General features: G+C 37.7%; 1 protein-coding gene across 1 annotated transcript; it reads left to right on the top strand.

Moving 5' to 3' along the window:
* Window positions 1–1,966: 1,966 nt before the first annotated feature.
* Window positions 1,967–87,212, top strand: COBLL1 (cordon-bleu WH2 repeat protein like 1). Its single transcript, XM_030486406.1, has 15 exons — window positions 1,967–2,040; window positions 2,200–2,803; window positions 48,885–48,970; window positions 50,231–50,410; window positions 57,111–57,312; window positions 58,243–58,471; window positions 60,148–60,186; window positions 61,078–61,172; window positions 61,307–61,546; window positions 70,070–70,214; window positions 76,692–76,950; window positions 79,480–79,565; window positions 80,912–82,533; window positions 83,161–83,343; window positions 85,913–87,212. Exons 1-15 carry the CDS (start codon window positions 1,967–1,969, stop codon window positions 85,997–85,999), a joined length of 4,131 nt encoding a protein of 1,376 aa, XP_030342266.1. The 3' UTR covers window positions 86,000–87,212.
* The last annotated feature ends 17,310 nt before the right edge of the window (window positions 87,213–104,522 follow it).

Here is a 104,522-nt window from a genome sequence, read left to right on the forward strand (position 1 = left end):
AATGGTACAACAGTTGTCTTATCTGCTGGTGGTCCAGCAAAGTTTATTAGAAGGGATGACAACATACACCAACATGTAATTATTCTAATATACAATCAGCTACGATGGTCTTCAGTTCAGTTGAAACAGCACTGTAGTGCTGAGTCAGCTGACACCTTTGCACCACGGGAGTTTCACTACCATTTAGAAAATGGAGTCACTTAATGGTTTTGCCCAAGAAGTAGCTGTTTGGAAACATGAAGTTCCTTTGTACTTGAACTAAGGCTACACATCGAATGCACAAAGTTCACCCTGCCCTGACTGCAGGAACAGTCAACATACAATGGAATTTGTCAACCTTCATCCTAACCTAGGAAGTGGCCAAACAGTTTGAGGAGTGTGAGAAAAGAAAGTGGACTGTCAAAAGAGAGAACGAGTCAGAGACTTACATAAGGTCTTCAATGGGTTTGTTCTTGAGTTTCTTCTTACTGATCAGTTTGTTGAACACTGACTCTTTGAAAACTGCACCGTGGAAAATCTGTCTGACTCATCAGTGGTTACATTTTTGGTTTAAGAAAGGTACACAGGTTAATGGGGCGTGCCCAATAATGGCATGTGGTTATTCAGGGTGTGAACAGCCTCTACAGTCTGTCAAAACAGCAGCTTCAGGGTTATTTCAACTATTGAAGAAGCAGAAAATAAAAGTAGAAGAAAATCTTTATTAAGGAAGCACAATACAAATAAGGGCATACAGGGAGAAGCAACATGTTATTAAACTGCCGTATCTGTATTATACTATATACAGTATTATACTAGACACTGTCCATATTATGGCAAATCTTAACATAGAATGGTCAATTACAATATTTTTTCCAGATATGTAATCTTAGAACTAGTCAGGAAAAGGACATTTACTAGAATTCAATGTTCTAATTTTTCCCGATAGAAAAAAGAAAAAAAGTATAAATGCTCTGTCATTGGCTGTTTTTCACCTTCTGTTAAGCACTGGCCAAAATACTACCTGCATAAAGGGTTACATGTGACTGTGCCACTCTTGTCACCTCCTAATTTCACGGCACAGCTGGAAAGGCGCTCTGTGCCCACACGGGTGTGTAGCACGCACTGCCAGATCTGCTCGCTAGGTATGGCAAAGGAGCAGCTTGTCACACAGGAAGGGGTGAACTGCCGTTCATGCTCAAAGAGCGAACCGAAGATCGAGCTGAAACCGCTCTAACACCGGCAGTTAGCCCCCAGTGACACGGGTAGGTCACGCTGTGCTGCAGCCGGCTCGGCGACCCCAGGCACCGCCGGCAGATTGGGGCCGAGCTCAGGGTTGCGGGACAGCTGCGGGGCCACTTCATCGCACACACCCGGGAAAAGTCCCCGGCGCGCACGACGACGGGCACAGGGTGCCCTCGCTTTGATCCCTAAGCAGAACGGTTTTGCCTGAGGGCGCTGGAGCCCAGCGCGGGCTCTGACCGCACCCCCTTGTCCCGGAGCGGCTCGGCCCGGTCGCGGGCTCCTCGCCTGGCTGTCCCCACCTGTGGGGGTTTCGCCCCGCGCCCTGGTGGCTGGAATGGGGAAGGGCCGAGGTCGAGACGGCCGCCGGGACGCTTTGCTCGGGGAGAGGAAAATTCCAGTCGAGGATCGGCCCTGCCCCTCCTGGCAGCCGCGGCCGGCCCGAGTCCCCGCACCGGCCGGGCGTCGGGAGGGAGAGCCGGGTGTGTGGAGGCGGGCGGGCGGCAACGGGAGGGAGGAGCTGGGACGGGAACAGGGAGCCTCTGTTCCTGCGCGGGTGCCAGAGGGGGACGGTTCCGCGGTTCAAGTTTCTCGCCGCGAACTTTCTTTTTGCTTTTGTGTCTTTTCCCCCCTCCGCCCAAGGTGTGGTTCAGCGAGCGGCCGCCCCGGCGCAGGCAGCCCAGCCGAGCCGTGTCCGCGGCCGCCGCCCCGGGAAGGCGCCCCATGGCCGCGCTGTAAACAGCGGGGAATGCCTAGGCTCGGGGGCAAGGCGGCGCTGGGGGCGGCAGAGCAGGGCCGTCTTCCTCGGCCCGCCCCGAGCAGGTGAGGCGGGCAGCCGCGGCGCTGTGCGGGCGGACCCAGCGGTTGCGCCCGCCCTGTCCCGAGAGCCGGCCGGCGTTCACTCAGCCCCGCCGGCATGGACGGCCGCGCTCCGCAGGCGGTCGCCCCACCGCCCGCAGGGTAAGCACCGCTCGCCGCAAGGGTTGGGAGGCCCAAGGGGCAGCCGGCGGGGACCCGCGCTCATGCCGGGCCGTGCGTAGGGCCGGGTGAGGTGAGGTGCGAGGGGGCAGGTCGGGGCGGGGTGCGGCGTTTGGGACGCAACCGGGGCGAGACGGCTCCTCAGCGCCGCGGGGCGGGTGTGCGAGCCCCGGCTTCGGCGGCGGAGGGAGCGCGGCGGAAGCGCCGTCCGGGACCGCAGCGCCCGGCCGAGCCCAGCCAGGAGCGGGGAGGCGAAGGCAGAGGCAGGCGGAGCAGCGCGACCGTTAAACGGCTGCTGGCGCGCGGCAGCGGCGTCCCCTGCGCCTCGACGGCATCTCGGCCTCTGGGAACGGGCGCTCCGCGGGACGGGGCTGCGGGACAAGGCCGTCGGGTCGCCGGCGCCCTTCGTCGTCGGGTCCGGCTCCGCGGGGAAATCTGTATAACGCAGAGTTCGCCAGCCGGGCAGACGGTCTGTGAGGTGTGCCTACGCCAGCTTTCAGTTGTCCGTGTGAAAGTGGTGGCGTGGGAGAGCTGGGCGCTCCTCGGTGCTTTGAGAACTGCCTGCACTAGAAGAGAAACAACAAATAAGCAGCATCTGTTGGGAGAAGTAAAAGGGTTGGTTTGTTTGGTTTTGAATGCTGACGAACTGCTTATAATCTGTCAGCGAAACTTTAAATAGTGTGTTTTTAAATCTAAGATCAGGAGGAGGATACCTTCCCGTTGAGTTAAGCAGTGGGGTGTGCTTGAATGGAGTTATTTCACTCAATAACCTAAGTAGGAGGAGCTGGAGGGATTTAAAATACTGCCAAGTCTGCTTGAGTTATCTGTAAATAGAAGGGAAAAGACTTTCTCGAGGCTTCCATATTACATGCAAAAATGGATTATTTGGATTTCTGACCAAGTGAATACAGGATAAACAGGTGCAGCTGGTGGTAATTTGCTGTAGTATTTGCAGTAGCTTAATCACATGAGTAGTAGCTTAAAAATCACGTGAGTTTTAAGTCATAGCTGTAGTGAATATGGAAGAGTCATAGAGGAAGGGTCTTTATTTACTTAGGGCCTTTTGGCAATTCCATGTTTATGTATGGCCATTGAGAAATTAAGTTTATATTGTTAATAAGCGTAGATGGTATAAGGACAGTGTAGGTGATCACTGCATTTTTTAGCCTTTGGATATGTAAGCACAGTTGAAAGGACTGAGTATAGGGCAATACAGCATGATACCAGGTTAAGAAGTGACTAAAATAGTGTAGCGGGAGGGTCTTCAGTTTTACTTGTGGGCAGGAACATGAAGACATGCAAAAAGGCACAACTAAAATTTTGGTTGCTCTGACAGTTTCTTTAGGCCTGTCACCTGCCGTAACACTGTTGGTTGTGCTGAATTTTGGCTGCTGCTGGACTTATCTATGTCAGGAAAAGTAGTCTGTTCCTTTAATGTGACTTCAAGCATCTGTCAGCATTCACATCTCAGTTTTGAAAAACATGTAGCTAACAGCAGTGCTCATTTTCATTAGCCCTGCAGATATATTTTCAGGCCTTTTATCAGCTGTTATCCTGCATAATTTGGTACTTAGGAAATCAATTTACCATTCCTTTCTTGTTACAACAAGAATTCTTTATTGGCAGACTTAATTATTTCCTGAAGATGGTCTAATTTGCTCATCCAAATGCTGGATTTCAGGGAAAAAAAAAAAACCCTGTATATACCAGCAAAACCGGCAACTCTCAGTTTACTGAAAATGATCTTCAGATATGTGTTTGAATAGCAAGCAGTACTGTGGTTCTCTCTGAGGCGATAGGAAAGATTGTGCAATCTGGGAAGAATTTCGGTTGAAATAACAATTTTCTTTAAATGTATTACCAAATGATGTGATAACAGCATTATATCTCTTCTTGTCGAGCCAGGTGGAGAATGTTGTTAATCTGCAAACTGATTTGAAAATCTGAAAACTGTTTACCAGTAAATGTGCTGTTAAAGCACTGTTTGAAGTTACAGGGTATAGTTACTGATAACTCCTCATAGTTTAGAAAGTACTTAATGCTAACTGCCAAGAGGGCTAGAGGTGTTAAAGGTGTTTTGTGAGTTCTCAAGCATTGATGTTTATTTAGTCTTGGAACTTCTATGTGACTTAATAATCTGTGGCTCTTCAATGTAGAATTTTGTTATCAGTTCTATGGGGACAAGCTTTGGGAAAGGATTCTGTGATTACATCCCAGAAGACAACATTTTTTGCATGCAGGATTATGCTTTCCTTGAAAAAAATGAAAAATTGTTTATTAAAACCAGTTCTGGCTAAAAATATGTGCGTGAATTTGGAGAAAAATATGCCAGCGTTATTGTCTCTGTACAATCAAGGTAAAGATAGTTAAAAACAGCCTCTGCTGGATTTTCTTTTTTTAATATGGTGAATAGAAGGTGTGCCCAGTAACTGGCTGGAATTTTTTTAGTATGGTGAATAGAAGGTGTGCCCAGTAACTGGCTGGAATTTTTTTGGAATATGGTGAATAGGAGGTGTGCCCAGTAACTGGCTGGACATGACAAGTAGTTTCTTCTGGCAGAAGAAACTTGACTAGACCTACTTTAGAGGCATTTTATAGCTCATCTATTTTGCCCTGAGCCTGAGCAGCACTCATGACCGTGTGCTCCTGCCAGGCCAGTTGACACAGCCTGCTCCTGTTCATCACAGAGCTGAATAGGTTTGGCATATTGGCTGTGTTACAGGATGATAGGAAAATGTGTGTTTTAATATTTAAAAAAAGGAAAAAAAAAAAAGTGACTGTGGTTGGTATCCACCTCTTGAACACAAGCTTCTTGCTGTTGCTGGATGGTAATCCTGTACCCTGGAACACTTTTTTACATTACAAAGTAATTTCACTAGTTGACACAGCTCTTTACCATGAAGAACTGTACTGTAAGTTAATATTGTGTTAAAATTTTGAAGCAAATGTGGATTTCAGTAAACAGATTAATTTCCTTTGAAATACTAGAATGCACATTGAGGTCCACCTTCAATTTCTAATCAGTTTCTGATAATTTTACATGATTTCTTCCCTTAAATAATACTTAAAGCTATATGCTTACTTTCAAAATAACAGTTCTGACCTACTTTACCTAAACAAAATCCCTTTGTTTTGTCATTTTGTTTTTGTGTGTCTAATGAAGGCATGCTTAGGAGCTACAGCTGCTCTCCAGGGGCTGAAGATAGAGAGATGGTTGTATCGGGGATAGGGGGGCAAAGCCAAACAGACTTGTGGTTAGTTTACTGGAGAAACACCCCTCACGTGTGTCTTCATGCTCTCGTTCTCTGGTTGCTTGGCCTAGTGAATGTATTTGAAAAGTTTAATAAGAAGGACAGGCGAGAAGTCTTTTTCCCATGGTTAGAGCTGTCTCAGGAAGTGAGAGATGTTTTCAGAAAGAACAAGAAATGTAGCTTTTCCCTTGTGTATGTAACTGTTGAGTTTTTATCAAATCATTTCAATCAGATTACGGATCTCTGGAGACATCAGCTGTGGCTGAGTGTTGAGAAGTGTCTGGCATCAAGCTTAGAATACTGATTAGAGCTCTCTTCCTCTCTTTCACGTTGTCGGTTGAGTCAGTTCACAACATAGCCACAGGTTTGTTCAAGTATAAATGAAAGTCGTCCCTATTGTGAAGTGTGGGATGGGACAGAAAGTGTAGCAATAGCTTCAAAACAAGCACTGTATTTCCAGGCCACAGCAGCAGACTGTGAGGTGTGTGTGTGAATTCGCTGGATTGGTGAAATTTAGGTCAGGACCAAAACTGCATTTTTATTTTGCGGTGAATTAGCTGTTGCTATTGCTCTATATACTACATTATTGTATACACATGTTTATCAATAAATGCAAGACCTTTTGTGCTTATGCTACTAAGTGGTAGCACTATCTAGGATCAGAAGTTAGGCTGGCATGGGTCTAACAAATAGTCCAATCTTAGATGTGCTTTATCGCTTAGACTAAGGACTTCAAGATAAGTAGTTCATTTTTTCTCAGCCCCATGACCCTGATGAAGATCTGCTAATTGAGCTATAACAAAATGGAAAGAACTTTGGGAATTCCTGATCATAGAGCTTGCTGGCTGTTTGAAACAGGGAGTTAACTACTTCGTGGGCGGATGCCCATCAGGAACCACTTGAATGCTGATCATTCCAGGGGCTAGTTTGCCAACTGAGTTCTGAACATACATGTAATATTTCTTGAGGTGATTATGTTGTTCTTTTTAATGTATTTGCCTTAACCAAGGCAACATCAAATAGTTGCATGAGGCAGTGGTGCTATGAACTGAACTGTATCTAAAATCTGATTTGATTACTCAAACTTTGTCAAGTCTGAAGTCATAGCTGGGTGCCTATCGAGTAGTCAGTGGTAACGTTCACTGTTGGAGTGTGTTGCTGTGGGAATAAGATCAAGGAAACATTAGGGGGTTGAGGAATGTGGATACTAGGGTGAAAAAATGTGTGGGAGGGTTATACACAAATAGAGAAATCAGCAGAGAGATTTCAAAGCTTGTCCAAGTGTGGTGGTATCCCGTGAAAAAGAAAAGTGAGAACTAGTTAGTGAGGTATCAAACCCATGTGGGGGGAAAAAGTGCTTGAGACTGGAAGGTGTGTCTTAGTGTTATCTTAGGGTAGATTCCTTTCTATTGTTAGTGGATATTTTTTTTTTTTTTTTGGTTGAACTTTAAAGGAGGATATTACAGTGTTTATGTAAACCTGAAGATCACTGTTTATGTTGAGTAGCTGCATTTGTGTTGGATGGAAGAAGAAAAGAGCCTGTTGCAGGGCTTAGATTCCAGAGGAAACTGAAGATCTTTACAGATTCCTGTAATCTGACAGATAAATTAACTCACTGGTAATACTTCAATGTCACAAATACATGGTTTCTCCTGTAATCTGGTAACATCTAAATAGGTCACCCTTCATGAAATCCAGTACTGTTTCTCATTTCCTTGACTGTAGCTTGGAAGAAAGTTTCTAACTGTGCGAGTTTTTCTAGCTTGACTGCTGTTGTTTCTAGCTGCTGATGTGTGCTGGGGAGCAGCAGATGCCAAATTATTCAGCCAGCCATTGGAGTTGTAACAATGTTAGCCTGCTCAACTATTTTTTTCTTCCCTAGAAATTAACAAGTCAATTTGAGTTGCTCTGTTACTGTAGTGGATACAAGGAATGCCGGGTGTTCTCTTTTATGGCTGCTTGCAAGTTGAAAGAGATCTGATCGTGTGCTTTCTTTTCTTTTCACCTGGCTCTCACTTGCTTCCCCAACTGCTGACCTGCTACTCTGACTTAAGGTCACGTAGCTGTCTGCTGTTTGGGGAAGAGTTGCTTTTTACTGTGAGTGTTTGCTGTCACTGTGTGCAGCTCTAAAACTCAGAGAGTTGATGTCGGGGCATTAGAGGATGACAAGTAGCCAAAATGTTGGCTTCTAGACTCCTGTGGAGTTCTGTGGCCATGCCCAGCATTAGCACAATGAAGAGGAAGCTCTGACTGTGCAGCATGCGACAATGGAGAGTTCAAGGGGGAAAACCACCCCTGCTGTTTTGAGCTGTAACAAGCAATTAAAAACTTGAGGTTTCACCTGAATTCTGTCATAAGGTCCCACAATTAAAAATGAACTCTTTGTTTGAAAGTAAACTTAAACATTTACTAACTGGAGTTCCAGTAGATGTGTTCTGACTTAAAATTTGCATGGTGATGGGCTAGTGGATAAAAATGCTTTTTTTTTTTTAAATAGTTTAAGAAACGGGGTGGTTTATGCATTAGAAGTGGAATACCATACGAATCTTTACAGAATTGAGAGTTCCTGGATTTGTGTTTTATTTGCTGGGAGGTTATCCAGTTCAGAAGGGGCATGTACATTGATGTGTATCTTGTGTGGTTGTGAACAATCAAAGTGCTGTAGGTGGTTAAAGGATGGATCCCTAATCTGTCTATGAAATGTCTCCCTGGGGAGCTTGCATGTGTGTCGACTGTGCTACAAGACTAGGTTTGTCAGGATTGCTATTTTCAGTTAAAGAAAATAGAGCACACAAATATTTTTAGCTAGGCATAAGCTTTTTTCTGTGAGAAAGCCTTGGTTTTTCTGGAAGCTTTAGTCCTGCAGAGGTTTTCATTGAAGAAATAGCTTCCAAGCTGAACTTTCTGAGCTGTATTTAAAAAATCTTTTCTGCACATTTCTTTCAATTTTATTTCTGTTCTGGAAATAAAGCTGCTTGGTTTGGAAAACATAGATCAATCTTATTTTAAAATAGACAAACAAACAAACCTCTCTTCTTCCCAAAACAGTCGCTTTGTGCTAAAGATGAAATGTTGTGAGCTTGAATTTTTCTTAGATACCAACAATGGTACAGTTTGGTTTTTTTGGTCCTGCATCCGTCCTACAAAGTGATACTGTCTTAATTAAAAAAAAAACAACAAAACACAACAACAACAAAACCCAACTAAAACCCACCAGCACTCTGTCTCAAAATAACAGCATTAGAAATGTGGGTATTTTTCTTTAAAATCAAATTGCCTTTCTATTTAATATGCCTTAATATTGCTTTATTGTTTTAAAAATCTTGTTCTTTTTATAGCCCTTGGTTTCCTGTTGGGAATTAATTTTCCCTTTTAGTGTTTTGCCTGGCTTTCATGTCAGATCTTCAGACGGATTTTCTTCCAGAGACAAAGTGACAAAGTCTCTGTACATGGGTTTTTAGCAGGTAACTTTTAAGTGTTTTGACAGCTTCTCCCCTTCTCACCCCCCCCCCCCCCACCCCCACCCCCAACAGTTTCATGTTCTGGAAGCTTTGCTGTGTAAGGTGAATTGTGTTCAAGGACATGGGACTATGAGTAGGGTAGCAGTGGAAACTGTGTTACTAGTGGCCAGATACTTTTGAGGTGTAGGTATCAAGGTAATTAGAAAGGCATATTTTTGTCATTTACTTTTTTACCATATGTTTAAGTATTGTATTGCTCTTGACTTTTGTAAAACCTAGTGCAGTCCTTCTGTACTGTCAAACCAGACGGGCAAAACATCTAGACATAATACTGCAGGTAGAAGATAGTCTACTGACATATGTATTGTTCAACTGTTCTTGTGATAGCAATGTTGAAAGCATTTTTTTACTTGGAAGGAACAATGTTTTGTGTCTGGACCTAGTAAAAAACAAAAAAGAAAACAAAACAAAAAAAAAAGAGGAGCCAAAATGTAAATGTCTGTTAGTAACAAAGTTGAGAAAACAAATGTTTACAACTCATCATGCTGGATTGTAACCTTTTCAGGCAAATATCAAGTACATCTTTCTTTGCTAGTAGCTATGGACTTAAACCTTTTGTTTTCATTAAAAATGCATGTTATGCAGAATTAAATAAGAAACCATTCTGGCTCTGAGAGCATAGAAATTATTTGCATGGGTGGAAGGTTTTTTTAGCTCTTTAGTTTGCAAGACAAACAAGGCATGCGTTAGTTGATGATAATTGTGTAGTAGGTGGAATTTCCAGAGGTGGAATTTCTGATTTTCAGGAGTTTGTGTAAAATAAAAAATTCAAGCCATGAAAGAAATCTGGGCTTCAACAAACTATTTATGTATGTATGCATTTATTTATTTATTTATTTAAATTCAGAAACTTTAATTCCTCAACAATCAGGTACTGCTGTGTGCTGAAAGTTGTCGCTTGGTTCCCAAACTTTTATTTCTTAAGAGTTATTGTTTCCTCCATCTACTCTATGAAGTCTCCAGACATAAACTTTTCTGTATCCTCTGTTGGTCTCTGATTCATGGTCTCTCACTTCCCCTTGCCTGCAATTTTGATCCTCCCACCCACACTACAAAGCAGCCTCACTAATTCGATCCTTGGCACCTTCCTTGAGCTATTTTTACCTCATTCAGTTTTTAAAGTACTCACTACTGGGAGAAAGTCCTGTTTTGCTGAATCTTAAACTTCAGTGTGCTACTGCTTCTTTTCTGAAAGCCTTTGTCATAGATCACACTTAGGAACCTTGAAGGATTGTAACAATTCCTGAGGCACCTTAACTGTTGTGGGTTTTAGCACTTGGAAGCTAAAGTGGACTGTTCCCATCTGCTTTTATTGGTGGCAGATGCTCTTAAACAACACTTGCAGTTGGTTTGTTTTGGTTTTTTTCTCCCCCCTTTTTTTTGGGGGGTGGCGGTGGGAGAAGGAGATGCCTTCCTCCTGTTCCATTAAATTGTTTGGCAATGTATGGCCCTGTCCTTAAACTCTTTCATAGACTCCTTCTGCTTTTAGCTTTTTGGATTCTGTTTTTGTGTGTTCTTTTAAATTTTGAAACTTAAAAAGAACCTGGCCCTTCAGTTTGGTCCTTCCATCTGTTTTTGGTTTTGTTTTTGTTGTTTTTAGCCCTGTGTCCCAGTCTGCCTGTATCTGATTTCTCTTCCCCTGACTTCACCCTGAAACTACAGATTCTTCTTTTTATAAATGTGGCTTTGTGTTTAAACATCATGTATCATTTTACCTAGATTAATGCATCTTATTCCCTTGTACTTGTATGGGCATGGAGACTATTTTTGCTACCGTGTTTAAGTGGAGAAGGGCTTCCCAGGCCCTTTCGTATGGCACTCTAAAGAGGGGTCATTGGCTGTCTCTGCAGTACCATTTTTGTCTGCTTGTTGAGGAATGCCTTAGACATCACAGGGCTTGGAGCTGAGATCTGAAGGCAGCAGTGTTAGCTAGAGACATGAAATAGGATTTAGTTTACTGTTTTTCTCCCACTAAGTCAGAATTTTCTTATGACTTTGTTGGGCCAGTAGCAGTAATTTTATTAAGGTGTTATATACTGTCCTTCCTCAGAATCAGATATATTTAATTTGATGTCTGCATGACAGGTTATCAGGATGTTTGTTGTAGAAATGAACTGATGGAACTGGGTCAGGTATGTCTTCGTTCCTTCAGCACTTTCATGCTTCCCTGTTTCTTTTTGGTTGGTTGGGGTTTTCTTGGGGGGTGGGGAGAGTGGTCTGTTTTTCTTCCAAGTGATACGTACAGGGATGAGAGGATTTTGAAATCTAGGTAACTTTTGGGTTTTGTTTTGATTGTTCTTCTGCAGTGTAGGGCACATATTGCCCCCCTCCCCCCAAGTATTGTTGAGAAAATACAAACATACTGGACAATGCTTTTTCACTTTTATAGAAAAGCAAGGTGCAAATCTAGAAGGTATGGAAACCCAAAACATTTTATAAACACTCCTTCAGAGCTGATTGTCAATGGCGAGTGGGATAGGAGAGAATTTGAAGCAGCTTATTTTGGAAAAGTAATAAGGATCTGACATCATTGTCTGAACTGTTGGAATCTCTCTTATTTCTAAGCATCTTTCTTTGTTCTCATATTTCCACTGCCCAAACATTCTTACAAACTTTCCAGTCTTCCTCCCAAAATACATTGCTGTAATGCCTCTTTATCCATAAATCTCAAATGAATAAAGGAGAAATGCAATGAATTGTAAATGTTAAATGAAACCTTAAACAGGTAGTGATTTATTTTAGAAAAAAAAAGGGGGGGGGTGGTGTCATGATAGTTTTAGAAATATTCAAGCAAATCAGTCATTTTCTGTTTTTTCTTTCTGATGGTGTTCTTTAAGATACAGCTTCTAGGCTTCTGTATTTTTTTTCCTCCTCCTTTTACTTACAGAAAGATTTTCCTGGATGCTGCAGCTCCAGTATGTAAATCCTGCCAGCCAATGGGTTTACAGGATTTTATTTTTTTAAGTCTGCTTGCCAGCACTTAATCCAGAATAAGTTTTTATGGTAGAATTGAGAATGTTTGGAAATAATGACACATTACATAAATGCTGAAATTTCATCTTATGCAATGCCAAGCAGTATTTTATGTGTTGACTGTAGATGGAGATTTTAAAATTACTTGGTACCCTGACTGAATGGTCTTGTGGAAGAATCAATATGATGTCAGTCAAAGCCCTGCCCCTCTGAAGAAGACAGATGTCCTGCATTCTGTGTCCACTAGAGAAGAACTGGATTTTTGTTCACATTTCCTGAATGAAATCTATCTATACTCTGACAAGCTGATGCTGCCTTTTTCTGCTTATGTTGCAGAGATCTGCAGTAGGAAATGAAGTGCCCAGTGAATTGTTTATTTTGTAAACAAATGTTTGTCAGAACCACTTAGAAGAGCTTAGTCAACTTAAGGTAGAAATACCCTTGCAAAACCCTACTCTGATTGAGAAGTGTATAGTTCATTTGCCAACAACATAGTCTCAGAAAGAAAAAATGGTTGAATGTGTAGAGTTCTTCTGTTACATGTAAACAAAAGCTCCAAGGGTAGACGTAAGCACTTTATGAGGTTTTAACTTTCATTAAAAAATAAAAGAACAGTGAGATCTGGAAAACTCTATCTACAGTTATGGGCCTTTCCCACATCCTGTCACATCATGTTTCACATCTCAGTTATACACCGAGAGTGTGTGTGTCCTCAAGTCAGTTTGTGGTATCATGTGAATAAATGCTCAACATGGTAGAAAGATCTCCAGTCTGTTTGCAAAAGAGCATGTGATGCTTTACCACAGGTAGGAAGAGATAGCTAAACATGGCATACCATTTGTTGAAGTTGTAAAAATTCAGTCAATAAGATCAACCCATTGAAAAACTTCTGTCTTCCAACAGTAAAATGAGATCCATCAGAAAATGTGAATCACATCCTCAAACTGACATAGCTCTACCAGTATTATGTACCACTGTGTTAAACTGTTGCTTTGATTAACAAATATTTTCAGGTAAATAGTAAGTGGCATTGAGAAAGAAGTGGTTTGGTGACTCTTAAGAGAAAGACTGATACAGTCAGAGATCTGGTGCTGGATATGGAGATTTGCTCTTATCCGCACCCCTTGTCATTGTAGTTTTCGTTTGGTGTGGTTTTGTTTGGGTTTTTTTTCTTTCTTTCTTTTTTTATTGTTTTGTTTTGCTGTTGGTTTGTTTTGTTTTGTTTGTTTTGTTTTTTGGGGGGGTGTTGTTTCTTTGGGTGTTTTTTTTATTATTAGTATAGTAGTGAAATAATCAGCAGAGGTTGCATACCTGTCTCCCTCCCTTACAGATAATTGAGGTAGAAGTTTCAGTGTCTTGTTCTGAACTGAGTAGTTTTGCTGCTGCTACTGAGCTGGTGGAATAAGTTTGTTGCAGCTTTACGTTCTTTTCAGCTAGGAAAGTCAGTGATAAGCTGTTTGTAATCACAGAAGTCTGAGGCAGCTCTTCTTTCTCTTTTTAAGGTTAGGCAAGACTTTTGTTGCTTTAGGCCCTCTTACCTTGCCTGTATTCATCTTAGGATATGCTGTTAGTTTGGAGATGGTTTTGAAGTGTCAGTTTTGAAGTTCTGGGTCTGAAGAGAGGCTTTCTGCTTTAAGCACTTTCTGCTTTATAGCAACACTGTGGTACTGACTTTATATCCATGTAATAAGAATTCCAAAAGTTCTGGTTGTTGTCATTTTATGTATATCAAAAGAACAGCCAGATGGCCATTAGCCACAACTGGAATCTCTTCTCTGATACGAAGCAAGAGTTCTTTCCATCTTTGGGTAGCATTTGAAACCCAGACTCACTGAGAGAGTAAATATGGCGCTTAGGAGAGGTCAGTGGGATTTAGGTTACTGGCACTTAGAGTTTTACTTGGTAGAGTGAGCCTGAGCTTTTCAATATCACAGAGTTAGCAGCTGAAGTTTTCTTGTTTGTGTCTCGTTCTGTTCCTATCATCTGTGTAGATAGCTGCCCATGAACTTTTTTCCAGATTGACTCCTCTCTTTTTCAGCATGTTAACTTTAGTTTTGTAATAACATTATGTGAAGCACTGGCGTACTGCAGTTAAGTTTGGAAAAACTGGGAGAAATTTTCAAGATATTTTAGCAAATGAGCACTCTGCAGCTTGTGCCTGACCTAGCTCCTACCATTAAGGATGAGTGGAAGTTCTGGTTTAGGTGGTGTCCTGATTTACACCCCTTGTCACTGAAGCTTCTATCACTGTAGCTGTGTTGGTGGTAATTTTGCCTATCCTTTACCTCCAGCGCCCACCCTACCCCAGGCCTTTTTGGCTAGTGTAGTCAAATTTAAGGTTCTCTAGTGCTTGTGAATAAGCATCATTAGTTTGTAATTAAGAAGGTTGCCCTATATTGGTATTAGTAATTGCCTTTTTGTTTTCACTGAGTTTCTGCTGGCATGGTACTTACGCTTGCTTGAAGATAAATCAGTAAAAAATGTGGCTGTCTGGTAGGTATAACTAGCAAAACATTCGTCATTTTGTAAGTTTTTACTGATTTAATGTATTCAACAAGCATCAATTTTTTTCTAAAACTGTTTTGAACAAGTACAGTGGTTAACAGTTAAGTCTTTCTAAAGCATGACAACATGTGAATGGCATGTTCATGAGTTACTGCATGGTTACAGAGTGTGAGCATGTAAATCATTCAAAATGCTATTTGGCTCGTTACTTTCATGGGTAGGAATGTGCAGAATACTGGATTTCTGACAGGATTCTGGCTGTTGTGATAACACAGGATACAGGATTATTAAATAAAAATGATCTGATAGGTGTCTAATAAAATAAAAGTATATTCTTTTAGCATTTTACAGAGATGCTCTATTATATTCAGGGAAACTTCTAAATCCAGGGAGAACTTAGAGATGATTTCAGATCTCAGGAGTTTGTGTGTGTGTGTGTGTTTCAAGGGCTTTATGAGATTTTACAGCTTAGATCATTCAAGCAGTATTTCTGTCCTTTCTTCTGAAAGCCATAAAGTAAGAAAATCCTTTTTCTCTGAATTTTCTTGGGTGTTTTCACATGACTTCCTGGGTGGGAAAAGTGTGTTACTTTTTTTAGTTAATATTTATAAAATTAAGTTACATTGTTTCAAAGCACTTTAGATTATGTGTATATACTCCATAGATCAGGTAGGTACTATATGAGCATTTTCAGAAAGAAAGAACCAGGAAGATAAAATGCTGCTAAATTGGAGGGTGCTGTTTCTCATAATGAGAAGGCACTCAGTTGTAGGAACTCTGATAAATAAAGCCTGTAGACAAACTGCCCAGCTGTACTTTAAGATGAAAACAGGATGTTGGTTGCATTGCTGGAGAACTAGTGTATAAATCAAAGGATATGCTATTATTGCTGTGTAAGGAAGCTGTACTCCCTTAGAGTAGTTCTGTATATAAAAGAATGGTAATCACCATGCTTATCAAGAACTGGCAGTTCTCCTTTTCCAATTGTGACCTGGTGAATCCACCTCTAGTTCATGACTTAAAACAAAATGTTGCCAGTTATTTTAATCCCCCATTCAATAGGACAAACTGAATGTGGTTATTTTTATCTCTTTATGGTTCCTTAGATTATACAAATAGAAAAATGCATTCCTATATTCAAGCCAAAGGTGGTTTACTGAGAGGGATGTAGATTGTTTCCCCAGTGCCCGTTACACCCCTGTCAGGTCAAGTTGTGTCCGCTTAGTCATGTCATCTGGAAGTGGCCAGGTGGCTTTTTCAGCTTGCTGATGTCTGACCTTTCTTTCTTCTAACTGTTGGGGTTTTTTTTGTTGTTGTTGTGATTTTGTTTTGTTTTTGTTTTGTTTTGTTAAGAGCTCACTTATAACCCCTTTAAATTTTTGTTTGTTTACTCTCATAAGGTCTTTCAAAGCACTTCTCTGCCCCTATTCCACTCAGTGTACTGTTCTACTGTTCCTCAATGCTGACTAGAATGGTGTTGCCTTCAATTTTGTTTTTTTAAGTTAATTTAATAGTTTTTATGCTTCTAAGCACTATATCCAAGTACACTTTCTTGCTTTAGGAAGGAAGTATGTCAAATTACTTTTCTGCTTTTGGTTTCTAGCAGTTTATTTTTGTCTTCAGGGAAATCATAGAGTTTTAGAGTTGTTTGGGTTGGAAGGGACATTTGAAGATCATCTAGTCCAACTCCCATGGTAGATCTGTAGCACACTGTAAGATAGTCTAGATTGTTATTTAAGAAATAAATATAAGTTCCTCTTAAGCAGAAGTAGCCGAATCTGGGACAACAATAAGTGTATGGATAAATGTTAAATTGCTGTTCCTATAATACTACATGTGGTTTTATAGAAAATTTTTGGGGTTGAGTCCTCAAAACTAGACCTATTTTGGTAGAGTGATTTTAGCATAGCAGTTTATACTGGTTGGTAGAGAGTTGTCAGCCTCTTGGTATTTTTATTCAAGTGGAGGGTTAGCTTCCTTGCCATAAGACTTCTGAATCAGATTTGAAACCAGTCCATGTTGCTGATGCCTACATGGTAGAGGAACAGAGTCTGATAAGGAAGTGAGAAGGCGGCAGTGGTGAGTCAGTTATTGCTGAACTGTAAGGGAGAGCAGATATGTTCATTCTTGGAAGAATCTTTGCTCTTGAAAGCTTTTACAGCATAAACGTAGTACTGTTTTAATTTTGATTTTACTTAATACTGAATTATAAATTAATTTTTCAAATTTGTATTTTTCATGAAGTTTGATATTCAGAATGACCTTTCTATTATTTACCATTGCTTTTCTACATTTCCCTGAAGTTCTGTGAGAGAAGGATGTTGCAAGAGCTATTTAGGCTATGTAACAAGTCGTAGTAATACCTAAGGAAAAATATATCTGTAATACAGTGTTCCAGAAGACATTTCAGTCTTGTTGTTCAGATGGTAGCACATTTTAAATAGCAACTTCTTTAAAAGACTAAATCATGCTGGTTTTTTTTAATATTGCTCTTATAAATTTTCACAGTTGAGAGAACTGGTTGTATTAGGTTAAATAAGTTTTGCTTATGGTGGATTTGAGAAGCATTAAGCATTGTTTGAACTGGTCCAGTCCTCTGAAAGCCTCTTAATTATACTTCCAGTATTTTTCTTAAAACTTCTAATGAAGGTAGATGTATTCTGGAGCCTTGTCTCAGTTACACAGTCACACTGTGAGATAGTTCTCACTGTGCAGGTTGTATTATACCTTAAAATGATTGCGGTTTATTTGTTTCTAAATTTCTGAGCAAGTATCACAACTTTCTATCCACAAAGCAAATAGTTGTTGCTTTTGATTAGTAACTTAAACCTTGGCAAGTATGTAAATTCCTCAGCAGGACACTGGTTTTGAAGAGCTATGTATGTTCCAATGAGAAATCTTTTGAACAGATTGTTTTAGAACATGTGATTTTTATTTTTTTTTTAATTTAAATTTTTTTTTTTTTAATTTTTATTTTTAAACTTTGGCTGCTTCTGTACTACATTATCTGCGCTGATTTACTCCTTTCCTCCAGGAAACACATTTGCATTCAAGATCCGGTCTTCTGTTTATTTAGTTCCTGCTGCTTATTGCTTCCATGGGGTCCTCTTTGACCTTACAATTAACAGGAAAATAACTGATATCCTGGGAATTAAGAAGAAATTAAGTACAGGGAGCTGATAAATTCTGATGAATTCTTTCACTAATCGAGCTTCCATTTTGACATGCAAAGTTCCTCAGTAATAAAAGTAAATAAAAAGATTAAAAACTCCCATAAGGAGCATGTTTTTCATAGCATCTCTGGTGCTTCATGAAAGGCTTTAAGCCACAAGAGTCAGGGATACCACTGTTTTCTGTTGTTTCATGTTGGCTTTGTCATCGGAAAAGCTTCAAATGTATTTGCTGGAAGGTACTCTAACCTGGCCTGAGCTAATTTTTATTTATCTCATCTGTTTTGACTAATTGCCGTTTATGTAGAATATTTGCATTTCATAGTCCCAGCTGATACGCTGCATCTTCTATTTTAAATTGGTCTGCTGGTGTAAGGATTTTTGCTGCAATTAGTGCAATACTGAAATAGGAGCAAGCATAAGCTTGCTACTTGCTATTCAGCTTGCTTTTAAGCTTAATCACATACAAAAAATCGAGTGAAATAACAGTGATAGTTCTGGTATCTGCTTTGTTTGTTTCTTTGTATTGTTTTGTATTATTGTAATTTTGTTGGAAATAAAGACTGGTGAGAGAAAAAACTGGCATATCAAAGAATTGAAAAGGTTGATTACAATGTTATCAACTTAATGTGACTTTAGATGTCTAGGCTTGGTAATTTGGTCTGATATGGACATAGTGTAATGTTCAAAGGCAGAGGATGCTGAGAAAGGAAGGACATGATTTGCATTACTCGAGCTTTCATAAGTGGGAGTTTCAGATTGGAATTTAGCTATAAAATATTCAGATTTTTCAGAAAGAGCTACATGATAAAACAGGATGGGATACCAAAACCTGTAACTGGATCCTTTGGCAACTAAGCTTGTATGTACCTTTTCCAAAATGTAGGAAAGGGTCTGCTCTGCATTGGCAAACAGCCATCTTGTTTCAGTTTCTACTGTCTTGAGTTTTACAATGTACTTACGTGTTTAAAAAAGCCAGAAGACTTCAGGCTAGTATCATAAACAAGTTCGACTGTACTTCTTGGGACTGGGCTCTCTTTCTACTAACTTAAGCTAATCTTAAATTCTGAGTAGAAGACTAGGCATAATGATACCAAGCTTTAGTCCTGGCGAATATATGGAATTGTGTTTGTTTGCTGATGAAATTAAACTATCCATCCATCCATATTTGTTTGTGGCATATAAGTGAGAGTAAGTTTTGCAGGTGAAAGGATCTAATTCTAAACACTGCTAGGATCATTTTTATTCTTCTGTTAATTTACATATGCTTAGACATACTTACATATGTATACTCAATGACAGCATTTGAGTTCAGGCATTTTCCTTTGTTTCCTAGAGCTTAATCTTATAAGTTTTGTATGTTTTCAGATAACAGTGTTGTATATGTTGGTAATTGCCAACAGTAGAAATAATCTACCAGAAGTTAAATTAATTCTTATTACATACTTTCCTTAATGCAACATACAAAGAAAGCTAAGTGTTTTGAATTCCAAGTACACAAACCAGTATGCTCAATATATATACTCTTCTTCAGGAATCTGTGGTGCAGCTGTCACTAACTACAGCATGGAGCTTCACATAAGCTCAAGAAGAGTGGAAGGATTGTTCTTTCTAGTTGCAGTTTGTGTTCTCATTTGTTTCTGGCTCCCTCACATAAGAAACATGAAAGGCTGGGACTTCTAGCCAGTGTTACCCAGCGCGATATTGTGGGTTTGCCCACTCTGAGCAAGTGGGGATGCTTTCTGTTGTCTTTTTCTTACTAAAAAAAGGGGGGGGGGGGGGGGAATTTGTCTTGCAATTTTCTCAGAAGCTCCTGTCATTGTTGTGATTCTTTGCTTATTAGGTATCCATTAGCATCCTTATTAGCCACCTTTGACCCCAGAAAGCTAATGGTATCGAATATTTCTAGAAGCTTTTGGATCATACTTAAACTAAAGCTCTAAAAAAAAAAAAAAATAAAAAAAATTTCATAGTCTGCAGTGTTACTGTGGCAGATGTATTCCTTGTTCAACTGTTTAACATCAGCAAATATGCAGAAAATAGAATTGTGAGACTAAAAATTATGGTGAGCTTGAGAAACCGCGTGAATGCATGCATAGAAATAGTGCATTGATACGAAGTGTTTCTTGGACAGCCAGTATTTAGCCATGGCTGGTCCTTAGATAGAAGATGGTGAGAGGCTGCTGGACCTTACAAAGAGAAGGAGGAGGGTGAAGGCATCCAGAATCATGCAGTCTGTTTCCTCTGTCTTTACCTACTGTAATCCCTAATTTGACAGGTGAATTCTGGTATCTTGTAACAGCAAGCCACAGCTTGTTTGGTCCTCCGTACATATCTGAAATGACAAATAAAGCCATAGCCTATTTTTCTGATCCCTATCTATATATCTCAGTCAATACTAGACCAACTTTGTCTAACAAATACAATTTGTGGCTGTCCCACCACTTTCAACACAAAACCACTTATGTATTATGGTAACCGCAGTTACATGATTACATCCATGCACGTTCACTCCCCACTTCTAAAGAATTTGCTAAAGAATAAATGTATGCAGGCTACATTTTAAAACTCAGTAGGAAACTAGGAGTAGAAATACCTTTTTGATCCAACAGCTAATCTTGATAGCTGTTCCTTATCTTCTAAGTAGGTGATAAAATAAACGTATTTCTTCTAAAGAAATGCAGAAAATTAGCATAAGTTTTAGTGATACGTCAGCAAGAGACAGAGACAAGATTGTCATACTGTCGTGGGTCTTCTGCAATGTAGTTTTTGGATTCCTTCTGAGAGTGATCTGATTATAACAGTCACCTGTCTAAAGATTCTAGTTTGGCAGAATTTGTACTCGTAAGATACTCTTGTACTGTTCAGTGAAACAGGAGTTTTGCATATGTTTCTAGATTCTGCCCTAAAGCATACCATACCAGCAATACAGATATTTTTGTCTTTTCTAGATTTTTAAAAATCATGCAGTAGTTGGTTGTTCATCTAAAGGAAGACGTTTGTGTTGTAAAAACAAATGACACACACAGCTGTGTAGACAAGTGACCAAGGCAAAATGAGTTCCCATGATCTATGTGTATGTGCAAGTGATGGGGACCAGAACTTGTTCTTTGTCCAATAGCTCAGTTGTACATGGCCTCAGGGGAACGTGTGGCCATGCTCCTTGCACTGTTAGCTTTCCATGGGAGTGTAAGAATGCGTGTCATTGCTGGCTTGGAGCAGTTCTGTGGAGGGTTTTGCTTTGCCTTTTAAAATTTGCTTTCTTATATCTAAATTCCTGTGAGTTGTATAGAAATTTGGGCTACATGTTGATTGCACCTTTGAAGAAGAGTATAAAATTGTGTGATACTGTCGTTGCTAAGAACCAGACATAAACGTTTTGCATTGCAGTGACAAAAGCTTCTCAGCCATTGAATTTCTGTTCTTTATGTTCTTGAACAAATACTTCTGTTCAAGGATATTTGGAAAACGAAGGGAAAGATGATGTAATTTAGTCATCTGAATGAATAGATATGAAGTTCTCGGATACCAAGGATGTAAGAACAGATGTTTGGTTTGGTTTTTGTTTGTTCTACAGTGGGTAAGACAAGTCTAGGATTGGCAGAATCCTTTCTTTAGTATTTGCTTTTTTTTTTGAGTTAAAATTTTAGTATATGATTTATTTTTTTTTTTTCCTTGGGGGGGGTGTGTGTGTGTGTAACCTCTCGTCTCTGATATGGCATATCATAGACCAAGTACTCTTCAAGTTGCTAATGACCAGCTGTTGAAGCTTAATGCATTGGCTAGTTCTGATATCATGATTAGCAATTTGATTATTATTGATAACCATAGCAATATGGTTAGCAAAATCAGAGATTTAGTTGCATAAATTTAGCGTCATCCTGAGGCATTATTCCAAACCTGTGCAAAATATGTACAAATTAACTGAACACTTCTCTGCCTTAAGTAAAGAAATTAAAAAGCGGAAGGAAACAGAACTCAAACAGAAGACATGCTGGTTACTTCTACCATATATCATCTTATACACAGCTTTCTCAGAAGCCATACTTCTACAGGTCCGGTTCTGTTTGTCTTTCTATTAATAATGGTCTAGGTGGCAATAGAGGTGGACAGAAAACTTACTTGAAACACTATTAGATTGCATCCAGTGTGTCTAATTTTAGCTTAGTTTATTTTATTTAGAATTAATGGAGCTCACTTCCATTAGTTGCAGCAGCGCATGACCTTGCTGTGTTATATGTAAACAGTATTATAGTTTATGTAGTTGATGAACTGAGAAGTTGTTATATGAAGTGTTGTAAATATAGCTATTCAGTGTGTACAGGCAAACACTTCAGCAGAAGCCCTTGCACCCAAGCAGAGGAAATAATAATAGCAACATCTTTTCAATAATAAGCATTTTCCTTTGTGTTTTGTTGTTGTTGGGGTTTTTTGGGGAGTCTTAAATACTTTTTTATTAAATATATGATTTTCAAGAAATACTGACTCCAAACACTGAGGTTTTGGTACCAAAATGGATTTATTTTACCACGTCACTAACTTTTTAATTTAGTATTTATCAGTCACGTGTTCTGAAGCTGTTCATTAGAATTTAGAGTGCTTTAGTATGAAAGTGAGCAAAATAGATAAATCAGATGCTTAAATCAAATTTGTATAGCTTTGGAAAGCAATACTGTTGCATAATCATCTGCCTTATCCAGTGTTAAAGTCACAGCTATATAAGCGTATTTATTGCCAATATATTAATGTTGTGCTATCTAATAGCAAAATAATCTCCAGACACAAACAGTTTAAAAATTACAAGGAGCAATCTTGGTAGCATAAAGAATTGTTTATAGTTACTTGGCAGTCGAAACAGTTACCAATCCACTCTTGAACTATTATCTGAGGGAATAATGCTTTGTTTTTTAAGAATTCTTGCCCTGTGGGGTAAGAAAAATGACAGCAGATGAATTGGTGTTCTAATTTATAATATGATGCAACTGAACTAAAATACAACTTTTTGCTCATTTTCATTTATTACTAGAAACATTGTCAAGGAAGGCTGTTGCTGATCATACTTTCAAACTGAAAACTTAAAATGATCTAGGACTTCAGGTGACTAAAATGGTCATGCATAGTTATATATTATCTGTTAGTTTAGAATCTACTGAAAGATCAGGTTTATACCTTGAAGGAACCTTTTGTTTTGTAAAGTGGAAAATAACCGTTGCAATCCTGGATGACCTCCAAATCTCCTTTTGAAAATCAGTTTCTTCACTAAATGAACAGGAATAGCTTTTCTGAAATATTTTGGCTTTTAACTCAAATGCCAAGAATTGGAAATTTAGGGGAGAAGAAGCCAGCAAAGCAGGCTAAATAGACTCCTGAGGCTAGCTTTGAAGTATTGTTGTACTAAGTCTTCTATTTTGGATGAAATGATGTATGATTCTTTTATACAGGAGAATGAAAATGTTTCAAAAAGATGTGAGAGCGTTGAATGCAACATTAAGACTTTTTCATACTTTTTGTTCACTTTCTCGTAAGTTAATACTGTTCTTCCTTTCAGCGGAAGAGAGAACTGTTTAGAGATTTTGCCATCTCAACATTGATAAGGTTATAGTATGAAGAAAATTCTTTAGCTTTCGTATGAAAATGCACATGCTTCATGAAGACTTTTTTCTTAAATTATTTCAAATTGAACTGACAAACCCAAAATACATACCAGTTCTTAAAGTATCTTTACAATAGCATTCTTGTGGTGGTGCTCTTAAATACCATTTAATGAATTTATAAAATACAGATATCTCTGCAGTAGAGTACCTTTTTGAAGATGTGATTTATATCACATCTGGCATCACATCTAGTTTCTGGACATAACAGTGCTTGAAGAAAACCTAATGAACCGGTCTCCTGTTTTATATAGATGGGATTAGATATGCTCTGGTTTGCCTGGAAAAGAGTAAGAAGCCAAGTAGTTTCACAATACAGCCTACCTGCAGTGCCACCCTGTGGCTTTTTTTTTCATGACTTCTCTTAAACTAACCAGTTTCTGTTCCCTCGTCCCCAGCGGGAAGACTACTTGTGAACTTCTAAAATGTCTGTATTCTTGGCTGCAGACCTGGTCTAACAGGGACAGTACAGCACATTTCTTTGCCTAACTTATGTGAGGCAGCTTTAGTTGTCCCTGATGAAACCTGCTTAGATGGAGAACCAGAAAGAGCATTTCTGAGCAGTACTGGTTCATTCACCTACCACATCAAATCACTCAGCAATGGCTGGTTTGGTCCTCGAAAAGGAAGGATTACATTGGGAGTGGAAAGCAAAACAATTCACAGCAGTAACTAGAAGGAGCATGTTAGTTGGTCTCATCTTTTCCAACAATGCTACATATACATATAGTTTATTTCCAGGTAGTCACTTTTATAGGAAGATAATTTAATTTAAAAATTAGACTGTCTAGATAGGCACAGAATTTCTTATGGAAATATTTTGCGTTCAAGATGTCTGTATTTTTGTTAACTTTAAATCAAGACTATCAGAGGGACTTCGTTCTTAAAAGCAGCGTTATGCTTTGAGGGCTATGTTGTGCTTTGCTTTGCAAAATTCTAAAGAGTCACGCAGATCTTGGTGGGGTAAGTACCTGCAGGTTTCAGACTGTGATTTTTCACATATAGGAAGTAATACAGTGTTGAGCATATTTCGTGCCAAGCAAGCCATCAGGAAGGAACTTTTCAGCCCTTCACCTGCCTCGCCTGCCTCATAGAGCAGAACCAGTTTTCTTCCTCACAGCCAGCTTAGTTTAATAACATATCTGGATGAAAGTCAGGGTTTTACCTTTCTGTATTTTCTTCCTGTCATTCTGGCAGCGAACAGAAGAGACTCTCTTGCCCCTTCTGCCTGGGTGGGAGCACTAACATCATTGCTCAAGGCAGGTGCCAGCAGCAGTTCCTTGGGCTTGTCACCACAGCCCACCACATGTCTCCAGTATACCAAAAGCTGACTGCTAAGGCCTCCTAGCCCAAGGAGAGTGTTTGGCTATGTTTTTGAGTGCTTAAAATTGGTGCTTTTAATGTTGTAAGAGTTTTTATTGTAATGCTTTGGGTGTGCTTTCAGTAAAAATACTGAAAAAATTGCTGCAAAAGTACTTAGTTATTTTAACAAAATGAACTTCCCACGCTTGCGTTGCTCTGCTGTTGGCCTGATTGCACTGCCCCAGTTTCCTTGCTTTAACAGAGCGCTGTTGCTGCCAGAGCTACTTGTGCTGTGTGAAGGCAGGATGAGTGACTAAGGGGACAAATCAAGTCTGGGCTAGCAAAGCCTCCATATGTGTTACTCACACACCTCTGGGCTTCAGCGTCTTCGCTGAGGGCTTTGTATTTTTCTGTAATAGAAACATAAAATGTGCGAACATGGTAAGTATCAAGCTGTATATTTAATGTGTATGGGCTTTCTCTGATAAGCAGGTGCTTACATTCATATTTGTGTCCTAATTGCAGAAGTTATACTTGGCCTTTTCTAGAAAGTGAATGTTTCTTTTTTCTTAATTCACATATCTTGCTTGTAAACTGGAAGTACAGGCATGTGAATGTGGGGTCTGAGTTCTTGCAGAACTTTATTTTTGTAAAACAGTTTTGAGTGGCTTAATACTTGCCATTAAATATGTGTTTTCAGAAGCCTGGATTTCCAGGTAGTAACAACCAAAGGTAGAAGTTGATGTGAGGGCAAGTCTCGGAGAAGTTTTTTGTTACTTGTCAATATTTAGGAAGGTTATTTGCTCTTTCTACCACACATCAGGCTTCTGCAGTAATTGGGATGTGGAAACTATATTGTCTGTGATTTAAGGTAGTTATTGCAGAATCTCTTCAGGCTGCTATCAATTGTAATACAAGGAACAAGTTCATTGTGCTTTGGATCTTACTTTTTGTTCAGTGGATGTTTTTTCAAATGATTCAAGTTTAAGTCATGGACAATTCCAATTACTCTTTCTTCAGGCAGAGAACAGAATATTGAAACGTACACATGCATGTACATTCTTGTGTATCACAGGTCCTGGCTTGAGTCATTTCTGTATTAGAATGTTGGCTAACAAAATGGCTCGCTTAATACCCTAGATCACAAAAAGACTGCAATTTTATTTAAAGAAAATGCATTGAAAAACTTATACCATGTTGTTCAAGTTCTGGTAAGACATCAGCATTGTGAATAAAAGCCTGTTAGTGCCTGCGATGGCACTTTATTTCATTGGAAAAGAAAATCTGTGCTCGCTGTTGTGAAAGTGAAGTTCGGGACTGTGCTGTATACCCTTACATATCTTTCTAATGAGCACTTTCGTTTATATCTTTCCAATAAAATTAAAAAAAAAAAAAAGTCACCTATAAAACTTTATATCTTTAGGAACCTTTATGAAAAGTTGCTTTTTGGTTTTTACAGTCTACAAGGGGAGGGGAAAACAAAACGAAAAACCCAAACAACCCCCCCCAGCATGATACAAGGTGTTCCTTTGGTTCTGTAATATGCTGTGTCTAACTTGGACTGTTTGATAAAAAGAAAATTGCCAGCAATAGCCACCTACCTATTTGCCTTTCTGTTGAAGGCTTGTGAAATTTACAGGGCTAAAGTAAAACACTGAATCGTAAAATCTTGGTGATATTGTATATCTAAGTTTTAAAATAGATAATTTCAGGTAAGCAGACCAAATGTTCTGTGACTGATGTATCACTCTACAATAATATAATGCCTTTTTAGCAGCACATCAAGACAAGATGCTGAGAAACATTCATGAACTTACTGTGGCGTAATAGGCCTTTTACTGCAGGAGTAAATATTTTCCTCCCTTTCTCCCTTTCTCTCTCATCCAGCAGAAATCAGCTTAATTAATCTGTGCTCTTAGCATTTCTTCTTTCTTCCTTTCATTCGTTTTGTTCTTTCTAAGCTTTTTCATTTGATAGGACTTCAGTATTTGTGCTCCACACAAATAGAAGTGTTTGAATACGTATATCACTTCTTTTTCTAACCTTTTCTGAGGAGGTAGAAAATCAAGCTGACAGTCCTGCTCTGTGAAGAGCTTAAAAGGACTTAGTATGTTTTAACATGCAAAATTTTAAGCACCTCTTGTGGACTATTGCACAGGAGAGGCAGGCTGCACAAGTGGTATAGCACTGTTTGATGAGCTGTACACCCTTGCAATTAGGGAACGTTATGGAGCAGATCATCTTAAGTGCCATCATGCAGCACATACACAACAACCAAGTGATCAGGCCTAGGCAGCATGGATTTATGAAATGCAGGTCCTGCTTGACTAACCTGATCTCCATCTGTGTCAAGGTGACCCGCTTAGTGAATGAGGGAGAGGCTGTTGATGTTGTCTAGCTAAACTTCAGTAAAGCCTTTGACACTGTTTCCCACAACATTCTTCTGGAGAAACTGACTGCTTGAGGCTTGAACATGTGTACTGTTTGCTGAGTAAAAAACTGGCTGGATGGAAGAGCCCAAAGAGTTGTGGTGAATGGAATTAAATCCAGTTGGTGGCTGGTTATAAGTGGTGTTCCCCGGGGCTCAGTATTGGGGCCAGTTCTGTTTAATAACTTTATCAGCTATCAGGATGAAAGGATTGAGAGCACCCTCTGTAAGTCTGCAGATGACATCAACCAGGACAGGAGTGTTGATCTGCTTGAGTGTAGGAAAGCTCTACTGAGGGATCTGGACAGGCTGGATCAATGGGCTGAGGCTAACTATATGAGGTTCAGCAAGGCCAACTGCCAGGTCTTGCACTTGCATCACAACAACTCCATGTAATGCTCAAGGCTTGGGGAAGAGTGGCTGGAAAGCTGCCTGTCTCAAAAGGACCTGGGAGTGCTGGTTAACAGCCAGCTGAACGTGAGCCAGCTTGTGGCCAGTAGCATCCTGGCTTGTATCAGAAATAGTGTGGGCAGCAGGACTTAGGCACATTGTTAAATAGTGGACTTGGCAGTGTTAGCTTAACATTGGACTCTGACCTTAAAGGTCTTTTCCAATCTAAACAATTCTTTTAATCTGTCATTCCATGGCATAGGGTGTTGTACTTAGTTTCTTGAATATCTGGTTTATCTAGTAGCAATTTCAAGGAGCCTATGAGCTACTGTTAAGATTCATGGAAGGTTTCTTCATTCAAGTGGGTGTTCCAGCAAAATATTAGCATGGTGGAAGCTCTGTCAATTTTTGCCAATGTAAAATACATTCTCCTCTCTCTCCCCACGCGATAGCTTGTGGCGGGAGCATTTTTCTATGATTGTACCATAGATTTTCTAAAAACAAAAGAAGAAAGTAAATGCCCCAATACTGTAACATGTATAGAGATTGAGTATGACTGAAGCACTTATATTTCTTCTGAATATTACTCTAGAATTATGGCTTGAAGTATAAAAAAACAAACTATGTGAGCCCCCTTTTTTTTTTTCTTTTGAAAATTTAAATCATAATGATGAAAATATTACTTTCAGGTTGCTAACCTGTTACCTGATCTTGGAGATATTTTAAACTACTTTGTTAATAGTACCATACTGTCTCTGTTATATCTAGAATGAAATCTGTATTTTGGAAAGTGTATTTTCTTTCCTTTTTTTCAACTTTGTTCATTTGAGCTATCTTCTTTTGGATGCTAGAGAGAATTCACAAACATGACTAGCAGCCCCTTTTGAAGTTGGTGTGATACAGTTCCAATTCAGTTGTCTGTGACACTGATTCCAAAGATACATGCTTATCTGAATTATGGAGCTTGTGTGTGCATATTAAGTGAGAAAGAACATTGTATATTGCGTTTTTCTTCCTCATTCGTGTCGTATGGGTAGCAGGGATTCCTTCCCACATGCTTTATTTACAGCTGTGGGCTTTTGCTCTCTAGGTAGCTGCTTACCCCTTTGGAATAAAGGTCCTGTAAATCAGTTTTAGCTCCTGTAAAAGAAACTCTGATCCAAATTATTTGATGTCATCGTTAAAAAGGGGAAGGCTTTTAATTACAAATTTTAGTATTGATCCCAGTGCAATTAACTATAATTTTTCTAATTTTTCCATTGTTGTGTGCTTACTTCACTTTAAGGAAGTGCCTGAAACTTGCATGACAAAGTTTATAACGGTAGTATAATGTTTGCTTTTGTTATTTTTTTTTTTTTTTCCTTTTCTTTCTAATTTATCATCTGATAAGCACAGGAACTCGAAAGATCGAGAGAACACCACCAGATACACGCTTCTGCAGAACAGAGTGAGGGAGTGCTAGATGAAGCAAACACGAGGTGTCCTTGCTTCACAAACTGTTTAGCATTGAAACACTGCAATTATTTTTAACATTTTGGGAGGAGAAGAGTGAGTGCTACTAAACTCGACCACAGGTACAGGTTTTAAAAAACAGCACAATACTATGTGTAAACATTCAGAACAAGAAACATGTTCAACTCCTTATTAAAGCTACATCTAAATTCCTTACAGCAACAGTGCCATAAAAAGATCTGTCAAAGTACAGACTATTCTGTCAAGGAACGGATATGATTATAAGAACTCATGTGTGAAACTGGATCTGAAAGTTTCTGAATTAAAGCATGGGATTTTCCAGCAGAAAAATCACTGTGGGAGCTTTATTTTGTCTGTCATTTTTTGTTTAACTTTCTAGGCCTCTGAGACAGATATAAGGAAGCACAGTAACTCTGAGTAATTCTTAGATCTCCAAAAACACTGCAGGTTTTTTCCAGTTGTCTGTTCATTTGATTGTTGAATCCCATAGTGACATTTAGTGTTCCAGAAAGTCTTTGTTGTGCATGGGTTCTGCTGGTTAAGGAAGATAATACTGTTTCGGTTCTCCTTAATGTTGTCTAAATAAATTGTGAAGAAATGGGACGGCTCCAGAATCTTACAGAATAGTCATCATAATAATAATGTGTTTGTTAAATAATAAGGTGTTTGTTAGAAAATTCAAATTCCCCTTCCCTGCAGTTCTTTGTTGTGACTTTGGAGGCTTAATAGATATTTTTAGCATTACAGCTTTTAAATAGTTGGATACTGTCTTTTTTTCACGATGTAACTTCAGTCACAAGTCAAGTTTTCCACATTGTTCCTTTCATGATGGCTTGGCAGTAGCTATCCTCTTTTGAACTTCTAGCCCTTCAAAAAGCAGTACAGTTGTTTCCATAGGTCTTTGCCCTGTAACTCAGTATGTTACTGCCTGTACAAGAGTGCTGTATTTTCTCAGTGTAGATTTTTGGTGATGGTAGTTAAACAAACAAAAAGCCTCAGAAAAATCCAACACCAACACTGAATAATATTTTGGGACCTAGTTCTGCCAAGCTACTGGTTTTCTTGTGCCACATCACCAAGTGCAGGTATCAGTTATCTGGGGATATGCCTGTGCCACCCACTGGAGGCCTGACTGGGGCATGGGTATGGCTGTGCACTGCAGCTGTAATCTTGTAGTAATGAAGGTGCAATGTCATCAGTTAGTAACTAGTGTGCGGATTACTAAACCCCAGAAGGGCTTTTAGCTGTGAATACCACATCCTTCACTACTATTTTAATCATATTTAATTTACAGCTAGTTTTATGCCTGTTTGTGTTACAGCAGCAGCTTCATTTATGGAAATGACCTGAATATAAGATTTGTGGGGATTTTTCTTTTTTTCTCTTTCTAGATCCTAGATTTAGTGCTATCTTGGTGTGCTGCTAAGCATATGTCATTTTTCAAGTCTTTGTGGAGGATTATAAACTGGGATTATAAAAATGAATTATTTAAACATTAATCAGTGATCTTACGGTAACGTTGTAGCAGTAGACCAAGAGTTGTTGATCATAGCTTTTCTGTAGAGTGTTTGGTGTAATGTGTGTTTGAAGAATTCTGTAAGCGTAATTTAGTATTTCTAAAATAAAAACAAGCTGAAACTTCCCAGAGGCAGCTGAATTAGGCCTGTTCATGGCCTTCCTGCCTACACACACTGCTAAATAAAATAATACAGTTGTTTCACAAACAGAGGGACGGTTATAAAGGTAGCTTTACTGTGACATTGAATCTGTCTTGAGAGCTTTCCCAGAAACACGAATATAATAATTACATGATTAAACAATAAGGAAACTTTCTGGCTTGTGCACTTCCTCAGGCTATTAACCTAACCACTAATTAACCAACAGGAAATTCCAGACCTGAAAGTTTCATTATTGCTATACTAAACTGTGAAAATATAAGTGTGTTAATGAGGATTTCATTATAGCCATCTGTAACTTGTTTTTAAATTGTGTCAAAGCAAGAAAAACATAATATACCATCTGTTCCCTAGCCATAGCAAGTTGACACAAAAAATATTAAAAAGAAAATCCCCCAGTTAACAACCCCAATTGCTTCTTATTTCTTATATTTTATTTGTGGCAACCACTAGTGTCATGGCATTAATGCCACCACAGTAATTGGTCATTTACCCCTTAAATGATGTAAATTTTTTAATTTTTTTTTTTAATTTATAATTTCTATACTGTAACTGAAGTATTCGGGGAGGAAGAGGTGCTGACTTTCCAAAATGGTAATTTCTAGGCAATTAATGACCCCTTGATTTCAGTGTCACATTCTCTCAAGTATGTCTGAATTGCCAAAATTTAGAAGCTGAGAGGATTGTCTTAGAATTTACAGTTCTTTTTGGTTTTAAGTAAATAAAAAGTTCTGGATAACATCTATTAGTATTCCTTCAGAATAGTGGGTATGAATTGAAACATTTTGCTGTCATCAGACACTGGGGTTTTTGCTGCTTCTTTTACCTTAACCCTTGTTTTACTCTATAGAGCTTAATCCCTACAAAGTTTCCCAAGTTCCTTGATTTGTAATTCTCTTTCACCTTGAGAAGGAGGGAAGTTGTAATGTATTACCATGTACTTACCAAGAAATATTATGGATTCTTAATTGTCAGATGATCATAGGTGTAATTCAGGTAGCGCCTTAGGTGAGAAAAAGGTGGTGGAACCATGGAAAAAGTTACAAAAATTGCTCTTGAGAAGAGAATTGGCACAGAAGAAAATACTGAAACAACTGTGGGATAGTGAGGCAGATCCTTAGCAGCTGAGATGAAATATGACTCAGTAAGGTCATAAAATGTGCTAATGTTTGCATATTACCTTTTGTGCTGAGTAGAGAGAGAAGTGATCTGTGATGTGAAAATGAGGATAAAGAGTTGTAACTGAGATAGAGCGGTGGAAGGGCTGTGCAGCAGTTTAAGGGAAGTCATGCTGTGGACAGGCAGCTTAAAATGCAGACTTGTCCTTTTGTCCCCATAAGTTTTCCGAGTAAGCACTCTCTCTTTATGTTCTGAATTTGCACAGTGACTAGGACGGCTTTGGTGAGGGCTCTTAAGTGCTACCTTAGCATTCAATATAAACTATAAATTTGGTAGCTGAACTTAAAAACATAATCTGTTGCTCTGCAAACTGTGATGCAACAAGCACAGAATAAAATAAGGAACTCTTTGATACAGCAGTGTATCTATAGGGTAAATGTCTTTATACTGTAAAAATGTAAAAAGAATTTTAAGTGCTGTGCTGACCAACTGGGTGAGGAAAAGCCAGCTGACACAGTCTGTCTAGTCATTAAAAAGGATTCTACTAGTCTCTAACCTAAAGCCTTTTAGAAAAAAGAAACAAATGTGCCGTAAGACAGTAGACCTTGCATGGCTAAGTAATTTGCTCCAAAATAAGAACAGAGGTATGGGAAATGGTATACTATGAAGGGGAGGGGAGGCCGCCTTGGAGTTCCATAGGGATCTGTGCTGGAACTCTCAGTTCAACATGTTAATCTAGAAAAGCAGCCGAATAATGAGGTGGCAGTTTGGTGACAGTAAAAAGTTATTATTTGTCATAATGAGAGGAGACGTAACTCTAAAGACTTGCAGGAGGTTTCTACAAAAATAAATGGATAATAAAATGAGATTAAATTCACTTTATATAAATTTAATACAAATCAGTTTGCCATGTGTATTAAGAAAGGAGCAGAGAAGAAAAGAGGAAACATGATTATACCACTGTATAAATCCATAATCTCCGTCATCTCCAAAAGAAGGGAGTAGAATGTAGAAAGTTGAGAGAGGATTGACAGGGATGGTTAAAGGTGTGATATAGCTTTCATATAAGAGATATACTGATGTGGTCTCTCGACTCTCATGTTCTTATGTTTACCATTTGTACATGTACCAATTTTTTCTGTTCTAACTGTTCCAAGTAAGTGAAAAGAGAACATGCGACATAATTATAATGATGCTGCATAAAATCCTTAAACCAAATGTTAAATAATGGAAAAATAATTAGTGTCCCCCCCTTAATGTTGAGTGATTATACAATATATAATCAACTTGCCTTGTTGATGTTTGACTTGCATAAGAAAAACAAGCTCTTGGTCTGCTTCCAGGCTATTTGGAAGTCTCTGTCTATGCTCTCTTCCCCAGTTCTTTTTGATAGAACAAAACTGTTTGCCTTTCCCTGGAGGCTTGACTGTGTTGATCCATCACAGATGAGATGTCATCTCAGTAGGTGGAAAGCAACAGGAGGAATAGAGTATTTAATAAGGTATTCAGTATGGAAGAATGCCTATTCTTACTCTAGTAACCCAGGTTTCCTGCTATTCTTGCTGCTTTCAGACTCAAGTTTCCCATGGATATTACTTAAAAAAATAATCATTACTATTTTGGGGTTAGATGGAATATCAGATAGTTTTAAAAAAGTCTTTTGTTTATAACAAGAGACAATGGGTTCAAAGAGCTCCCAACTTCACAGATAGGTTCCTATTGGGGATTTTTAAAAAACAGATAGTAAGTCTGACCAGCTTTTCCATACAAAGATAATTGATACACATCTGTTGAGTTTTAACAGTCTATTTGTCTTTTGGAGTTTTTTTTTTTTGCGGGGGGGGGTTTGGTTGGGTTTTTTTTGGTGGTTTGTTTTTTGGTTTTTTGGGGTTTGTTTGTTTGTTTGTTTGTTTTCTTTTTTGTTTAGTTGGTTTTTCCCTCCCCCCCCAGTGTAGAAATACTCAATGCTCTGGGTAGTCAGGGACAAGTGAATCTGAAGGTATTAAATATCTAATAATTAATATTGGGAAGCTCTTGTTTTACTCCCCTCACTAGTATGTGCAAGTCTTTATATCTTTTTGGTCTTGGAAACAATTCTGTGGATTAAAGAGCATGAAACATCTGTATTAAAAATGTGAACCAAACAGGGACCTCTCCAGAAAGTGTTCTGTATTTAGAACTTTAGTGTCATTGTATTTAGCAATATAAGATTGTTTACTACTTTTAAAACATACATGCAAGAAATAAATTCTATGTTTATGATCCATTCATGTGCATTCTGTTTTGTTGCTGCTGTAGTCAGTTGATGCTTCCTTTTTAGGGAATGTTTGCTAATACAGCAATGCCAAGATGAGTAATTGAAGTAAATGCTTTATGGAAAAATGAGAAACATTTTAAAATTCTAATCCTAAAGAAATTCTAACAAAACGTTCTAATACCATTCCCTTAGATTTTTATTTATTTCTCTAATGCCCTGTCTAAGCTCATCTCCTGCACCATCTTTTAAAATTCTCAACATTTTACATTTCAGAAGTGTTCTAGGAACTTACAAAGAAAAATTAAAATATTACTAGCCTCTGCTGAGTGATATTGGTGGGGAAAAAGTAAAGCACCCATCTCTGAGATGCAGGGGAAACAGCCAGGTGCATACTTGCAGGAATGGAAAAACTTTCCTTTCTTCCCTTTCAGGTTATCTGCCATGTTGGGCACTTGCTTATCGTGGTCAATAGTATTAAATTGCATTGGTGACTCCCTGAATGAAAACCACATGATTTTTCAAGTGATTAATTTCCTGCTTAATATGCAAAAGCCATAAGAAGGGAATTGCTAAGTAGATAAACAGTATGTAAAATTTAGTACCACAAGATACCAGTAGACTAAAAAAAACCACAAACAAAAAACCCCAAAACAAACAAACAAAAAAACCCCTACACCCCCCCAAACAAACCAGATATTATTGTGAATATTAATTGAATATTTCTAGCTACAGCCTTTAGACCTGGAGGATAATTAATGCCTCCAAGTGGAATTCCCAAATGTTTTGATTTGTGTAGGCCATACTAGCCATAGGGGATGTGTTGGTTGGTATTTTAGACAACAATGATACCCTGTCTGCGCTGAAACTTTTGCTACTGGTGACCCAGCTGCATCTGCATTATCTCTGTCCACAGCTTTACAAGCAATTGAAATTGCTTCAAGGATTTCTATTCTTTGTATTGCTAACTCTTGAAGTTTGGTTGCAGAGTGCGGTTGAGTTGGAACACAGCAGATTGATCTGATTGTTTCATTCAACCTTACACAAAACTGACATTTCTGCTTTATCTGACATAATGGGGGGTGGATGCTGGTGGTAAGATTTTTCAGGTAAGAGAGGCTAGATGAGGAATCTTTAGTAATGTTCATTCAGCACGCTCACATGCTTTCACACAGGTGTTTCCCTCTCACTGAAGCGGTACGCAAGCCACTTCAAAACATTGTGACTTGATGCACATCTAGGAGCAACAGTTACCAATGACAGGAACTTGCAGGATGTTGCTGTTGATGATAGTGCTTGCCCAAGAGCAAGCATTACCATTAAGCACATTGTTGACTGCATTGCTTCCCATTCCCTGGGCAGACTTAGTTGTAAGCAGTCCTCACATGGGTGTGTGTGTTAGGTTTGATTTTGGGAAGAGGTAAGTGAATAGAGTTTTAAGCAGCTTCTGTTTTTAACTGACGGAGATCAAGCTTCTGTAAATTACCCCACTCCAAACACTGCTAAGTTGTTTTTTGTTTTCCTGATAGCATAAATATTGGACTTTGTTTATGAAATTGATTTGTCAAGATCTTAAGTTTCAATAATTTTGTAGGTGCTACTGATTATCAAATTAACTGCATGTAAGTGGGTATTTGCCTCTGCTGCCTAACTATTCCACTGATCACTAAAATTTGCTCATTTGATCTGTTTATCTTACAGACAGAGATGTAGGGAAGGCTAAAAAGCATGGAGGGAAGGAAGAGTCCTAATTCCAAAACTTCCCATTAAACTTGTCTTGCAAAAATTAAAGGGGCATGGAAAATGAGATTGGATTCTTTTTATGATTTAAAGCCACAGAAGACATAAGAAAGCTAGTTAATACTCTGTTTTGAATTGGCTGAAGTACATATGTCAGGATTAATGGCTATACAAATCTCTAGATGTACTCTGTAGGCTGTTTGGTCAGGTGGTGGGATTATAAATAGGTAGGCTTACTGATGTCACCAGTGCCAGAAGGGAACAACAGTGAGCTTGCTATGCACACACACACTTCATCCCTTCTACATACGTATGCTATTGAAAGAGATTCACTTGATTTTAATGGAGAAGAAGAACCTGTATTATCTTGGAGGTAAGCAGAAAAGCAGTGTAATCACTTTCAGTAATTCTTCCCTCTCCTTGTTTAGATAATTAGCAGAATGGCTTCAAAGTAATACTTGTATTATCTTACTGGGTAAAGATAAATACTGACAGTAATTTGTTTGCTATACACAGATAAAAATTTGACCCACAGCACTGTTCTGGTGGGGGTAAATGGGAATTTTGGAAGTGTTTGTTGGTGTAAAGTGACACATATTTTGCAAGACTATTTGCAAGGATGCAAATGTTGATATTTACACAACATCTGCTTGCTTGTTTGGTTGAACTTGTCCTAACACCTGCTGTGAGAAAAAATATTTACCAATAATCACATATCTGCAGCAGCATTTAAGTCATTGCTCTTTGAGGGAAGGCAGAATTCAGGTGTAGGACAGTACATAAATTGCCAGAGCTCAAGCCTAGGCTTGTAGAAAGAAAGAAGAATTAATGTCTGTTGTCCTGTTTTCAGAGAAATTATGTAATTCTTCTAGTTCAAGGTACAAACGTTTTCTTTATCATGTTTCTGGCTCAAAGTCGAGGCTGTGTGAAGGCCTGTGCATTATCCATGTGGATGGGCTGCTGAAATTTCAGTGGTTCATTTCTGTCTATAGAAGCTGTTCCATATTTTATTTTAAGTTGATAATTGGGGCCTAGGAGCTCAGATGAGGTTATTGAGTTTGTTTTAAATGAGGCATGTTGTTATTTCATGCAGACTGCAAGGCTTTTCTAACTTTGATTGTCTTTCATCTGATTTTGATTTAAAATTCTGTTTGTAAAAAAAAAAAACACATTGTTTTTAATAATTTTTAAAAGTCAATGCCTTTAGCATTTAACATAATAGTCCTTGATGTGTATTGTGTGTATTCCTTGGATATTATATAACACTTTCTTCTGTCATGGAAAGCATTAAAACAATTTTGTAGTACCTAAATAGACTAAATACCTAAATAACTGTATAGTGCCTAAACGCACCTTGCTTACAGCAATAAAGAAAGAATTTAAGAAATCTTGTCAAGTTGATCTTATTGTAAAAGTTGATATGCTTCTGGCACTGAATCATATGTTAATATGTTAAAAACTCAGCAGTGAAAAATACTGGATGTAAACCTGTGATAGTGAAAGTTCAAAAGGATGAGGGGGTGAACACAGGAGTGAAGTGTAGTAATTACAGCGAATTATTCATTAGCATAGTTGTATAGGAAGGTTTCTCTACATTCCCCAGAGCAGACTGCTGGTTATGATTATAATTGTTCTAAAGATTAGTAAGAAGTGCTCTTCTCTATTTCCTACTTTATAGTAAATGCTGACATCCTGTGCCATTTTTCAGAAAGAGCAGAGGCTAATGGGAGTAATGGGTCACCCAAAATAGCTTTGGTGTTACCACCAACACTCAGAGAGCCTGCTTTCTTTGAAGAAATATTGTCTTTCCTTCCTTCTCTGTTGAAAGAATCCAGTAAGAAATGGATTTAGGGGATTTTGAGTGTGCAGAAGAAAGTGGAGAAGCTTTTGTGTGTCAATGGGGATGAGTTTGGGGAGGAAATAATAGCATTCATTTGGGGCCCCAAATTGCCAACCAGTGAGGGAGTTTAAGTTAAAGTAGGACAAAGGGGAGGGAGCTTCCGCTGTCAGCAGCAGCAGAGGTGGCTGTGAAACTGCTGGTTGGGCTTATGCTACGAAGAAAGCTGGGACAGGACTTCTGGCTGTGCTTTGTACCACCCATCTCCTCTCACACAGTGCATAAGAGATCAGGCTTGGGCTCTGGCAGCAGCACTGACATCTGAGGAGGTAGTAAATGCAACCCTGTGTCTGAAGGTAAGGGGCTTTGCTTTCTGAGGAGGTTGCAGGGAGGGGAGTGAGCATTGAGGAAGATGTGGAAGATGAGCAGGAGAATCCAGTGGCAGGTAGGTACTCAAAGCATTTCTTCCTAGTTTTACAAGGAGTGTTAGCCCGAGATGCTCAGTGCTTCTGTTTGGGGAACTAAAGCTGTGTTGTTCATGCTTTGGGAGAAACCTTTGTTACATCCTACCTTTTAGGATGTAAACTGTCAAGATGCTTCTCTTGCAATCTAGTAAAGAAAACACTGTTTTAGTACAATTTCTTAGCCTGAACTTTTTTCTCTTTCATTTTCTTTACCATAGTGAACTAGAGTGCCTCGTTTGCTGATGTGGTGGTCTATTTAGGAACTCTATCCATTCTTTGTGTGTCACATAGCATCTGTAGGTTATATATATATATATATAAAGCCTCTTGCTCAGGATAGGAAACCTTCCCTGCTTCCCATTCCCTTCCAGTGCTTAATGACATATCTGTTCTCCAATTTACTAAGCCCTCCTATTTCTTGGTTGTGCAAATGTACAAAATATTTTTAAGTGTTACCAAACTCTAGGTATCTGAAGGACAGAACTGCTGAGAGAAGGCTTCTCATGGCTGAAGAGCTTTCTACGAGAGAGAAAGCTTGTTCTATTCCAAACATCTGCATGAAAAAAAACCCCAACATAATTAGCTGCAGTGCATTCCAAAGTTGCATTGCTGTGCTTGGCTTAATTATTCTTCCTGTATCTGAATCTTCAGCTGGGAAACGGGGCTTGCAGCTGAGCCGAACCTTCTATACCAGCAAATAATAAGAAGAAGAAGTAAACTTTGTCTTTCCTGTTGCTACTGCAGAGCTTCCTAGCTGCTATCCTACATTATTTTCTCTGTTACCCACCCAAACCTACACCCACATGCCTATATTTGAGGCATGTGTGTATGTGAGGAAAAAGGGAAGAGTCCATATTAGCCTCTTTCCTGGCCGCTGTGGTTACGGAGTGGCTCTGCTTTTCTTTTCCTTACCCTTCCCAACCTCTAAATCCATCCAGTGCCTGCCTCCAGTGTTACTTCTAAAACGTGGTTTTGAACACGAGAGAAAAGTAGCAGCAGAAAAGCTCTGATAAATTGACAATTCTTGCCTCTATTGATGTTCAGAATAGCAGCTGAAAATGCCATGAGCAGATCTAGGTATTTCATCTGCAGGCTTTGAAAAGACAGTGGTGTTATACCTGCTTTCATGACTAGGAGATAATGGCCAGAAGGGCAGATTCAGGTTTTGCTCTATTTGAGAGCCCTTAATTGAACTTTTCTTACTGCTCATGGGAGAAAAACATCTGTCTGAGCATCCTTTTATAGCAGTTCTTGAAAAAGATTTGAGGGTTTGTTCCTAGTGGAGGTAACATACGTTTGCTTGAGTTTTAAGCATTTGTTAGATTTATTAGTGTATCAAAGGTTAAGCTCCCCCTTTCAGTTCAAGCTGGTCTTTGTTTTCTTTTCTTGTTTATTCAGCCAGTTATATATTACTCAATTACTGTTACAGATTTACTGCTTTCTCTTCCCTGCTCTGCTTTTTTTCTGTCAGGCTGTTTTCGTAACTGTAAATATAATAAAGGCTAAATGAGTTGTATGAAGTTTTGATAGTTATGAATGCCATTCAAGTTTTTTTGTACTTTATTTGGGTAGTAAATCTGGGTTGGTTTTTTGGGGTTTTTTGGTTTTTAATGTTTTATACTTTATGAAAAGGTTGCAAATACGTAGATGTATCTGCTTACTCAGAGGTATGTTGCACATGGACATGCTAAGTTTGTATTGGTATTTTGTGCTAGCCCTATTTACTTCATAAATCTAAGTTCTTAACCTTCTTAGAAGCAATGTCACTGGAACAAATTTTCCATTACACCCCTTATTTTTTGGTTTACTCATTTATTTTTTTAGAAGAAAAAGAAATACTTCTTTTGGTACAATATAATGTGCTGTAAAAGAACTTTTGTATTAGAACACATTTCTGTAATTCCTCCATTAATGGTAATTAATTTATAGCATAAACTGGTTTTTTAGCCTCTGTTGCCTGCTCAGATTCTGAGCTCTTGTCTGTCTTCCTAACAGTGAGGCAATTTTTACAACTAGAGAGGAGCTAACTATGTTTTGTTGGATGGCGTAAGACAACACTAAGTCAGTGGCTGTCTGTAGTCAGGTTAGATAGTCTTTCCTGTGTTTTTTTCTGTTTGAGCTTGAAAAGGTCATTACAACAGTAGTTATGATTTGGCTTTGAAGGGTAATGAATGAATGAATAATTTTTCTAGAAAAGTTTTAAATTTGTACTTAATTTAATCCTGTTCTGTGTTGAGGCGCGCAATTAAAAACATGCCCCTACCATACAGATTTGTGTTGACATTGCTTCTGAGTCGCCCTTTTTTCCTTGTAATAAGAGAAAACATTGCATGAATTATGGCTCGGATACAGTCTCTTCTGTTTTCAAGACTGCCACTGCCATGGGGACAGACATCAGACTGGCAAGTGTCTGTTCCAAGCGGTCTGGAGGGAACTGAAGGATTCATTTGCTGCTTTCTCGCTTTTAGTGTGAACCAGAAAACTGAAGATTCCATTAAGCTTTCACCTTACTGTCATGGTTACCGTCCCAGTTCTGTGATTTATTCTCTCTAGGATAAGACTTTTTAAAAAAAAATTCTTTTCTTCAGAGCTGTGGGCTAGTTGGGGGGAGTGGGGGTGGGTGGAGGATGGGGAGGATTGCACACATCCCACTGACTACGAAAAACTTTTCTCTAGCAAGAGCTTTGAAACTGTTCCAGGAATGTGTTTTCTTGATCCCATTTATTTATGGAAAAAGAGTGGAAATGCAGGTATTCTACATTTCTTGCTTTTGTTGTAGCAGTCATCTGAATATAGGCAGAACTAAGAGGACATCTGCAGATGATTTGTTATTTGTTGGAACCTCACTAACTAAACCCATAGCGATAATTTTAAAGATCACCTCAAAGAATCTTGTCACCTATAACATTGCTACTGGCATGTCAGTTGACATAACAGTTGCACAACACTCTTTTATGTTGGGAGAGCTATTTGCTTAGTGCCTCATTTCTAGTGCCATCTTATCTAGTATTTTTAAAATATCAGTTTTATTTGCAATTTTAGTCTCCTTTCAGCCTTGGGAGTCTCTATAGATAAATGCGCTGTGAAATACCCTGTTATCATAAAAGACTTCCAAATTGTTCATTTGTTCCTCTACCTGGAAACTGAACTTAAAATGTGTTTCTGAACTTTGTGGGTTTTTGCATACCTACTGAGCCACCTGCTAGACACAATATCTATACAATACAATCTCAGAATCTTCCCCAAATAACTAAGCGGGTGAGTTTAGAACCTGAAAGCTCATCTTTCTTCATGGAGAAGGTACAGCAAATGTTTTTCCTTTATTTTGTCCTACATGTATCATAAGCCTGGCTTGAAGGGATAACCTAAGAATGGACAATGCTTGACTCTCATTGATCCATACCTTGATCTTAACATCCAGCTGGTGCTTTTATAGTAGAAATAAAGAGATAGACTGTATCAGACAGTGATATTGATCTAGAGATGAAAGCCTAGTATCAAGGCTGATAGGCATGTTATATAGATACTATGAGGCTGTACAACAATTATTTGGGCTGCTTAATGTTAAGGAAAAAATATTAGAATATTACAGTATGTTAAAACTAAGTTAAGAGTAATCTTTTTTGCAGCACTTCTAGCAACCCAAATATTGTGTACAAACCTGTGTCTGGCAGTAACTTAGTCAAGGTGAATAGAACGTGACATTTAAAATAGTCAAACTCCAGTTAAAAATTATTTTAAGTTCCATTGAAAAGAGAGGTGCTTTTAATGAGCAATAGTAAACTGTTCTTTGAGCATGATTTTTAAACATTGCCTTGTCAGATATTAAATCAGCTCTAAAAATAAAAATCTAGTAATTTGCAGGTGCTGTAGGGAAAAACTCCATTGCTGATACTTTAGAAACAAAATTGGAAGTCTTCTAATATGCAGAACAAATCTTAATGTTTTGAAACAGCTTTTCTGTTATATATGAGAAGCTGTCTGGTCTTAAGGATAGTGATTAAGAAAACTATATTATTTTAAGACCTTCATTAAAAGATGAATATGGACAATATCACGCAAAAAGCAATGTGCTGCTGAGGAGTCTCTTCTGTGATCCAGATTCAGTCATGTGAAAATAAAGTAATCATTGTCCAGAGGAAGAAACAATATTACCCGTTTTGTGACTTTTTTTGGGTTGGGTTTTTTTGAGATTCTTGGCAAGCAGTATTGGAATTGAAAGCAAAAGTTGAATGTGCCAGTCAAGACTACATTCGCTGTTTAATTTCTGTACATAAGAAAAATTTAGAGAGTGTTTTATGTAAGGGTGGAACAAAGAAGTTGACAGTGTATAAATACAGACGTAGGTCTTAAGCAAAGGTAAAGATTCATGCTGAATCTGAAGATTGTATATCACGTGTTATAAAAAGGTAACTCAAAGCTGGGCGTGGTTGTGATGCTTTTGGTGTCTACCATTCTGTGATACTTGTGTGAGGTGAGATGTCTGGATTCTTGTATTGTCTTTACAGCAGATATACAATGACCAGGAAAATGAGGTTTCTGGTTTTTTTTCCTTCACATTTTCAGCATTTTGGTTTCTTTGGTTTGCTAAGTGTCTCTAGTCTATCGTTTATTTCAAGCTTGGTTTTGGATTTCCTTGCAAGTTGTTGTGGTCTGCTTTCCTAGTTTATCTGAGTCTTTTTCCCTGTTTCCCTTTTTCAGATGTTCATTTATCTTATTCTCTCAGTTCAAGATCCAAACACAATATAGGCTCTACCTACAGACAGTATAGGTAACTTTACCTGAAGAAAGGACACACATTCTCACATGGCAGCCACTTAACATGACCCATTGCATGGGCTTCTGCTGTAAACCCTGGGCTCCACTAAGGGTAGTTTTCATCAGGAGTTGTCTCACTTTAGTATCTTCATGCTTACCTCAATGGGAGAATTCTAAGCCCTGATTGGAGGATCTAAGCAGTGAACTGTAATTTGCCAATGAGTGTGCCATAACGTAAAACGTGTTGTATAGAAGCAATTGTATTTTCTCTGGCAGGAGTATTTTGTGAGTCCTTGGTCTTACTTAATGTTAAAAATACATACTTTTGTGATACTAGTTAGTAAATTCAGTTGCTGAAACACAAGAAAAATACAGCTGTGCAGAGAGTGTTTTGATACAACTGCAGAGTAATTTTTGACCTTTTGATCTAAAACTTTAAGTGATTGAAAAATTCTAGAATTTGTATTAAGCAACTTGTTAGAAATGTGTGTGTATGGAGGAGGTCAGGTGCAGCAAACAGCACTAAAAGGTGGTTAAGATGTAGTGAAGATAGTCACAGGTGATGTTCTCACTTCAATTTTCTGAGCATAACAGTCATTAAGGGGGAGAATCTTTAGAAGCTTATAAGGAAAAGAGCCTTTTCTGAAGCTGAAAGTGGGGGGAGTTTGTTTTGTTTTGTTTTGTTTTGTTTGTTTGGTGAGAAGAGTTCAATTAATTGGGCAGTGTAAAGCAAAGGAATTCCAGACAGCTCTTTTTCTGTCACCTTCAGACATAGGCTGGAAGAAGCCAGGATGGGAATGGGTGAATTCAAGATGTCAAGATGTGAAAGAGAAGTCTCTCTGAAAATGAGAAAAACTGATAATCTTGTATTGTGGTATGAAATAAATACTGTTTTAAAGGTGCATTAGCGAGTGAACTCATCATCAAGAATTGTAAAACATTAAAATAGTGTGCTTGCAATAACCATGCCTACATGCTGCTATAGCTATATGTAATACCACACTGTTGACTTTAACTGACTTTATGCAATGTTTCCACATAATGATGAACAGATAATTTAGGGACTAAGGAATTTTTCACTCTTTGCTAATAGCATGCAGGAAAACAGAAACTTACTGTAGGATGTGAGCTGTTGCATTTCAGTCTATCACAAGGTGATGCACAGTGTCTTTAAAACATCTCTGTAGTTACTATAACAAGGAAAGCCACGTATTCTGTTTCTTAGGCTAAAAGACAAAGTACTCCATGTGGAATAGAAATGTCAATGCTAGTCTTAGAATTCAGATTAATTACAATAAAAATGAACATTGAGCTGCATTTCACTAAAAGAAAGAAAACAAAAATATCATCCATAATTATACTGCAGGTGAATCCAGCCTTTCAGACTGGCCCGTAGACAACAGATACTATAGTAAAATACTCAATTTTTTCATGTGTTTCATTATGTAATTATCAAGTCCCAATTTGGGAGCTCCAACTTGCAAATGAATTTAAAGTGTGATTTACTGAATATATCTTATGAAATATTTTCCCTTCTCCTGTTTTGTGTGTTGTTTTGTTTTTTGTTTTCTGTGCTTTTTTTTGGTTCTTTTTTTTTTTTTTTCCAAAAGAGGTTCTCCTTATATATGCCCTGAAATATATGGCAGTGATTTTTTGAGTGTCTTGCTTTGATAACTTCAGCCATTTGCTGGACTTTCATGAGCAGATCAGACAGTAATGCTACAGTTGTCTCCACTTTTTCCTAGAAAGTAGAATCATAGAACCATGGAATAGTTGGGGTTGGAAGGGACCTTCAAAGGTCATCTAGTCCAACCCCCCTGCAATAAACAAGGACATCTTCAGCCAGATCAGCTTGTCCAGAAACACATCCAGCCTGGCCTGGAGTGTCTCCAGGGATGGTGCATCTACTGCTTCTCTGGGCAACCTGTGCCAGTTTTACCACCTTCATTGTAAAAAATTTCTTCCTCACATCCAGCCCGAATTTTTTAGTTTAAACTCTCTTAGTTTAAAACCATTACCCCTTGCCCTATCGCAACAGGTCCTGCTAAAAAGTCTCTCCCTGTCTTTCTTATAGACCCCTTTTAAGAACCGAAAGGCCACAATAAGGTGTCCCCAGAGTCTTCTCCAGGCTGAACAACCCCAAGTTTCTCAGCCTTTCATCATAGGAGAGGTGCTCCATCCATCTGATCATTGATAAGTAATGCTTGATCTTGAAGATGTGCAGTAGTGATGCTGTGAAGCCATAATCCATAAAGAGGGAACTGAATGAACACATGGAAAGTTCATCTTTGTTTAGTGTAAACACAAATTTGTTCTGTGAGTATGAAAGATGAGTATTGGGCTGGAAATGCTTATAGGTAAAATTAGGGACTTAAATATTTTATATACCTGTTGGTGAAAACTGAGATATCATTGTAAACAAAACAAATTAATGTATTTTATGTAGGCCTGAACTTATGTTCAACTGTTCCTTGCTCGAACAGATGGTGTGCAAGGTTTCTACTACTATGGTGTAGTAGTGAAGCAGCATTATTGTAATAATCAAGAAAGCCTTAAAATACTTACTTGGGGTGAGAGATTAAGGGCAAGAAGAGCTCTAGAAGCTTTATTGCAATGTCTTTTTTCCTTCTTTTGTTGTGATCTTAGTAGAGCTAGATCCTTTTCTGAGTTTTAGTGAAAGTAAAGTGCTGCTTGTACTTTTGGCATGTATAATTTTGTAAAGTTTGATACAAAAAAAAAGTGTAGTTACTAGTTGCTCTTTGTATAAACTGGTGTTCTTCATAGTACTGTAAGTCAAATTAACAAACTTATCTGTTATGCAGTAGAAAGTTTGTATTGTACTACGTTTAATGAACTTTTTTAGTACCTGAGAGATGACTGAATACAACCTTTCCTGTTCTAGGTGATTGCTGTAGAAAACTGAGAGACAATTCAGATACTGGAGGTTAGATCCAAAGTAATTTCAGTAAGAAGGCTAACAAGCTGTCTTTGTATAGTGTCACATGTAATTGTGTTCAAAATGGGAAGCTAAGTGCTTGAAACATGAATACTCCCTGAGATCAGGATTTGAAGAGGTGGGATTTTTTTATGCTGCCCTTTTTTTTTTTTTTTTTGGGGAAAGTGATCCTTATCGAAAGGAAGTGCTAGTAGTGATAACTGGAATATTCAGGTCACTGTCAGTTCAAGTATTTCTCATTATTTAAAAATGCTTTTCTCCAGTTACTACTAGTTAAAAATATACTGCTTGTAACTTTCTAATGGGAATTTTATAAAAATCAAATAAATAGAGGCTTTATTTATTTACTGTGCCAGACCTTTATTTTAAAAAGGGCTTCCACACATTCAGATTATTGACACTATTACTTTGTTTTTGCAAGCATGAGTTATGTTGAGATACAGCAATGACACTTTATTCTGTAGCAGTGGGATCTGAAGCACATAAAATATTGACTTTATGACGTTGCATTTGATTTTAAAAGATGTATTGTTTTTCTTAACAAAATGATGAAGATTTCTATCTGCATGTGGCTGAAAGAATTCTTTAATAGTCTTTACAGGAACTGTATTCTGTCACAAAGACTGGTGGGAGTTGCAGGTGGGACTTCAGGAATTTAAATATCTAGAGGAGATGAATCAATTCTCTTGGGAAGAATGTAATCCTACAAGATGAGGGCTAGCTGAAAGACTTGGCATAAGCAGTGGGCTCCACATGCACTGTAACAAGGGAAATACAAATTCTGCGCAGGCTGCATCAGCTTGTGTTTGTGAAACCCTGTGAGACTATTGTGAGTGTCCCTCTTGGCTGCCTTTTCCAGGGCTAAGAAGAATTAGAGAAGAAAGTTTTGGTTTGTTTGGTTTGGTTTTGTTTCCCCCCTTTCCTGTTTTGTCTTAAGCAATTAGTTAAACAGAAAATGACACTCAAGATATTGCAGTGTAACAGGCAACTGGAATTGTTTGTTGGGTGATAAATAGTGGGGACATGTCCCTTCAGGTGAGTTCACTGGCAGTTTTAATGTCTGGTGTAGGTTGGTCAGTTGATGGGTCTGGGACCTAAGACAAGGAAGGAGTGAGGACTTGCATTGTGTAGGATACTGAAGCACAATTTCCAGTGGAATTCGTGTTATGGGTTGTGGCCTTACTCGGTTAAAATTTCTCTTTTTAACTTCCTCTATGTCATAGCTAAATAAGCTGTACTTTGGTTCTTTCCACAGCTTTCGTTTACTTCTGTAGTAGTCATGAAAATAAAAAGAATGGGTTTTTGGGTTGTTCTAACGCCTTCCAATGTTTACATTATAAAATTAGAATAGGTCTGCGTAGTTTCTAGCACATCTGGAAGCTGTCTGAACATGAAAGGTATTGTGAGTGAGACCATTTACTGAACACCTTCTATCTGATCTCTAAAGGGTTATTTTTATATGACTGGGAATTTATTCTCTTTGTTATAGTTGTATATTGTCTTACTAAAAATCAAGGCTTTTCTTCTTTTCAGGAGAAGAAACTACCTTAACCACTCTCTGTCTTTATAGCAAATTCATTAAAAACCAGCAGCTCTCCTGATTCGCTGGGTACCTCGTAGAGCTGAAGAGGCAAGAAGGAACAGGGCTTTTGTTTTTGCTTTACGAAGGATAAGTGTTTGAAATGATGGTGTAGACTTGGAGCTGCTTAGGTAATGCTGGTTTTACTTTTTGGTGTTTGAATAAAATGGTGTCTGGAGGATGCCTTTGTGAGTGAAATCACCTGTGTCAGTTTCTTGGAGGCACCCTGGTGTGAAAGAGGAAGGGAGGGTTTGTAGGTTAAATCTATCTCTGCAAGTGTACTGCCACCATCTTGTCACTTGCTGGTTCTGATTTGCACCTGTAGAAGTAATAATGGTAACTTGAATTGCTCTTGCTGCCTAATGCCATGTCTGGGGCATTGGGAGTGCAGGGCTTCTGTTACCTGTCAGGCAGCCTCTCCTGTGGCAAGATAGAGAGACAAACTCAAGAAACAAAAAAGCTGTAAGACCAAATGCAAATACTTTGGGCTAAGAATGAGAGATGCGAGAATTGGTGGAAAAATGAAGAAAAAGACACGGCATCTGGAAACAGAAAATTAAAGTGTTGGGATTCCTGTAGTTTAATACGAGGTTTCCAAAAACTTGGCGTAACTTCTGAGAAGGTATACTTTGAGATTTTTCCTCCCTTGTGTGAAGGAGGAAACATAAGCATGATTAACCACAAACATGCAGATGTGCTAGAGATGGGTAGGGTACATGGCTCTGCAGTGGTGTGTGTGTGGATTCATCCAACCTCGTTAGACTGCCTGACCCCATGTGGGTGTGTGTATGTGCTCTTTATAAATCCAAGAACTTCATCTATCCCGCTGTTACACATAAGATTTGTCAAGAGTATTTTATCAGTTCTGGCTCTCTATAGTGTAAGTTAGACACTATAGATACTAGATGTTAAATAAAGCCACATTTTGGTGATGTCGACCATGCCTTTATTGCTGTGTGTGATTAAACACTCTCTAGTGATAGTAGAGTTTCAGCAATGCAATTGCATTCATCTGCCTAATGGGTAATAGAGTCCACTAGCATTTGCAAACAAATCTTTCTGTGGCGTGTACTCTTCAAAGATTAAATTCTGAATTCAGTTGCAACAAATATCTTTTAACAGTCATTTGAAGTCACTTAAGGATGTAAGAACGAGTTAAGAAGGGGATAAACAGTACCGTTTCCCTTTGGGTTTGGATTTTTTTTGGTATTAATGTCATAGGGGGATTTTTTAGTTTTTTGTTTGTTGGGGTTTTCTGAACAGCTGTATTGATGCTCTATATTGGTTAATAATTTCTTTCTGGCAGTTATATGAAAGCCAGCAATCATGCAAAAAGCCCCCAATCAAGTCATGGAGGAATAAAAAGAAGTTTAATACATTTTGCAATGTTCACCTAACCCAGAAACAACCTAGGCAGGCTGCTGTAGAGACCACAGTTAAATTTGCAGCTAATGCCACATGTCTTGAACTGTATGCAGAGTGCACCAAAACTAATTTAAAATATTAACAGAAAGGAGGTATAAATTTTGATGGTAATCCTCATTCAGTGTGTTTGGAGGTTGGCGAGCACTCCTGGTTAGCTCTGAGAGGCTGTGAATAGTTAATTATTCAGCACAGAGTTCCTAAGTTCAAAACTCTAAGCACTTTCAGCAACAGATCAGTCATGTGAAGTCTCATTACACAGCTGTCTTTTGCAGTGCTGTTCTGGACCTTGTTTCCCCTTCATTGTGAGTGACTTTAAACTTTGTTTTCCCAAAAAAGATGTGCTGTGTTTCTAATGCTTGTATGCTAGATCTTTTGTTTTAATTTTGCAGGACAATTACAGAAGTTAATTTCTTTTGTTAAAATAAACAAACTTTGGTACAGCTCCAGAATTTAAATTGCAAGCATATTTTTGGAACCTTTGTGTATTATGTTTGAAATGTATTTTAGCTTTCTGTGAATGTGGCTCTATTCAAGCTTTTTAAAAGAGTGTTTATAAAAGATTAAGAAGCACTCATGAGCTAATACATCTCCACAGTGTGTTTTGTTTCTAATGGTAAAATTCTTAATAATAGTATTTTTTCCTTGTGACAGCATTGGTGAATTTTGGAAAGTTATTTGAATAAAAGGGGATGCTGTACTATATGTTGTAGGGCATGAGAGTTCTGCCTTCAGAATTTACTTTAACATAAATATATTAAGAGATGTAGAGAATTTTCCTTTTATATCATTTTGGATTTTTTTAATTTTTTTTTTTTTAAGTGAAATAAATGAAACTTACTTACTGAGGACTCTTTGCATTCAAGTGTACCCTGGCTTGTCACCAAGATGGGAAAGGATAGTGAGAAAATTAAAATAGGTGATTGGCTTGGGTGAGAGGAAAATATAAAAGCATGTTGTGACTGAAATGCTAAGGAATATTACAACACAGTAGTATTGGTTATACTGCTATTTTATTACTGTTATGAAGTAAATAGATTAGAGCTGGTAGGATTTGTTTGAGTGATTTTAATAATAAAAAGAAAAATTTGGGGAGGAAAAGTGTAATTATTCCTTTTCCTATCTGTCCTCTATATTAAACATACTGTCAGTGCTATTTGGCTTCATACTGAATGGTACAGTTATTTCTTTTTGTACTAATCCGGTAAATCTGTTTGGAGAATGCACAAATAGGGTCCTTTGCATAACCCAAGGGAGGAAAACAAGTAATTAATTTACTTTTTAAATGTGTATTAAAAAATCTTTTTTTGTTTTGGGCTTGATGTTTGTTGGGTTGGGTTTTGTTTTATATTTTATATGATAGATACCTTAGCCTGTTGTAACTTCTGTCAGCACTGATCATATGTTTAAAATATTGACTCATCCCTTCTTTGCACATACCACTTGCACAGTCCAAGTGAAAATTAAGTGTGACTCATTCCTGTTCTGAGACTTCTTAGTTTGCCAGTATGGAATCATATGTATAAATACATACTTGACTTTTAATTTTTATCCATTTATTTCAGAAGAAAATCTAAAGCTCCGCCTCCTCCATCTGAAACAAAACCCATTGCTGTTTCTCCGTTTGATAACACAGAGTCAGCCAACCTCATCATGGAACAGAAAGAGAATGTAATTGATAAAGATATTGAACTATCAGTGGTCCTGCCAGGAGATGTTATCAAGTATACCACAGTTAACGGGAGGTAAGTTACACAGAACAACATTTTTGTTTAATTTTCTTTTCTTGCTCTAGTTTACTTCAACCTTCATCCAGGTTTTAATCCCTCAGTAAAATACATGAGTCTTGTAAGTGAACATTGAGTGGATCAAAAGAAGGTGAAGAGCCTAGAGCACAAGTCTTATGGTGAGCAGCTGAGGGAAATGGGGTTGTTTAGCCTGGAGAAAAGGAGGTTCAGGGGAGTCCTTATCACTCCCTACATCTACCTGAAAGGAGGTTGTAGTGAGGTGGGCGTTTGTCTCAAGTAGCAAGCCATATGATAAGAAGACATGGCCTCAAGTTGTGCCAGGCGAGGTTCAGCCTGGGTATTAGGAAAAATTTCTTCACAGAAAGGGTTGTGAAGCATTGGAACAGGCTGCCCAGGGAAGTGGTGGAGTCTCCATCCCTGGAGATATTTAAAAGATGTGTAAGATGGGGCACCTAGACACATGGCTTAATAGTGGGCTTGGGCAGTGCTAGGATAATGGTTGGACTCAGTGATCATAAAGGTCTCTTCCAGCCTAAACAACTCTATGATTCTACTATGATTTTGGGGTAGGTGTGGAAACATATACTTTATATATTTACCTACCTTCTGGGGAGACTTTTTAGTCTTTCCAAATTGTGTATGGCACCTATGAGGATGCATAGCCATTCTTGTTCTTCCTAGTCACTGCAAATCTCTAGAAAAATCCTGATTTGTATGAGTCACTGAATTTTATCACGTAAGCTTTCCCTGTTGGACTTAAGTTCCTGCATCGTATTTGGGTACAAAGTCATGTGTTCAGCACTTACACAGCACTACTACCCATGGACTGCTGGCAGTCCTAAAAAATGGTCACATCACTTCAGACAAAATCTATAATGCTTCAGAGAAATAGTTTCTAGCTACAGCTTGGATTTTTTGGAATTTTTTTTTTTTTTTTTTTTTTTTTAAGAAATACAGTTTGTTTAAGCTGGTTTTAATTTGAAATATATATTTTTTTTCTGCTGATTGGTAGTGTAGGTTGTGTGTATAACTCTCAAGTCACCTTTAGTTCAGAAAGACCTGGTCATTGACTGGTGAGTTGAAATCACAAATCCTGAGATTTAAAATGTTAAATTAATTGTCCGAGCAGGCCTACTAAGAAGGCTCCTATGCAAGGCCTTGTATGGATGAGAGCAATTAGGATGCCAGTTTGTTGTTTTCCTAAGCTGACATAAACTATTTGTATATTGTTCTTGTATTTGTGTTGTGCCAGTGTCTTTGCTACTGAAAGCAAGCAGGTGACTTTATTTATTTATTTATTCAAATCAGGTAATGTAAATGTAAATTACACTTACTTTACTTCTTAATGAGAGATAAAGTTTGGCTCTAGTCTGTTTGTATGCTTTGTCATTTGCTACCTTTCATGAGGTCATTGCTTAGAAATCAAATACCAGCATGTTCTCCAGAGCTGCAGTGGATGAACATTTGTGGATATTTCCTGCCCCCCTTCCCAACTCCATGTGATTTTCAGGATAACTTAAATCTGAGAAGAAATACTCTGAAATAATTGGTGACAACTGTAATGTTCTATGGTGTTCTTGCTAGTGTGTTTACAGGAAGGAGTATTGCTGTCTGTTAACATGGTGCCTTTCCTCTGTTTTTAAAATTTCTTAAAGGTGAGACTCCACATGTACGGTGCCAGGCACTTCTCTTCCTTCTGAAAACAGTCCCTTTGTCCACACTTACGAGTACCGAGTGCCCTCTGTCTCGCTTTGCTCAAAACAAAGTGCCAGAAAGGAACATCGCATGCATCTTCACTTGGTCAAGATACATTGTGTAGAATTACTTAATGTTCAAGAAAGGCCTCACAGGCTTTTCAGGAAGCACACGTATTTCCTGATCAGTTTTATTATTCCACAGTTACTGTTTCTTTTTTCAGTCAAGACCCTATATGTAATCGATTTCGTAAATGGCTTTCTTGCAAATAAGAACCTATATTAGCACTGCTAGGCTCACTCGGAATGAGGGGAAATACTGTGCGGGACCTGCAGTCCCCTGTGAAACATGCTTCAAACTATCTTCTCTTCTAGTTTTGCTCTGTCGTGATAGTTGTATTTTGTGGACAAATCACAAGATCCCTCTAGAAATGACATAAATTGCTAATTTGTCCCTTTCTTGTTCACGATCAGAGAGATGCAGCTTCAAAGCTCCCAAGGAGAGAATACGTTTTTAAATCTCATACTAGAAAAAGCAAAACTATGAGTTTGTACAGCCGTGTGCTCAAATGCCATAGTCCACTAGAATAAACTTTTCTACTGTTCTCGGATGAGGTTGGATTGTTTTGCTTCCTGCTTTGTCATAGTGGATAGTGAGAGCTATGTAGAACAAAGTGAGGTGTTACACAGCTAAATATCCTGAGTGAGTAGAAGTAGGCAGAAGATGATCAGAGTGAAATCCAAAAGGGATTTTATAGAAAAAGATTATGAGAGAATAATTTTTGATCCTTGAGTTAATCTATGACCAACTAAAGCAAAACAGTGAGAAAAGGAAGGAGGACTGAAATAGCTCATTCCTCATTCTGAAACTTCAGGCATGGGTGGATTCTCTTATTTAAGCCTAGACACCAATTTGTACTTTGTAGTAGTTGATGATAGTGATTCAGTTCAGAATCTGACAGTGGCATTCACACTGTCCCATCACCAGGATTCCTGCAGCGGGGTCCAAGCAAACAAATATTTAAAAACAAACAACCAACAGCCCCAAAAACCATGGTAGGAGCAATGAGAGGTAGGGAGTGAAGGTGCACTGTTCATAGGAAGGAATGAGTGAAGATTTGAAGAATTTTCTAATTTTCTGCAGCCCAAGAAAAAAAAAAAAGAAAAAAAAAGAAACCCAAACTTGAACTATTTTATTTAGCAGCCTGATAATTTTGAGTTAGCTTTTTTCTTTTCCCAGAAGGAAGAACTGCGAAGTTTGAGGAAATGTTATCAAAACTGAATAATTAGTTTAAGTTGTATGCATCAGTAAATTAACTTAGAAATATCAAGGACCACTATGATAGTAATGTGCGTTTTGCTTGGAAATGGTGTATCAGTTTTGCAGGCCAGCATGTTTAGGGCTTCAGTTTCAGATGACTTTGAGAGCCCTTAGCTTTGCTGAATTTGTTTTCTTAGAGTCCTTTGTGAGTTTCCATTTGATCCATTCTTGAGTATTTTCAGTCATTAAGGTATTCTTAATAAACTGTTGGTTTATTCCATATAGGTAGCTAGTGAATAACAGACTTTGTGGTGTTGCCCTACTTTTCAAAACTCATTGTACTTACATTTGTTAGCAAAAAATGTCTTTTTAGAGACTAGGATTAGTAAATATTTTTGCAAGGAAGGCCATGAAGCCATGGGCTTAAGTAATCGGAGATCTATAGAAAGCCACATTGTGTGTAGGTTTCTTCTTTTTTCTCTCTCCCTCCCCCATGGGAATACTCTTGGTGGCTACTGACAGAGGGTTTTTTTGTTCAGTGGTGCTTACCGTGAGTCTCATGATGGGAAGAAAGACCGTGTTCCTAAAGTTTGGTCATGTGAGAATCTCCACTTTTTTTTTTTTTTTTTTTTAATGATCAGGTTTCTAGCCTTTTTTTTTCTTGGAGAAGAGTGTAGAAATTTGATTTTTGTTTTTTTTTTTTTTTTTCCTTGAAACATTTGATCCAGTCACTTCAAGTACACCTTTTGGTGTTGGTTGCAAATATAACATTCTAGGTGAAGGTTCAACGTTTAACTATCAGTTATGTGATGTAATGAAACACTGCTGTTAGCCACTTTTTGTTGTTATTTACTCAGGTAGGAAGAACCAGAAGAAAATAGGTGAGAAAAGAAGGGGTGTGGAAATATCTAAACAAATGTATGATCAGAGATTTCCAGAAAAGTTAAGTAAGGTAATGAAGTTAAAGAAGTCGCAAATAAAGATTTTACTGAAATTAGATAAAGGAAGACAAGCAGATGAGGTACTCTGAGGCAGCTGATGACCACTTCTTGAAGTTTTACTAAATATTAATCATGGAAACTGTTAAATGTACTGTGATATATGTATTCCTGTACCCACAATCCTTGAAGGCTTTAGCAAAGCATAGTTTTACAAGTTTTGGAGGATGTGATTACAAAAAAAGATTGCTTTTTATATCACTGTAGGAATATCTGTCTAAAGCAGTTGTTGAAGGTGTCTTGGCTGCCACTGGAGGGGGTGGAACTTAAAGTCTAGCACCCTCCAGTCAACCACGTAATTTCTGGAAGTACCAATGGAAAGCAAATTTGCACTGAATCACTGTTTTCCTGTACTAATTTGCCTGTACCTGTCTGTTGTTTGTGGGCAGCTTACCATTTCTTGCTTACCATTCTGTCACTTGTTGTGACTCTGGTTAACACTGGGGCTTGCTCCTCTCACCATGGTGCATTTCCATAGGATGGCTTTGTGCGATCTTTGCTTGTGAATTCTTGTCCTGGTTATTTTCAGTGTTCTTACCCCTCTCCAATAACTGAAGGCCAGAGGGAAGGGAAGCTGTTAAAGCTAATGTATAAAAATGCACCAGAAAAAAAGTAATGGGTAACTTACTGGATAGGCTGATAACTAGAAAGGTCGCTACAGAAGTAGTGTCTGCCGTCTCCTCTGGCTCCCTCCTCACCTCTCCTGCCAGTGACATGGGGGAATGACATGATTTGTATTTGCAGCTCTTTTCTTATTAGGGTAAGATGGATGTAGTTGTTCTCTTATGTGTCAGAAATGCAAGAAATAGAGTAGTTTTTTCTTCTTTCTTTTAACTGGAGCAGGTTGTGATATATGTGAGAGAAAAATTGAAATAAACTCTGGTTTAGCTGTGTGAAAAGGGAGGAATAGTTATTTTTCTGCAGTGCTCAGTGCATTTCTCGTGGTATTCCTCAAGCTGATATGTATCATCTAGACGAACGCACAGGGAGTATATTACATTCTTCTATACCTTTTCACACCATCTGATAGCTGCTTTTTGACTCCTTGGAGCTTCATTTATGTATATTTTTTGGTTTCATTGTTCCTCCTGCCTTTGTGTCCTGAGGCAAGTATTCTTCTGCCATTTAAGCAGGGAGAAATTTTCTGGGGAGGGATGTGGTGGAGTGGGAAGTAACAGTCCTACAATAACTATATCTGTCAGCTTTCAAACCATTTCCATCTTCTGGAAGTGCAGTGTATGCACCAGAGAGTCCAGCCCTGCCTCTAGAAATCAGAAGACAGCTTGCTTACGGAACATTTGTTCTTTAAGACTAAATGAAAACAGGAATGATATTCTAGGGTTAAAGGGGGAAAAAGAACAGTGTTCACAGTAATCTCTAATGTTGAGTCATTCTTAATTCTTTTTACAGAACCATATCGTATAAAAAGTCCGTTTTAACTTCCTACTTAATAAATGTATTAACTGTCTTTATACTATCTATAATTCTGCTTAGCTTGATGGATCTTTGTAGAAGCTATCTATTTTCACATTTGGCTATGCTACCAATACTTGCATCTGTTACGAGATTACATCTAGAATTTAAGATTTCTGATAAAGCCATACCAGCCAAATCCTGTATTAATTTTCTTTTGGATACTTCAGTGTTCTTTTCAACATAGCATTTGATTGCTTCACAGGCTTCTGAATTCTTTTGTAATATCCTTGTGAGACAGAGCAGGTGATAGATTTCCCTCTTTGTAGCTGTAACTGGGAGAGGCAGAGAGCGTCAAACTGAAATGCTCCTTACAGATGATTACCCAACTCTAAAAATTGAGGAATGACCAGTTGCAGTGACCTGATAGTACTATAATTTTATTCAGTTGCTGTTAACATGCAAAGTTAGGATATTCTTCTTACCTTTGATCTATTCAAACATCTATGATGCTTCTGTTTAAAGTACAGCTTTAATAAATTTATTCCAATAGCAACTGGGAATGTTCAGCTTATCTTAATGTGCTGTTCTGCATGTTCTTTATTGAGCACTGAGAGAACAAGGATGTACAATTCATGACTACATATGAAAAATTTGGTTTGCGTACTTCATTGTGAAAAGTACATCTGCTGCATCACACAGAGCTTTTAAAAAAAATTGCATTCAGCTTCTATGTTGTTATTTAGCTTCTTTCCCTCTGCCTGTATTAAACACCTGGCTCTCATTTTGGGATCCCTAATGCAAGACCTCCTTAAAAGGTGACTTCCTCAAACTTAATTTCTCCTGCTTCCTCCAAATAGCTCATGCTTGGTATTTCTGAAAAGAAAATCCCTTGTAATCTCAGAATGGATATAAAAATTTCAAGCTTTGGAAAGAAACTGTTCTTAACGAGTAGCAGGGTATTTATCACCACTGCTACAGTTCCCATTAAAAATCAAATGAGGTGACTAATGCACATGTCCCTGCTGACCTCAGGAAAAGCATCACTTCATACAAGAAAAAATGTCTCCCTTTGCTCAAGCACATGGCATACTTTTGTGCTAGCTGGTTTCATCTTTTTAGTGTGAGGTTTGGTTTTTTTCTTTTTGACTGGCTTTTTTGTTGCTGTTTTTCTGTCTTTTTTTACGTTGAAGATATTTAAAGTTGGTGGCTGGTGATAATTATTTAATCATGGAAGGGAAAGGATGACTTGGGTTAAATGTTTAGCAGCACATTTTGTTATAGCCTGCTTAATTGTCATCTATTGTGACAGTTCCATTTGTCTTTTACAGGAAGCCCATGATGGACTTGCTCATCTTTCTCTGTGCACAGTATCATTTAAATCCATCAAGTTATACCATAGAGTTGTTATCAGCAGAAAATAGCCAGATTAAATTCAAACCCAACACACCAGTGGGAATGCTTGAAGTGGAAAAGGTGATTTTAAAGCCAAAACAAATGGATAAGAAGAAACCTGCTCCAGTTATACCAGAGGTGAGAACTGAAATTAAAGCATATTGATAAATTAGAATCACTATTGTATTCAACAAGTTGAGCTCATAGGTCAGCCTCTTATTTCAGCATTTCCTGTTGCCTCTTATCCTCTCACCATGCACCCCTATGAAATGCTTGGCTCCATGTTTTTGATAACCTCCTCCTAGGTAAAATGCATTTCAGTTTGGTGCAGAAAACATCTTTGCTGTGAAAGAAGGAAACATTAGAATATTACTTGAATTCCCATGCCTTACCGTCCTTTTGACAAATTCTGCAGATGAAGTGTGGCTGAATACAGCCTTCTATAAACTGAAAATCAGCAACTTGAACCATCTGTCATGCTGTGATATATATGCTCTTCTGATTGTATGTTCATTTTCCTTTAATACATACTGTACTTTTTTGTTGTTAGTCAACTTTTTTTTATATATACCCTTAAGAAGGCAGGAGGTTTTAGAAGTACTAAAGCAACTTCTGGGTGTTGCCCTAATCTTTCCTTCCACCTTTATTGTTCTGCTGTACAGAAAAATAGTGTTTTTTAATTTATCTAAAGCACTTAAACAGGGCCAGAGGAACTCTTCTGCTGTCCTCTTGCCTTTGTCCTACTTGTGTATACACACGTGCACTCACGGCTCATTGGCTGACTTCTACAGCTACCTAATGTAACCTAGTAGAGCATCTCACTCCAGGCATATGCCCTGCTGAACAGGCAAATGACAGATTCTAAAGAAGGAGCAGACTGTTTCAGACTGTGCCCTTTTCTTCTGTAGCAGGAAATCACAATATAGCTTCTCTCCTAATGTTTCTGAATCAATAACATTGGTGAAGTTGGCCACAAGTGGAATTCCTGTGACTAGTATAAGGCTGTTATAAAAATGCCAGTTGTTTCAGAATTTGTGCTGGTATTTATTGGAATTTTTTTCTCTCTAGCAAACAGTAAGGGTAGTGATAAACTACAAGAAGACACAGAAGACGGTAGTAAGAGTTAGTCCACATTCACCTCTTCAAGAACTCTTTCCAGTTATCTGTAGTAAATGTGAGTTTGATCCTTCACACACTCTACTGCTGAAGAATTACCAGTATCAAGAACCCCTTGATGTGACAAAATCTCTTAATGACCTTGGACTGAGAGAATTATATGCCATGGATATCAGTCGAGGTAAGATAACATTTGTGAATTGCAGAAAATTATAGAGAAGATAATTACTTAATATTTCAATAATGTATACATTTGGTGGGACTTTTTTACTTACGAAAAAATTAATTTCTAGCATTCTAGTATCTATTTCATTAGTTTTCCATAAAATTGAAGCTGCAACAAGTTTACCTGTACTTACGTTTGAGAAGTGCTATAAAAAGGTCTTATTTTCTAACAATGTATTAGGTACCAGCAAAGGTAGCAAAGTACAAAGCATCACTTAAAAGCAACCTCTCCCTTTCCTTCCCCCAAAAGACCAACAACACTGTATTTCTCTGAGCTCATAGAAAGATAAAGGATCATGATGAGCTGAAAAGTACAGAAACATTAGAGAAATTTAGGTTTGTTTTAAAATTTTAAAAGTGTTAGAATATTCTGATGGTGTTTATGTCTATTTAAGTGCTATTTACTAATTTTATAGATTGTGAAGGAATAATAATCCTCTTTTTAATTTTGGTCCAGCAGGGGCACAATGAATTTCCTTATATTTGTACAGACATTCCTGTGCCTGGTTTTAACTTTAGCTGTTAGCCTGTCTTTTTCATGAAGAGTTTATTGTACTGCGAGTAAAAATTTTGTACAGTGTGGTTTATTCTGTTTCAGACATTTCTCACGGGAAATTTTACCTTATATAGAATGCAGTAATATTGGCTCACTCCTGTTCTTGACTATTGTTCTATTTGTTTGTTCTCCTTTCCAGTCTAAAACCTGGGGGGTTTTGTTGGGCTTTTTGTCTTGTTCCTCATTTCTACCTAAATATGGTAACCTTACCATGTGGTGCTTACAGTTTCAGGAGTTTTCTCAATTACTTTGCAAACGCCAGTTATCTCGAATAACAGGAGAATGAGAGATTTGGAAAATGTCTTTTTTCCATGGAGGAGAAAAACATGAAATGTTTTTCTATTCCCCACTGGAAAACAACATATTTTAACTCGCCTAAACATGTTACTTGGACTACATGTGCCCATAGTGCATTGTCTTGTTGTCTGGCTACTGCTTTATCTACAGACTGGCAGAGCTGCCTTTTGCGCATATGACGTGTGCTTCATTTGAATCGACAGCCAAAAATCCTTAGGAGGGAATATGGGGCCATATCTGCTTTCTACACAGCAGTGCCTGGCTAGGAAAATTTAGGTTTATTTCAGTTCTCTTGATACAAAGTAGTTCAGCATTTCAATTTTGCAAAATTCAAAGCTCTACATTTTCAGCTTTCTTTATGAAAGTAAGTGGTGAGGTCTGCCTCGTAACAGAATTTAGATTCAAATTTTATTTTATTCAGATTATATTTTAATTTCACATTCCTCATTGTTTTCCAAGTTTGGACTGCCTTACAATCCAAAACTTACAGAGCAGACTATTCTATATACTGATAGAATTTTCTTTTTCCATCAGTAATACAAGTGAAGCCTCTCTCCTTATTGACAAGATTTCTATCTGTGTTTTATGTCTTCAGGCTCAAGTTCTTAAATGGCTTTTAGCATTTAGATAGTAAAGATACACATCCTTTTACCCTGGGAAAGCACCCAGTTATATTTTCCTAATGATGAAGATTCAGCTTGACTTTCTGTGTTTGTAGCTTATAACTGCATCCTTGATTCAGATTCACATTTTCTGTCTTTCTTTTTGTCTTTCTGTAGCCACATCACCAGTTGATTTAAATTTACCATCTTTTCAAGGTATGATTTACTGAAATAGGCGGTGAAACTGTAGCACTTACGTGACATTACTAGCTGCTCCTATTAGAACATCTGCTTAACTGTGACAAGAGTAATTGTCTCTGTCCTATCATAAATGCATATTTTAAAAGATAATACAGAAATGGATATTCCCAGCTATATATAAAGTATTTCTGTATAGTTCTACCCTAGATTGATTGATTAAATTTAGTCATGTATATATTTGTACCAAGACCCCAAAGGGGCCTTGCTGATTTCTGTTGCTCATTGCATTTGCATTCAATGGGGTGTCTTTAAGAAAGTTAAATCTAGTAAGAAATTAGAGACAACCTTTAGACTTATGGATCATCTGCATGAGGCAGACAATGTACAGAGGGTAAACTCTGCAAGGTACCAGAATAGACTTGAGTATCTTTACTATGACTGCCATGCAGTTATGTGTGCAGCACCTATCAGGTGTTTCGGTGATCTTTCTGCAGAGCCATACCATGTGGAGGCTTGTGCCTGTCTTGTCTCACTTCACACTTTGCCATGAATTTAACTGAATTGAGAGCGGGACAGGCTGATGCTCTTTTTCCCCTTTACAGCTTCTGTGATATGAACCATAACATACGACAGGTGGGATAGGCTGGATTAAGTGCTACGGGTATTAACAGCAGCTGAAACTCAGCTATTCCTGAGCTCTGAGAAAGGCAGGAAGAACATGGATGGTAGGAAACCTGTTAATTTTGCAGCATTTGGAAATAGCTATTAATATAGGTGATTTACAATGTGTTTTGTATATCCTTTCAAGAGTGAAGGATGTAAAGTGACAGGCAGTGAAATAGTAAGAATGCAGGAGAAATAATCTGTGCAATAAATAACATCTAGAATTATTGTGTTCTATTTTAGACTCCTACCAATCTGAAAACTTAGATGTTCTGAAGGAGAAAGAAAACAAAGGATTTTTCAGCTTTTTTCAACGAAGCAAGAAGAAAAGAGAACAAGTAAGGTGTAACTTTGAACATGTTTCTAGAAGTTTTGGTTATACATATTGAGCAGTCAATCACTGTTGATCATTTTCCAGAGAGTATAAGTAACTTGGATTTTGTTTTCCTCCTCCCCCACCCTGCACGCCAAGGCTGCCAGTGCCCCGGCAACTCCGCTGATGAGCAAGCCAAGACCAACATTTATCACGAGATCTGACACTGTTAGCAAGCAGTATGATTCAAACACTCTGCCATCCGAAATGCCGAAGAAACGGAGAGCTCCTTTACCACCTATGCCAAATTCTCAGAGTGCTCCCCAGGAACTTGCACAAGCCCAAGTCAGACTGACATCTGATATTGTGAAATCTAACAGCCTTGATAGCAATGAACAGGTTAGTTACGTCTTTCACTTCTCTTAGGAAGTTTAGACATCATAATCCTGATATCCCTATTAATACCTGCTGAGGCTTGAAATAAACAGGAAAAGTATAGTACTGTCTTTTAAAAATTTTAGTTTGAATATAACTACAGAAATGGAAAGATGCATTCCTTTTAAACTTTGTATTGTGTATCCAAAATAGCTATTCAAAATAGTATTTTGAAAAGGTAAAACTGATTTCTTATACAAGTTGGTATTGTGAGCACCTTTTTGTTCTTTTGGATGAATAGTTTTTATATTTAAATGTGAGAACATTGTCTCACTTTATCATATCTAGTAATTGATGTTTTGATGTTTCCAGTAAATTTTGGTGTTTTAGTTACATGTGATAATGAGAAGTTTGCTCTGTCTTTTCTATCTTTTTCTGTTTACTAGAAAAAGATAGAAATCTTGGGGACTAGTCTTAGCAATCTTATGCTCCCAGCTAGTTAAAGTAAGGTTTTTATTTTAATCCAATAGTTACATATTTGATTGAAGTTGTGGGATGTGGGCTACATATATAAGTAACCTATATATCACATGCTAGCAGGAATTTTGCCAAAGAATTTGGGAGAACTGATCCATAAAGTATTCTCCTGGTATTGCACATATTGTCAATTGTGAATTCCAATTAAAGATCAAGGCTAAAATGGTCATTATAATCTTTAAAAAATTATTTCACACAGTATCTAAATGCAATATCTAAATGTGGTATCTCATAAATGAGGTTATTGGTATGCTAGAAAAATAAAATGCAGAACTAATTGAAACAAATCTAAGGGACGAATTTTGAGTTAAACTCAAAGACAAGAAATTTCAAACTGTGACTTCCTTTATACAGTGATTTACTCTTTCATTGATGCACAGAACCACAAGAGAGCACTGTTTAACAGAAGTTCTGAATTTGTGTACTGTGTCCTGCTGAAAAGCTTTTATCATTTGAAAAGACAAAGGTTTCTTTCTGTATTTTAATAAAAAGAACCTTAGTGGGGGGAAAAATGATGATCTTTTTTTACCTCATCATGTTTGTCTTTTAATTGAATTCAAATTTTTTGAAAATAATTTATTAATGTCAACAGGCTTTAAATGATTAGTATCCTGTTATGTCTAACAGTAATGTATGACTGTTAGGCTAGGATCTGTCACTCAACAAAATTGCTTAGATTTATTATTTTGTACTGACATTTCTTATTCATCTAAAGTGATTTGACTGAAGTTGAACAGCCCACAGAGAAAGGACAGAAGTCCAGATTAAGTTATATTGTTGTGTGTATTTTGTATTTTGTATTTCTTTGTGCAGCTCCCTTAGAACTTGGAAGCCTTTGGCATGTGTTTTTTAAGATGACTTCTGTTTCATTCCGATTTGATTGCACAGTGATTTATCAGATAATACAGAGTTTGGGACTTAAATGGGGGCAAATATTTGCTCTGAGCTTTTAATTTTATTAATTCATGTAAAATATTTTGTCTTTTTAGTATCTATTGTTGAATAAATATCATCTAATGTATGAATTTGGACTGTATAGTACATATTGCTCAGCTTGATCAGGGAACTCTTAGGAGGGATCTTATGAGAGACTTCCTTGGAAAGCTGATCCTTGAAATTTCGAGTGCTGAGACATTTTCAGAGACAGCCTTCCTGCGCACAAGAGTGGTCCATTCCCATAAGTGGGAAAAGGAATAAGCGGAAGAGTAGTCTCATCTAAATGTACTACTGAGAGTGGTCAAGTGCAAAAATAAGCATGTGAGGGATGGAAAGGGGACAGAGCAATTCCCCAAAAGAAATGCAGAGATACTTACTGGATGTGCAGAGACGCAGTTAGGAATGCAAAAGCAAACCTGGAGCTCAAAGTGGCGAATGTCATCAAGAATAACAAGAAAGGCTTTTGTAAGTTAGGGGCAAGCAGAAGTCTGAGGATAAAGGATGAGGTCATCTACCTTTATTTTAGAAAGATGTTTGTCACCATCTGTCACAACATTTATTGTTGAAAGTGTAAGCTATGGACTTGACAAATGAACCACAAGGTAGGATAAAAACTGGCTAAACAGCTCAGATGGTGGTAGACAATGGCTCAAAGTGAGAGTGGTTGTCAGGTGGAGTTCCTGAGGAGTTGGTAGTGTGGCCAATACTGTTAAATTTAGCTTTATAAACAACCTAGATGATGGAATTGAATGCACCATCAACAAACTTGAAGTTGACACCAAACTGGGCAAACAGGCAGGTACACCAGAAGAGCCACCTCCCATTCAGGGAGACAGTGACAGGCTGGAACTGCATGAGGTTTAAAAAAGATGCATCTGAAATTCTCTATCTGGAATGGCATAATCCCAAGCACCTGTACAGCCTGGGGTCTGGCTATGTGATCCACCTTGAATCTAGGGTACTCAATACTTTCTAGGCCACACTTGTACTGCCATGTCCAGATTTGGTTCCTGCAGTTCAAAATAGAGATTAAAACCAGGCAATAGTCCAGTGGAAGGTCACCAGGGTGTTTAAAGGTTGAAGAACATAAATGTTCTAACAAAAGGAAAGCTTAGATGGGATCTAATCGCATTCATCTGATACCCAGAAGGTGTTATAAGGAAAGTAGAGGTATATTCTGTACAAAGATGCATAGTGACAGGATAAGGACCAATGGGCACAATGAAGTAGTTGCTTCAGAGGCAATTCCATTAAGACACAGAAGAAAACTCATCACTGTGAGAAAAACTGGACATTAGAATACATTGCTCAAGAGAAGTGGTAGAAGCTCCCACATCACAAATATTCAAGACATGCCTTGACAGGCTCCTGCAATAACCTAATGTAAGACCTTGTGTTCAACAGAAAATTGGAGCAAATGATCTCCAAAGGTTCCTTCCAACTTAGACTTTCCTATTTCACATGGATGAATCAGATTTTTGATTTCTCAAAACTGTATCCACAGATTTAGGAGAACAAAGAAAAAATATATTAGGACTCCACTGCTAACACAAACCAACAAATACATGTTTTTGCTGTGAGATTAAGCACTGCTTGAGTTATGCTAGCAAGGGGAAGATTTGGAAGCTTGTTTTTCAGAGCTTCCACTTAAGTCTCTAAAATAAACACGAAGGTGTCTCTAGCTATTGAGGCTTCTGGTTTCTCTTAACTGTAAGATAAAAGACAGTTCCCTTAAAAAAAAAGATATTAGGCAAGGAATGATGTAGAATAATGCTTTTTAAATAAAAATGTAATTTACAGGATTTGCAACTTTATAAATTAAATTGAGTACTATTTAAATACATCAAGTAAGAATCAGTCTTTATTTCAAAAATTTACATCCTAAATACAGAATTTGAAATGAAACATATAAGCATTGTAGAATAAAATAATTTTGATGGTTGCGCAGCATTTTTTCATCTGTAGCATGCATTAATGTTTTCTCAACCTACAGTGACTGATTTATACATGTTTAATCCAAGTCAGTTCTCGGTAATGAGGCAAGTACAGTGGTCACATGAGACCACAATTGTTTCATTGTAAACAATAGAAGAATTTGGTCTCTTGTATTCCCCACTATTGAAAATGTGCGTCCTGCTGGTAGGATTTAACGTCTCCTTCAGGTTGCTTACCAGGCTCATTGGTATGTTTGCTGAGCTATTTAGTGTCTGTGTCACTGTTATTGTAGTGCCCGTGAAGTTAATTTACAAAACTTATGATATACTTTATGGGTTTTTTTCCCCTTAAGGGTTCCTTTTTGTCTGCTTTTGCCTTACAAGTAGCATTTCCTTGCAAATCATATTGCTTTTCAGAGTGCCTAAGTTGTGAAGCCTGCCCTTCAGTTTATTTGGCAGACTGGCTGCACACTTTATTTCTTTTATGGACCAGGATGACCTTCTGCATGTGCCTTACTATGGACAAATCTCTTTTGTAACATGCACAAGGAAGACAAAGTGAAATGTCAGCTTTGCCTGGATAAACTGTTTGCCTGGTTTTGATAGAAACATGCCAAAGTAGTAACATCAGACAACAGTGAAATGAGCCAACCTTAAGGGAACAGAGTTCTCACTGTTGTCTTTCTTCAAATTCACAGTGTATTGTAGTCCAGTTTCTCACAGCATGAAAAAGGGTTTTAACGTTTACCTCCTACAGCTTCTCCATGTCTTTTCTCTTGAAAAAAGAAACTGCTTTCTCTTTATATGAGTAGTTACATTCTGGTATGAGGTTTGGAATTTTTCTGCGTCAGTTTCAGAGTGATTACAGAACTAATCACTCTGGAGATAAGTTCCTATTTTTAGGGGAGAAATTAGTACAGTGGATGTAAGGGTTGCTGTTACAAGTTACTACGTAGCATGACTTGCCTATTCTATGCGAGATTCAGAAGATGACTAGTAAGCTTAGTAGATAATGTTTGTCCAGCAAATTTCTATGTTAAATCAGATTGGAAATGAGCATGTTAGTCTCTAATATTGAAATCCTTCAGTTATTTGTCAGTTCTAATTTTGGGCAAGATGGCTCCTGCCAGAAGTATGTTTAGAACTAGCAAGTTTTAGAACTTGCAAGCAGAGAGGACTCTCCAGGGTTTTTGCAAAGTGCTGTTGTATAATGCAGTATCTTCACAGTTTTCATAGAAGTGGATACAATTTTCAAGTACTAACACTTCTTTTAAAAGAAAATAATTTTATTATGTCCAAAATGCCATTGCTGATTTTCTTCCTAATGCTTTATTTATAAAAAATAGACTTCATTTTATCCCATGAATGTTTGTCTCCTTACACTGTTTTCAGTTATTGTAAAGGAGCATATGTAAACTATACTTGGGTAGGAACAATTAAGTGGAGATTTTTAGTCAAAACATTTACAGTTTTAAATGATGGATAGAACTTCTCAACTGTAGAAATACAGCTTGCTTTTATTTACACAACCCTAACTCCTAAAGAAAATTGAATCTCCAGTCTACCCGTTTGAAAGGAAAGGGAAGAAGATGAGAGAATGGGGGAAGGGTGGGAAGCAACTAAACCATAAACTATTTCTGAAAAGATTTATTAGCCACTGTCACAGCTTAGTTAAGATTTCTATGAGGAATGAGTTCTGTGCTTAAGAAATTACACCAGAGGCTCAGTTGCCTGAAACTTGATGGTCAGTCCTTTACCGGAGAAGTTGGGCAATGATGCAGTGAGCACTGTGAACATCAGGGAGGTCCCATATAGAGCCAGGGCTACCTGGGAGAAGACAGTGCTCAGGAATACCTTTTTGCTCTTACTGAAGTCGGTATGAAGATCAGTAGATAGGATTCTGATATGATTCAGAATTGCTGGTGAACATTGTGTGCATTCACTTTTCCATGTACCAAATGCATAACCTTGTCGCCTTATTGTATTTACTTCCCTACTGGCAAGTGTGAAGATAAATCATAGGAGAGAATAGTAATACTGTGTGTTTGGACAGAATAACACCAGCTGAGTTTCTGCAAACATATTCTGTATGTCCTTTCTTTCCAGTAGGTCAGAGTTATATTACTTCCTCTATAGTTCTTTGGCCAAGTTTAAGTATTTTGGGAAGCTGAAGTCATGTAATAGAAATTGAGTGCATTAATCGTTGTAAGGGCAAATACAGTTCTTTTTCCTGCTACTCCTTGGACATACATTTGCCTGCATACTTGTACAAAGTGAAGAAAGAAATACTAGCAAAATGGCTAGCAATGTGCTTTGATAACCCAGCCTGTGTATCTTCTGTTAGACGTAGTTAACTATGGAGGAAAAGAGGTAGATACTGGTGGTATGAAAATGTGTGTACAGTGACCATTGGTGTGAGGTATGCTTTCTGAAGTGCTCCACTACATTATATTCTTTCACAAACACTTCCCGCCTTCCCTCCCCGCCCCTTTTTCTTCCATTCCAGCTGCAGAATTACTGTGGCTCAGTTAACTTGCCTTTGCTTTTTAAACGATAAGAAGGGCCAGGCACCATGTCTGCCGTGGTGCTTACAGAGACCGGAATTTGGGAAGTACTGGCCTCCACAAGTGTCTGCTTGGGGTGGTACAGGATTTGGTTCCAAATTTGCCTGGACACATTTGAGGCTAAAAAGCTTCATACCCATCCCTGCTTGTTCCAGGATAAGGAGGGTGTACAGTGTTAAAAGTGGAACTTCTGCATATGTTGTGGAAATTATGACAGAGTTCACCGGTGTTTCTGCATAAGCACAATTAATTACGTTAGTGATTCTAACATGAATTTTAATGTAAGTGTAACTGATAAAGCACTGGTTATCATTGGCAGTTGGTGTGACACATGAACACCCAGATGTATATTCCAAAACTTTGTCAGATACGTCTTAATAATATTATTTTAATTTTTTTTCCATCTGTTTAAAGTACTTATTTTCACATTACACCCTTTGTTAGGATTTGAAAGCTCTTAATATTCATATGTTGAATAATTCCTGAGAAAATCTGTTCAACACTTGAACCTTAACTGGAACATTTAGTACTTTCTCAAAATCTCTCTTTGCAAATCGTTTGTTTCTTTGGATGCAAAGGGCAGTGGAAAGGCTTATAAAAATCTTCTAGTAGCATTTGTGCTCTTATGCTGAGAACATTATTTCCCCCCTACACACATACTCTTTCTGTGCAGGAGGGAACTCTGGTGACATCTGTTTAGCTGAGCGAGTATGCGCAGAACTCGGTGCCAGCCAAGTCAGCTGAGGGAGCCTGTGCGAAGCAGATGAGGGTGCAGACCTTTGAACAGAGAACAGTGTCTTTGTGCAGAATGGAGAGGCTGCAGCCTGGAGAGCAGCTACCAAAGAGGAGAAAACCAGAACTGCCCAATAGCGAGGAGGAAAATGATTTAACAATAAAAAAGCCTCATTTGGGAAAATAATATTATATTTGACATCCCCTCCTGCATCAGTTCAGATGCTAAATACTGATTGTTTGGGGTTTTTTATTTATTTTTTTTTGTTAGAACTTTTTGGGAACTGTGACTAAGAAATTATAAAAGCATTAAGTGATTTTTTTGTTGTGACGTTTTAATCTAGAAACTGACTTGTTTAAAAACTATTCAAGCATGCAAGTATTTTTAATTAGGAGTGGAGTGCTGTGTTGCTGCATCCTCTGATGTTCTCACAAGAACATTTCACCTAGTGCTTTGTTGTTTTTCTCCTTGGAATCTGAGTCCTGCTTTGCTGTAAAAGGTTCAGGTTACTTGCTTTGGCATTAATATGATTGCTAGAAGAATTAGGTGAACATTTTGGACAGTGTTGCTCCTTATAGTGCAGTAAAGTATCGAAGGGACCTGTCATACCTGACATTGAGATGGGACAAAACAGATGACTGAATATGTCCAGGGTAGCTCAGAGGATGGTTATCACCATCCCAGTTCATTCACTCAGGTACGCTACTGGGATCTAACAGGAGCTGCCAAAGACTGCTTCACAGACATCTTGTGTCAGTTTCCTTTTCTCTTGTGAGCAATTTTCTGTCTAGTTTTTATTTTGTACAACAGAATACTCTAGTTTTTGGTCTTTAAAACAATTTAAAATGCAATTGGACTGCTCTGTCATAAAACTATGAAGTATTCAGCAGGTAGCCTTTGTCCATTTTTTAATGGTTTTGATTATTTGTGAATTAAAAAGTTGTGGGTGTTTTTGCTACAATAATGAGGTTATTATTACACTTTAACATCATTAGGTTTTACAGTTTTTACAGCTTATTACAATTTAACTTCAGTAAGTATTATGGAAGCTGGCATTCAAAAAACTTCTATAAACGTTCGAGTATTTGAAGCAGGGAAAAAAATCCTAATAACTACATATATAGCCCAATTAGGGCTGCTGTTGAAGGAATGGAGAAGGAAGTCTTGTGACATATCATTGCAGTGATGTATAGTTCAATCTTCTTCCCACAATAATTTTTAGCTACTTATAGAAAAGAATTATTTGGGCTTTGTAGAATAGCCTTTGGGCATAAAAGAATTAAAATTCTCTTTTATGGTATATGTAACAACCAAGTTTCTTTTACTGCTGTATCTTGTAACTTTGTGAATATATTCAATTACTCTAGAAATTTTTTGGGTTGGTTTTTTTTTTTTTTTTTTTAACTAGTCCTTGGATGAATTAAGATGAGAAACATAATATGTTTGGTAATAGATATATAGAATCATAGAATCATAGAATAGTTAGGGTTGGAAAGGACCTTAAGATCATCTAGTTCCACCTCCCCTGCCATGGGCAGGGACACCTCGTACTAAACCATGTTGCCCAAGGTTCTGTCCAACCTGGCCTTGAATGCCAGGGATGGAGCATTCACAACTTCCTTGGGCAACCCATTCCAATGTCTCACCACCCTCACTGTAAAGAACTTCTTGCTTATATCTAATCTAAACTTCCCCTGTTTAAGTTTGAAACTGTTACCCCTTGTCCTATTATTTCTTTCTCAAATGTATATTATAAACAGTTTTGGAGAATAATTATTGGAGCTATTCTACTGTTTTTCTTTGATGACTAATAATCTTCTTCCTCCCTTGTCTCCCTTCTTAGGCCCCTCCAGGATTAGTACGGAAAGGTTCTCTGCCACTCAGTGACACCGCTTCCGTGAACTCCTCTCTACGAAGGATGAAGCGCAAAGCACCCTCACCACCCTCTCGAGCACCAGAAGATCAAAGCCAAGGCAGTAATGAGACTGGTAATCTTTTTATGCTATTTAATTGGGAGGCAACAGAAGGTATGGCAAGTTGGCTAAACATTAAAGAAATACCACCTTATGAGATAAGACCTTCAAACAAAAATATGATTGCCAAACATCTTCAGATTGTAAGGAGCAGTAATACCACTTTATGAGATTAGCTCATGTAGTGCGTGTTAGCCAGCATAGGCAGGATGCAGGAACAGCCACAAAACCATGTATGAAATGCAAAGAGTAAATTTTATTTTCATTACCTCATCATCTAGGGGATCTCTGGAGCAGCATCTGGGCAGAGGTACACATGCAGGGACGCAGGCACCATGGAGCTCGGTCCATGTTCATGTCAGAGGATCACCGAACTTGCTGGTTTAGCCTCTATTTCAGGGATTTATGCAGGCGTAGTTTACCATTGTGCTTTGATCTTTCCTGTAGCAGGACATGAATCTCAAGCATATTTAATAGGGTGCCTCTCAGTCTATCACAGGCCTATGTTATCTAAACAGAGATGTTCTACTTGTCAAGCACACAAGACTGAATAATAGTTAGTATCATATATGTGTTTTTCTGCACCCCAGCTGCAAGTCACTTTGAGCATGTGTACAGTCCTCCTCACCAGTCCTCCATTGTTTTCCCACAAATGTGAGAAAGTAGGCAGGTTTTAGGGCACACAGCTCAGGAAAAAAAAAAAAAAAACAAACCAGAAAATACCAAAATAGTTATAGTTAGGTTAACTATAACTTGTGTTTGTGCTAATCAGATGGACAGCTTGGGTGGGGAGAGAAGATTAGCTTCTCTGGATCAGAGAGGGTTTAATAGGAAATGGACTGAGAAGAAGAATTTAGAGAACGTGTGGTATTGGTCTTCTGTAATTCTTCTGTTTGATCAAAAATTCAATTCTCTGGTTCAAAAATACCTGAGTTGAGATTAAAATACCTGGGAAATGTGACAATAAGCATCAGTTGCTTAAGAGAAGTTACATTTTTAAGGAACTCACAAGTCTGTAAGATCACAATTTAACATTTTATCTAGAACTTTTGTTGATGCGGAAATTGAGGCAACAAAAAAGCTTCTTACTTGACTTTTTCTGGTAACAGAATCAATAGAACCAGCCCCTACTAAAGTGGAAGAAAGAGCCACCAAAATGCAGTCTGAAACAGGTTGGTTCTTCTCCAAATGTGTTGATAAAATCTACTTCATAGCAAACTATGATAATTCATAGCAGTAAATTACTATAACTACAGATATGTCATAAGTATAGAACTCATTTTAACGCTTCCGATTAACTTTTCCTTTGAAGTACAAATGTGGCTTTCTAAAATAAAGATGTTTTACCTTTACTGTCTACAGAAAAGTGTACAGTATACTTTGTCTTGGTCTCTGTGCTTTGCACTTAATAAACAAAACATTATCCCTGTTTTACCTCCTCCTCCACAAGCTGTAGAGAAGAATAAGCCAGAACTTCTGTGATTTTTGTATACCTCATAACAAGCCTTTCAAAAGCAAAAACCCAGTCTTGTTTTCAGAACCCTGCTCTGTGCTGCCCTTGACCTGCATAACCTAGGGGTAGGAGCAAATCCATGCCTGCCTTTTGATTTGCATCTGAACAGCCTTTGAAAACTTAAGTTGTAAATATAAACTGTATGCATAAATAGTGGTTTATACATTAAATCATTTATTGGGTGCTGTGGAGAAAATGTGATACATAAAAGAACAGCTGTTTAAAATTCAATTCTTCGGCTGCTGAATACTTTTTCAATTTATGCAGTTTGTACTATTAAACACTGTTGTTTGTAGGCATCAGGCTGTAAGGTTTAGATACAAGATAGAGCATCTAGGAGTCTTCTAAAATTTGTAAAAGCTTTTAGAATAATCAATGCCAGTGCAGTCTGGAAAAACCACTCTTCAATGTATTTCACTAAGAATGAAATACATAAACAGTAAGCATGTGGAGTGCCACTGGCATTATATGAGTTCCTGGACTAGTTGACAGGAACTCTTAGTAGTTTTCCAGCTGGTTTTTTTCAGGATGCCAATCAAATTGGTTGGAGCAGTAAAACACAAATGTACCACAGGAGTTGAATAAGTCACCTGACATCCTAGGTCTCTGGCAAATGGGGAAAAAAAACCCCAGTAATCTGTAAATTTGGGCTTGGTTTGTGTTTAAGGCAATTTATATAATTTGTCAGAAAAGACCTGTAATAGAAATAATACGTATCTTAATAAATGCAAAGTATGAACCTATACTGTAAAGTCTGAGGCTGAAGGTGTAATGAAGCTGTAACCTCTCCTTTCACTTCTAAGTGAGTGGCTCTTAGTGATATTTATTAGTACTTAATTTTCTGTGTTGAAAACTTTGTTTATCTACATGTGATGGGTCTAAGATGATGAGCAAAGTTATCATGCTATGATTTAAGATCAAGTTTTTTTGTTTTCTTGAGCTTGTTTCTATATTAAGATTATAGATCTGTGCTAGAATGTCTGCATTTCCCATTGCTGTAAGGCCTGAGTGCTGCACAGATAAACAACCTTGAATTTCATAGAAATGGCTTGTTTGCTTTTCCATAGATATAGGAATTTCTTCTTGAGGCATTTAAGGTTTGTAATTAAATATTTTAATTTGAACTGTAACGGAAAGAAATAGAAAAATGCAAGGATCTTCACTGGGCTCAGAACAGAATGTGTTGAGCCCTGGGTTTTACTTCTGCAGTTAGTGACAGTCTTCATTCTGCTGCTGCTGTCTTCATGCAACGCCTTTGCTGAAGACTTAATGCAATGCGTGTTTTTGTTTTAAATGTAGAGACAAGTCACATAGCACAGCTTCATTGCATTTCTTTTTTTTTTTTTTTTTTTCTTTGTCTCATGGGATACTGCTGCTCTCTGGTGGCACCTCTGAAACTGTCCTGAGGCCTATATGCAGAGGGTCCTTTCAGCAAAGCCCATCACGCTGTGAGAACCAACATTCACCTGCAGTAAAATCAGTTACCGCACATTTGTCCTATTCCTAGTCTGAAAATTATGCATGTTTGGGTATTGTTTTAAATGCATAAAATAGTTCAATATATCTTTAATTGCCAAGTTGGAGATAATTTTAACTTTACATAAACTCAGTAGTTCCTTCCATTTGGATTAATAGCGCTTTGATTGTCATGCTTCTAGAAGCATTGTGAGTTTTTGCTCAGCCATGACTGGCATTCCCAAAGTTGTTCTGGTACGCATTGCTATTCTAGCAAATAGGCAAAAAAAGTTAAGTTGCAAATATAGCATTACCTTCTGCCCTGTAATGAACCATTACAAATGTTCAATTTGGTGTCTAAGTAGTACCTAGCTAATAGATATGTATGTATTAAATGGAACTATGCTATATAATTTGGAATAGACAACAATTCTGTTGCAAAATGACAGTTTTCCCATGGTATAAAAACAGCCTGTACCTTGACAAAAGTAGTTTGAAGGCGTACATCTACTAGAATAAACATTGACAGAGAATTAATTTGAACATTTGGGATTATAAACAATTTTTTTTCTTAATTATGATTTTTGTTCCCCTTCCCAAAGTTTAATTAATGCTCAGTCTTTTTTCTAGTGAAGAGGGTGAAATAGTGTTTTTAAAAAATAATTATAAAATTACAGATTCATAAATAATTTCCATCAAACAAACCCCTTTATACAATCTTCTTGGTTACAGTATCTCTTAAGAACCTTGTTAAGGACTGTAGAGTCAAGAGCAGAAATACTGGCAGATTTGCATGATGTAGTGAAGCTTCCTGGCTTTGGTGCTTACAAGCATAATGGCTCATAGAGCAGTGCCAGCCTTTTCTCTGTTGTGAAAAGATTACTCTTATTAACTCAAAGGAGACTTGCAGTTAGTATGTCACTCATCAGGTATGTCTTTGCAATGTCATCTTATAGGCTTTAATAATGTTCTTTTAGGGCTAATTTAAAACTCAATGACTAATGTTCATAGAGAATAAATTATACACAGACAAAATTGCAATTTATATTATATATGGATTTACATATAAAGCATATAAGCAATAAGGCAACAGTATGTAGCCAGCATTGCCATACGTACTTCGAAGTGATATGTTGCATATAAAAATTCTAAACTGAGTGTTTGGAAAAAAGTCATAAAATCTGAACACTTCCTCTGGGGAGTTAACTGCATGATGTAAGTTGTTAAACATTGTTTACGTATCGAATGCATTCAGACTTTATTCTGCTGCAGCAGTGGTGGCCCAGGTCTGGAATGGCGTCCAGTAACAAATGAAAAACCAGTAACTGAAATTAACTCAAAGCCAGGCTGATATTATGCTGATAAACGAAGTACAACACTTTGGGAAAAGTGTGAGGGTTGGTTTTGTTTGGTATTACACATTTGCAGTCAGGTTAGTCCACTCCAAAGGTTGGAAGTTTTCCTAGCACAGCAAAGGACAGACTTTCACGTAGCAGGAATGTCTCCTACCAACCCAAGCTACGTTTCCATCCCATCAGTATAGGTACAACTCAGCCTTTGTTAGACTTCTTTCCAGAGGAAAGAGATGACAGCAGTGCCCAGGCACAAAGCCACAGCAACTCCAGAATGCTTACCATTTGTTTTATCAGAAGTCCTGGCTGTGCTTTGTTGCATAATTCAGGTTTCCACAGAGTATTTAGACTGAAGTTACTTAGTTGTTGTTCCTGTTGCTGGTGATGGCTTGGGCCCATGGCATAATAGTTCTCACTGGTGAAGAAGGCAGTGTTCTTGAGACCTGGTTATGGGGGTGTGGCAAAGTCAAAGCAGGTTTGTTGTTTGCCCACATTCTGTTATGCTTTCTTTGTGCCTTGTGACATATATTTATCTTTGCACACATAAAATCATACTTCTATCACTAAAATCATCTCCCAAAGTATAAAGCTGTTGGCATGACTATTCTCTAGCTGAAGATGAAAGGGTTTGGCAGGGGAAGAGGGTAGGTGGAAAGGAAGAGAAGGTCCTTACTAATAGCAAATTCTTAAGGATTCTTAGAGGAGTGCAAAACAAAAAACTACAATTAAGTAGGAAAAAGTTGGCTTTTGTAGTTACCCTGTAACTGTAAATGAGTAACTTTGGTATTAGTGAACTCTTAACTAATGACCCTATTGGAAAAATCAAAGTTAGGTTCTATATGGACACTTTCTCCAATATATACAGTCCTTTGTTATATTTCTATAAGTGTACTTTTCTAGAAGTACTGGAAGCATTGTAGCATACCAGTCTGTGCAAAAAAAAGTCGGTCTAAGATTTTCTGTCCTCTAGGATCTGCTGCTTTCCAGTATTGCTTGCTTTAAGCCAGTGTTTTGTTTTCATCGTTAGTCTTGGTTTACACTTGGAAATTTAGTAGTACAAATGAGAAAAGTCTGAAACCTAATTGCCCAAGTGCATGGCCTGTCCCTAACACGTACTGGTTCATGCAAAGCTGACAGGAATACCCTGGTCAGGTCAGGCAGAGTGCACTGCTTGTATGGCTCAGTTGGAGCCAGTAGCCTTCCATGGCACCATATTGTACTTTATAGATGGAATTACTATCTTCTTTGTGTTATAGAATGCAGGTTGCAAAGCCAAGAGGTTAATTGTGTGCTCTACTTTATTAATATTTGAAAAATGTGAATCATCATCTTACAGGAAGCTTACTGTCAGGGAAGCTAGAGATGGTTAATTCCTCTGGAAATTAAAATAGGTGGATTTATTAGTTTAACTTCAGGTACACTGACTTCTGTGTGTCCTAATCCAGTAGCTGAACCTTTTAGTTTAACTATGCTCTGCTGAAAAATTCTTTTTTTTTGTGGTTTCACACTTTTCTATGTACTTTATTTGTGTATTTCTACTGTAACACAGGGAACTGCACAAGACACTTCTAACTGTGTTTTAATACACTTAGGATACTTATGGGAAATTTTTTATAGCAGTGGTCAAATTTGTTCAAACCATGGGCAAAATTGAGATTTGGTTTGCTCTTTAGTTCTCTAACATACCTACTCTGGTATAACAGAACCATGAATGTTAAACCTCATTGGAGATCTAACCAAAGTATTTAGAAATCTGAATAAAATAAATTGTTTGCCTCCATGAAATTTGGAATTATAATATTGTTAAATATATTTTGATTTCTCCTAATCCAGTACTTGAGTTAAAAAGGAAAATGTTATACAGTAGTTACAGATTCAGAAACAGATGGACACTATCATGGCGGTGAGCGTATTCTCACATGTAAAGAAGACAGAATTGGAAAGAACCAGAAAATACTGTGGCATCAAAACTCTGAATTAGTTTGGTTTACTTTTTTTTTTTTTTTTTTTAAACTTGAATTATAAAAAGAAGTCTCAGTTTTTCATCTTCAAACTATTTAGGCGAACTTCCCCAGCCCCTTTGTATCTCTGCTGTGCATTGAGAGCTGTGGGTGGTTTCATATTTTGTTGGGGTTTTTTCTTTTTTCTTCTTTTTCCTTTCTGTGAGTGTAGGTGTAAGGAGCTCAGAATACAGCTTGGAAGAAATTGATGAAAGGGAAGAGAGGAGTGTGCAACAGAGAGAGGACAGTGAAAGTACAAGTACCTCTCTTGGGATACGAGAGGTTACTGCAGCCTTCAGCTCTGCTGAGGTACCACTGGAGACTGAAAAAAATGATCCTGCTTCATCAGCTCCAGTTCCTGGCAGTGTTTCTGTAGACAACTCACAAAGCTTCAAGGAAGAAAAACAAGAAAATATGAGCACAGATGGCAAGTAAGTACGTTTTGTGACAAAGAAAGGAGCATTAGGGAGGGAATGGGGGAGGCAAAAAAAAGTAGAGTGCTGTTTCATTGTGGAGCACAGAATAGAGAATTGTGAGAGAGGAATGAGCTTAATATGCTTAGCTTTCATTTGTAGCACTCTTCTGTGCACAGTAATTCATGTAGCTTTTCAACAAAAATGACAAAGAAGTGTTCTTCAGGCTATTCTGTTTAAGCCTTCCTTTCCTAACTACTCAAACAGCTGGACCCCAGAAAAGCTGAACCTGGCTCTAAAATACCCAGCATATTTACTAGAGCAGCATGCTGCCAAAATAATTGGATTGATTAGTTAAATGAAAATTTACAAATTCATTCTTGCAGTTGGGGAAAAACAGGTAGATCGGCCACTTCTGTTCTTCTGGGCACAGTTGTCTATTGCTTGCATGTTTGGTTTGGTTTTAATTTTTCTTTTGTCCTTTGCTTCTATGGTAGCCAGTTGTCTTGACCTGTCTCGATTCATCTGCTCTCAGGAAAACAAGTTAATTCTGCCTTTTTAAAGAATAAATGCATTAGTTTCCTTAACCGCTTTTTATCCCTTCTGGTGATGTTGTACCTTTGCCCTTCAGCATGTTTGTTAAACTACCTGACTCAGCAGGTTTCCAACATGAGTTAGTGCCTGCTTGAGATAAATGTTGATTGTCCAGAGAAGTCCCATTGTGTTAATGTAATTCACTATTTCTCTGTTCCCTCGGGCAATTAAACTGGCTACTGTTCCCAAATTAAATTGAAAGAAGAACTATTTCAATTATTGTACTGAAGCCAAAATGACTGCCCTAGTAGCCAAGAACTTTCAAAGTAGTAGGGAAAACTTTGACTTGTATTTCAAGGGTCTTTTTTGCCAGTCCAAGGCCAAATGGGCTTTGCAAAAATCTGGTGCTCTGTCCTGACAAGTCTGTGCCATTTGCTCTGTGGGGATCTACAAGGAGGAGGATCAGCCAAGAGTTATTTTTAAGTTTTCTTGAACCTGCAAATTATCAGTCCTGTGTTACTGTGTTAATGGGTTGGTTTGGCCAATTGGCCAGGGAGTGTTTCTTTTTTCCCCTACTAACTTGTGGTAGTCTTTCATGGCCTGTAATCCTGGTGAGTATCATCTAGCATGCACTGTCCTCTAACTTCAGAATTTGGCAGTCCTTTCTTTCCTGAAATATCATGGGGATTCCAGAATGAGGACTAGCATTTCTCTGACATTGTATTTCTGGAACCCTTTTGATAATTCAGATCTTTTATATAAGATCTAGTTACTTTGAAGAAGTGCTTTTTAATCAAACCACGGATATGTGTAATAGTCCAGTCAAAACCACTGTATATTCTATAATGATACTCTGGGGTATTCTATGGCTTCCTCCCCTCCCCCCCTTTTTTAAAAAAACAAACAAAAAAACCCCAACAAACCACAGTTCAGCCTGTGTGAGAACTTGTAATTCAGTCCCTCAGCTGTGCGAGATAAGCAAGAGTACAGAGTGCAGGACTGAGATTTAACTTTCTTCCAACAATAATTTTGAAAATGTATGCTCCTGGTTAGTGGTTTACTGGACACTTAGAGTATATTTTGGACTGTACGAGCAACACGAGGATGGATGGTTATTGACGAATTTATAAATTCAAATGATTCAAAGCAGATGTTTCAGCTCAAGGCACTGGCTCCTGACAGCTAACACATTTGATGTGGCAAATGAACTGGACTTTTCACAATGCCAGTATTTGTAACTACAGAAAATAAAAATAACTTTAACAAAGATGTAAGTTTGAAGTTCTAATAATATTTTTAAAGAGAAATTTTAAGTATTTTGGCCTTTTCATTTATCTTTTTAAGGCAAGGACTTAAAATTTCCTCCAAAAAAGATGAGGAGTTTATTCAGCATTTGTGCAGTTCTCTTGACCGCCATGATCTAAGGACATAAACTGTATGCATTTGCAAAACATTTAGTTTGCAATATGTTACATGCATGTTTCTTTGTTGTTCTCGAGGAATTTCTTGAAAGGGACAGACAATTTTTCATTACTATTTTGAAAAGTCTGTACCACACAGTTCATGCGTTCATATGCAGTCAGCATCTCATGCAGCTTCCTGTATATTGTGTTGGGGACAAAGTCAAGGAAATGTTTTAAAACACTTCATAGAAGAGCATTGTTATATGAATGATAAACTGTTGTGGCTTCACTGAAACTTAGTTGTTTCTGGAAAGGGGCTTGTTCAAACTGCACGAATAAACAAAAGGAGGGGGAGAAGAGAAAGGGAAACTGACCATCTGCTTATACAGAAGAGAGTGAGGCTGCATTTTGGTAAAATATCATAGCAGCATTTCCTCTTGTTAAAAAAAAAAAAAAAAAAATCTATTCTGTTGAGTACTCCAGTGTTTGGCAGAATGACTCTATTTTGTCCATCTGTGTTTGGAGAATATTGCCAGTTCTCTTGCACCGTTACTTGTGTTTGCTGAAATGAATGATAGCAGCATATTTAATGTACTGTTGTGCTTTGCAGAGGACTACAGACTATGATAAGCAGTGAGCAAGCTGCGTTTCAAAAAGACAGGAAGCTTAGAATTTTGGATCAAAATAAAACTGACGGTGAGTAGTTCCCACTCATTTTTAGTACTTCAAAGCAAGGTTGAAGAGAGCTTTTCTATTCCTTTGAGAAAAATGACAATACAGTCAACTCTTGAATTGCCATCATCAGATTATTTTCTTTATACTCTCTCTAGCTCTGGGGTATCCTCTGAGATGAGGTGACAAGAATTGACTGCAGTTTTGATTTTTTTCAGGATTTTATTTTTAATAATTTTTTATTATAGCAGTAGTCAAAGTTTCATCGTGCTGTTGTAGGGCACTGTGGGTGGAGCAGTGCTGAGGGAGGGAAGGCTGGACACAAAGTTTGTCCTGCCACATGGTGTGACATGGGCACTGCAGCAGGGAAGGAGAGGCCATCAGTTGTTCTATGCTTACAAAGTTAGTATGAGTTTTCTGCATGAAAATGCAAATATTTTTAAACAGAAATAGAACAAAGTGACATGCTGATTTGAAAAGAAATGCCAACATCCTGTGCATCTAATGGATCATAAATTTTTCTGTGGATTTAGTGAACTTACTAATTTATTTTACCCTTTTGTGACACTGATTTTCAGATTTATATATTAGGCCTTCCATAGTCTTTTATATTATGCACATCTCTGTTTATAAATCATAACAACATGCTGCATGAGTCCTGTTTATATGAGATACAAGTTTTAACTGCTATCTTATAGTATACTTGAAATGAGATTTTTTTTTCCTTAAAATATGATTATTCCTCAAGAATTATTTTTTTTTCCTAATATTGTATTCAAAACAATTTGATCCAAATATTCCAGTGTTTTGGAAAGGGCTGTGTGTTTAGTCCAGGAGTAAAAAATTGCATTTTCACACCTGCTAAAAACAGTTGGAAAAATAGAGTTAGAAAACTGCTTTTGTCCATGTGTTTTCAAATTGTTTCCTTGTACAATAGTTGACAAATAACGTTTGTAATGTTAAAACCAAAGAGCAGAAGCCACAAAAGTGTGGAAGTAAATAAAAATTGCATCTAACTTCATATTGAATAGTCGTGAGCTCTTGAGATGCTGATGCTCATATAACCAACTGAAATTCATTTAGCACTTTTTAAATGGTTCTAGAATAGACTTTTCTATGAAGTTGTTGCATAGCACCAGTTGCCTGATAATTAAAGAAGACTACTCGAGTTGGAATACTATTATTTGGTAATATTAGTCAAAGATAAGTGTATTTTTAAATAGCCTTTAAAAGTAAGTGTTAAGGAAAACTTTAACATCAGTGAGGTGCCAGTCCTTGTACTTCTGTACACTGGATGTGGGGCTTCATGATGTAAGGGGGAAGGTTGAATCTTTTTGGCATTTATATTAATTTTGGAATCTCTCTTAAAGATCACAGTGATACAAAACTCTTTCCAACAACAGAAGAAGTTAAAGAACTTCAATCAGCTGAAATTAAAACAGTAAATTTTAGAGAAAATAACAAGCTTGACGTTGACAGACTATTAAACTGCCAGACATGTAAAAATGACATCTCTGTAAGTCATAGGAATTATCCTCAAATGATTCCAGAAAAGCAAGATGAGAAAACAAATCAAACCAGCTTGGACACAGTAAAAACTCAGGATGTTGCAATCCAGACAGGTCTGTTGGATAGCAATTTGGGAAGGACTACACAGAAAGAAATTATTGTTCCTCAGGGTTGTGAATCATCCACATTCAGAGGACTGGTCCCTCAACTCAATAGAGATGTAAACAACTCCCTTCTTCAAGTGATTCATGGAATGCAAGGGGATGAAGATAATTTAACAGAACAAAATCTTGAGAGACAAGAAGTTACCCATGAAAAAGTAATTTCCATAAAAGATCAGAGTCACATTTGTATAAATGGCAGTAATTTTGCTTCACCAGAAACAACAGCAAAAACTCCAGATGACTCTCCCGTAAAAGGTCACCCTCTTTATAGACAGGACGCCAAACCTAAACCCAGGCCTGCTAATGAAATTACAAGGGATTACATACCAAAAATTGGGATGACTACTTATAAAATAGTGCCTCCAAAATCCTTAGAAATAATGAAGAGCTGGGAATCAGAAATTCCGTCAGATCATAAGGATCAAGAGGCATCTACTTTGGAAAACTCTCTGAAACATGAAGACCCCAAAGAATTCATAGTGCAAGCTGAAACTCCTCATCTTCCAAAAAGTGTGGGTCATTTACAGGTTGGTTCACAAAATGAACCTGCAGCAGCAAATGATCTGCTGCACAGAGCAAACAGCATTTCTAAACATGCTGTGGTGTCTGGAGCTGAGATCACTACTGAGAGCAATCAGACAGAAACAGAGTCTTCCAAACACCATGTCCCACTGGTGCTAAGCTTGGATAATACAAATGCTGCTTCTGAGACACAGAATAAGTCAAATGCATTAAGTCCTACAACAAAGCCTAGTTCTTTTTATCTGCAGATGCAACGAAGAGCTTCAAGTCATTATGTGACATCTGCAATTGCCAGAAATACCAGTTGTACTCCTAATTGCATTCAAAATGAAGCTAAGAATACAGAGATGGGGAAAAAAATCTCATCACCTGATCCAACTTCGCCTTTACACAAGTCAAGTACTTCGTCTCCTCCAGCAGATGAAGAAAATGATGATGATGGGAAAAAAATTGAATCCTCCACTTCTCCTGTTAAAAGCAATAAACCTTCAAGTTTTCCCTCCTGTCCACCAGCACCGTTGAACCTAAGAACTCTAAGAACTTTTGCAGTTCCAAAGCCATACTCCAGTTCGAGACCATCCCCTTTTGCTCTTGCTGTCTCATCCGCAGTCAAAAGGTCACAGTCATTCAATAAGACGCGTACAATCACTAGCCAGGCACCGAGAGAGGAATTTCCTGTTGAACTCCCCTCTGCTGCTTCAGCAGCTGAACTCTCCTCAGCTACCTCTGTGCCTCGAGTGCAAACGCCTTCCTTGCAGGCCATAACAGGGGGGTCGCAAAATAGTATAATGGATAAGGTAAAATTTATGTCTAATATTGGTTAATAGTTGATCCACTGTCATCTAGTGGGACTACTCTAGAGGCTAGTCTCTGAACTGCTTCCTGATCAGAAAGCACTGTATTAATACAGTGTAATCACCTATAGTAGTCTAGCAGTAGCACGGCATCATAATGAAATACAGGAATACAGGGAATCTTAAAGTGAAAACAACCTCATTCAGATTACTGGAAATAATTATTTCTTGCCATAATTAACATCCCTCTCTTCAAAGAACAGTAAATTAAATAGAGTCATTTATACTGTGTATACCTATTTTAAGTTTGGGATGTTTATGATTAGTTCTTTATGTTCTGTGTGTTGATTTCTTAAATATAATTCTGAGTAGTGTGATCAGTTTGGCTTCAGATGATCATGGCACACACACTTGAATGGGGTATAAAATTTTGCTGCATAATTATCTGAGGGGGAAGCTATATGCTACAGTGGAAATGTGGCTGATCTCTGAAATTGTGAATAAAGCAAACACTAGAATGGTGTCAATTTGATACACAATCTTGTGCCAGGTTGAGTTAGTTTTCCATTTCTGACTAATTCATGTTAAAGGTTTTTGTTTTGTTTTTCTTCCCACTTCTTCCCTTAATAGAAAGACAGCAATGTGAATAGCGAGCAGAAGAGTCAAGCACAGTCAGGTGCTTCCACTGACCATCCACCCCCTGTCACTAAGAGACAAACCGCGATGACATTCCAGCGCTCTGACCCAGAACAGATCCACCAGAGCTTGCTGGCTGCAATCCGCTCTGGAGAAGCTGCTGCCAAATTGAAAAGGGTGAGTTTTCATCATTGCAACCGTAACAATGAATTCATGGAACTTCCTTCAAATTACCATATTAATGCCTGACACTAGAACCAGTTAGCTTTAGCACAAAGTGCTGCCAGGAGGTCTCTTAACAATGGGAAGGGAGGTGGGGGAAGAGTTTAGTTTTGCAGAATTAACTGGTGAATGCACATGCAAAGCTTAGATTAGAAATCTTCCTGAAATTAATTAGAAAGCTCTAAGTTATCGATTAAGTATCTCTTTCATAAAATCAGGAACATACTCAATTATTGATGTTTATATGCTTTGAAGTGGTATAGTTTTAGGCACATCCTTCATCTTAGACCTGAAGTAGCTGCAGTCTTATGCAGGCAGATAACACACAAAAGTTTGGAAAATTGTATTTTTTATTAGACTCTATCAGGTCCTTAATTCTTCTTAAATGTACTTCAGACCTCCTACTGCTGTTCGGTATCATTAGTAAGATATTTCTCAATGTTTTGTCAACAGTCCTGGTAGGACCGTCTTCCCCCAACTCCTCAGGTTAAAACTGTAGCTTAATTTTTCTTTTTTCTCTCACCTAAAATTCACCTATACTTCTCCCATTGGGTAAAACATTGCACCCTTTAAAAATCTGTATTCTTTTAAATTTGTAACCAGACAATTTAATGATAGTCTCACACACAGCTTTCTTGACCAGCATTTATATTTTGCATTCTGTATTGAGAATTTCTCATTGCAGAAGGTTAAAGTCAGTAGTTTTTGTTTCTCTTCCCTTTCCCACTTGAAAGAAACAAATGCTACATGGTGGGTGGATATGAGGGTTGGTTTGGGGTTTTTTTGGTTTTATGGAAGTCTTTGACTCCCTAGGGTCAAAATCTCTCAGTGGATGGTCAAATACTAGAACAATTTATTTCATACGTAAGGTTTTGTTTCAGTGTGGCACTGCAACAGTCTCTCTGAGGCTTGTAGACCTCCCATCATTTCTACTGTGAATAGGAAGATTCAGTTTCTCAGGAAGGTTACAAGCATGCTCAAGTAGTTTTTGACCTCAAAGGCAGTACAAGTGGTACATAATACACCATAGGAACGCTTCTAACTGCACGTCACTAACCACAGCCACTTTAAAACCAGGATAAGATTAAGAAAATGCTGTATTGTTCGGAGTTTCTTAGAGGTCAAATCTAGCTGTTCTACCAGAAATACCATTTGGATTTAGTTTGAATGTTTTTGTGAAGGTGGGCTCCCCCACACTCCCCCTCAAGTGCATAATTACATTTTGAATAATACTGAACTTTATTTATTTTGCATAGCGTGTGAACTGTTTTTATGATTCTGTGGCAAATAAACTTCAGCATGGCTGCTGCAACGTAGCTTAAAACTAAAAAATAAAATTCGTAATGTGCTTTTCAAAATTCAAGAAGTCTGTTTCTACTAGAAAGAAAACAAAAGCTTCATTATGTGGTTACCTATACTAGGTATGTCTGACGGCAAAAAGAGAGGGGGTTTTTGCCTATGGCAAATTTTATAAAAACATGGTCTCATTTTATGTTTAACATGGAGAACTGGCAGTAGTAGGACAGAGAAATGAAGCATTTTGTAACAATAACTTATTAGCACCCAAAAGTGATTTCCACTATTGAAAAGACCTTTTAAATGCATTCACTTCATAGCTTCCACTATCATGCTGCACTAAGGGAGTAATAACTGATCCATGTGAATTGTGAAAGAGGTCTGTCAGGTGCATACTTCTCTTTTTGCTTCTTACTATACTCGCTCTTTTTTCAGCTCTGTGAGAGAATCATTAAAAAATAAAATGCTGGCATGATGAGCCAAAGTCTTTCTTCCCCCCCGTTTTACTTAATATGTTGTGAATATGCAATGCTGAGAAATGCTGAGATCTGTAGCCTTTTGTGTTGCTGACCTTTTCAATAGGGTCCTCAGTAATTACTAACCTAAAATGGGTCAAGTGAGGTTTCTTTTTAAACATTTTTTCTCTTCAGAATGTTCTCATTGTATTTAGTAATGTGTGCGCTGTGGTATGTGGTTTGCATGGCTGTGGAGTAGCCACAGCTCACAGTAGCTCCAGTTGGAGTTGCTGGTTTATGCAGTTCCCCTGAGAATCAGATCGGTGCTATCTATTCTAAAATTTATAGTTTGCTCTTGATAAAAGAAACATTACCATGGTATAAAGGAGTGTTAGTTGTAAGTGCTCCCTTCTATTGAATATTTAATAAAAAGTGTTCAGTTTAGTGATGTTTTTTCAAATATTTCTTTGCAACAAGGTCTGGAGAAGGACTAAAAAAATGACGTGTATTTTGAATAGTTATACACAGAACTTTTAGAGATGATAAAATATGTTCTAAGTAATTTCTTGCATTTCTGGTTCCATAGCATATGTGCTTTGTTCAGAAATCCTATGGAAGGTCTTTCATTGCAATGAGAAAAATGCTAACTGAAGTAACAGTGTTTGTTTCCTTGAAGTAATACTGTGTAAAATACTACAGAGAGAAGAATCTGAAAAGTTAGGTTAATATTTATTTTATTTTTTTCCCCCTCTTTTTTTCCCCCCTGCCTCCAGGTTGGTCCTCCATCAAACACCATATCTGTCAATGGAAGAGCCAGGCTTACTCATTTGTATTCCACAGAAGCGAAAGTTAATTACTAGATACTATACCAAATATTTTGCACTTTACTACTGCTTCATAGGCCAACTTAATATTAACTACAAATTTTTGAAAGTGTAAATGCAAGTATATATTAATATATTTTTGTCAATTGTAATAGAAATTTCAAGCTGGGTCCTTTAATGCCTTGGAAAGATTATTAGAATATGTAAATTATGGTAATATTTTGCCTTTTTCTCTTTATAAAGCTGAGTATGCTGCTAAAAACATTTAAGAGAAGGTGCAGATGAGCTTTGCTTATGTTAACATGAGAATAAAAAATTCCTGATTTTAGCCTTTAAGACAGAACAATATGTAGCACTACGCTGAAATTACACATTTAAAGGATTCTAAAGATTTTAGATCATTAATTTTCAATTGTGTATTACTTTAACAGACTGTATGAATTTAAATCTACCACATGCTGCCTCCATATTACTTTGTTAAATTAAATTTGCAATTAGTAGAAAATCTTAAATATATGCAATACTTCATTTCTGTTTAAAAAATAGATGGGTTTGTTCCTTCAGCTGAGACTAGTTGGGATAAGTAGTCTGATTTCTTTTTTTTTTTTTTTTAAATCTCCTTCAATTTTTTCCTGGTAGCGCACACAAAAAAAATCAGGATATAAATTATTGGAAATTTTTGTACTACTTAAAAACTTTTCTTAACAGTAGCACTACATGATGTTTCTCATCTATTCTTTGAGTACCTGTATATAGTATTTACCTAGTACTCAAATAAGCAATACTTATTGTGAACTAGATATGTATTGAAGTAGTCATCAGCATATAGTCACTTACTGATAAAATGCAAATTCCAGTTTTGATACTTAATGAAATAGAAATTTTTTTTCACTGGAAGTATGACTAAAGAATGAACTGCTTTGGACTTATTAATGTAAAATATTTTAATCTTAAAACAGCACAATAACACATTTACAAAGCATTCTTGTGTCTGAGAGCGTCTATTTATAGATTAAGCGTTAAATACCAAAATGGGAATATACATTAAAAGAAAATGCTTCATGTTATATTTTATCTATTTTGCATTACCTGTCAAGGTTATACATTTTGGGGAGGGGATGAAAATATGATCACACTCATGATGAAATAGCTAGATTATGGATGCATGCAGCAAGTGCTGGGGTATTTGCCATATTGAAATATTTTCTTGCTGGACTTGATTTAAATAAAAGTAATTGTATTTAGTTTCTATTCTTTAACAATATATTTATTTTATACTTTAAAGACATTCTGTAAATCAGTTTCAGAAACTGATCTATATGTGCATTTCAAAGGGTTGTTAATGGTTTGCTGCCAGGTTTTTGTGCAATAATCTTAAAGAGGTCTCATTACTTTTCTAGTACTGATTACAAATAACAGTGTTAATTTGATGCTGAAACCCTTCAAGGAGTGTTTTAGTAAACAAAAATTCACAAAGAGAACTGATGAACATTTGTTCACTGATGTTCTCTCTTCTGTTTTCTCTCCAGTATCTTAGTCCCCTGACAATATATATTATTACCACTTCTTTCTCCTCCTTGTTCTTGTCTCTGATCAAGGGCTAATTCCAAGGGCAGGGGGACCCACATGATAGTTCAAAAGATCTGTTTCAGGGTCTGATTGTGAAAGAATGTTTCATCCTTCACTTGAAAATGGTGAGATAGAAGAGGAAGGGTTTTCCTAGTTCCTAACTGGGGTTTATGTTCTAGATTTCACTGTCTTGAGTGACAGACTTGAAAATTGTAACTCACTCCCAGGATTCTAGTGTCTGGGTTCATCATGATATTTGAAGCCTGTGTTTCAAGCATTTCTGTACAACATGATGATTTGTAATTGCCATGAAGAGATTGCACTGTGAAAGGAATCTCCTTGTTTGTACTTTGGGTGGGAAGGGGTTACATGTTTTTTTTTCTCAAACCTTGGTATTCTCTGCCAAGGTGACTAAAGTTATTTCATAAAACATAATCTCCATCTGTGGTAATACAAGTCTATATGGCATTTCACTGTTTCAACCAAATTGGTAGAATACAGTTATTCTGGCTTGGGAGAAAGTTCAAATACCCATCCTTTGTTGTTGTTTTCTTTGGGTTTGACTACAAAACTATAATACTGTATGTTCCTTAGTCCCATATGTTAAAAGTACATTGCCCTTTTATGTGAATTCATGAAGGCAAATATAATCTTATGTAACAGAGATTAGAACTAAAAACCCCTTGCTTGAATTTTAGGGTTTCTTGTCTATGTAACTGAACTTGCTTGATAATTGACTGAAATGTCTACACACACCATAGTACTGTGAAACTCTTCAATGAGATTTACTGTTACTAGCTGGCGATATTGTTTAGCAAAACTTTGTCTTTCCCTCTTCCTCAAACATATATATGTAAGACATTTTTAAATCTTGCTATTGTATATCTAGAGACTAATTTTTTCTTACACTCTTTTATTAAATTCTACCAGAAAAACTTGTTGATGAACTTGACATGCTTATTCATTGTTCAAACAAGAAAACACTTCTACTGAAGTAAGAAATGTGTTTTTAGCAACTGAAAACCTAAATTAGCAGTAAATTTTTGTTGCAGATGCCTTACATGCAGAGAAAACAGACTTTTTTGGGGGCATGAGAATACTTATGGTTTAGGCAACCTGTAGCACGGATGTCTTCCAACAGAATGCAACTAGTTATGCCACAGCACTTACAATCCCCTTGCTGCTTTTGAATGGCAGTCAAAATGTTTAAGAGGTCAGGATATTGCAGCAAATAAAATGTCAGTGTAATTGTGCAGACAAAATATCAGACCCAAATATAAGTGCGCTATGACTTACTGTCATGAGTTTGAAGAAGCGTTAGAAATCCATGAAGCACAGTGGAATCTTGATCTAGTTCAGATTCCAGGGCTTTATAAGTAAAGGAGGACTAGAAAAAAAAGAGTAAAAATGATCTTGTTAGTTATAATTTTTATTTATTGTACAGAAGAATGAAATTAAAACTACAGATGTACCTGGAGAAAGGAGCAGTTTTGCTGGGAGAGCATCACCAGATAATATTTGGAAATACTCTTGTGACTAGAAATTTTAAGGCCAAGGCAGGAGCTGTCATACTTGCAGCTGAAAGATGTTAAACCACTGGATGTCTCCATTTTTGGGACATATATTTAGTAATCACTACCCTATTTCTTCCCACCTACTTGTGATTGGAGCATATTGTAACATACAACGTGAAAATATTTAAGACATGAAAATGAATGGATGTGGACCAAGAGGCACAAGATCACACATACTAAGAAAAGGATCAGAATATGAGAGCAGCTAATGCTTTTAATTTTAAGATTGCGCAGGCATCTGTTACCAGCCAAAGCAAACATTTTCAGTTGGAGTTGCTTAGAATCCTATTTTAAACCACAGTTGCTGAGAAGGTTCAAAGAATTCTGTTAAATAGAAACAAAGCAAAGATGCTGTTGAGCAGTAGGGTGTACATCCTACGTCCTTGAATGCTTGGCCAGAGTGTCTCTATCAGGTGCTGGACAGCTACAACTAGATTGAAGGATAACTGTAAATGACTAAGTTGGTGGCAAAGCAAACAGAGCTCCTTGCAGAAGAGAAAATGTGTTTTAATTTAATTGTCTATGTCCATGTTAACAGAATGTGAGGCTAAAGTCAAAATAGTGTGGACTGGAGCTGCCATCTTCACAGGCATGATAGCTGTTTCTGGGTGCTGTGAATGGTCTGAGGTTCTGAAGCTGTGACATTCTGTTAGTGCTTGGCTGCTGAGTGGATAGCGGAATCTGAAACATCACTTGTTATAGACAGATTTCTTACAAAGTCTATTTTGATGATAAAGCAAAGCTGTAGCAATATCAATGGAAATGCTTCACAGCCTTTTATTGAAAAGGATGCTTTCTCTGTGGATTGTTTTATACAAACCAGTTGAAAATCACAGGTAAGGTGGATTTTTTTTTTTTCTTTAAAATTTCTGATTAGATAGCTTTGTGAGAGGGAAGGTGTCCTTGTTAAAATGACATGAAATTTGCAAGTAACAGTAAACTACACTTGTTAAAAATACTTCATTTTTGTTTGCCTTCTTGTAAGAGCTATGGAACATGGTAACTAACAAAGAAACTGTGTGTCAAAAATCTATCACAATGGATTGTACGTACAGTTGCATTATTTTTTGTCAACAGTTCCTTCTGGTTAACACAAGCACTTAACACCTTTTTGGTGTTTGTTTGTCTTCAGGGAGAAGATTTGGAAGTGACATATAGTTTTCTCCTTTTAGTTGTATTAAACCTCACATTCACATAACAGTACAGCAGGTACTGTTTAAGTGAAAGAGTAGATGAACACTTTCCTTCCCCACTTCATCACCCTGGAAAGACCACTAAAACTGTTAATGGACTTAGTTATTCCTAAATCATTCAAGACACTTAAGAGAATAAAATTCATGGGAGGGGGAAGAAGAGGGAATGAGGTATAGAAAAAGGAGTTCTTGATGTGGAGAATCACCATATGTGAGGACCAGAAGCAGCATACTTCTGCTCCTCCCTGGTTTAATGCACAAAGGAGTAATCTTCTACAGGCAAATTATCAGTTGAGAAATTACTTCACTTGCTTCCAGTGGAAGATGTTGAGTGAATTTCATATTCATCTGTGTCTTGAGAGTGCTGCTTCTCCCCCCACCTTTCATATGCTATATTTTCTGTTTTGGCTTCAGGGTTCTACCTGAATATTGTACCATTTTGGAATGTGCGTGTACAAGCCAGAAACTGAAACCTTAAACTCTGAAAGCCTCATAACTTGTGATCCCCATCCATGTAATTAGTACAATGATGAAAATGCAGTCCTGTGCAGGACAGGCATTGTTCCACATTTCTAGATAGCAGTGAAAGAAAATCTTTTGGCATTGGAAAAGGAGAAACAACTGTATCCAAAAAGGACACTAAAACTATTAGGAAATTTCAACTACATCAGTTGGTAATCGTTATTTCAGAATAATTGTGCATATATGACATGGGGCTTGGAAATAACAAGGCTGTATCATCTCCAACAGAAATAGCTACAACTTCAGTGACAAAAAGAATCCAAGAGAATTGGATTTGGACGTAAGTTGCTAACTCGTCTGTGAACTTCTTAAACTTTGAGAACAGTCTTGTGCCAATAACACACTACAGCCAATGTGATTATACACAAATGCCAGTGATATTTACTCGTTAGCAGTTTGTGACTGTATGATGAGTGAATTTTTAGTAGCTGTTTTGTTGGTACCAGCTGCTGCATGTGAAGAACTACTGTCTTCTGTGTCAACAAATGATCTGCTTGGTGATTGCTAAAGCATTAGTTTCCATCAGTGCATGGGTGTTCCCAAACAATGCTTAAAACAGGAGTTTAGGGGTAGGGTGGGAAGTTAATTCAGGTTCCTCCTTAGTCATTTGAATACACCTTGGAGCAACTGCTGAAATAGATGAATGTGTATGAAATGTAAGGCAGCATTGTTTTGTTATTTGCATTAATAGTAACCCTGCTCTCTCTCATTAAAAAGTAAGCGTCAAGAGGTGGGGGAGGTTGGGATGGGGGAGGGGAAGCTTCGAGATTTATGCAGTTGAACTCCTCCAGAAAAAAACCACAACTTGCTGATGGACCATTCCCTTGTTCCTTCCATTGGAGAGAATAAACTGAAACACGTGAAATTCAAAGTCTTAATCTTTGATTTAATTGAATTGGCATGATTCATCATAGTATATCTAGCTAAGTGCGATGTATGAATTAAGTATCATACTCCCTTAGTTATTTAGTAGCAAAAAATTGAGACAGATCACCATGTGGAATAGTCAGAAGTCTTTATGTAGCTATCAAACACTTGCAGATTTAATTTTATTATTTGTCTGCATTTTTATGCAGCTGTGGTATCTAGTTGCATCAGGTTATGTGAACTGTAAATCTGTAAAAGTCTCCTGTATCTCAGTTTATTGTGAAGATAAGAATTTGCAGGGTGCCAAGAAGTGCTCATTAAATATTCCATCAATCTTCAAAATTTCAAGTTAAACTTTAAAAACAGAGCAATTGTTGGTCTAGGGGGCTCTGCTTCTGCTGTTGCTCAGAGAATGTCAAAGCTATGGGGCATCACCTTCTTGTAGTTTTAAGTTTCAATTTGGATTTTTTTTTAAATCTGAATTTCATATCAAACTTAAATGTTGAATAAATGTGCAACTGTTAAAATCTTTTAACATCTTTAAGTGTGAAGGATCCCCAGGTGTTTAACAGAAATAGGTGGATGTGATCACTGTATTAATTAATGAAATACTGTCACTTAAGGTATACAGTTGCTTTGATTAGAGGCATTCTCTTATTAAATGGACTACAACGACACCTGAGAACGTCTATTCCATGTCAGTGATTCTTGAAATATTAAGCTTTTCCTGTTTTAGTAGTCATGTCTCCTTTACAACTGTCTTCAGTCATTTTTAAGATGTAAATTCAAGCCTGCTCTGATTTATGAATGAGAACATTGTGTGCTGCTGACACTAATGCGAGAATAAGTGCTGCTCTGTAACTTGCATAAGGAAGTCAACATTACTGATATGAAAGAAATTAATCATTAAAGCAACTTCCCACAGAAGCTTAGGTTTGTCATTATTTACATTCTGAATGTGGATTGAGATTTAACTTGATCACAAATTACAGGCTTGATGCAGAGATTACTGCATGAGGTTATGTAGTATATCTAACCCTTCATAGGGTTAGATGGTCACAATGGAACCTTATTTTCATGTGGGTATCAAATACCTGAATTCCTACAGGTACTAATAGGAAAAAAGAGTGTACTCCCTTAATATATTTATCAGAAAATTTTGATAATTTTGAAGTAAGCTGATATAGAAGCAGGGAGAGGAAAACCTAGAACACAGTGATGTATTATGAATAGTGAGGTTTAACTAAAAAGACAAACCATCATGTTATGTGAGTACTTTAAAGAAATCTACCAGCTGACAGGTTGTGTTCAAATAAGGATTAGAATGATCAGAAATACTGAAACTGAAGTCTGTGGATAATTGTTTTGTTCTTATGAGTCAGATGCAGACTGCAGCATTAAAGTGCTGTAGAACAGTCTTTTTCAAGTGTCGAAGTTAGGTACAGAGAATATAGTTACTTAAAATACAGTATGGCTGGAGCACATATGTTGCCATCTCCACAGAACTGACTTTGTCATGTCTAGTGATTGAACAGAGCTCTTAGTCCACTTTTTGTGTCCTGTTTTTCATATACAAGCAAATTTAAATGAAGCAGTGTTTTCTAATACTGTTTACCAATCTGTAATATAGTAAGTCAGAAAGCAAAGTACTGGCTACAAATAATGCAGCACCCTCTCCTGTACCACACAGAGGGTAATGACACTTGTTTGAAGTCTTCCATCTGAACTAAGCGGGGCTGACTTTGCTTAGCCTGTTTTGGTACCATCATAGCTGGAGCAAGAACACCACACTAAAATACAGTATCTACAAGGAAATCTTCACATGTGACACAGTAATTAAAAGAATGAGAATGTTAACGAATGGGCTTGCATATGTGATAGTGAGCATCCAGAGGAGTAAAGCCATTGAAGCGTATGGTCAGCTCAGGGCAAAAGGGAGAATTAAGTCCACAGAACCTGCAGTTGCAACAGTTGTTAAAGAATAAATCTGACCGACACTAGCTATCTGCAAGTACTAGTGTACTTAGTGTACTAGTGCTGGCGTACATTAACCACTAGTGTACTTACTAATGGTTAATATAGTTCTAGTTGAACAAAAGAAAATAAACTATAGTTGGACAGAACTTCATAATTTCCCTCCCCAGCTATATGTGTGTCTGCCTGTTTGTTTACTCTCTTGGGTTTTGCTTTTGGGGTTGTTTTGGTTTGGGGTGGTTTTTTTTCTTTTTTTCTTTCCCCTATGTGATCTGGAGCAAGAACTAAGACATGATGGCTACAGTCACACTTAACTCTGGAGTGGTAAAGCAAGGACAAGTGAATTTATTTCACAGTTGCTTAAGGCTTTATATAGCTCTGAATTGTCAAAACTACAGTGAAAATTATCTTTAAAATAGTTAAGCTGATTGCAATTTTCTAAATGAACCACTCAAACTACACAGCGAGATGGGGGAAGGAACAGAGAGCTGCAATTGGTCACCTTGGTTAAACAGCATGATGGATCCCATCAGCAGATGCTATTCCATTTTTTCAAATGCTAAAAGCTAATGAAGCACTTGTGTTCGGCAAACTGAAGTGCATTTGGCCACACAAATGCGGATCGTATTGGGGGACACCTGCAGCTACAAAGTGCATGTACCAAGCAAGTCCCTATGGTATGTATGGCAAGCTGTGGCTATTCTAAACTCCAGCACCTAAATGAAACAAACAGGATGAAGAAGTGGATTACAGAAGACTTCCTTTTTAAATTGTAGAGGACTGGGCGTGCAGGCAGCTGCAGTTACATGCCTCAATTGGAAGGACTGGCATACTGCTAACACTTACTAAAGGCTGCAGTACTGCTTGGGTTAATTCTTGAATGGTCAGAAGGTCTGTTGGGAGACAGCCAGCAGGCAGTCAAGCAGGTCTTAGAGCTGGCATGTTTTAACCATCTCCAGAGCAATGAGGACACTGTTTACCCAAGTCTCCCTTTACCAAGATGACCATGAGGTGGGAAGAGAACGTTACAGTTCGTGTAGCTGCTTGTAACTGTATGGTAACTCTGTGTAAAAGAGCTCTACCAGACCTCTGCTGCAAGCTGTGTAAGAGAGCCCTGCCAGAAGTGATCATGAGGAACTGTGTCTGCTATTAATGCTTTTTAAAAAATCAAGAGTTTTCAATATGGAAAAAAAATAATAATTCTAGGCTATCAGGCATGCTTGAAAGTTCAGTAAATGTAAAAGGCATATTCTTTGGTGCCCACTAAAGATAAAAGGCTGAAAAGAGAGGCAGGAAGGGTCTCCTAGACCATATTGTCAGGAAAAGGAAGTAGGTGAGTTTTTGTGCAACTATTACATTAATTTAAAAGCATAATTTGGTGGTGATGTGAAATGTAAGTTGCCTGATCATCAGTGGAGAAAACAACATAGCAGAAATCAACCTGGAACAATTTTGTCTCAGAAAGTAAAAAAACAAAAAACCCAAAACAACAAAACAAACCCACAGCTAAAAGCAGCAGATATTTTAGATTGAATTTTGACTCTTTAGATTGATAATCTAAAGGTGAAAGGCAATTTGGGTGAAAGAATAAAACAAGAGCTATAAGACCTTTAGAAAACATGTCAAGAAAAATTAAAGGAATGGGGTTGCTTTAGTGTAAAAAATGGAAGACTGATCAGGATGACATAACCATGTTTGAACACAAAAAAGTTGTTACACCAAGGCAAGTGATTAATCATTGTATCTACAAGCAGTAGTCTGTTGCAGCAATAGAGCATAATAGAAGAATGGCTGTACTGGGTCAAGCTGAAGGTTCATTTAGCCTGTTACCTGGCTTTTGACAATGATCAAAAATTCATGCCTAGGGAAAAACATAAGATTATAAGACACACAAAGTAACAGTGACCCTAAGTATGCTCAACCTTCAACAATTTTTAGCTCTGAGAATGCCTAAGTGAAGATCATTTCTATATATTTAATAGTCTTAAATAGTCGTCTTGTTCAAGAACTCGGTTACTCTTTCTTTCAACTCCTGTAAACTTTGAGCAGTGACAGACAGTACTGTGTGACAAGGAGTTCCTTGCCTTAATGACACACTGTCTGAAGAACCATCTTTTTTTTGTTTGTTGTGAACTTCAACTTGCTAGCTTAACTTTATCCTCTCCAATTCTTTTGCTGAAAGAGACTTTAACTCATCAATCCCCATTCATGCTCTCTATGCCACTCATGTCTTTACATAACATAAGGGGTTGTACCACAGGCATTTGAGGCTTGTACACTTTTGCCATTTTTATTTGTTAGATGTCATTGAGGTTTGTCAAAACAAAGACGTAGGACTGAGCATGCCTTACTTCTCTCAATATCTTGGGAAGAGGATATTTTCTCTTAGCCACATTTATTTTTCAAATGTGTCTCCTTTTGCAGCTATTTGCCATAGCGAGTCACCTGCAGGATACACCTGTCTTCTGTACAAGATCAAGAGTTTGAGAGAAGTTTGTACTTATAAAATAGTAAATGTCCAGCTGAAGAGAGCCTTGCTAAGTCCTATTTATTTTCCAATGTGATTATGTGGTTCACAGATGATCTCTTCAGTTCTCTGGCCAGTGAACACCAGAGTTTAAAAACTTGAGGGTATGATACACAAGTTGCTCAGTTTACTGTGATAGTCGTTCATTAGTTTCAAATTAAAATAATGAGATTCCTTTGGCAGCTAAAATGCACCACCTTTACATGTGAAATTTCACTCCATTTTTCTGATAGGAATTTCAATTGAAATCCGTTACCAACATACGTTTGACTAGAATAGCTCATCTAATCCTTCTTAATTCATCCACTAGCAGTTTTCCCAGGAAGTTATCAGGGCATAAATGTATAACATTTCCAACAGTGAGATGAGAAATAAAGAAGCTTAACCACAACAAAAAAAAGAAAAACCCTTGCCAAGCCAAAGCGATGGCAAGTCAGAACCCAGCATGGTAACACAGGGAGCCTGCTGGGGAGGGCCTGTCCCACCACCCCTGAATGAGGGAGCAGGGCAGGCCTGGAGTCAGCAGTCCGGGTCATTCGTGAGTCCAGATTACCAGACAAGTCCATAGTGAAGAGGAAATGTCTATGGCTCTGGGTGCAGACCAGCAGCTCCATGGCCAGACACAGGCATGGATTCAACAGGAACTGTGGCTCAAGTGGGGGCAAAGCATTAGAGCCTGCGATAAAGAGCAGCTCCCCAGGAAGGGGACAGCCCTGACTACAGTGTCCTTATCAAGCTGTCTGAAGAGTTCTTCCTAAGGTTACCAGCTGCAATGCCTGGCCTTGAGCTCAGGGAGCCAAACCCGCAAGATGAGGGAGGATGTGCTTAGGGCCTCAATACCTGGCTCTAATGGAAAGTATGCCCTGAGTTGAAGGAGCTACAGCAATTTAATACTCAAAGATATGCCAGAGTTCACCCCTGGAAAAACATTTTACTCTAGCACACCAGACCTGGCAGGAAAAGAAAGGAGCTGTGGGCAAGTTACTATCACTGCTGTGGTTTTCTCATCCCCTGCTGATTCCCATCCATGAAACTGAATGCAGTAGGCAGTCTGGCCATAACTCATACTCCCTCTCCCCTTTTTTAAAATCATATTTCCACTATAGTCAATGACTATGCTGAATGCTACTGTAAAGCATCAGCTGAATGGAGACCATCTACTTGTATGATGAGCACTTCTGCCTACAAATAAAGTAGCTGTCCAGAAATCTAGAACAGGGAGAATGTACTGCCTTAGGTCAAATATTCTTTCTAGTCTGGCTTGCAGTCAAACACGGTGTTTTCTCCTGAACTATTTCTGCTGATTCATTATTAACTTACTTTGTATTGCAATGTTAAAGTGAAACATGTTTCTTTAACTCTCTTTAAATGAACTACCTTTGTGGCAGTAGTTTTATATGGGTCTTTTGATGCCTTTTTAATGGTACATTAAAACTTAATGAATGCTGAGTAACAGTAGAATCCCTATGGAAGCACGTATGTCATCTACATTAATACTGAATGAATGCATAATGATCAGTAAAATTTCCTTGATTTCCACATGAATCAACAGTGATGAGCCACTTAGTGTTACACTCAATTACATCATGTTTAATTTATGTAGCATTGTTTGGACATTATGTTTAAAATGTCCTTAGTAAATCATTGAGACTCTAATTGAGCCTCCATTTCAGTGACAAATTGCACTGTAAACATTAAATTCATATTTTTTACACAACAATTAATTTATGATGAAGCCTGCTTGCAAAGGGTCAACAATTTGATATATTCTCACTACTACTCCCTGAAAAATGAAATCTTAGTGTGAAAACAAAGTGTGAAAACAAATTGTAGTACCTATTAAATTATTTCTGTTCCTTTAGTTATGCAGCAGCCGGACACGGAAATGCATTCATTCTCTGAACTCTGGAAACAATTGCAATAACTCAGCTGCTTTATATGACTGCTGCCAAGCAGTTCAGAAGACCTTTTCAGGTCAGAGTACCTTGTCCACATCTATGCAGCAGACTCAGGAGAGTTCTCATGATGCCTGCCTCACTGGGGTGTCAACCCCTCTCTCCTGTATTTGGGAGGGCCTTCTAATAGATCCATGATTCGCTTGCACGTATAGCACAGCAAGGTGGCCCAAGAGCTTTTGAAGAGTGACCATGCCACCGATCTGCCAGAGGTAGCCAAAGAGGTGGTGAGGGAACCTACACCAAATGCCAGTATTCTCCCATCCCATGCAGGACCCGGAAGCAAACACTTTATTCCTATGGTGTTGATTGTCTAACAGCTTGTGCAGAGGAATATAATCTTGCCTTACTTCCAAAGCATTACAAAGGTGCGAGGACCCGCTATCTCACTTCATCTCCCCTGTTCTACCTTGTAACACACTGAACAGGGGTAGTTGGTGGCATAGACCCTGGGGTGAAGGCTCTGTAAAGGCCGTCAGTGGCTAGAGGACTAGTGTCTGTAGCCGTAGCCCTAACTGCTGCAGCAAGAGAATTTGGAGTGAAAAAGGACAGAGACTTATCAGAGGATGCTATGCTAGACTCCATCTTTCCATATGGCTCCACATGAAGACTAGAGATATGCACATATCTGATCACAGTGAAAAATAATACAAGTACATATGCTTTGTAAGGGAAAACTGGAAATAAAATATGCATACTTCAAACCACCCTGGAAACATTATATTTCTGCTTGGCTTTCACTTTTTCCTGCCAGGTACTTCTAGCAGATAAGCTCCTGACACACTGTTTCAGTGGGTGGCAGCTTCAGCTGTTTTTGGAGATGTTCTAAGGCAGGTCTGTAAAGATTCATTCATAGAATAAGGCTGGGGTTGCCTGTTTTCCTCAATCAGCTCAGTTACCTGAAGAGCCATCTGAACTTGTCTGACTTTTGGCAGAGAGGATACCCTCTTCCTCTACGCTAGGAGGGAACTTGCATGCTATTCTCTCAAGTTGGCCCTTCTCACTGGTAGTTCAGGCCAGCAAGGTCTTATCAAGAGCCTTTTACTTTAATATTCTTCCGCAAATAGCTGCTCAAAATACAGTAAACTTGAGAGGTCTTGGCTTAGGGGAGATTTTAGTTCTGAGACGCTGTCTAGTCCCACTGTCTCAACAAGAAGGACTGACGGGGAAGAGAACCAGGTTTGGAGACAAAACCCTATCACCTATTTACAAACAAATTCATCAATATATTTTTAACTTCTGCAAATTTCCTGCATTAGCTTACAGCACTAGGCACTGTATCCAGTTACTTTAGTTTATAGAGGATTTACCATCGGTGAGCATACAAAACTATACTTTAATTTGATGTTCTTTTTGATCTACGAGATGATCTGAACCAGCAAGGCATCTAACAAACAGCTGACCAACAACTTTGTTAGAAGATCTATAGACAAAGAACTTTATAATGATAATCATCATAACAATAGCTGCTCTCATTTCTCTGGATTGCTGAAAAATGCAAATTCAGACCTTTAATAATTGCAGCTCAGACTTTCATTTCTGACAGCAAAGTGAGACACAAAAAAACCTTTCTATCCTAAGAACCTGTAAAAGAGGCTATCAGCTTTTTTTTTTTTAATTATAATTCACTTCATTCTTGTTAGAAGAATTTAATAAACGAAGTATAAGAGAGGAAAGATACTTATGGAGAACCTTTTCATTTTGCTTTAAAAAGTCCTTTTTTGGTTTATGTTGATCATTTTAATGATTCTGTTCTCATGATTCAGGAATTCTATGCTGTGTTAATTTAACTCAGCTTTAATGTGAATTAAATAAAATATTGGCTAGCTTGCTGGCTATGATGATTAAGTGCATGTACTGCTTAAACTGAAAGTGTTTGAAATATATAAAAAATAATCTGAAATCCACTTCTGTTCAATGTATGCCTAATAGATTTTGGTGATGTAATTATTTCTAATTTGTTATGTAGCTGTATATTTTTAGAGCCTGCCGTGTAGGAATATTTCTTAAAATTAGCTGTAATGAGGTTATAATATTACTATAGCCTTTGGAATAACACCAATATAAGAAACAGTGCAAGAAAATAATCGAATGTATGCCTTGAGCTACATGATGACTGTACAAACAGACTTCATGGCAAATTAGATTTCCTTGACTAGTGTTGTGGTTACAGTGATATAATTCATGTTTCATAACTCTGAAGAAATAATGAAGACATTGTAACCAGAAATGTGTCAATTTGAATAAATTTATTATGAATTGCTTTGGTTCTAAAAGCTCCCAATATGTTATAATAGAAGCCTACGTTCTTGCTTGAGAGTCAGCCAAACTGTAAAAATGTAATGGGGTTTTAACATCTTAACAAATCACTTAATGGTAGATATTCCCTTCTGATAAACAAAGGGAGAAATATTCTGGAAGGACTATGCTAATAAAAGACATTGGAATACACCTTTCTTTTAAAGCATTTTTGAAAGTAGAATGTTTGGAAGCCTCATATTTAGATGGTGGCCTTTTCCTCCCCATGGAAACTGAAAACATTGTTAAAACTGTACATCCACTTTTGCCTAAATCCAAGCAGCAATGAAGCAAAACTTAGCCCATGCAACAATTAACTCTCTTCACCCACTGCTGAACTGTGGTTACATTCGTATTGAACGTATATTCAACAGGCTACCTCCAGCTACAGTGCAAAGTAACTTCTCCAACTAAAACCATGCACACTGGCAGAATGTAAATTGGAATTTTGTTAAGGCAGCACCTAAGACTTGCACGAAGTACAATTTATCAGTTAGGAAGTTGCAAATATCACCTTCTACCATACATTCTGGCTTTAATATGATTTCTTGGTCAGAGGCTTGGTATTGGCTCTGAGGCCATGGCTTGACAACATGCCAAAATGGGCTTGAGGCCTTGAAGAGTTGCCACAGGAAGAAAAATCCTCAAACTCAATTTGTTAATTCAAATTTGTTAAGAGATTTTCAATGGGTTGAATTTTTACCACTAGGCTTTTTGCCAGATCAGATATTGTCTGTCCTCCCATGGCCTGCATTAAGTCAACACAGAAACATAAAGCTGATACAAATTCTTTATCATGTGCTGTGGCTAATTTGACAGAAATGTGACTGTATGCTTATTCCTTCTGTGGAATGGGCATGTCATCTTGAGTGATCCAGTAGCACAGAAATCCAGTCATTAGAAAGAATACCAACTTTTGTGTCTAATGTGGATTTATAAAAACCTGGACGTTATGAAAGGGGAATGTATTAGTCTGGAAGTTCTTGGATGATAGGATGAAAGTATAAGTAGGTTAGAACTCTGAAAACTGCATTGCTGTTTTTTCCTAAAATAAGCCCAAAGAATGTAAAAAGAAAAAAACCAAGAAAAATGTATTGATTTCTCATATTTGAATTCTTAGACAAGTACAGTGAATTGAGCTAAATTTATGGAACTGACGGAGAACACTAAAGGTTGAATTTAAAAGGGTTGAGTGGCTATAACAATTTTCCTAATTTTAGATGTGATCTCAGTTTGTACTCCTGCTTCCCAAATGCTTCAGATATATCAGATGTTAAATGCCTTTGAAGTCAGGTGTAAATTATTTACGAACTTGCTCAGTAGCCAGCATTTTTCTCATTTCACCTCCCACCCCAAGGGAATGTTGTAAGACTTTTTGACTTCTAAGTAGAATTTACAGGGCCACTATCTGTAACACAGTTGTCTGGAATTATCTTGTATGTTATTATTAACATATTGTGTAATGTCTCCTTCATAAATACACAAAAGTGAACTAGAAGGTTGCTTATGTTCCATGTTATGAAATTGTTCTATTTGTCGTGCTAAAATTAGGACTATTAGGAAAAAAAAAATTACTTTTAAAATTTAGGAGAGTAGCTACTAAACAACTCCAGAGCACAGCTTCAGTAAATGTGAAACCAAAGGAAAAGGTACTTTTTTTTCTGCAGCTCAAAGGAAAATCTTTTGGACCAGATTTAAAGCTGACTTACCGTCAGGAGTATTGAAGTATTAATACATTTTACCTTTTTTATTTTTAGAAACAAAATCCCTTCATTATAGTTACAAAGAAGGATGGCCTGATTGAGTACTAATTTTGGACTCAAAGTTTGCATCCCTTACTCAGCCACATATTTCATTAGATCTTGAGAAAATCACTTAGCAAATTAATTGCATTGTCTAATTTTCAACAGTTAAGATGCTTAATTCAGAAGACAGTTCTCCCTAGGTTTCCCATCTAGTCAGAGGAAGCAAAATATTATTCTGGGATGGCTGGCAGCACTAAAATCTCCTATGTGTTTTTAGCAGACCTCTATGCCTATATGTTAAATAGCCAACCTAACTTGGTATAGTGTCTAAAGTCAGGTACTCTGAATACCCACTTAGAGTTAATTTTTAAACATATTCAGGCACATAAAGATGCAAACATTTACTCATGCGTATGAAGGGAATAAATACATTAAAATGTTAAGTGCACTGATGTTGTGGTAATTAGGTTCATAATAAGTACTGAGATTGTCGTTGTTAGATAGGGTTCCTGAATTACAGACATTTGCATTAATAACCTTTTAATATAATAACTTCCAAGTAGTCAGCACAATGCTTTTAAAATATGAACAGTACATTGATTTTTCAAAGGTTTATTGAATATCTCATTCCCTGAATATAGATTTCTTTCTTAGAAAAATTCTTGAGACAGGGCAAATGCCCCTTCTCTGTGTAAACCCTGTGGGATGAAATCATTCCAAAGAGTACTAAATGTCCTAACAGGTGATGTATTACAATGGTGGCAGGTAGGTAATCATACAGAGGCACTACCTTAGGAATTCCAGTTGGCCAGATTAGCACTTGTTTGTTTTACTTTTTGCATTTGAGGGGAATGTAATGACTCCATCACTAAGGTTCAGCAGAGCTTTCCATTTCAAAGCCTGTTTTCAAGGCATTCTAAATTGTACATGCACAGGTAAATTGATGTGGAAATTGTTTTGCTCAATCAGAGTTATGTTATTCTGGTGATTTTGGAAAAGAAAAGTTCCTCCTCCCCTCGCATGTATGCAGATGTGCATACAATCATGTTCTAAATTTCTTACTATTCCCAGAATTAGAGAAAAACCTCCTTAGATGAAAGCTTCCAAAACCCAATTTCACAATGCAGTATGTCTGAAGTTACTAGACTTTTCATTTTGTTTCCTAAAGTCATGGGTAGTCTATTGTGAACTGTATGTTGCAGAAGCAGAAAAGAAACAATATGAATGAAATTCAGGCACCTAAATACAAGTGTCTGGTGTCATTTTTAATGTCCAAGGATATCTGAAACATCCACACTGGGCTGTCCTGTGTGACACAGAATGAACAGGAAACCCATGCCTTCTTAGGTCATGGTAGAATAAGTGTCTAAATTAGTATTAGATGCCCGCATTTAGGCAAACAAACTTCTATACTTAAATTTTTCAAAATACAGAATTCATTTTGTCCTTAAATTTCATGTATCAGCTTTGTACTCTGATAAGAAAAATGGAATGCTGCCTGCCTCGATTCTGACCAGGTATGTTGTTTCTTTTTGCCCAGAATAACTCTACATCTCCCTTCCTCTTTGCATATATCTGGAGACTCTTACTGTGCTTTGTCTGGTATTGTCCTTGGCAGCAGCTCAGAAATGGCTGAGACTTGTGAGTGGTGTGGCTGTTTGTGAAAAGTCATTTTAGCTCTACATTTCTTGTTGAGTTTTGCTTTGTTTTTACGCTTGTATTTTGTTTCCCACTCTACAAAATGACTAGTGTTAAAGGCTCTTGAATCTGATTTCCCAACAACTCACATTAAGGAAACTGAACTTCTACATGCTGGATAAACACAAGGAGTACCAGCGCAGTCACCTGCACCCTTCCCTCACGTAATAATTACGTGTTTGTGTGCAGTATTCTGAAGGTGTATAAGGTCAGAAATTATGTTCTTTGCATAAGGTGGAGTTTCAGAAAAAAGGCTGTAAAAAGTATCAGCAGTACTCTGCTGTTGTGAAACACCACCTGTTTAATTTACCTAAATATTTTATCACTTCTGTGATGTTTAAAGTTGGCCACTCTTCACAGTAGTTAGTTCAGAGGAACTAATAAAACATTAATTATCACAAATATTTACAAGGGATTAATAAGAACAGAGAAATGTGTTAAAAGAAAAATGTTTCTTCCATTACAATAGTATAATTACAAATGCTTGGCACTGCTAAATCAGTTCCCTGAGACTTGTCAATTCATTTCCACAAATAACTGCAGCTGTATATTATGTAGTTCATTCATCCATATCTACCCAGAAGATTACATCTAGTCCAGTAGATTTAGACCCATTAGATGAAGACCCAGCCACTGT

The sequence above is a fragment of the Strigops habroptila genome, chromosome 5 (genome assembly GCF_004027225.2).
Source record: "Strigops habroptila isolate Jane chromosome 5, bStrHab1.2.pri, whole genome shotgun sequence".
Taxonomy (NCBI): domain Eukaryota; kingdom Metazoa; phylum Chordata; class Aves; order Psittaciformes; family Psittacidae; genus Strigops; species Strigops habroptila.

What these genes read in the sequence shown, in the direction of transcription:
- COBLL1 (XM_030486406.1), top strand. Translation starts at nt 1,967, where the DNA reads ATGCCTAGGCTCGGGGGCAAGGCGGCGCTGGGGGCGGCAGAGCAGGGC. An exon ending in GCAAGAAGAAAAGAGAACAA is followed by an intron (nt 61,173 to 61,306) that starts GTAAGGTGTAAC and finishes CTGCACGCCAAG; the next exon opens with GCTGCCAGTGCCCCGGCAAC. An exon ending in AAAATAGTATAATGGATAAG is followed by an intron (nt 82,534 to 83,160) that starts GTAAAATTTATG and finishes TTCCCTTAATAG; the next exon opens with AAAGACAGCAATGTGAATAG.